This window comes from Myxine glutinosa, chromosome 3 (genome assembly GCF_964187855.1).
Source record: "Myxine glutinosa chromosome 3, kmMyxGlut1.1, whole genome shotgun sequence".
NCBI lineage: Eukaryota > Metazoa > Chordata > Myxini > Myxiniformes > Myxinidae > Myxine > Myxine glutinosa.
The window spans coordinates 59,246,295-59,390,473 of record NC_136263.1 but is presented as its reverse complement, the minus strand read 5'-3'; the positions used below and the strand labels follow the sequence as shown (position 1 = coordinate 59,390,473).

Sequence of the window (144,179 nt, the reverse complement as noted above, 5' to 3'; positions counted from 1 at the left end):
ATAAATTTGCAAAACTTTCTAAAAGCCTGTTTTGTCTTTGTCATTATGGGGTATTGAGTGCAGATTGATGAGGGGAAAAATGAATTTAAACGATTTAGTCCTTGAGCCAGACCAAAAGTAATGCTCCGGCGGGGGGAGTAATTCTCATTATGATTTTCCATTAGACCAATGTCTCAAGTGTCAGAAAAGGTGTGATGGACATCTGAGAACGGTAGCTTAGTGCCCGGATGGACGCCATCTTTGAAACCACCCAGCTCGAAAATGCCCATTTGGTGGGGTACATTGTTGCACGTGTATCTGGACTTCTATACTAGCTATCGATGTGCGGTTGACGACTAAATATACGTCCGATGTGTACCGCCTAAATAAAAAATAATATGAAGCATTTTGTTTTAGATTAATTATTATAAAAATCAATTATCGAAAAAAAATCATATATTTTTCAATATTTTATTATTAGACTTGTACTTTTTTTAGTGAAACAACACTGGTATGATTTTCCAAATTATGCATTGTGCTACACCGTTTATCTGTCTATAAAAATAACTCAAAAACTAAAACATATCATCCACCACGAGTTTACAACAAATAAATGTAAAGAGGCATAAAATGACTTAGGCCGCCGCTGGCATTATCTATTCTGACGATAACGCAAGTTAGGAATGTCGTACGGAGAGGATTTTAACACCATACGATATCTAATAAGCAGGCGGAAATTGTTACATAGGAAATCTGCAGTTTGGTGGCCATCTTGGATTTCAAAATGGCCGCCAATTATATTATTCATTACTAGAGTTTGGAAAGACGTATGGAGCTGATTTTAACACCATACGATGTATATTCCTAATAAGCAAGCGGAGGTATCATTGAACATGTCATGTTTTAGTCAAATAACACCGGTATGATCTTCCAAATTATACATTTTGCTAAACCGTTTATCTGTCTATAAAGATTTTCAGGCAATTTGGCCTGCATTATAATAGAGAACAACATATGCTATACAATATACAGTGCACACAAAGTTAATCATCAGAGTCGCCATCAGAGTCATTGGCATCCTGAGCCACGATAGCATCATCCTGCACCATGTTGGAGCATCCCTGCAGCTTACACACAACAGTGCACTTCAACCCATTCAGTATGCAGGAGCAATCTGACGGTCGACACGTCCTTCTGCATGTGCATGAGATGAGATTCAAGACGACATCTGGAGCTGGTAGACCCGCCATCCATCGGATTGTGAGCGAACCGCCATCATCGAGTTCCCAACCATGTCCTGCTGATGGTGTTGGGACGTCTGGTAGGTTTTCAAGGCTGCGTCGCCAGATAGCCGCCTGATAGTTGGCCCTAAGCGTATGCTGCATCAAGGAGTCTTCACAAGGCGGCAATTGTCCAGATTCGATCTGGCCCTTCTTTGCACAGAACATGTGATAACGGAGCGAATTAACACCGACGATCTTCGTGTTCTTGGCGTACAGCTGACACGTGAAGGCCTGAATGCTATTGAAGACGTCTGTTGGTACATTCCACGAAGATCCCAGATCTGTGAATGCTTGAAGATACAGCTCATTCGCTTGCACAAGCTTCAAAGCCTTTATCTTTCCTTGGCTAGCCAGAGCACTCACAGTGTCACACCCGCTCCATGCATGAAGCCCTGGCAATGCACTGCAAACTCCAGACCCCAATACCGCAGCCAACTTTCCAACGTCGATCATTCTGACTCGAACCTTTGTTCCTCGTCTGATGAAGAGCTGACTATCGATGGTTCTGCTGAGATGAAGACTGATGATCAGAACGTCGGTGTCATCTGCCACTAAGATGATCGTCTTGTAGTGGGTAGCGGCGTGCTTTGCGTGGAGAAACATACGCGTGTCTGCTTCCTCGTGGCTACATTCGAGTGCTTGCACCAACTTCCACCTATCGCGGGTCAGTACCACACATTTTTCACCACAGGTGACATACAGTGTTCTGTTGCCTAGCTTTTCGCGATTTGTTTCATGTTTCCACGACTCCGCCAGAAACACAACCAGTTTCTCCTTTGTCTGGCTGCAAGCAAGGAGACGCCGCCAGTTCATGATTTTGTGTGCGGGTCTGATCTCGCTGAAACTGATGCCTTCATTTGAACCGCGGTTCACACGCTCAGCTGCTTTGATGGATTCTTCTGTGTATGTGTCAAAGACAACATCGATGCGCTCACTGCCTTGACCAGCGTGAAGCGCTGCAGCAAGGATGCGGTCAGATAGTTCTTCGAACGTGTCGTTCTCGCCATGCATCTTTTGTATGAGAGCCATCGCATCAATTATTGTTGCACTTCGCTTGTCAACGCTCTCGGCTGGTTCCACAAGACCTTCCATGTGTTTCGCAAGTGCAGCTTTGTTCGTTTTTTTCATTGACCCATCAACGTTTGCCAAAGACCATGGTAACGGCCCTAGTGGGTGACAAAGGACAAGTTGCATGTCGAGGTTCCTTGTCTTGGCGATGAGTATCATGGTGGCAAACAGTTGTCTGTCAGCTCTCAGGACGATCTCCTTGTTTGTGCCCTTCACAACTTTCTGCTTGATCTTACCAAAGGTCTTCAAGTTTAGCTTGTTCAATGTGTCATGAAAGCCTGTTCCCTCTTCAAGACTGTCATTCTTTCAACTGTCATCATGCCAGTTGGCTGGGTGTGGGTACCTCTCTCACCAGCCATGGCACCTCAGCAAAGGACTTCTGCGACTCACTGGGACTGACACAATCTGTCAATTTCCCGACCCGGATCTCAGTCAACGGAACATCTTCTCTTCTGGACTTGGTTATGACTAACTTCCCTGAAAATGTCTGCTGCTCTTCTTCTGCTCCGATTGGATCATCTGATCATGTCCTTGTTAAAGTGGACATCTCTCTGACCATCCTCAGGGAGCCTGCTCAGCGTCGACGTGTCTGGCATTTCACTCAGGCCAACTGGCACGGTCTTCAAGCAGCCATCAATCATCTGGACTGGTCTCCCATCTCTACCACCTCTGACATCAACTCATCCTGGGAATTCTTCCAAAGTAAATTGCTCTCTCTCATGCACAGATTTATCCCATCTCGTCTTCAGTTGTCATACCCTTCCTCCCGTCCATGGTACACGGAATCTTGTGGTGAGGCTGTTGCCCAGAAACAACTTGCCTTCGTCTCCTGGAAAGCAAATCCAACGGAAGGAAATCTCATTTCCTTTCACAAAGCCCGAAACAAGTGTGTGTCCACCCTCAGGAGAGCCAGGAAACAATATCTCTCCGTTCTCAAGACCGAACTCTCTTATCTGTCTCCCTCTTCCAAATCCTGGTGGCGTCTGGTCAAATCCGTTTCTGGTGTTTGTTCCCCCTCCATCCCCTCCCTTACCTCAAACGGCTACACAGCTGACTCCGCACGTGAAAAAGCTGAATGCCTCAACTCTGTGTTTGCCTCTAAATCTTGTGTCCCAAACCCATCCCTCTCTGTACCCACCATACCCAGTCGTACCCTGCTGCTCCTGGACTCCGTGTCCTTTCCTCCTGACAAGGTGGAAAAGTTTCTGTCAACCCTCGACTCTGATTCTGCAACTGGACCCGACGGCATCAGCCCACGGGTCCTAAAATCCTGCTCTGCTGCTCTATCTCACCCTCTCTCTGTTCTCTTCACCCTCTCTTTTGCTCAAGGTCAACTGCCATCTGCTTGGAAATCAGCCAACATCACCGCTTTGCACAAAAAAGGTGCAAAAACAGATCCTAGCAACTACAGACCAATCAGCCTTCTCCCAATTATCAGCAAAGTCATGGAATCCATCATTGCTTCGGATATGAAATCTTTCCTCTTCTCCAATGGCTTGATCTCTGATCATCAATTTGGTTTCAGACCAGGTCACTCTACTCTGGACATGCTGCTTCTGCTGTCTCAACAATGGATGGAGGTCCTCAATGCCAAACAGGAAATTAGAGCTGTCTCCCTCGACATATCACGTGCCTTCGACACGGTCTGGCACCCCGCTCTGCTCACCAAACTCTCCTCCTTTAGTATCCATGGAAATCTCCACGCATGGCTGGCGGACTTCCTCTCTAGTCGTCGTCAACGTGTGGCCCTGAATGGGTTTCTCTCATCTCCTCTTCCTGTTCAGGCTGGAGTTCCCCAAGGCAGTGTTCTGGGCCCCGTGCTTTTTCTGGTCTTCATCAATGATCTCTCTGACTCTCTCGAAAATCCTCTCTATCTCTTTGCTGATGACTCCACTCTCTGCCGCTCCATTCCTCTTCCCTCAGATCGGCAGTCTGCTGCCTCCTCACTCTCTGAAGACCTGGACAAAATCACAGACTGGTCAAACAAGTGGAACATCTATCTATAATTCCAGTAATCTCTGTCTGTACGTTTGTCTGTGACCGCTGTTTCTCGACAACCACGGGTCCGATATACTTTTAACTTGCCAGGTATATTGCTGGGGACCCGAGGATGTGCCTTTTCAAGGTTTCATATTAATCGGACAATTACTTACCGAGCTATGTCCAAAAAACGATTCAACCAATCAGAGAGCAGCGAACGATCGCGTGTGCCGAACGTGGCGGGCACACTCTGCCTCGGATGGCACATTTGAGAGCGTATTCATTTATTTCACGTTTGCAAACTATGTTGGCGTTAAACTATGTTTTACAACTAATAAAAACGAATTTGCGATTCATTCGCTTTCCTGCGCGTTTGTGCACGCGATGGCGATTTCTTTACCAAACTCCGGAAGCCGTTCGCTTTGGACCAAACCATTGCATGTAAATAGAGGGGGGGGATTGTCACCGTACTCGCAAGCCGTTCGCTTTGGACCAAACCATTTCATGTAAATAGAGGGGGGGGGGATATAATTTTAGATATATATATAGTACGGGCATGCCCTAGTGTCTTTCAATCCTGACAAATCTCACACTCTTACTATGTCTCTCCGAAAAGATCGACTGGACAACCCTCCCATCTACTTTCTCAACAATCCTCTCCAAGAAGTTCTGTCGCTCAAGATTTTGGGTCTCACTATCTGCCATGATCTTTCTTGGGAAAACCACATTTCCAAGCTGGCCTCCAAAGCCAGTCGCCGACTGGGCATCCTCCGTCGTGCGAAGTCCTTCCTCGGCACACCTGAGCTCCTCACCACATACAAGGCTTTCATCCGCAGCTCAATGGAATACTGTTCTCCCCTATGGGCCGGTGCTCCTGCCTCACACCTAGCTCGGCTTCACGCTGTTGAAACCAAAGCTTTCAGAATTATTGGAATCTCCCGCGATGAAGCTATCTCTGAGGGCCTTTCACTCACTCACCGCAGGCAGGTAGGTGGTCTTTCTGTCTTCTACCGACTCCTCTCCGGCCTTGCACCCCCAGCTCTCTCTGTGCTCTGTCCCCCAAATATTCCTACAGGTCGCACAAGATCTGCCAGCAACCCTCTGATGGTTAAACTGCCGAAATCTCGGCTCTCTGCTCACCTTCACTCTTTCATTCCTCTTTTCTCCCGCCTCTGGAACAAACTCCCTCACTCCCTTCAATCCCACTCCTCCCTCCAGGTCTTTAAAACAGCTGTTCACCACCATCTCTTATCTTCCCCCATCCAAAACCTTGATCTTTTCTACCCCCGCTAATTCACCCCAGATCCACCTTGTTTGAAATTCCAACTTCTTTCCTGGAAGTCCTGGCAGTGTCCATATGTTTTATACCTCTCCCACCGCCCCCTTCCCATGCCCCCCCCCCAAAGCCCTCGCCCTCTCTCAGATCTCTCGATGTCTCCATGTCTCTCGGTCCCTGCTCTCAAATGTTGTGTTTGTGTCCTTCCCCCTCTCTCCCCATCTTGTGTACCGCTCCCGATGTTATATGTTTTATGTGTCGGTTTGTCTTTCTGTGTGATTAATGTTCGCTCTTTCACGAGCCTCGATCTTGTATACAAAAAAAAAAAAAAAAAAAAAAAAAAAAAAAAAAAAAAAAAAAAAAAAAAAAAAAAAAAAAAAAAAAAAAAAAAAAAAAAAAAAATAAAGACGTTTCTGGAAGCTTTGATACGCCGCTTCCCCCTTTTGCAGGGTGTTGAGTAGGTCATTAGAAACGTCCTCCCTCGCAGCCGCTCCGGTAGATATACTGAGAAGACATGACGGATCATCGGCGAATGGATTGGTCCAGTCATTTTCCAGTAGATCACAGATAGCTGTGACGCCAGACTCATCACGTTTGATGCGAGAAGTAGACAAGTCAGGGTGCTTGGCGTGAGATGTGTCGCTGCCATTCACAAGGATAGTTTCTCGTAGTTGCCTCAGTGCAGTAGCCCGATTTTCTGCAGTTAGATAGTATCGTGACACAGCCCCTTGTCGAAGACTAAAACCTCGTGTTCCTCCAGCTGTTTGCGTATCTTTGTTTACTGTTTCTTCTGTTGTCTGATCAACAGCGATTCTGGCAAATGGATTCCCTGGTCTAAGCTGTACGGAGAAGTAGCCTTGATTGAAATGCCTGTACAACTCGGGGCATGTTTCGTGGAGTTGCGTCATCTGTGCATAGTACACTGGTAGATATCTAGCATAGTTCACCTTGTTCATTGCGAAACACCAAGGGATCACTCTTCTGACACAAGCCAAGTGAAGCATCCAGTCGCCTTCTCTATCCGCACGAATCAACCCCAGCAGGGTCTCTACCATATCAATATACATCATCCAGAAGCGAGCCAGGTCGCCATGTTTGGTTCGCAGAAAATGTAGGTATTTCGCGAACATGTCAAAGCTCTGTACACATGAATCATCATCGAGAGCAGCAGCGAGAGTCTCGTGGCAAACATCCTCCTTGATGCTGCGAATTTTGAGGTCAGTGCTTCGAATCTGGGGTTCCTTGTCAGGATGATTGCTTTCTATCCACACCTGGAAGCCCTTCCAAATGATGCGCATTAGTGCCTCGTACATCAACTTGTGGAGTCGCACAGCACGGTTGTATTGCTTGCCTTCCAGAACCCTGTTGATGGAACCTTCAGCGATTACTCCTGACTCAACAGCTACATCCCGAAGGCCTGCATCTCCAAACATTTTCCCAATGCTCGACATGAAGTTACAGATGGTATGGAAGTTCCCCATCATGAGCACGATTCTTCCATATCGATCGACATCTTTCCATGCTATTTCGGTCGCCTTAGCAAATAGTGCCTGGTCTAGCACCACCGGTATACGCTCAAGCTGAAGTGATGACATGATGTTCAGAGCTTCTCTGAGGATTTCTTGCACTGTTGCCATATCTGTGGCAGGCGCGTTTATAGTCGGCAGGTAGCCAACTACGTCTTCCGTCACCTGAACACGATCTCTAGTCATGATGTTGAAACCAGTCCACGAACTGATTGTCTGGTCGCATGGTTCCAGCATGCGAGTCATAATCCATACGTGATTTCGGCGCTGCGCAAGGGATGTTGCGCCTGCAAGAGTGTCAGAAAGATCTGCAGGCTTGATTGCAGGTGGGCCCTCTCGTTTCCCACCGCTGTATATTGGAACTAAATCGCTGGATGACGGGATAGATCGCTTCTTATCTGCTTTGGATACTGCCGATGGAGGTTGGGGCGGCAAACACGACTGCGACTTCGGTTGGACGATGATACCGTTGACGCGATGCGATGTTCCGCCACCACTCAGCGATTCCTCTAGCCTGTCGATGTTATCGAATGCTAATACAGTCGGGACCGAAGGGTGCACATGTGACGGAAGTGGTACTGTATCTTTCTCCACACTTGCTAATTTGTCTATGCATAGCGCTGTCTCGATTTCTTCCAGAACTGTGTACGAACATCCGTGCCCGAGTCGATTCAATATTCTGATGACCTCTGTATTACCGGTGAGCGTTTTCATGACCCACGGAAGTAGGACATGCTTCGATGTTCTGATGGTACCCCGGTGTACAGCATTGATGATATCTTGAGCCATCGACCATACCAGTGTGTCGGCACGCGCAGAGCTACCCCCACTCCCGCAAATCAAAGTATGCAGAAATACACGAAGAGAATCTGGTATCTTCACGTAATCTGAAGTGAGTTCTGCTGGCTGAGGCGGCCAACGTTCATTGTAATGAGCATCTTTGATCTGGTGTCGCAGTGAAGTAGCTGCACGCACAATGTTACTTTCACCGTCCGTTCGTTCAAATGCTTTCACTTCTGCTTTCAGGTTTACGCACTCTGCAGCAATCTCTCGCTTTGTCAGATTATCGGGCATCAAGTATACACGGTGTTTCACATTGAAGAAGATGAGCGATTCTCCAAACTCTCTTTGTAATGTGCGCTGCAGATTCTTTTTGATGGAGTCACGAACATCAACTGAAAATGTATCTGAAGACAGGATATCTGTTGCAACATCAACTATTGGAACAATCCTCGGGTTCAAGAACAAGTCAGTGCGAATGAAATTGAATATACATCGTATCATTTCTTTTTTCTCGATATTATCTTCAATGTCAGTTTCTACTTGAGGTTTTTGGGGCCGTGTGTAGTTTCTATAGCAGGAGAAGTGGTAGTGAGCCTCAGCTGCAACCATATCTCGTGTAGTCAATGCCAAAACTCTCTCATCATTGCGAGCTGTCGCAGCATCTCTTATTGTCTTATCTGCTCGAAGTTCAACAGCCAAGACAACTGTTTCACGGGTACGACTGCCTTTTATGAATTTTGAAGCACGCTGGCAAAAAATGCATTTATCATCGTAGACCGTTGAAGTTGATCCTGTCTCTTCCCGTGATGATCGCCGTCGCACCGCATCGCCAGTATCAACTGAAGAACTTCTAGCTGCATTGGTCAAAGTAGCTAGGTGGTTTTTGTGAGTGAAGTCTGATCTACAAGCCCTATGGTATAATATTGGAATATTAGGAAGTTCAACTGCGCCTTCTTGGACTAGCTTTAGAATTGGATAAAAGTTTCTAACTGCGGCTGCGTCACACAATGTCTTCCAAGAACTGTTGCCCGCTGCCTTGCTTAGTTCAGAGAGTGGCGACTTCTTGCTGCACAGGATGCACGTTCCGGACTCAGGTTCAATCTTCGCCCGTTTCGCCTCGACACCGGCCATCTCAGCTGAAAGAACAAAAAGACTGACGTTAGATTACTCCGATATCCGAAAAGCTCGCCAGCTTACATAGACATACTCATCCAAGTCAGTGAACATGTTAGATGGCGCCACAATACAACTCTATAATAGAGTTGTATGTGGCGCCATCTAACATGTTAACTTTTAGTTCTTAAGCCACCCACCCCCCCCCCCCCCTCAGAAATTAATCAGGTCACCGCAACAAATCTCAGACTGAGATATAGAATATAGAATAGACTGACGTCACTTTCGGCACTGGGTTCTGTGGGTTGATTATCGGCGGGAAATTCCAACTGACATAGTTTCGGTTTGTGGAAAGTGCATGCCTTTTCATATATTTTTTGTGTACACTCGTGGTGGATGATATGTTTTAGTTTTTGAGTTATTTTTATAGACAGATAAACGGTGTAGCACAATGCATAATTTGGAAAATCATACCAGTGTTGTTTCACTAAAAAAAGTACAAGTCTAATAATAAAATATTGAAAAATATATGATTTTTTTTCGATAATTGATTTTTATAATAATTAATCTAAAACAAAATGCTTCATATTATTTTTTATTTAGGCGGTACACATCGGACGTATATTTAGTCGTCAACCGCACATCGATAGCTAGTATAGAAGTCCAGATACACGTGCAACAATGTACCCCACCAAATGGGCATTTTCGAGCTGGGTGGTTTCAAAGATGGCGTCCATCCGGGCACTAAGCTACCGTTCTCAGATGTCCATCACACCTTTTCTGACACTTGAGACATTGGTCTAATGGAAAATCATAATGAGAATTACTCCCCCCCCCCCCCCCCCCCCCCCGGAGCATTCACTTCAAAAAATGGCCGGTTGGCTCAAGGACTAATTTCAGCATAAGGCTGCAACATAACAAAATGTGAAAAAAGTGAAGGGGTCTGAATATTTTTTGAATGCATTATATATATATATATGTATATGTATGTATGTATATATGTATGTATGTATATATATATGTATGTATGTATGTATATATATATATATATATATATATATATATATATATATATATATATATATATATACTAGCAGAAATACCCAGTATTGCCGGGCGGGGGAGGGGAGGGGAACGGGGGGAGAGCGGAACGGGGGGAGAGCGAGCCCCTTGGTAAAGCGAGCGATATTTTTTTTTCATAGCGTCATAGCGATTTTTTTTGTCATAGCGTTCATCGTGTCATAGCGTTCATAGCGTCATAGCGTTCATAGCGTCATAGCGATTTTTTTTTTCATAGCGGTCATAGCTTCATAGCGTCATAGCGTCATAGCGTTTCATAGCGTCATAGCGATTATTTTTTTTCATAGCGTCATATCGTTCATAGCGGTCATAGCTTCATAGCGTCATAGCGTCATAGCGTTTCATAGCGTCATAGCGATTTTTTTTTTCATAGCGTCATATCGTTCATACCGTTCATACCGTTTATAGCTTCATAGCGTTTCATAGCGTCATAGCGTCATAGCGTCATAGCGTTCATAGCGTCATCGCATTCATAGCGTTTCATAGCGTCATAGCGATTTTTTTTTCATAGCGTCATAGCGTCATCACGTGATCGCTCTGAGCGAATCAGCGCCCACCTGCTCTGATTCCGTTGATTCCATGCGCTGAAATGCGCTGAGGTAAATATGAATAAAAAATATGGATCGTCAAATATTTTGAGTTCGGCCATGTTCGTCCCAGGCTCAATGGCCATGTCTATGCCAAATATCAAGCACGTAAGCCTCTCCGTTTAGGAGTCAATCGGTAACATTACACACACACACACACACACACACACACACACACACACACACACACACACACACACACACACACACACACACACACACACACACTGTGTTTTATATATACTAGGACGTGCCCGTACGTGGGTGCCCGTTCCTTGCCAAAAAAAAAAAAAAAATGTCTGGGCGTGTCCATGGGCCCATGGGCGTGCCCGTAAGTGCGTGATGTGACCGTACAATGAATGTATCGTCCCGACGCCGCAGCTCGGATGGCGCTGCAGTTAATCGGGCCTGTATCGGCAGAGTTATTATAAACGTGTACTACAATCGATCGTACCTTACAGCGTCTGCTCGCCACGTTCAGCATCAGTACATCGTCACTATGACTATCCGTAAGTCCGGAAGTGACGTCCTCATTTGACTGTCCGGAAGGTCGCATATCGCAGTTATGATGAATCGCAAATTAGTTTTAATTAGTTTTAAAACATAGTTTAACGCCAACATAGTTTGCCAACGTGAAATAAATGAATACGCTCTCAAATGTGCCGTCCGAGGCAGAGTCTGTTCGGCACGTTCGGCACACGTGATAGCTCGCTGCTCTCTGATTGGTTGAATCGTTTTTTGGACATAGCTCGGTAACTACTTCTCCGATTAATATGAAACCTTGAAAAGGCACATCCTCAGGTCCCCAGCAATATACCTGGCAAGTTTAAAGTATATCGGACCCGTGGTTGTCGAGAAACAGCGGTCACAGACACACAGACATACACACAGACATACACACAGACAAACACACACACACACAGAGATTACTGGAATTATAGATAGATAGATTGCAGGAGGAGGTGGTGGTCGACTCCAAGGGATCTGAGTGATATATAGTATTGTAGGAGGGGGTGGTGGTCGATTCCAAGGGATCTGAGTGATGTATAGTATTGTAGGAGGGGGTGGTGGTCGATTCCAAGGGATCTGGGTGATATATAGTATTGTAGGAGGAGGTGGTGGTCGATTCCAAGGGATCTGAGTGATGTATAGTATTGTAGGAGGGGGTGGTGGTCGATTCCAAGGGATCTGGGTGATATATAGTATTGTAGGAGGAGGTGGTGGTCGATTCCAAGGGATCTGAGTGATGTATAGTATTGTAGGAGGAGGTGGTGGTCGATTCCAAGGGATCTGGGTGATATATAGTATTGTAGGAGGAGGTGGTGGTCGATTCCAAGGGATCTGAGTGATATATAGTATTGTAGGAGGGGGTGGTGGTCGATTCCAAGGGATCTGAGTGATGTATAGTATTGTAGGAGGGGGTGGTGGTCGATTCCAAGGGATCTGGGTGATATTTAGTATTGCAGGAGGAGGTGGTGGTCGATTCCAAGGGATCTGAGTGATATATAGTATTGTAGGAGGAGGTGGTGGTCGATTCCAAGGGATGTGGGTGATATTTAGTATTGTAGGAGGGGGTGGTGGTCGATTCCAAGGGATCTGAGTGATATATAGTATTGTAGGAGGAGGTGGTGGTCGATTCCAAGGGATCTGAGTGATATATAGTATTGTAGGAGGAGGTGGTGGTCGATTCCAAGGGATCTGGGTGATATTTAGTATTGCAGGAGGAGGTGGTGGTCGATTCCAAGGGATCTGGGTGATATTTAGTATTGCAGGAGGAGGTGGTGGTCGATTCCAAGGGATCTGGGTGATATTTAGTATTGTAGGAGGGGGTGGTGGTCGATTGTGAGGGATCTGAGTGATATTTCGTATTGTAGGAGGGGGTGGTGGTCGATTGTGAGGGATCTGAGTGATATTTAGTATTGTAGGAGGTGGTGGTGGTCGATTGTGAGGGATCTGAGTGATATTTAGTATTGCAGGAGGAGGTGGTGGTGGTCGATTGTGAGGGATCTGAGTGATATTTAGTATTGCAGGAGGAGGAGGTGGTGGTCGATTCCAAGGGATCTGGGTGATATTTAGTATTGTAGGAGGGGGTGGTGGTCGATTGTGAGGGATCTGAGTGATATTTAGTATTGCAGGAGGAGGTGGTGGTGGTCGATTGTGAGGGATCTGAGTGATATATATAGATAGTCCCGCGGCAAGGAACATCACGTGATCGCTCTGAGCGATCGATTGCAACTCTGCGTCCTGTCATGGGCGTGGCCAACGTGGCCTCATGCTCCCAGGTGATTGGCTAACTCGAGCTCGAGAGCTACGTTATGGCAAAAAATATGAATCTAAAGATGAAAGGGAAAAAAACCTATGTGGTGTGAATGGCAATGTTCGTCGCTAAAATGTGAAAAAAGGCAATTGCTTTTCGCTCTGAAATACGTGCGAACGCGTAACTGAGTTAATGGCGGCAGGGAACATCACGTGATCGCTCTGAGCGAATCAGCGCGCTGCTCTGCGACCGGTCAGATTCCGGTCATAATATTTCGCGCTGAGATAAAAATATGGTAAAAGCATATTATGAAATAAATTTTTAGGTCAGCCATGTTCGTCCCAGGCTCAATGGCCATGTCTGTGCCAAATATCAAGTACGTGAGCCTCTCCGTTTAGGAGTCTATCGGTAACATTACATACATACACACACACACACACACACACACACACACACACGCACAAACTGTGTTTTATATAGGCATATATATATATATATATATATATATATATATATATATATATATACATACATATACAGACTTGGCATTTAATATGAAATATTTTTTTGTGGGGGTGAACTTACTTTTCAAGATGTCCTAGAACCAAAAGTTCATTGGAATTATGTTGAAATTATTCTAGATTTTGTTAATGTGACCTTTAAAAGAAACAAAAACCACATTTGACATTTCTAAACAAATAAATTGATCCTTGAAAGTGATGTAAACTGATATCGAACTCAATTCATGGACAGTACTGTGTTAAACTTCTGTGCGTTTTCCAGAAGTATCTCTTTATTTTGCACATTAGCCAAAATTTATTTTAACAAAAACAAAAGTTAAATTACGACTGGGATTACGGACAGTAGAATTACAGTTCAGTACTTCGTGTAACCCCCACGAGCATTCAGGAGAGCACGTACATGTTGAGGCATGCTGTTCACGAGATTTGCCAAGGTTTGGACAGGAATCGCTTGCCATGCAGTGACAATAGTCTGCTGCAATTCACGCACAGAGGTCGGCTGCTGGTCCAAGTGGTCAATTTGACGCGTTAATTCTGCCCACAAGTTCTCTATCGGATTCATATCCGGGGACATGGCAGGCCACTCCATATGCTCCACACCACAGTCAGCAAGAAAGTGTTGGATCATGCGAGCACGATGAGGCCGTGCATTGTCATCTTGGAAGACAAAGTTTCCTCAAAAGGCTGCACGAGCAAATGGAAGCAATGTTTCTTCCAGAATGGCCCTGTACTTGAACTGGTTCAGGTTTCCATTCAGAACAACCAGGTCAGTTTTGCCCCCTGCATGAAAAGCAGCCCAAACGGTCACCCCACCACCTCCAGCTTGGACTCTTGGCACTATACAATCTTTGTTGTTGGCTTCATGCACTTGTCTGCGCACTCGGACGTGGCCATCTTGACGATAGACCAGAAATCTAGACTCGTCACTGAAGATCACGTGATTCCAGTGTCCTGGCTGCCATTGACTGTGCTCTTTGGCCCACTGGAACCGGCGCTGGCGGTGTTCTCTGGTCAGGCGTGGCTTTCTCAGGGGACGCCTGGAATGATAGCCTGCTTGAACCAGTCGTTGGTTGACTAGCCTTCTGGATACAGGCACATTTGTCAGTTGCTGCCACTCAGCCCTAAGCCGATTAGCTGACTTGGTACGGCAATTGCGGACTAACCGGTGCAGCTGGCGGTCATCCCTCCTTGTGGTTCTGCGGGGACGTCCTGGCCTCGGTATTGGAGTAGGGACACCCCTCTGAGCATTTCGTTTCAGGATCTTTGACACCTGACCTTGAGTGATGCCATACTGCCGAGCAATAGCACGCTGTTTCATGCCGTAATTTCGTAAAGTCACCACTCCATGACAAACAGCATTGTCGAGTTGACGGACCATCTCCAGAGGAAGCGGCAATAACTTTTGGAGACGTGCTGCAGTTGTTTTTCCACGAATACAGAACGCAACAACCCTTGTATACCCGACTGTGAAGCCAATCATCAAATGCACCTGTCCGTACATTTTGCCACGCCACCTGTGATATAATCCTGTTGTTGATTTCTTGCTGCGACAGACAATCAGTGACATGGTTCTTTTAACAAATAAATCACCAAAGTGTAAAAGAAACTCACCAGATTGATATACTGAGTTAAGAAAGTAAACCCGTCAAGAAAAAAAAAAATTCCATATTAAATGCCAAGTCTGTGTATATATATATATAAATAAAGGAGGAGTGTGTGTGTGTGTGTGTGTGTGTGTGTGTGTGTGTGTGTTTGTGTGTGTGTGTGTGTGTGTGTGTGTCTGTCTGGATGTCCGCTTATAACTCAAGAACGACACATCGGAGAAAAGTTTTAGACACAGATTCGGAATCGGCATAGAATCCCGGTGGTTATTGGCTACTTTTTATTTTAATATCAATGGTTTAAAAAACCGGGCCAGCTGCAAATCCATGGTGTAGTTTGTGGCGGCGCTATTGCCCCTTTCCGATCCCATGACGCATTGCAGTTCCGATTCGCGATAAGGTCTATGCGCTATCACCGACACTTTTCCACCTTTTCCATACCTTTTAATCAGATTTACCTTATCGTCCATCGTAACCACATTACGCTTGGAAACACTGGCATTATCCTTCTTCGGACCCATGGCTAACACAGGCACAGTAAAGGAATACTGTACGTCGCCTCTGTTTTGAATGAGAATCAGCGGTTGCGCGTACGTACAGTATACATACTGTACGTACATATTTATATATTTTTAATGTGCTTTTTATTATATTTTAAATTGTTTTTTTAGCTTCTTTTATTGTTGATTTATGTACTATTTTATTTATTTTAAATATATTTTTAAGGAAAACAAATGTTTTCACGTCCGTAGGAGTGACGTAATGTCGCACATAATGATGCCCGGTCATGTCGCACGTAACACATAATGATGTTCGCTGCCCGGTCATGAAAGAAATTATGATTCTCTTGCCAAAGTGACATGAAGATCAGGCAGTAAACCTCCCAACTGAGTTTCTCAACAGTCGTCAGCCTCAAGGACTCCCAACACAGGTTGATTCTCAAGGTGGGCGCACCAATCATGCTTCTAAGGAATCTTGATCCACCAAAGCTGTGTAATGGAACACGATTGACAATCCAGCAAATGATGCCGCATGTCCTAGAGGCAACCATCCTCTCAGGACAATACAGAGGAGAGAAAGTATTCATTCCAAGGATACCACTTATTCCACCTGACCTTCCATTCTCCTTCAAGAGGATTCAGTTCCCCATCAGGCTATGTTTTGCTATGTCCATCAACAGGGTGCAGGGGCAATCAATGAAGGTTGTAAGCCTGAACTTCACAGAACAAGTGTTTGCCCATGGCCAGCTGTACGTGGGCTGCTCGAGGGTTGGAAAACCAAGCAATCTTTATGTCTTGGCACCACGTAAGAAAACCAGAAATGTTGTATACCCAGAGGTTTTGAGAAATTGAAAATTGAAAAAACGTCATGTTGGAAATGTACTGTGATATTGCTCTAAAATATACATGTTCTTTTCATCATATATTTGTATTATTCTTATTCAACCCGGGCGAAGCCGGGTACCTCAGCTAGTATATATATATATATCTTACTATAATTCACCAAATGTCTGTTTGTCCGTTCGAAGGTACCGTAAAAACTGCTGAACCGATTGCTGCACCGTGTGCCGCACAAACGACTGCCCCAATCCCTGCACGGCTGCATCTATCGGATGTGGCATGAAGGAGGATCTGCACTTCCGCATGAAGGAGGATCAGATATAACAGATCGCTGTCTCCATCGATCTTGCCAAGGCCGTAACACCTATCGGCTCAAAATCCTTTTCACTGTTGATTTGGCACAGTTACACGTATCGGGAATTTGGTACACGTATCGGGAGTACATACGAAATAGCGATTGTGAACACGATTATCGATCACGATTCACGATCACGATCATCACGATCATAGTGTATCGATCACGATTTGAAACACGATGGAATAATATTTACCGATATGAACAGTGATGTGGCTTTTATTTAAATTCTAAAGATACTGTTTAGATTTTGATGATTTGCGTGTGATATGATTCAACGGATGTTTATATGAATCGTTTAAAATTTTTAAAAACCTTCAATTTCTGATATTTTGCCATCGCCATATACAGATTCGCCACGGACTCACGATCGATGTTTCTCTATATGAACGTTCCCGTTTGTTTGCAAACAGGTACGTTTTTCATGGAAGTCCTTCACGAAATTGCTGTCCATGTCTGACGTGCAACTGAAGGTGCTAAAGGAATGTGGAATTTATGGGTTTCATGCTTTAGCATTCACCGTATCTGCATTGCCTGTTTGCTCCTGGCCTCCCACCCGTGCATAGCATGGGTATTTCTGTAGTTTAAGAAACAGGAAGTAAATTCCTCCATGGGGCTAGTGTGAAAAAATTCTGACTCAACCCGGGACTCGAACCCAGGAACCTCATCACTTACACAGTGACAGCCCACTGAGCTATTGGGATATCCTCAGAGATTTCTCCGGGATATCCTCAGGGATTTCTCACACTAACACTGCTAGCTTTATGATGGATGAAGTCTTATGTGCCTGCTAGGCAGACCCCGGATGTGTGTATGTATGTGTATGTAAGTGTGTGAAAGTGCATTGAAGATGAACTCATCCAACAATTTAAGAAAAGTAATTTATATATATATAATATATATATATATATATATATATATATATATATATATATATATATATATGTATATATAATATATATATATATATATATATTGTTGCGGTTTTGAGAATAAAGGATAACCCCCCTCGTAGGTAGATGCACCACAACATGTAGCCTCGCTGTAGTATAGTTATTTCTTAGTAAATATAAGGTGGTCTTCTTTCCTGTGTTCATTTTGCGTTGAGTAGGCCAGTGAGTAGACCTCAATTGGGCTGGCATTCCATGTGCTCGGCCTGAACAAGTCTGGCAAGGCCGAAGGGAGGAGCTGCAGGAGGGAGTGGCCAGTAAACAACGAGCCACCAATCAGAGCTCGAGGGGAGTGTCTTACCATGGCAACGGGAGGCGGAGCATGGAACATTTGGGTGAGACTCTGGGGCGGGGCCATAAAACCCTGCTCCGAACCCCCCACCTCAGTTGAGAGTCGCGCAGCCCATGAGTTGAGTCAGGGCCTGCGAGAGCCAGAGAACGAGTGGATTGAACTGTCTTGATAGAGCCGCGCGGTACACGAACTTTCCCCGTGCCCCGTGCCCTGTGCCCTGTGCCCTGCGCTCTGCTGTGCTGTATTAATCGCGCTCGTTAAGACGACCCGTTCCGGGCCACAGACGCGCGATCTCCTCCTGCCTGCATTTCCCTGCATATGTGCCGTGGCCACCAGAGGGCCACACCGGGCGAGCTGTCCCGGAGCGACCGACGGCAAGGCGCGTTTGGCACGCGAACTTCCTTCCTTCCTTTTTCCCCACGTGAGTGAGAGGGCCCTGTGTCTGGGAATAAGTTAACATTGTTTAAGCATCTGCTCTGTGTCCCCTTTCCTTTATCCTGATCACTGTACATTATAATAAATTGTGTTCTTCCTCTGATTTGACCGTTCCCGTCCCTTCCATTAATTGGCCAAGCATCGTACGAATAAAACCGCTCGAATCAGGTTCCATAAAAGTAATGGCACGAGTCACGTGATACGCACACCGCTCGGGCGTAATCGATTAGCGTGGCTTGTGCGAGGTCCGGTCCCCGTTTTCATGGCAGCGTGGGTCAAAGGTACGTGTGGCGTCGACCCGATACCCTTTTTCACGCTTGCTGCGGAAGTGGCGATTTGGCCTCGTGGATACGAAGACCCAAAGGGAAAAAGGGGTTTAATCCCCCCTTTGTAATGTGGACGGGCTTCGGGAGATCCGCAACAATATACAGTCACGTGAAAACGTAAGTACACCCCATGTAAAGTTTTGACTTTTTCAACATATTTCAACATACAGCTATTTGATCTTCATTTCAACAATATTGATAGATAAACGTGATATAATATAACAAATATCATGAAACATTTATATTTTGTAGTCCATTGTTTTATTTAAATAAACATAAATGCAAATTTCGCATGTGGAAAAAGTAAGTACACCCTTGGCTCTAATAGGTGGTATTGCCCCCTTTGGCAGAAACAACCTCAATTAGGCATGTCTTATAACTGTCTACCAGTCTCTGACATCGACTGGGAGAAATTTTTGCCCACTCCTCCATGCAGAATTCTTTCATCTGTGCGATGTTTGAAGGGTTTATTTCATGCACAGCTCGTTTCAAATCCCCCCACAACATATCGATGGGATTTAGATCCGGGCTTTGACTTGGCCATTCCAGAACCCTCCATTTCTTTCTTTTCAGCCATTTCTTGGTGGATTTACTGGTATGTTTTTGGTCATTGTCATGTTGCAAGGTCCACCTTCCGTTGAGTTTCAACTTTCCGACAGATGGCCTCACATTATCCTCAAGCACCCTCTGGTACAATGAAGAATTCATAGTGGATTCTATGATGGTGAGCTTCCCAGGCCCTGATGCAGCAAAGCTGCCCCAAACCATAATATTTCCACTACCATGCTTTGCAGTTGGTATCAGGTTCTTGTGGTCAAATGCTGTCTTTGGTTTTCGCCAAACATGTCTTCTGGTACTGTGGCCAAATAGCTTTACCTTTGACTCATCTGTCCAGAGTGCATTGTTCCAGAAGTGCTGGTCTTTGCCGAGGTGTTCATTGGCAAACTTTAGTCTTGCCCTGATGTTCTTTCTGGACAGCAAAGGTTTCCTCCTGGCACACCTCCCATGTAGATCAAATTTGTGCGGCCTCTTTCTAATGGTAGACTCGTGCACTTTGCCATCAACAGTGGCAAGAGCTACCTGTAGGTCCCGTGATGACATTCTGGGGTTCTTAGAGACTTCTTTCAGCATCTTGCAGTCTGCTCTCGGGCTGAACTTGCTGGGGCGGCCTGGCCTGAGCAAGTTGGCAGTTGTGTGGAATCTTCTCCATTTGTAGATGATGTTCCGGACAGTCGAATGATTGATTTCAAATTGTTTGGAGATCTTTTTAAATCCCTTCCCAGACTCGTAGGCATCTATAACCTTCTTTCTGAAGACCTCAGAGAGCTCTTTTGATCTAGGCATGGTGACGCCACACACTTCAACAACAAAGAGTAAACCAAACTAAATGTCTGAGGTTTAAATAAGACAGGTTCCTCCAAGATCCTCTCTAACCATGTTCTAATCATTTGCACCTGAGCTGGTGCACCTGATTCTAATTTTAGGTATTTGAAGTAGTGATAAATGTAGGGGTGTACTTACTTTTTCCACATACGAAATTTGCATTTATGTTTATTTAAATTATACAATGGACTACAAAATGTAAATGTTTCATGATATTTGTTATGTTATATCACCTTTATCTATCAATATTGTTGAAATGAAGATCAAATAGCTGCACGTTGAAATGTGTTGAAAAAGTCAAAACTTTACATGGGGTGTACTTACTTTTTCACATGACTGTAAATATATGTATATATATGTATATATATATATGTGAATATTTTTTTTGAATGGAAAAGCACAATAATACAGTTTAGGAATACAATTGTGGGAAAGGTTTGTTAAATAACCCTTAAAATGCAAGACAGTTGTATTTAAGAAATTAAATGGTGTATTAAATAAATAGCTGTTTGGATCCTTTCAGGTTACAATGTCCACAATAAACGTACCTGAGCAGGATCATCAAAGTTGGTGGAAATAATCAGTTGACAGTCATTTGATAACATATGCGATCCGCTGGTTGCATCACCACTTGGGTGCTGCTGATGCAGTCAGTGCACCTGCTCATCAGGGGTAGGAATTTGGAACTTGGCCAGGGTGCCATGTGCAATCCTATTGCAATTTGACATTGGATCAGTGTACTGGAGCCCTTTGGCATATTCGCATCAATTTCACCTAACTATGTTTAACAAGTAAGAACTTTTCTGCGTTTTATAGTTATTCAGCTGGAGCCTGATATTTATATATCCTATTGGAGATTGGCTATTAATGTAGGCTCTTGAATCTGCTGTCGTAGTTACAGACCAGGAAATGTAAGGCGCTAATGAAGCAAGGCGGTCAACCCTATATGCCATCGCGTACAGGCATTTTGTGATTTAGTCAAGCTACCAATGCAAATACCAACTCTAATGAAATATAACATTGGATTTTAATGTCTACAGGTTGTGGAAAGGTGGCTTCGTTTATTTTCCAAAAATGGAGGATAAAGCAGTTGATCCTAATTTTACGAGTTCCAAAAATGATGATTTTACGAGCATCGTCATTTTTTTGAACTAATAAAATTAAGATAAACTGCTTTGTCGTCCATTTTTGGAAAATAACTGCACAATGGTGTCATATTTAGCACAAGCAAAAGTACCCGTCCCCAGTGATGGGAAAAGTTCAAGTTAATCGATCAATTTAAATTATTTCACGTACTTTATAAAGGTAATTGTGTTGCACTCTTGATTTTACTCAGAACCAAAGCTCTGAGCTATTTATACCGCCCACCGCAAAATGGTGGTGCAACATCGGGTGGTGGAGGTTGGATTTGTCAAAAAGAGTGTAGAGTAACCTGCTTGTGAAATAGAATTTGGAACCGAATCGATTTGATTTTGGCGAAGATCTGAACATGGATTTGGATACAAGAGTTATTAATTTTTTTAGTGATTCATCACCATTGATGGATCGGGCGAAAAGCGATGATATAACATGATGTTAAAAAAGTTATGAACAAGTTATGACTAAACTTGGTGGACGAGTTGGTTAGGTGACAAGAACAAGCCGATTCGATTTTGGTTCAGGTCTGAATCCAGATCCGGCCCTATCAGTGGGATACAAAACGTAAACTGTTCAGCCTGATGGAGGTATGCGCTCTACCGAGTGCCCTTCTAGTTCATGCCTGTTCTCCCTTCATTTCAAAAGTGAATGCTGAGCTTTTCAAACGAAGTGTGGGAAGCTGCCACTATAAACGGGAGACAGGCAAACCCATGGACAGACACCACGGTTCACATCATATAATAGATAACAAATGTTTATCGACGCTACGAATGGGTATAGGAAATTCAACTTCAGTTAATTAAATTAAGTTCCTCTCTGTTTTGAGATCACCACTGAAGTTCCAGTGATATATCATTGTTGGGCTAGAACTCCCTTCATGAGCTTTGCCCCAGAAACTCAAACGATCAACTTGTACACGATGCACTTTTCAATCTTTACACAAACTTGCTGGCTGAGTGGAACAAAGTCTAGCTGGAACAAAGAGTGGAATGAGTGGAACAAAGAACAAAGGAACAAAGAGTGGAGTCGAGAGCTGCTCTAGCAATCTAACAAGTTGATTTTAGGGTTAACCGGCTGTAACACTGGTGACTTAAACATAGGGGCGATACCCCTGGTGCTCACCTGGTAGAATAAACAGTATACTGCACTGACTAAAGGTATTTTAAACCAATTCAATACTTGCTAGAAGACAGGGCAGCATGTAGAATCATACAAGCATGATCATAAGACTTTAAACAAACAAACAAAAAAAATACATATTTTGAGGGACAACCCCCCTCCCCCCTCCCACCCTGTGTACCTCCGCAGACCCCAATTTTTCCAATGCCTTGAACAAGCATTGGTACATCACGGGTGATGAAGGTTGTGAAGTTTCATCAGAATTTCTTCTGTAGTTTCTGAGAAGAAAGCCACACCGATTTCTTTTTTTGGGGGGGGGGGGGGGGGGGGGGGAATGGACTGACGGACGGACCCTCCCATAGACCCCCATAGGGGTAGTTTTTTTTCAATGCCTGTGAACAATCTTTGGTACATGGGTGGTGAAGGTTGTGGTCAAGTTTCATCGAAATTGTGTGTGTAGTTTCAGAGAAGAACGCAAATACCTATTTGGGGGGGGGGGGGGGGTCAAACCTGGACGCACTTTGACCCCCGTATACCCTCTTCGAGTTCGATCTTCTTAGTGTCGTGAACAAACTGCAGTACATCACGGGTGGTGAAGGTTGTGGTCAAGTTCCCTGCTCATGCAGTTCCCTTCCCTGCAGTTCCCTGCTAAAAACTTCCCTGCTAATGTCTGCTGCTCTTCTTCTGCCTTAATCGGTTCTTCTGATCATGTGCTTGTTAAAGTGGACATCTCTCTGGCCATTCTCAGAGAGCCTCCTCAGCGTCGCCGAGTCTGGCATTTCACTCAGGCCGACTGGCACGGTCTTCAAGCAGCCATCAATCATCTGGACTGGTCTCCCATCTCCACTGCCTCTGACATCAACTCATCCTGGGAATTCTTCCAAAGCAAACTGCTCGCTCTCATGCACAGATTTATCCCATCTCGTCTTCAGTTGTCTTACCCTTCCTCCCGTCCATGGTACACTGAATCTTGTGGTGAGGCAGTTGCCCTGAAACAACTTGCCTTTGCCTCTTGGAAGGTTAATCCAACTGAAGGCAATCTCAGTTCCTTCCACCAAGCTCGGAAACAAGTGTGTGTCTACCCTCAGGAGTGCCAGGAAGCACTATCTCTCCACCCTCAAGAATGAACTCTCAAACCTGTCTCCTTCCTCCAAATCCTGGTGGTGTCTGGTCAAATCCGTTTCTGGTGTTTGTTCCCCCTCCATCCCCTCCCTTACCTCAAATGGCTACACAGTTGACACCGCACGTGACAAAGCCGAATGCCTCAACTCTGTGTTTGCCTCAAAATCTTGTGTCCCAAACATGTCTCTCCCTGTACCCACCGTACCCAACTGCTCCTGGACCCTGTGTCCTCTCCTGACAAGGTGAAGAAATTTCTGTCAATCCACGACTCTGATTCTGCAACTGGACCAGACGGCATCAGCCCACGGGTCCTAAAATCTTGCTCTGCCGCTCTGTCTCACACTCTGTCTGTTCTTTTCACCCTCTCTTTTGCTCAAGGTCATCTGCCAGAATCCTGGAAATCAGCAAACATTACCGCTTTACACAAAAAAGTGCAAAAACAGATCCTTGCAACTTCAGACCAATCAGCCTGCTCCCAATTATCAGCAAAGTCATGGAATCCATCATTGCTTCGGATATGAAATCCTTCCTCTTCTCCAATGGCTTGATCTCCGATCATCAATTTGGATTCAGACCAGGTCATTCTACTCTGGACATGCTGCTTCTGCTGTCTCAGCAATGGATGGAGGTCCTCAATGCCAAACAGGAAATCAGAGCCGTCTCCCTTGACATATCACGTGCCTTCGATACGGTCTGGCACCCAGCTCTGCTCACCAAACTCTCCTCCGATGGTATCCATGGAAATCTCCATGCATGGCTTGCGGAGTTCCTCTCTGTTCGTAGACACTGCGTGGCCCTGAATGGATTTCTCTCATCTCCCCTTCCTGTTCAGGCTGGAGTTCCCCAAGGCAGTGTTCTGGGCCCTGTGCTTTTTCTGGTCTTTATCAATGATCTCTCCGACTCGCTGGAAAATCCTCTCTATCTCTTTGCTGATGACTCCACTCTCTGCCGCTCCATTCCTCTTCCCTCAGATCGGCAGTCTGCAGCCTCCTCACTCTCTGAAGACCTGGACAAAATCACAGACTGATCAAACAAGTGGAACATGTCTTTCAATCCTGACAAATCTCACACTCTTACTATGTCTCTCCAAAAAGATCGACTGGACAACCCTCCCATCTACTTTCTCAACAATGCTCTCCAAGAAGTTCTGTCGCTCAAGCTTTTGGGTCTCACTATCTGCCATGATCTTTCTTGGGAAAACCACATTTCCAAGCTGGCCTCCAAAGCCAGTCGCCGACTGGGAATCCTCCGTCGTGCGAAGTCCTTCCTCGGCACACCTGAGCTCCTCACCACATACAAGGCTTTCATCCACAGCTCAATGGAATACTGTTCTCCCCTATGGGCCGGTGCTCCTGCCTCACACCTAGCTCGGCTTCACGCTGTTGAAACCAAAGCTTTCAGAATCATTGGAATCTCCCGTGATGAAGCTATCTCCGAGGGCCTTTCACTCACTCACCGCAGACAGGTAGGTGGTCTTTCTGTCTCCTATCGACTCCTCTCCATCCTTGCTCCCCCAGCTCTCTCTGTGCTTTGTCCCCCAAATATTCCTACAGGTCGCACAAGATCTGCCAGCAACCCTCTGATGGTTAAACTGCCGAAATATCGGCTCTCTGCTCACGTTCACTCTTTCAATCCTCTTTTCTCCCGCCTCTGGAACAAACTCCCACACTCCCTTCAATCCCACTCCTCCCTCCAGGTGTTTAAAACAGCTGTTCACCACCATCTCTTATCTTTCCCCATCCAAAACCTTGATCTTTTCTACCTCCACTAATTCACCCCAGATCCACCTTGTTTGAAATTCCAACTTCTTTCCTGGAAGTCCTGGCAGTGTCCATATGTTTTATACCTCTCCCACCCCCCACCCTTCCCATGCCTCCCCCCCCCCCAAAGCCCTCTCCCTCCCACAGATCTCTCGATGTCCCTGCTCTCAGATGTTGTGTTTGTGTTCCTCCCCCTCTCGCCCCATCTTGCCTACCGCTCCCCATGTTATATGTTTTATGTGTCGGTTTGTCTTTCTGTGTGATTAATGTTCGCTCTTTCACGAGCCTCGATCTTGTATATAAAAAAAAATCGCGCCATCACGATCGGACGACGCGCCATTGCATAAACTCCCCTGAACTTCGTTCCAGGTGAGCTAATAAGCAATGGATTAAATCAACAGAGTATTGATTGAGGTATGCCAACCACCATGGGAAGAAAGGAGAAGTTGATTTTTTGGGTGTTAATCCTTCGTCGGAGCAAAGGAGAGCAATGTCATCTGTTGTTCTATTTGTCTGCCAACGCAGATCGACTCCTAACTTCAAAATCCGAATGGCATTTACTGATCTAATCGACATAGAGCATTACCATACACCAATATTACCTTCTTTTCAAAGTAACGTCAAAATAAACTTCTTTTTTTACCATATAATTATGTTATTTTTATGTTATGTTAATTATGTTAATAATTATGTTAATTTTTACCATAATTATGTTAATTAATGTTAATCTTCAATTTATTTTTTACCATATCATATACATCACAGGATATAACTAATTAGCCTAGTCATTGTGTCCCAGGCCGAGTCACAAGGTCCTAGATCATTATGGTGCAAAATATGGTGTGAAAAAGATGTTTGCGGAGGATAGTCTATGATAAACATGAGAATCAGGGCATAAAGAGAAAAATGCAAAGCAAAGAGGACACCAATCGAATAAATCATGCTTATAACTATAAAAATTGTTGGGCTAATTTACTTAACCTGTCGTTATTGACAACATAATCTTTCAAGAAGGTGCCGGACACTCAGAGGGAGAATGAGGATTAGAAGAGCCGGGGAGGATAAAATAAACGAGAAGCTTGGTTCAGGCCTGGCTGAACCAAGTGAGCCCCCTCCTCCTCTCGTCCAGATTGGATGGGAGAAGCAGGTTGCAATTTCCCCACATACGACATGCGGGTCTCTGTCCGGCACGGACGGCCTAGGTGTTGGTGTCCCCAGACTCCCTGGACCGATTCCTCATTCTACTCGATTAGGATATAACTAATTAGCTAATTAACCCTTTAACTCCCATTTCAGTTACTGTTTGTTTCTCATTTTGTATCAATTCCTTTGTCCACAACATACTTGAAACCTTCCACCTGCCACCTGTCCTTACATATAGGCTACCTTTTCTTTGCAACCACTTAGATTGCAGGCATATGGCACTGGCTCCATCAGGACAAACGGTTGTTGTGCATCATATATTTACTTGTGTTTCCCTGAAATATGATGTCAAGCACAGCAGGTGTGGAGAGGGTGAGGAGGCTTTCAAGAGCAATGAGGAATGGAGAAGAAAGATGGCCATTGATACCTCTTGTCAGGGTTCTGTGCTCTCGTTCTATCCGGGACTCTTTTCTCATTTTAAGAAATACATCTCTGGGAGAGATTCTGGGGAATGAATACGGCAAGGCACCTTCCATCATTCCTTTATTCTAACTCGATGTTGAAATTTATTCTTGACTTACCTGAAATCCACTGGAGAACCACCGAATTCTTCCTAAATTTGTTCGCCCAACCTTTCCCCTCCGAGTGGACAAAAGAAAATGTCAGCTTTTCTTTTGTTTCCATCCAGCAAATTGTATGTACATCGATCAATATAGTTGCATTTTTGCTCCGTTGTGCTTTTGGACAAATACAAGGCCGGGTCCAGCTGATGTCATATGTATATATATATATATATATATATATATATATATATATATATATATATATATATATATATATAAATAAATACATACACACACACACACACACACACACACACACACACACACACACACACATCTGTGTTGTCTTGTCTTGTCACTGAACTACTTTCTCAAACTTTTGTGAAATCGTACCAAACTTCTGGTATGCACATATCTCTCCCGTCGGTATGTCCTAAGGGTATTTTGTTTGAAAAAATTTCCAATTTTTTTTTTGGGGGGAATTTTTTCAGGCTTTTTTTTTCCAACTTAAGTTTTCAGCTTCAATTGTTTATAAAATGTGATATCACGTATATTACAAATACATTTGTGCAAAATAATTGTTTGAATTATAATTGGCTTAAACCATGACAAAACAGCAACTCGGGTACAGTCATTTATCTATATATCTACACATCTGGGCAGTGTCTGTGTTGTCACTTAACGACTCCCTCAAACTTTTGTTTCCGTGGTTGTGAAGTGTTTTAATAACGTTGTGGTGGTTTTGAATCACGTGGTGGTGAGGTATTTTGAATTATGTGGTGGTGAGGTGTTTTTAAATGACGTGGTGGTGAGGTGTTTTTAAATCACATGGTGGTGAGGTGTTTTGAATTACGTGGTGGTGAGGTATTTATAATTACGTGGTGGTGAGGTGTTTTTAATTATGTGGTGGTGAGGTGTTTTGAATGAGTTGGTGATGAGGTGTTTTGAATTACGTGGTGGTGAGGTTTTTATTACGTGTTTTATGGCTGTGTGGTGTTTTAAATTACTTGGTGGTGAGGTGTTTTGAATTACTTGGTGGTGAGGTGTAATCGTCCCAAACTTCCAGTCTGCACCTACCCTTCCCCTATGTATGTGCTGAGGGGTTCTTTCTTGAAAAAAAAAAAACATTCAACCTAAATCTTCAACCTAAATTGCCTATAAAAATGTAATATCACAAACACAACAAATACATTTGTGCAAAATAATTGTTTGTATTATGATTGGTGTAAATCATGACAACACAGCAACTCAGGTATAGTCATTATCTTCAGCTAAAATAAGCCCGTTCCTCAGTAACAACGCTTGGTGTGGCGAGTGCAGCGAGCCGAGCCAAGCTAGTATATATAAACATGTATGTGTGTATAATAATATATATATATATATATATATATATATATATATATATATATATATATATATATATATATATATACATATATACATATATACATACATACATACATACATACATACATACATACATACACGTGAAAAAGGAAGTACACCCCATGTAAGATTTTGACTTTTTCAACATATTTCAACATACAGCTATTTGATCTTCATTTCAACAATATTGATAGATAAAGGTGATATAATATAACAAATATCATGAAACATTTACATTTTGTAGTCCATTGTATAATTTAAATAAACATAAATGCAAATTTTGCATGTGGAAAAAGTAAGTACACCCCTACATTTATCACTACTTCAAACACCTAAAATTAGAATCAGGTGCACTAGCTCAGGTGCAAATGATTAATACATCGTTAGAGAGGATCTTGGACGAACCTGTCTTATTTAAACCTCAGACATTTCGTTTGGTTTGCTATTTGTTGTTGAAGTGTGTGGCGTCACCATGCCTAGATCAAAAGAGCTCTCTAAGGCCTTCAGAAAGAAGGTTATAGATGCCTACGAGTCTGGGAAGGGATTTAAAAAGATCTGCAAACAATTTGAAATCAATCATTCGACTGTCCGGAAGATCATCAACAAGTGGAGAAGATTCCAAACAACTGCCAACTTGTTCAGGCCAGGCCGCCCCAGCAAGTTCAGCCGAGAGCAGACCGCACGATGCTTAAGGAAATCTCTAAGAACCCCAGAATGTCATCACGGGACCTTCAGGTAGCTCTTGCCACTGTTGATGTCAAAGTGCACGAGTCTACCATTAGAAAGAGGCTGCATAAATTTGATCTACATGGGAGGTGTGCCAGGAGGAAACCTTTGCTGTCCAGAAAGAACATCTGGGCAAGACTAAAGTTTGCCAATGAACACCGAGGTAAACACCACCACTTTTGGAACAATGTGCTCTGGACAGATGAGTCAAAGGTAGAGCTATTTGGCCACAGTACCAGAAGACATGTTTGGTGAAAACCAAAGACAGCATTTGACCACAAGAACCTGATACCAACTGTAAAGCATGGTAGTGGAAATATTATGGTTTGGGGCAGCTTTGCTGCATCAGGGCCTGGGCAGCTCACCATCATAGAATCCACTATGATTTCTTCATTGTACCAGAGGGTGCTTGAGGATAATGTGAGGCCATCTGTCAGAAAGTTGAAACTCAACCGAAGGTGGACCTTACAACATGCCAATGACCCTAAACATACCAGTAAATCCACCAAGGAATGGCTGAAAAGAAAGAAATGGAGGGTTCTGGAATGGCCAAGTCAAAGCCCGGATCTAAATCCCATCGAGATGTTGTGGGGGGATTTGAAACGAGCTGTGCATGCCAGAAACCCCTCAAACATCGCACAGCTGAAAGAATTCTGCATGGAGAAGTGGGCAAAAATTTATCCGTCGATGTCAGAGACTGGTAGACAGTTATAAGAAACGCCTCATTGAGGTTGTTTCTGCCCAAGGGGGCAATACCACCTATTAGAGCCAAGGGTGTACTTACTTTTTCCACATGTGAAATTTGCATTGATGTTTATTTAAATTATACAATGGACTCCAAAATGTAAATGTTTCATGACATTTGTTATATTATATCACCTTTGTCTCTCAATATTGTTGAAATGAAGATCAAATAGCTGTATGTTGAAATATGTTGAAAAAGTCAAAACTTTACATGGGGTGTACTTACTTTTTCACGTGACTGTATATATGTATTATAATAGGTGAAGGTGATTCTGTCCGTCTGTCCAGGGGTGTGGCTTAGTCCGTTTGCAGAGTAGCTCCACCCATAGCTCCACCCATTCTTGCAGAGGCTTCATGTAAACAAATATCCACCATTTTATTGCCTGAAATGGCTTTGAGGCCTGTTTAGTTAGGCCCATGCTGTCTTTCTCTCTCACACAGGTTTATTTCAATTCTAATTCGACATATCATTTCATTTTTAACAGTCGCTAACATAGTGTTGGACTCGGTTGAAAAAAAACGGAAAGAGAATCCCATGAAAGTTTCCGTTTATAGAACGAAATGATTTCTCAAAGGCCTGTAAACTAAAGCCCATTCATTGAGCCACCCTCACGATTTTATCTCGAATTCACCATCTGATTTAATTTTTATCGATGGTTTTAGACTCGATGTCAGAAATAATTGAGAACATTCACGCACACACGGGAAATTGCCGAGATATATTTATAAAAATCGCGCCACGATGATACACGAAAATACAGCGCCTAAAATAACATTTGGGGAAAATGTCGACATATATTAAAAATTCGCTTTTTCTTTTCCGTTAAGATATATTACTTTTACGTTTTATGAGAGTCGGCACAAAAACGACATATATATCTTCGTTCTTTCTTATTTCATTCAACATTATTATCCGGAAGTAAAATATGTTTCAGGAAATTACCGAGAGATATTTCTTCCTTTTTTTTTTATTAGTTATGTGCGCATACATTTTAAATAGGTTTATTTGAAATCTTTAATTTTCACAGTGTAATTTACTTGCCATTTGTCATTTGATGATTACGAGACACTTCCTCTTGAGGATCGTGACAATTCATGCATTGCGTGGAAACTTCCATTTCCAAAATGAATGCGACGGTCGATGAAGAACGCAGACTTGAACAGGATGCAGCAAGAACCGCACAGAGACCGCACGAGATGGGAGAACCGCACAGGATGCTGCTGCAACAACGATGAGGCGGGATGGAGAGGAGCGAGGTGCAAGGGGTTGGAGAGTGAGGAGTGAGGGGTTGGAGAGTGAGGAGCGAGGGGATGGAGAGCGAGGAGCGAGGGGTTGGAGAGCGAGGAGCTAGGGGTTGGAGAGTGAGGAGCAAGGAGTTGGAGAGTGAGGGCCGATTGGAGCGGAGAGTGAGGGCCGATTGGAGCGGAGAGGAGTGTGAGGAGGTATTGGAGAGGAGTGTGTGGAGGTATTGGAGAGGAGTGTGAGGAGGTATTGGAGAGGAGTGTGAGGAGGTATTGGAGAGGAGTGTGAGGAGGTATTGGAGAGGAGTGTGAGGAGGTATTGGAGAGGAGTGTGAGGAGGTATTGGAGAGGAGTGTGAGGAGGAGTGTCATTGGAGAGGCGTGTGAGGAGGTATTGGAGAGGAGTGTGAGGAGGAGTGTCATTGGAGAGGCATGAGGATGAAGAGGAGTGAGGGGTAACATATTATGTGAAATAAATAAATTGTGTTCATTACACCATGTTAACAATTTTGTAAAATTTAATGTGCAGCATCTAAATCACGATGTCCAAATGTCACACATGTCCATACCCGTGGGATTCCCACGGGTGACCCCACTAATATATATATATATATATATATATATATATATATATATATATATATATATATACATAGATACATATATACATCCAGGGCCTATAGAAAGTCTACACCCCTTTTCAAAATTTTCTCCTTTGGCTGCCTTATAGCCTGAAATTAAATTGCATTAAATCAGATTTTTGTCCACCTTTATTTACACATCGTACCCCACAACGTCCAAGTGAAAAACAAATCCACAAATTTCAGAAAATTAATTAAAAATACAAAACTAGGTTACCTTGGTTGGATAAGTGTCCACCCCCCTGAGATAATACTTGGTGGGAAGCACCTTTGACAGCAATTACAGCTGTGTATTTGTTGGGAATGGGCAAATATTGCACCATCAAGGTGTGCCAAAGTGGTAGAGACCTACCACCAATCTCTACCACCTTGGCACACCTTGATGGTGCAATATTTGCCCATTCTTATGCACAAAACTGTAAAAACCTAAATCAAGTTGTGTGGGGCATTGTTAAAAAAAAAAAACACCTTTAGAGGCCATTTCACCCCGCAAAACGGGGGTTGGCCTTTTTCGGGCACCGTGGTTGTTGTTGTTTTTTGTTGGTCCCCTTTTTGAAGCAATGTTTTACGGCCGGATGCCCTTCCTGTCGCCAACCCTTTTTGTCACCTTTTATGACAAACGGGGAATTACCAGTGAACTGGTACTCAATTAGCTGACCTCGGAAGGATGACAGGCTGAGTCAACCCCCCTGGCGTTAATTCAGCGATCGACCGGGATTCGAACCCAGGATCCTAGGATCCTAAGCTGGCACCCCAGCCGCTAGCCCAACACCAGGCTAAAAGATGGACAGAAATCTTCAAGTCATGCCACAGATTTTCGATTGGATTTAGGTCGGGTCCCTGACTAGACCACTCGAGGACATTTATCTTTTTGTTCCCTTGCCACTCCAGTGCAGCTTTGGCTGTTTGCTTCGGGTCGTTGTCATGCTGAAAGGTGAACTTCCATCCCAATTTCAGCTTTCTGGCAGAGGGTAGCAGGTTTTCCTCTGGGAATTTTCTGTATTTTGCTCCATCCATTTTTCCTTCGATCCTGACAAGTGCCCCAGTCCCTGCTGATGAGAAACATCCCCATAACATGATGCTGCCACCACCATGATTCACAGTTGTTGCGTCAATCGTGACGTTTTGCATTTCGGCCAAAACGTTTCGCCAGTCCACAAAACGTTTGGCCATATGGCTTCAGAATCTCCAGAGTGTTTTTTTGCATACTACAAAGGGGAATCAAGGTGGGCTTTTTGGAGTTATAGCTTAGAATGTGGTTTATTTCTGAGCAGCAGCTTCCACACTTTCAACAAATTGGCCAGATGGTTTCCAGATTTCATGTGAATGGCCTTCTTTGGATACAAAGGGGCAACCAAAATAAATACCTGTCTGCCAGCATTAGTTGGTGGACGCTAGAGATCCCATGGTGTCTTTGCAAAGACGAGGTGAGATATCACTGGTAATCTAGACTAATTCCAATTTCCTATCACCTTCAGTCAAATGTCAGGTCTTGCCAGCTCGTTTGTCAAAGGCTTGTGTGTGTGTGTGTGTGTGTGTGTGTGTGTGTGTGTGTGTGTGTGTGTATGTATGTATGTGTGTATCTATGTATGTATGTATGTATGTATATATATATATATATATATATATATATATATATATATATATATATATATACATATATATATTGTTACGGATCTCTACGTCGGCCTTTTTCCCCTTAAGAAGGGGGGGATTAATCCCCTTGTGTGCGACTGACCGACGTGAGTCCTGAAGTTGCCCAAGCTCCCTCCGGAGAGGCAGGTGAGCAACCTCGTTCGCGACCGCGGACAAGATGTTAATTGCCGAGCGGATTAGCAGCCGCGGCACGAACCATTAGCAAGTAACTGACCCGATTCTCAAACGTTGGCCAAATCGTGCCACAGGTATTCAATTGGGAAAAGACAAGGACAACCGGACGAGCATGAAGAAGAAGAACGAAGGTAGGAAATAACAGGATTTATTACTACTATTATGTACACAATCAAAAAGAACCAAGGAGAAGGAAAGATACGAAAATAATTTACAGAAGGATGGAAGGAACAGAAGGACACAGTGCAATATTAACTTATACAAGCTTACTTATACCCAGGGACAAGACACACAAAACAAACTCACGTACACAAAAGGATGGAATGGCAGGAATGGTTTGGGACGGCAGAGGAGGGTCCAGGTAGATGGTGGCATCAAGGTCCGGCTCCAAGCGCGCGCTCCGATCCACGCTTTGGGGTCGAGGCGAAAACCCGGCAAACACAGCTCCGCTTCGCGTCTCACCGACCGGCAATAGGGCCTAGAGGGTCTCGGCCTATTGCCGCAATATAGGCACCCCCTCACGTCTCTCTCTTTCAGTCTTGCTGGATCATGCCTCTCGTTCGTGCCTTCTCACCGACCTTGTACCTTCTCTGTCCAACTCTCATGAACCTTCAAGCACCTCCCTCCACAGAACTCTCACTTCAGAACTCCCTCTGCAGAACTGCTCGTGGGGCTCCCTCACTCATCTGAGGTGAGGGCTCCCGGCAACGGGTTATATAGGCCACACCCTCTCAAGCCATACCCCTGAGCCTTGGTTGGTCGTTCGGGGCTCCACCCTTCATGATGAGGTGTGGGGCCACGCCTTTCTTCTCCGAGCCGACCGCGTGTTCAATGGAGGGCGAATGCAGTTGGCAATTGCGGACAAATGGGGAATTGAAAGGGGATCTATCTTATTTGAATTCAGTGCAATGTAGAGTCAACTAATGGGAAGCACAACCTTAAACTAATACACATAATAAAGAAATAACTATTTAGAAGGTGTTACGTGGTCCCCTCGGTGACTACCTGGTCTCGGTGACCCCCGGACCGTGAGAGGACCTTCGCCAGCAAGTAGTATTATATATATGCGCTTTCGCAACGCAATCCCTATGAATTCCACCCAAGAGAAACTGATGTGCAATGATATATTTCCAGGGTAAGGATAGCATACGATTTCAATGATACAATCACGGATATTCCCCGAGCAATCAACAACAAACAACCATCAACAATTCCCCAATCCACAATCAATTCCCTATATGCTTAAGATGGCCATCATATATAGGAGTGTCCACTTCTGTACTCACGACCCCCTTTTGGTCTCTGCCCCTCACAATGTCTCTGGGCCCCTCCTGACCGAGATGCTGGTCGGCGTCGCCGCTCTCGGGCGGTTGAACGAACCCCGGGTGGACGTGTTTCCACCGGGCAGGTATCGTACCAGGCACCGCGGCTGCAGCCCCTCGTGGCCACGCGAAGCGGGTACGGTAAATCAAGCCAAAAGCCCCACGCCGCTTGCAAGGCGTGTTAGGCCCCAATGGGCGACCCGTACGCGTCTGTTTAGACGGTGCCGCGAACGGTGCCAGACGCGGGGTCGATGCACGGCCCCACGTCAACTTGACGTCTCCACCGGGTAGGTACACGTCCCGGTAACTCCTCTCGCCAGACGGGCTTCGGAACGCCGCTTTTCCACGCAGCGCAAGGTCGATCCCACCTTTCGTCGGAGCGGGGCGAGGAAGAAGAATCACCGTCGCTTTTCTTCCTCGTGTCTTTTTCTCTTCCGTTTCCGGTCACTTCCGTTTCCGGCCACTTTTTCAGAAGGGCTCCTGACCCTCCAACCACAACAACCCTTAATATACTACACACGGATAAGCAAAGACCTGAATGGTAATTCACATACATTCACATAAATATGTAACACTCCCCCCCTTCAAGAAAGAAAGTTTGAACCCAGCGAAAACTTTCTTTGCCGGCCAATTTGGAGAAACAAACCAGATAACTCAACCCCCCCACATTATCAGTTCCCCCCGGGCACAGTTATCACTTAACAATAAAGCAACCAAAATTTTACCACAACCCCTCCAGATTACTCACTCTGGACTAAGCACCAGCAACGACATTGTCCCTGCCAAATCAAACTCCATCTCATGACCCTCTGACTTTGACCGTCAGTTTCTTGTGAATGAAGGTTAAGGGGTTGATCCAAGATCCAAAGTTAAGCAACTCGATAGCACTTTTTCCGGGAGGCCAAGCCGAGTATTCACTACATGGATGCCTTTAGGAACGTGGAGTTCACGGTTAGTCCATGCAGGAAAGTTCTCTACATGGGCGACTTGAGGAACGTGGAGTTCACGGTTAGTCCGTGCATGAAAGTTCACTACCTGGACGCCTTTAGGAATGGCGTTCACGGTTAATCCGTGTAGGAATCTTGGCTCGGCGGCTCCGCCGCATTCAGTGCTTCAACTTCTCAGAACTTCCCTAATAATTATGGTGGGACCACTTGTCCCTGTAGTCCCATGAATAGCGGTCTCCTTCTCGGCCACTACTTTGCCAATCCTTCCTTCGGGAGCTGCCGTAACTCAGGGAGCCGCCGTAACTCAGGGAGCCTCCATAATAATATTGATTGCGGCCACCACCAAAACTACCGCCCAGTTGTCCTCTCCTGTAGACCTCTCGACGCCTACGAAATGCCTTCCCTACTGTTATGGTCCGACCCTCCAAATCCTTGCCATTCCAATTCTTCTCTGCCTCTCTGGCGTCTTTTGTGCTGGCAAACGTGACAAAGCCGAACCCTCTTGACTGTTGCGTTTCCCAGTCTCTTACCAACCGCACTTCCACCAGCGGCCCATATCTGTTGAAGACAGAGGTCAGAACTTCTTCCTCTGTTTTGAAGTTCAGTCCCCCTACAAATAACTTGGCACTTTTGTCGCCATCCCGAGCTGGTGTGGTGTTATTTTCCCTGCTGGGCTCTTTACCAACCCTCAGGTTACCATAAACTTGACCCCCGGCCAAATCATTCCCGATAACCACAGATACACCCTCTACAGGAAGCGTGGCTTGTAAACCGACGGTGACCGGTCCTGACACCAAATCGGACTCCAAATGGATGACATGAAGTGGAGCACTAACACCGCCCCCGATCCCCTGTAAACGAACACTATCCCCCGTTGCCGTCTCCTCGGACCATGGCAAAATGCCTTCAAGCATTAAAGATTGATGTGCCCCTGTGTCCCTCAATATCCTAACCGGTTTCCGGTTAGTCGAGGCTCCATCCCGTGACACAAACCCCTCTGAAATAAATGGTTGGTAACCCTTTTGATGGCGATTTCTCACAATGGCCATTGCATTGGGAGTCGTAATAGTCGGACTCCGCTCTGGGTCTTCCCTTTTCATGCGGTAACAACTGGACATCAAGTGTCCAGGTTTCTTGCAAAAAGCGCAAGTAGGCCCGGAGGAAAAACTCGTGGTCTGCCTCGGGCCCCCCGAACTATAAGTTTGTCTTGGGCCCGCATCCCTCTGATTTCGAACAGGTGGGGTATCCGCGTTGTCCCCATAATCCTCTCGAGGCCGCCGCCATGTGTGGTCGTTCTCCGCACCTGCTGTTCCCCACCTCCCCTGCGGAGATCTAGGCGAGGAGTTAGGTTCGTAGACCCCTATTCGGTGGGTTAAGGCATAATCATCTGCCATGGTGGCTGCGTCCCACAACTTTGGTACTTTCTTTTCCTGCAGGTACACTTTGATGTCCTCGTGGACACACTGCTGGAATTCCTCCACCAGGATCAAGTCACGCAATGTTTCGAAGTCTTTCCCGACTCCTTTTGACTCACACCACCGATCAAACATGTTTTCTTTCACTCTGGCAAACTCCACATGGGTCTCACTCTCCCTCTTCCTGGCATTCCTGAATTTTTGCCTGTAAGCTTCCGGAACCAACTCATAGGCTTTGAGGATGTGCTTCTTCAGTACCTCATAATCTGCACATTGGTCCATTGGTAGCGCCGAATAAATTTCCTGAGCTTTCCCCACCAGCACACTTTGCACGAGTATGGTCCAGGCCTCCTCCGGCCAGTTTAATTGTCGAGCCACTTTCTCAAAGTGTGGAAAAAATTTCGCGACTTCCTTTTCACTGAACGTGGAACCAGCCTCACATGTCTGCCCACATCCCAGGTTTTCTGGTTAGGTGTCGACCCCATCAGCAAGGGTGGTGCCTCTCCCCGTTCTCTCATTAACTCCAGCTCCTTGAATTTGATTTCTTGCTGAAGCTCCATGTCACGTTCCTTTAATTCCCTTTCCGCTTTTCTCTCCTCTGCTTCGAGGTCCCTTGCAGCTCTCCTCTCCTCTGCTTTTCTCCCTTCTAACCTTTCCTGGAGTTCTCTTTCCACTCTCCTTTCCTCTGCTTGTTTCTCTTCCCTCCTCTCTTCTGCTTTCCTTTCTTCTTCTGCTCTTCCCTTTTCTGCTTTCCTTTCTTCTTCTGCTCTTTCCTTTTCTGCTTTCCTTTCTTCTTCTGCTCTTTCCTTTTCTGCTTTCCTTTCTTCTTCTGCTAACCTTTCCTGGAGTTCTCGTTCCACTCTCCTTTCCTCTGCTTGTTTCTCTTCTCTCCTCTCTTCTGCTTTCCTTTCTTCTTCTTTAATCCGTTCCTGGCTCCGTAATTGCAACTCCAGTTTCCGGAGCTCAACGTCTTCTGGTTCTTCGGGTAGCCACTCCCAGGCTAACTCGTCCCATGTTCCTAATCCCACCATAGATTGTATCACCGTGGCCTGCAACTCTGCCTTCCTCAAATTAGTTCGGACCTCCAAGTTAAAATGTTTGGCCAATTTCAAGAGGTCCGACTTTAGTAACGCTCGGAACTGTGCCTCACTCGGTGTTACCGCAAAGTTCTGTGCCACAAACGCCATGGTGACTATCGTTAACACCTGTTAACCTTCACCCAAGACTTTACCCCAATTTCCCCAAAAATTTCCCAATTAATACTTAATTAATAAATTTTAATTAATAAAAATATTATTTTATTATTTTATACAAATACACTTTTATATCCCGGACGTAGACCCAATTGCGTAATCGTAATTTGGACGAGCCCCCAATTCTGTTACGTGGTCCCCTCGGTGACTACCTGGTCTCGGTGACCCCCGGACCGTGAGAGGACCTTCGCCAGCAAGTAGTATTATATATATGCGCTTTCGCAACGCAATCCCTATGAATTCCACCCAAGAGAAACTGATGTGCAATGATATATTTCCAGGGTAAGGATAGCATACGATTTCAATGATACAATCACGGATATTCCCCGAGCAATCAACAACAAACAACCATCAACAATTCCCCAATCCACAATCAATTCCCTATATGCTTAAGATGGCCATCTTATATAGGAGTGTCCACTTCTGTACTCACGACCCCCTTTTGGTCTCTGCCCCTCACAATGTCTCTGGGCCCCTCCTGACCGAGATGCTGGTCGGCGTCGCCGCTCTCGGGCGGTTGAACGAACCCCGGGTGGACGTGTTTCCACCGGGCAGGTATCGTACCAGGCACCGCGGCTGCAGCCCCTCGTGGCCACGCGAAGCGGGTACGGTAAATCAAGCCAAAAGCCCCACGCCGCTTGCAAGGCGTGTTAGGCCCCAACGGGCGACCCGTACGCGTCTGTTTAGACGGTGCCGCGAACGGTGCCAGACGCGGGGTCGATGCACGGCCCCACGTCAACTTGACGTCTCCACCGGGTAGGTACACGTCCCGGTAACTCCTCTCGCCACACGGGCTTCGGAACGCCGCTTTTCCACGCAGCGCAAGGTCGATCCCACCTTTCGTCGGAGCGGGGCGAGGAAGAAGAATCACCGTCGCTTTTCTTCCTCGTGTCTTTTTCTCTTCCGTTTCCGGTCACTTCCGTTTCCGGCCACTTTTTCAGAAGGGCTCCTGACCCTCCAACCACAACAACCCTTAATATACTACACACGGATAAGCAAAGACCTGAATGGTAATTCACATACATTCACATAAATATGTAACAAAGGGTATAGGGTGGCCTGCGTGTATGTATATGGACTAACTAAGAGGACGACCTATGACCTTTACACTATGGAGGGTGATATTTACAACAATTATACAACAATTCTCAAATCCACAACAATATATATATATATATATTTATATATATATATATATATATATTGTTACTGATCGCGGTTTAGGATGTTGTTTGCCGAGCGAAGGCTCCGCGACCGAACAGTTGTTCCCCGACTCACCCGATTCACCCAGAACTTTGGCCGTATCGCACCGCAGCTGCCCAATCTGGAAAAGACTAAAACGACGAAATGCAAAGAGGAAAAGGAATAAGACGAAAAGACGGACAGAAGAGTAATTAGATTTATTATACACACAAGCAAAAAGAAAGCAGTCACGTTTATTTACAACACATAAGACGCAGGTGACACAGTGCAAATACTAGCTTATACAGACTTAAGTAAATACCCAGGGACAAGACACACAGAACAAACTCACGTACACAAGAAGGGTGGAAAGGCAGGAGGTGGATGGCTGGAGGGAGAGGAAGGTCCAAGGGGGTCCTGCAGCACGATCGGTGCGTTTAGCAGCCGCCGTTCCTTCGCGGCCCTGCTCAAAACCGCCGTCCAGGCCCCAAGCGGCTGTTGGGTGTTGTTGCTGCTGTGGCCGCCGCTTGCTTTGCCAGGACTCGTCTGACTCGTCTGGTCCAAACCCTCAACTCAACAACACTCTTGCACGTCTCCCTGTCCAACCACTCTTTCTCTCTTGGTCCAACCACTCTTTCTCTTTCTTGGTCCAACCACTCTTTCTCTCTCTTGGTCCACTCACTCCTCACCACCGACCACCCCACGCTTCTTGCGCGCGCGCCTTTATAGCGCCTCCGGCGATCAAGCCGCCGGCCTTTAGGACACGCCCATCGGTGTGCTCACCTCGGCCCTGGTTGGTCACGCGACCCTCTGGCTCCGCCCTTGATGACGACGGGCGGGCACGCCCCTCTTCCCCGACCCGAGCACATGTTCAATGGTCGTTTTGGAGGGGAGGTAATTGGCAATCGAGGCTTGGCAATGACGAAAGGGGATGTGACAGGAAATGGAGATTTTGGGGATGGGAATGAAAGGGGATCTATTCTCTTTCACTGGTGCAATGGAGTACTTCAATTAATGGGAGACACAGCCTTACTCTAAAACACAGAATAAGATATAACTATCGAACAGGGGTATTCTATTATTGGCTGACGTGTATGCTTGTGGACTAATTATGGGATGCCCTTTCACCTTTACACAGCTCCGGAGGCAGGGGGCGCAGAATAAACAATAATAATAATAATAAAGCACACAATCAAAAAAATACAGTCCTCATATCCGCAACAATATATATATATATTGTTACGGTTTTGAGAGTGTACATATAACATCATTAAAGGTTAACGGTTTGCCCCCATAGTTAGTCCACAAGCAACACGTAGGCCCCTTAGAACATTAGTTATGTCATAGTATGTGTGAGGATCAGGCCATTTCCACTAGCGATACCTGCGTTGTGTAAAGAAATAATAAGCTTAGGTCCCGTTCATTTTGCCTCCACCCTCCAAATCTACCTCGTTGGGCAGCATCCATCCCGCGCCCCATGTTGGCTATTGCACCTCGCATTAGGATGCTCACTAGTCAAGGGACACGAGGTAGGCCTGAAGGTGGGTGGGGCCGGCGTTGAGGTCGGGAGCGGCAGCGGGAGACGGTAAGAGCCACCAGCCAATCAGGGCTCTAAGGGCATGGCCTAAGGGGCGTGGTAAGGGCGTGCCTATATAAGCCAGCGCACAAAGCCCTTGGAAGGACTTGTTGGGAGAGCGCATTGTATAAGGACTTATTGAAGGACTCGTGCGAAAGGACTCGCGTGCACACGGCAGTGGCGACAGGACTTCTGCAGGAGCGGCGCTTTGCTATTGAGCTTGCATTGGGCGCGCTATTGAACTTGTATTAGGAGTGCTATTGAACTGGTATTGGGAGCGCATATAGCGCCGGTTCATCTATTACGTATGCGACCGTGGTCGCAAGTAACCGCCCAGCCAGCCTTACCTTTCGCCCCACATTTAATCCCGTGTGCGCCAACGACCCGTGGGGAGTTCCTGCCGTCTGTCCATCTTCTTCGCGGTGCGAGTCAGGGACCGGAGCAAACTACCTGGACGCCATCATCCCTGGACCATCAACCTGACCACCTGCAATCCCCATGTGAGTGTCTGAGTGTGAAACGGGCCCGTGTCCAGGGGATAAGTTAAGACTGTAATAAGGCTGCACTGTGTTCTTCTTCTTGGTATTGTACATAGCATAATAAACCAATTGTTATTCCTTGTTTCTTCCTGATTCGACCGTATCAGTGATTTCCTCCATTGGGTAAGTGTGGCACGATCAGAACTGCTCAGATCAGGCTTCGTCATTGATAATGGCCCGGGTCACGGTTCGCTATCGCTCGGCGTTTCCACCTATAACCGTGATTCGGGCGGGGTTTATTTCCTTGCTTCCTGGGCAGCGTTGGTAATTAGGTATTAGTGATCAGTCCTATAACCCTATTCAACGCTGTCCGGAAGTGACGTCATAGCCCCGGATCCCGTCGGCTCGTAAAAGACAAGGGGACTAATCCCCCCTTGGTAAGGGGAAAGGCCGACCAGGAGATCCGCAACAATTGGTGTCGGGGAGTGGGATTTGACCTGAAGTGCGCCTTACGCACTCAAAATTACGAGCGGCCGAAATTTAGTTAAAAATCCAAATTAAATCGTGCCATGGATAACCAAGACGGTCGGATGCCGGTGGGGGTAGAAGATGAGGAGGTAGAGGAATTAGAATCGATAACCCAGGACCCCCGGGAAGAATGGGAAGAAGAGGAGAGCATTGATCACGGTGCAGCAGTTGGGGTGGCAGGCGGAGAAAATGGCAGTGCCTCACATGTGGCGACGAGGGCCGCGCCCGCTGTGCATATAGGGGTTATGGACTTGCAAGCCTACATGGCACAATTCATGGCGCAAATACAGGCATCCATAGAACTGGAGGGGGACAGAGCCACGCGGGAAAGGAAAGAAATGCGGGACGAAACAAGGCGTAACGGGGACAAATCAAGGGCAGAAATGAAAGAATTGGAAAACAAAATGGGAGAGCAATTGGGAAATCAAATTGGGGGATTGAAAAAAGATATGGGAGAAATGAAAGAGGGGTAGTGGGGTTGGAAAACAGGATGGCCACCCAAGAGAATCAAATGAAAGGAATGAAGGATGGGTTAACGGGGTTTGAAAACGAAATAGGTGGCCAAATAAATGAAATGGGAAAGGAGATTGAGCGTGAGTTGAGCAAAGAGGGCACATTGGTACGTGACGGGGTAGCGCGGCGTGAGGAACGCGGGGAAAGTGAGGTGGAGCAAAGCACAGTTAAGTGAACCGGGGTAGAAATCGCGACTCAGGGTGTGGAAAAGCCGACGGCCACCGAATTGGAAAATTTTATTTTATGTGCGCCAGCAGTAGTCGAGCTTAATAAAGAAAGAGACTATAATGGAAATTGGGGTTGAGGAGACGGCAGCGATAGGAATTAAATGGGAGAAAATGATGGAATGCACGCAAAGTCTGTGTTCGCATCGTGATGTTGTGCTGCCTAACCCCAATGAGAATTTGCAGGCGCTGCTGCGGATGGGGTCCCGAAGGTGAGTAGGGTTGTGTATGGCGCGAAAAGGTTTGGCGCGAAAGTGTTAGGCGCGAAAAGATTTTTCGCGTGCTTGGGATCGCGACGTCACCCGGGCGCTCGTGAAAGGTCCGTGGTGCGCTGTGTGGAAGCGAATGGCGCGCGTGTGAAGAAAAGTTGTGCGCCGAAGCACGAGTGTGTAACGGCAAAGTGTGAAACCGAGAGTGAGAGTGAGTGCACAACGGAGTGTATGTGTGAAGAGTGCAACACAGAGTGAGTTGGCCAAGGAGAGTGTGCGGGAGTGCACACCAGAGTGCGTGATTGGGTGTGCAACAGAGTGCACACCCGTGGTGGTTACGGAGTACGTAACGGGAGAGTGTGCACGAGGGTGTGCGGTGATGATTGGGTGTGTGCAGGAGTGCGCACCGGTGGGTATTACAGACTGTGTTCAAGAAGAGTGCACAATGGAGTATGTGGAAAGCGTGTGTGCGCCTGGTTGTGCTGTAAGAGAGTGCGTACTGAAGTGTGTGAGTAGCGTGAGTGCGCCATGCGTGGTGTGCACCTGAGTGTGCAAGAAGAGAGTGTGCACAGGAGAGTGCAGTAACGAAATGTGTGGAGTGTATGAGAGGTGCTGGGGCGCCGCGTTGTACGAGTGAGAAACGGGTTGCGTGGTGTGAGAATGCGATTCGGGCATCGACGCAGACCGGGGCAGCGTTTAGGCCGACGTATAGCCGAAGCGAGCTCTCGGGGCGTGGTGCGCTTTGTGTGTTGCGGGGGCCGGCGGGGATCGTTGCCGCGGCGGCATGCACGATTCGGGCCGGGCCCCGCCCTGTATGGTCGGTGCCGCGTCGTAAAGGCGATCGGCACGGTTTGAGGGGAGGAAGAAGAGGTCGGACCTTCGCCCCCTGGCGGGCGCGGTGCTCCGACCGGGGGAGGTTGGGTCATCGTGCCGGAGACCGTAAGGCTCCGCACCGGGATGGTGCCTGGAACCTCGGCCCAAGTATGCCTCCTCCCCTGAATCGAAAATGCCGGACGGACCCAACCAACAGGAGACCAACCACCCGCATGCATTGCTCGGCTTTTCGAAGCCGAGCTGTGAAAATGTATTTCCACCCGGAGAGGTTCGAGAGTAGTGGACTAGTAGCAGTAGTGTTGGCGAATGGTGCCTTTACCATTCATTGGGGCAAAGGAGCAGTACATTTATGGGGTTGGCAGTGAAAGCTCACCGAGGGCGGGCTAGGATATTGTTAGGGATTTAGAAAGGTGACCATAGGAGACAAGATTTAAGTAGTGACTTTTGTACCGGTAGAGAGGACGTAGAGAGACTAGTTGGATGTTAATGACGAGGGAAGTGCTTAGTATAAGGGAAGACGTGGAAAGCACCAGTATTAGAGGGAAATAGTTAGTTAGATGATGCTGTGTGTGTGGAGAAATTGTGTGTGAGGATGAGCTTTAGGTGCAAATGAGGAATTGAATGAGAATCATTGTGGTGAGCATGAGCAAATGAGTCATTGGTCGGGGATGACCGGAGAAAGTGTATGAGTGGTGTATTGAAGACATGTGTAATAGTGTTGAGTGAATGACTTGCATGGGGTTCAAGTGAAGAGCAGGTGTGTGGGAATACATGGTGTGTGGAGTGAGTAGTGTGGCATGAGTGGTGTGGTGTGCATGGTGCGAAGGAGTGGATGGGGGAAGATGGACCCCTTCACGAATACCCGGGGAGGGTAGTTTAAAGTTAGGTAGAGGGTTTAGGTAAATTGTTTGGATATTGACATCTGTGGTGCAGGTAGTAGCAAGTTGTTGCTTTGAGGGGTGCATAAGTCTATGGAGATGGCTGGGCGTGTGGGCTTAATTGGTGAGTATGGTTAAATGGGCACGCCGCCACTGGTAGTCTGTCGGCCAGGTGAGGCCGCAGGTAGGCTCTGGGAGCCAGTTCAGAGTTCAGAGTAGAGTGCAGTGGGGCCCGAGGATCCTAAGAGAGGACCCGGGTAGCCCAATGCCAGAGAGGCCATCAGAGGGGTGAGAGAGCCAGGAGGGCCTTCCCCAGTGTAGGGTAGTCACAGGAGCTAGGCAAGCTCGGGTGGTGACTCCAGTGGCGGAGGTGCGCAGGTAGTTGGACCTGCTGGTAGAGCCACATGACCCAGCCCCGAAATTGTGCGAAGGCACAGTCGTGAAAAATTGGGGGGGGAGTGAGACCCCAAATTTGGGAGGCACCACAGGGTAGGTCAATGGGAATTGGTTCTTAGAACCGCATAGTGTAAAGATGCCAATTGGCCAGGCATGACCCTGGGTAGTGTAAGTGAGATAATGTCAATTAGAGTACAGTTAGGATGAAAATCTCTTCGCACCATCCACATCCACTCACCAAGGTGACAGGACTCCACACCGGATTTTGCAAATGTTTGGAATGTAAGACGCATCATGACGGAGTTTGACAATGTGTGTATTCCATCTCTTCCTTCTTGGGAGGGATTGGATGACGAATTCGGAGTAGAGGGGGGATAGAAAAGACAGGACGTAGAGACGGAATTTGTAAAGTGTAAATACGGGGAAGGGCAATGGTAGAATAGGTTGACATGGGGGGTAACGAACGGCTAGGGACTAGCTTTCTTCACTCGCTCTCCCGCGCCCCTCATGTTGCATTGCCTTGCATTGTGTGTACCTTTGTGCCCTTGCCCCCGCTAAACTCTCTGCTTTGTCTTTCCTCCCCACCCATGGACCCATATCTTTTGTTGAGGGGAGTGTGCAGGAACCCTGAGCTGTGCGGCTGCACTTTGTACATCTGTGCAGCTGCATCCTGCTACCTGTTGCCTGCACCAGTACACCTCTGGACCACACGTTCTGTGGCCTGGCACCTTTTCTGGAGCAGACAATTGCTGCAAGCGTTATCTTGCCCTGCGGACCACTATTTTAAGTGGCATCGATGCCATGCAGTCGGACCACCTAAGTTGGCCCTGCTGGCCGAAATGAAAACGGACACGGTTTGTGCCTTTTTATTTATTCCTTTGGTGTGTCAGGAAAGAAGACTTTAAGTTTTTATGATGGCACACCGAAGACGAAGCAGGAAGACGCAGCCAAGATGCAGCAGCCCAGCAGCCAAGCGGCAAACATTTATTATGAAATGGTTTTTGTGCATTTTGGTGATTATGCATTTTTGTGCATATTGATGTATGGTGTATTGGTGCAGTGCAGTGCATTCTGTGTTTCACCTCTCTCCAACTTTTCTTTCCCACAAAAGAACAGGTCCTGTGTTGTAGAACTGTAAATAATTAGTCGTCTTGTAAATAACATGCTCCCCACCGGCTTTATGTTTAGTATTGCGAATTATTCCTGTAATTCGGTTAATTGTGGGTGTGAGTCTGATAGTTAGTACACAACGCAGTAGGTGGGACATATCTAGTGTTTAAAACTGTCACACACAGGGTGTTAGAGTAAATGTAGAGGGAAACCACACCTAAGTGTCACACTAAGTTAAAAAGTAGTCCTGACCCTTGCATCAGAACCGGTCGTACTCACTTGTGTGGGTTCGGCTCGGGCACGAGCCTGGCGAAGGAGGGGTGCAGTGTTACAGTTTTGAGAGTGCACATATAACATCATTAAAGGTTAAAGGTTTGCCCCCATAGTTAGTCCACAAGAAACACATTGGCCCCTTAGAACTTTAGTTATGTCATAGTATGTGTGAGGATAAGGCCATTTCCACTAGTGATACCTGTGTTGTGTAAAGAAATAATAAGCTTAGGTCCCGTTCATTTTGCCTCCACCCTCCAAATCTACCTCGTTGGGCAGCATCCATCCCGCGCCCCATGTTGGCTATTGCACCTCGCATTAGGATGCTCACTAGTCAAGGGACACGAGGTCGGCCTGAAGGAGGGTGGGGCCGGTGTTGAGGTCGGGGAGCGGCAGCGGGAGACAGTAAGATCCACCAGCCAATCAGGGCTCTTAGGGCATGGCATGAGAGGCGTGGTAAGGGCGTGCCTATATAAGCCAGCGCACAAAGCCCTTGGAAGGACTTGTTGGGAGAGCGCATTGTATAAGGACTTATTGAAGGACTCGTGCGAAAGGACTCGCGTGCACATGGCAGTGGCGACAGGACTTCTGCGGGAGCGGCGCTTTGCTATTGAGCTTGCATTGGGAGCGCTATTGAACTGGTATTGGGAGCGCATATCGCGCCGGTTCATCTATTACGTACGCGACTGTGGTCGCAAGTAAACGCCCAGCCAGCCTTACCTTTCGCCCCGCATTTAATCCCGTGTGCGCCAACGACCCGCGGGGAGTTCCTGCCGTCTGTCCATCTTCTTCGCGGTGCGAGTCGGGGACCGGAGCGAACTGCCTGGACGCCATCATCCCTGGACCATCAACCTGACCACCTGCAATCCCCGTGTGAGTGTCTGAGTGTGAAACCGGCCCGTGTCCAGGGGATAAGTTAAGACTGTAATAAGGCTGCACTGTGTGTTCTTCTTCTTGGTATTGTACATAGTGTAATAAACCAATTGTTATTCCTTGTTTCTTCCTGATTCGACCTTATCAGTGATTTCCTCCATTGGGTAAGCGTGGCACGATCAGAACCACTCGGATCGGGTTTACTCATTGATAACGGCCTGGGTCACGGTTCGCTATCGCTCGGCGTTTCCACCTATAACAGTGATTCGGGCGGGGTTTATTTCCTTGCTTCCTGGGCAGCGTTGGTAATTAGGTATTAGTGATCAGTTCTTTCACCCTACTCAACGCTGTCCGGAAGTGACGTCATAGCCCCGGATCCCGTCGGCTCGTAAAAGACAAGGGGACTAATCCCCCCTTGGTAAGGGGAAAGGCCGACTAGGAGATCCGCAACAATATATATACACACATACATACATACATGCATATGACAGAGGAGGAAGAAGAGGGAATGGGAGGAGGGAAGTGGGCAGGAGGTGGAGGTAAGGGTGTGGAGGGAGAGAAGAGGCGAGTGGAGTGGAGTGGAGGGGAGAGGAGAGGAGGGAAAGATAGGGGAGGGGGTGAAGAATGGGAACATCAGAAAGCTCGAGTAGAACTCCATAAAAAACATGCCTCACACATACACACAACTTGTCCATTTATAGTCGATAAATATTCTTCTAACATGTTATTTTTAAGGTTGGAAATAAATGGTGTGGTCGCAGGCATAATTTCCTAAACATTTGCATCCTTCTGTTTACTCCACTTTCTTTGTAGGTAACGCATTCCCTTGTATACTTTTCATGTACCCCATTTATCCTACACGCTTAATATGTAGTTGGCTTTGGGGACCATCTCCTTTTTATGTATGCATGAAGGTGGGGGCTAAATTAAGGTAAATAAAATTGTGAAAAGGAAAATAAAGTAAAATTATGGGAGAGTAAGGATGGTTGGGGAGTGTGGGAGGAGTAAGAGGGCGTGGGGGTTTTAGAGAGAGGAAATTGGGGGGGAAGGTATGGACCATACGGATAGGCCGATGGGGGGTAAAATTCCACTGGATTTGCGTACGTAATAAATAGATTCTCCCGTCATGCTACACCTTTTGGAAGTCCTTAGAAATGTCCATGTTCGGTACAGAGCTTATAAAGTGACCGCACTTTACGGATTTGTTCTGTTCATCACGGATCGTTTACATCTCCGCAGGGTTCAGTGGCCGGCATGCCTTCCTAACACGATTTGGTCGATCGAACCATGCGCTAATGTAAATGCTTTGTCACCCTGAGCGACCGCAGGAGAAGCCTTGTTTCTTCATTTTATGACCATGCGACCACCAAATCGAATTGAACATGGGAATTGTTCTCATTGCTTACTGTGGAAATGCACTCATGACACATCAACCTATTCCCTAATAGAAACCTCAATTATGTATATGACGTCATCATAGAAGGATGGGTTTCTTGTGAGTGCTGGGGAATTAAGGAAGAAGGAGGGCAGCGTGGAGTCAAAGCTATTAACATTTCTGTCAATTTCATTGGTAGTACCTATTCGGGGTTGTTTGTACCGCACTAAAACTCTGCCGTGACATTAATCAATCACATTGACCAACTCTCGTTCAATTTTAACCCCAACTCTCTTCTCTCACACACACAGGTGAGCTGCTAATCAATAGACTGTAGGAAGATACTTTTGCTGACACCTGGCAAAGCCACAGGCAAATGCAATAACGCCTCAGCCATGCTCTCAGCAATGATGCAACCAGCAGCCATAGGTTGCACAAAAAATTATAACAATATCCCTGATCTCAGGTCATCAATTTGGAATCAAAACAGATCACTTTTCTTGGACATGCTGGTTCTGCTCTCCCAACAATGGATGGAGGTCGTCAATGTCATATATGAGATCAGGGACGTCACTCTGGCCATACATGGTGTTCCAAAAAGACTTGGACAACGTTTGTTGTTAATATACTTTGTACCACAAATGATACAACGATACCCTTTGATTTCTATGATACAGAAACTTAAAGTTTGCTTTGTTTTCAGGTCTGGTGGTTTCTTTTAAAAGAAAATTGCGACTCCACAGGAGAAAGCTCAGTGTGTCGAATGGTTCATCGATACCAGATCCGACACGGAAGTTCAGCATAATTTCCGTACAAAGTACGGGAGAAATCCACCATCAGTGACTGGTATCAGAGAGTGGTACAATAGGTTTAAGGAGACTGGAAGTTGTCAGAAACAGAAAAGTACCGGTCGACCAAGTACAAGTGCAGCAGACATTGAGCTGAACAGTGCGTGAATCATTTCAACAAAGTCCCAGAAAATCAATCCGACACGCATCCAGAGCACTGGGACTACCAACCACCACTGTACACAGGATTTTACATAAATGACTGAAGCTTTATGCCGATAAGGTGCAGATTTTGTAGGAACTCAAACCAAATGATGGACCCAAATGCAAGGCATTTGCCTTGGGAATGCTCAGTCGTATAGAGGATGAAGATGATTTCCTGATAAATGTCATGTTCACAGACGAAGCTTGAAGGGAAGCTTTTAGCTCTTTCACGAGCCTCGATTCAGTATACAAAAAAAAAAAGAAAAAAAAAAAGGGAAGGTCAACTGGCACAATGTGAGGATCTGGGGCTCTGAAAACCCCCACATGGTCATTGAACATTGTTATGGATTCGTCACTTCCGTTGTTGTGGTTTTCATCCACTGTAAACATTTTTGGTTCCATGTACTATTATTGTTATCGTTCAAGTGAAATGGATATAACTGTTTTCAAAAGGTAAAAAATTTGTGTTTTAAAAGAAACCGGAAACCGGATCGGGAGAAAACCGGAAGAGAAGAGGAGGACGCGAAAGGCGGAGCAAGTGAGGTCGGGAAGAAAAGCCGAGCTGCTTTGCGGTCTCGAGGAGACGCTGGCGAACGGGGGTCACGAGCGAACTTTGGGTTTCCTGGGAAAGGGATTCCTGTGACAGAGTGGTTATCGCTGTGACAGATAAACCTGCGTGTCGGGTTTTGCGGTTGATTCCGAAGAGAATCGTTGGAGAGCAGGTACGCCTCCAGTACGGGCCCGCCCGCCATTTCACCTCGCTCCCGCCATTTTGCATCGCTCCAGCCTTTTCGCCTCGCTCCAGCCATTTCACCGCACCGAGGCGTTAGCCTGGTTTGCGAGTGTAACGTGGATTTCGATTGGGAATTTGTGATTCTCCGTTTGGGAGCCGCTAAACGTTCATACCCGAAGGTGTGATTTCCCAGTCGCCTTTTGGGTGCACCTTTGCGCCTCTTTGGCAGCGTTGACTGTCAGCCGACTTGGATTCTGGTCTCAATTCGACATTTTTCTTGCGATCACCGGAGCGTGGATCGACTTTGGCTTGGTGCCGGGACAGTGACTTTGGGAATGTTATTTTCGCTCACTTGGAGCACAGTGAGTTATTGAATAAGAAACTGATGGTACCATCATAGGAATTATCTGGTATTTTTATGGTGCAATTGAAACATATTGTACTTGTGCTGTTATACTTGTGTGACCTTAATACAATACTTGTTTTTGGTAACAATTGGTTGGTGTGGTTTCACCATTGGCCATTGACAGTTGACACACATTATATCACATCTTTCTGCCATGACTCCTTTCAGGGCTCAGAGGTACACCGTGACCGGGATTTGGGGAGGAGCACGTAACAACATGTACTCGACAGTCCAAAGGTCAGTGTGTGGTGTGGCCTTCTCCATGACTGCTTGGTGGGGCCGTTTTTCTTTGTGGAGGATTCAGTGACCTCAACAATTTCCACGAACATATTGGAAGGATTTGACTTCCCACAGATTGAAGATCGGGGACTTCCCACAGATTGAAGATTGGGAGATCTCGCGAGATCTCGGAGACGGTGGGAGGGATTTTCGAAGCTCCACACGGTCTCCACGTTTTTCGAAGTTAAGTCTGTTCACAATTGTATTTTGTCGAAACTGTATTTATCTTTCGGTGTGTGAAGTTATTGTGTGCAACTTTGGTTGTTTCTCGGTGTTTATCTTTCATAAATTGATCGTCTGTTTGCCGTGTCGCGAGCAAGGCCGTTGCCGCGTCGCGAACGATTTGAAATCGAAGTTAAGTGATTGTTCCCATTTGTATTTTCGTTAAAACTGTATTTATTTATGGTGTTGTACGTATATTGTGTCCCGACGAAGATTTTTTGGTGCAAATCTTTCATACCTGTATTGAAAATCGTGTTAATTCGTGTCGTGTCTTGAGGCCTTGTACAGTGTGCACTGTACAACCTTGAGGCTTTGTTTTTCTCTCAGCGGTCCGTCGTTTGTGATCCAATAACTTTCGTTCTCTGTATTCCCAGGCTTTTCACCCATAGCCTACTTCCTTGTGTAAATCTCAACTCAAAAAAAATAAAAAAATAAAAAAAATTCCTTCTCTGTTCTCATTCGTTTATTCATTCTTATTCGTTCGTTCGTTCTTCGACCACGTGTTTCTCCCCCATTTCCCCAGATAGTTTTCACTCATTAACCTTCAATGTTGACACTTTCCCCTCAAGTTATGTATTCCGTCATATTTTATAACACCTTTTTCTTCTTCTTCTTTAAAAGGCTGCTTTCGACTTGCTCACCAAATCAATTCGTCCCAAAAAAAATATCCATCTCCTATAGTGCCTTTTTTCTACATTCCCTAAACTCTCCTGCACTCCATCCTCCATCCAGCGTCCTTAAACGTATTTTTAACTCGAAGGTCACAAGAAACTCATTTTGCAATAAATGTTTGTTTCCCATAAATCGTACACTTTCAAAAATCCAATCTCACCCCTCCCCTCCAAATCTTCCCCACAACCCCTCCCCTCCAAATCTTCCCCATCACCCCTCCCCTCCAAATCTTCCCCATCACCCATCCCTTTCAAATCTCCCCCCTTGCCCCCTCCCTCCTAAACTACCCCCTCACCCCTCCCCGCCAAGACGCCCCCTCGCCCCTCCCCTCCTAGACTCCTGCCTCACCCCTCCCCTCCAAATCTCCCCCATATCCCATCCCTTTCAAATCCCTCCCCTTGTCCCTTCCCTCCCAAACTCCCCCCTCACCCCTCCCCTTCAAATCTCCCCACCCTCATTGCTTCTCAATTTCCCCCCTCTCAATCCCCCTCCTCAAAGCGTCCTCCCCGCTTCTTCCCCCTTCAAACTCTCACCTCCATCTCCCCCAACCTTCTGCCTCGCTCTTCCCCCTCCTCAAATAACACCTCATTGTGGCTCACCCAATCACCATCAAACCTTTTGTCCGCCCCATCCTTCCCTTTCTCCGAGCTATTCTGAAATCTCTGACACACCTTCAACAGCTCTCCCTACCTCTTCCACCTCTTCCACATCTTACCCTACCCCTCCTCCACCCTGTTCTGTATCTGATGCTCCCCCTTCCTCTTCATTAACGGTATGGACCTCAAACATCCGGGGCCTTCGTTCAAACTTAACTGATCTCTCCATACAGGTTGCTTCTGTCAAACCAGACGTGATCTGCTTAACAGAAACTTTCCTCCTTTATGATGTCTCTGATTCCATAGTATCTCTCCCGGGCTACTCCCTCCTCCGGTATGATAGACCTGAGCCTCGTCCTGGAGGCGGGGTTGCTATCTTTATCAAAAACTCTCTTCCTCACTCGCCCTGCACTGCACTCTCTCCACCTCACCCCCAGGAATACCTCTGGCTACGGCTTCCCCTTCGCTCCCACCTCTTGTTCATATGTGTGTTGTACCGTCCACCAAACAGTGATGACTCCATCTACATCTCGCTGTCTGATGATATGGACCAACTTCTATCTACTCATCCCAACTCTCTCTTCCTCATATGTGGTGATTTCAACTGTCATCATGCCAGTTGGCTGGGTGTGGGTACCTCTCTCACCAGCCATAGCTCCTCAGCAAAGGACTTCTGCGACTCACTGGGACTGACACAATCTGTCAATTTCCCGACCCGGATCTCAGTCAACGGAACATCTTCTCTTCTGGACTTGGTTATGACTAACTTCCCTGAAAATGTCTGCTGCTCTTCTTCTGCTCCGATCGGATCATCTGATCATGTCCTTGTTAAAGTGGACATCTCTCTGACCATCCTCAGGGAGCCTGCTCAGCGTCGACGAGTCTGGCATTTCACTCAGGCCAACTGGCACGGTCTTCAAGCAGCCATCAATCATCTGGACTGGTCTCCCATCTCTACCACCTCTGACATCAACTCATCCTGGGAATTCTTCCAAAGTAAATTGCTCTCTCTCATGCACAGATTTATCCCATCTCGTCTTCAGTTGTCATACCCTTCCTCCCGTCCATGGTACACGGAATCTTGTGGTGAGGCTGTTGCCCAGAAACAACTTGCCTTCGTCTCCTGGAAAGCAAATCCAACGGAAGGAAATCTCATTTCCTTTCACAAAGCCCGAAACAAGTGTGTGTCCACCCTCAGGAGAGCCAGGAAACAATATCTCTCCGTTCTCAAGACCGAACTCTCTTATCTGTCTCCCTCTTCCAAATCCTGGTGGCGTCTGGTCAAATCCGTTTCTGGTGTTTGTTCCCCCTCCATCCCCTCCCTTACCTCAAACGGCTACACAGCTGACTCCGCACGTGAAAAAGCTGAATGCCTCAACTCTGTGTTTGCCTCTAAATCTTGTGTCCCAAACCCATCCCTCTCTGTACCCACCATACCCAGTCGTACCCTGCTGCTCCTGGACTCCGTGTCCTTTCCTCCTGTCAAGGTGGAAAAGTTTCTGTCAACCCTCGACTCTGATTCTGCAACTGGACCCGACGGCATCAGCCCACGGGTCCTAAAATCCTGCTCTGCTGCTCTATCTCACCCTCTCTCTGTTCTCTTCACCCTCTCTTTTGCTCAAGGTCAACTGCCATCTGCTTGGAAATCAGCCAACATCACCGCTTTGCACAAAAAAGGTGCAAAAACAGATCCTAGCAACTACAGACCAATCAGCCTTCTCCCAATTATCAGCAAAGTCATGGAATCCATCATTGCTTCGGATATGAAATCTTTCCTCTTCTCCAATGGCTTGATCTCTGATCATCAATTTGGTTTCAGACCAGGTCACTCTACTCTGGACATGCTGCTTCTGCTGTCTCAACAATGGATGGAGGTCCTCAATGCCAAACAGGAAATTAGAGCTGTCTCCCTCGACATATCACGTGCCTTCGACACGGTCTGGCACCCCGCTCTGCTCACCAAACTCTCCTCCTTTGGTATCCATGGAAATCTCCACGCATGGCTGGCGGACTTCCTCTCTAGTCGTCGTCAACGTGTGGCCGTGAATGGGTTTCTCTCATCTCCTCTTCCTGTTCAGGCTGGAGTTCCCCAAGGCAGTGTTCTGGGCCCCGTGCTTTTTCTGGTCTTCATCAATGATCTCTCTGACTCTCTCGAAAATCCTCTCTATCTCTTTGCTGATGACTCCACTCTCTGCCGCTCCATTCCTCTTCCCTCAGATCGGCAGTCTGCTGCCTTCTCACTCTCTGAAGACCTGGACAAAATCACAGACTGGTCAAACAAGTGGAACATGTCTTTCAATCCTGACAAATCTCACACTCTTACTATGTCTCTCCGAAAAGATCGACTGGACAACCCTCCCATCTACTTTCTCAACAATCCTCTCCAAGAAGTTCTGTCGCTCAAGCTTTTGGGTCTCACTATCTGCCATGATCTTTCTTGGGAAAACCACATTTCCAAGCTGGCCTCCAAAGCCAGTCGCCGACTGGGCATCCTCCGTCGTGCGAAGTCCTTCCTCGGCACACCTGAGCTCCTCACCACATACAAGGCTTTCATCCGCAACTCAATGGAATACTGTTCTCCCCTATGGGCCGGTGCTCCTGCCTCACACCTAGCTCGGCTTCACGCTGTTGAAACCAAAGCTTTCAGAATTATTGGAATCTCCCGCGATGAAGCTATCTCTGAGGGCCTTTCACTCACTCACCGCAGGCAGGTAGGTGGTCTTTCTGTCTTCTACCGACTCCTCTCCGGCCTTGCACCCCCAGCTCTCTCTGTGCTCTGTCCCCCAAATATTCCTACAGGTCACACAAGATCTGCCAGCAACCCTCTGATGGTTAAACTGCCGAAATCTCGGCTCTCTGCTCACCTTCACTCTTTCATTCCTCTTTTCTCCCGCCTCTGGAACAAACTCCCTCACTCCCTTCAATCCCACTCCTCCCTCCAGGTCTTTAAAACAGCTGTTCACCACCATCTCTTATCTTCCCCCATCCAAAACCTTGATCTTTTCTACCCCCGCTAATTCACCCCAGATCCACCTTGTTTGAAATTCCAACTTCTTTCCTGGAAGTCCTGGCAATGTCCATATGTTTTATACCTCTCCCACCGCCCCCGTACCATGCCCCCCCCCCAAAGCCCTCGCCCTCTCTCAGATCTCTCGATGTCTCCATGTATCTCGGTCCCTGCTCTCAAATGTTGTGTTTGTGTCCTTCCCCCTCTCTCCCCATCTTGTCTACCGCTCCCGATGTTATATGTTTTATGTGTCGGTTTGTCTTTCTGTGTGATTAATGTTCGCTCTTTCACGAGCCTCGATCTTGTATACAAAAAAAAAAAGAAAAAAAAAAAAGCTGCAACCCGATATCATTTTTCAACAGGATGGAGGGAGCTCCCCCTCTTTGGGCCTTTGTCATTCGAGCCGTCCTGAATGAAAAATTTCCAGGTCGCTGGATTGGCTGAGATGGACCCGATCACCAAACATAACCCCCCTTGATTTTTTCTGTGGGGGTTTGTCAAATACTAGGGCATGCGATGTTGTCCACAGCACCAAGGTGGCAAACCTGCAGGAGCTTTGCTCTGGGATCACAGCTACATGCGCACTGGTGGATGCACACATGCTGAGCCGAACATGGCAAGAACTCGTGTACCACCTTGATGCCCTGCACATGACAAAGCAAGCTCACATTGAAGTGTTTTGATGGTGTGCACAAAACCTTTTGAGTTTCTGTATCATATAAACCAAAGGGTATCGCATCAATTGTGGTTCTAAATATATTAACAGCCAAAGTTTTTGAAACACGATGCATCTCAAGTTTTTGATGCAGTCTACACCTGCCGTGCTCTCCAAACTCTGCCTATGGCATCCAAGGCCAACTCCACACATAGCTTACTGACCTTCTTTACTCACGGAGCCAATGTGTGGCTCTCAATGTAATCCTTTAGTCTCCTCTCCCTGTCAAGGCAGGAGTGCTCCAATGCAGAGTTATGAGCCCAGTCCTATTCCTGATCTTCATAAAGACCTCTCTGACTCTGTAGAATCCTCTTTCTCTATTTGCTGACGACTTCACCTTCTGCCGTAACATCCATTATCTTTCAGACAGGCAAGTTGCAACCTCTTCCCTCTCTTCAGATCTTGAAAAAAAAATCGCACCCGTGTCTGAAGGAAGCGGTTCAGTTTGGCATTTTAAAGATTAAATAGGCAAAACGGAAAACGAACAAAACCCATTATAATTGCTCTTTAGAACCCATTATAATTACCTTTAGAACCCTTTAGAATTACAATTTGGAACCCTTTATAATTACTATTTAGAACCCTTTATAATTACTATTTAGAACCCTTTATAATTACTATTTAGAACCCTTTATAATTACTATTTAGAACCCTTTATAATTACTATTTAGAACCCTTTATAATTACTATTTAGAACCCTTTATAATTACTATTTAGAACCCTTTATAATTACTATTTAGAACCCTTTATAATTACTATTTAGAACCCTTTATAATTACTATTTAGAACCCTTTATAATTACTATTTAGAACCCTTTATAATTACTATTTAGAACCCTTTATAATTACTATTTAGAACCCTTTATAATTACTATTTAGAACCCTTTATAATTACTATTTAGAACCCTTTATAATTACTATTTAGAACCCTTTATAATTACTATTTATAACCCTTTATAATTACTATTTATAACCCTTTATAATTACTATTTAGAACCCTTTATAATTACTATTTAGAACCCTTTATAATTACTATTTATAACCCTTTATAATTACTATTTAGAACCCTTTATAATTACTATTTAGAACCCTTTATAATTACTATTTAGAACCCTTTATAATTACTATTTAGAACCCTTTATAATTACTATTTAGAACCCTTTATAATTACTATTTAGAACCCTTTATAATTACTATTTAGAACCCTTTATAATTACTATTTAGAACCCTTTATAATTACTATTTAGAACCCTTTATAATTACTATTTAGAACCCTTTATAATTACTATTTAGAACCCTTTATAATTACTATTTAGAACCCTTTATAATTACTATTTAGAACCCTTTATAATTACTATTTAGAACCCTTTATAATTACTATTTAGAACCCTTTATAATTACTATTTAGAACCCTTTATAATTACTATTTAGAACCCTTTATAATTACTATTTAGAACCCTTTATAATTACTGTTTAGAACCCTTTATAATTACTATTTAGAACCCAACCAAGCCGACCTTTTTCTAACTTTCCAGTTTTTCTTCCCGAGAGTTTGCTTCCGCTGTATCCATCTTGTCTCCACATCTTCTTATCCACATCTTTTTAATTATTTGTCCATGTCTCCTATTTTTGTCCCCCATCGCACCGCGGAGCAAAAGGGGGACTATGGTTTTCTCCTCCGTCCGTGTGTGCGTCCATCCATCCGTGCGTGTAGTGCCGACGTGCGTGCGTGCGTACGTGCATACGTGCGTGCGTGCGTAAGCGAAGGACCGAATTCTAATTTGGTGTGTGGGTGCAACCCACGTCAATATCCAAGATGGCCACCGCCATGTTTGTCTGAACCTTGTGAGCGGAATATCTTGAAAAATAAGCGAAGTACCAACTTCTAATCTGGTGTGTGGGTCTATCTAGGCATAAGGAAGAACGCTATTGAAAATTGGGTCGCCACGTTAAAATCCAAGATGGCCGCCACCATATATATGTCTGAAACTTGAGCGAAATATCTTGAAAAATAAACGTACTACTAACTTCTAATCTGGTGTGTGGGTGTATCTACGCATAACGAAGAACGCTATTGAAAATTGGGTCGCCACGTCAAAATCCAACATGGCCGCCACCATATATATGTCTGAACCTTGTGAGCGAAATATCTTGAAATATAAACGAACTACTAACTTCTAATCTGGTGTGTGGGTGTATCTACGCATAACGAAGAACGCTATTGAAAATTGGGTCGCCACGTCAAAATCCAAGATGGCCGCCTTGCGTCTTCCACTTTGTCAACTCACATCACTTCACCGACGGGGGACCTAGGCGTAATGCTTGTCTCCTTTAACCCTGCTGTCGGTGTGTTCCCCCCTCTCTTTCAACTGTTTCTTTTGTTTTGTTACATCCTGATTCTTCTATGTTCTAGCTCCTCTACGAGCCTCGACATTGTATTAAAAAAAATCCGTTTTCTTTCACTTTCAGGTTGTGCTTTTGACAGTCAAAATTGACGTTGATATGTTGGCTTTCATAGTGCCAACTAGAAATAATTAAAGGTTCCAAACTTATTAGTTACATAATCAATAACTTGTAAAGCTTAATGAGCAAATCAAATATGGCCACATCAGCTTTTTAGATTAAAAGCTGCAAATGAAGCTGTTGGGGGAGCCTGGGGGAGATGGGGTGGCCTGCCTCTGGTAACGATAGGCCTTCAGGAATTATCCACAAACCTTTCTCTTATAGACAACAAGCTCAGTACCGAGACCGGCTTTGTTTGCACATGGCTGCTCGTTACGTGCGAGCTCCCTGGTGCACACTTTTCCTTCCAGAGGCAAATTGATCCAAAGTCGATAAGCTTTTAAAATGGCTATCGATCAGAAAGAGTCTGGGGGAGCTGCAAGGCAGTGGACATGGGAAAACGGTCGCTTTGGCCTATAGCGAACGGCAATAAAAAGCCGACTAAAAGAGAGGAAAGGATGTGGGATGGATGACGATCAGGGCGTAATGGGTTGGCTAATTTGGAGAGGAAAGTATAAATTCTTATTTCATTTATTAGAAGAGAATCGCCGAGTAACAGGAACAAGAGGAGGTCTTGGAAGCAACCTCAGGACATTCTCCACCAGAGGATGAGCCTTCCTTCCACTCCTGTCCATTCCTGTCCACAATCACTGGCTCTGGGAGAGATGTTGATTAGAATAAATGGCATAAGAGTCCATTTTCCCACATAGGATGTCACCTTGTGGTGGACAGGAAGTTACCTTGTGCCAGACAGGAAGTTACCTTGTGCCAGACAGGAAGTTACCTTGAGGCAGATAGGAAGTGACCATTTTTTTTAAATGTAATGTAAAGGGCTACAGAGAAAATGAAGAAAAACTGGCAAAATCTTCACCTAGTCCTGAAACCAGGAAACCTCTTCAAAGGGGCGCTATGCAGGAGGGGGTAACTAGGCCAGGCAGAAAAATGAATTTTCCTACCCCCGTTGGATGTTTTTTAGGAGACACCATTTTCGTACTGGATGGCCGTTGCCCGTTGGCTCCCTACAGGAGCCCATCCGCCCTTTGTCAGGTGTTGTTTTAAATCCCGGCAGGGTATCACAGTCATCCTCCCCACGAGCAAAGCCAGTGAGGGGTGTCTGTTTAGTCGCCGACAACCCAAACATGCGGCAGGCAGCACTGGGTTACATGTTACCAGAGGCAATCCCAAAAGATCAATTGACCATATAAGTGTACAACGGGGGTGTGTTCAGTTACCAAGCAGCTATCTGGCGCTTGCCAAGCCAGACGTTCCTTATCGACGGTTTCTGATGGAGCGCTTGCTTGAGTCACTTGGCGAGCACTCTGCAAGAAACTTGGCAACTGAACACTACACCCCCCTGGCTTATTAGAAATCAGAAACGCCATTTTTAACACCAATGGGATGAATGATTGCACTGCTCAGCTCGTTGTCAGGATGGTTGCAGAACAGCTCGATCTCACAGGGTAAGTCGGTTAACCTTATTGGCAGAATCCTGTTATTGAAGCAATCCCAAACATGCAGTGCCTTTGGGACATGGGATTACAGGCATCAGGCATTGCTTGCACAAGCTCGTTGGAATCTGCATTCAGTAAATCCTTCTCTGAGTAACAATTAAAATGCTCTGCTGCAAGTATTACAACTTGTGAATAATTACAAGAGAATACCATTAACTTTTTTATTTATTTCAGGAAGTGGTAGATTGCCTGGATAAGTGAAAGTACTTTTTCTATTTAAACCAGAAAGAAGTCCGATGGAGAAATTACTGGCCTGGTTCTTGAAACAATTAGTCAGGTTCACCATGTTAACAAATATAATTTCTTTCAAAAATTTGGGATTAGCAAACCTGTACATTTTTGGAATATTCAGAGCATGAGGAATCCAAAAATTTATGTTCACATTTGCGTAGACACCTTTGCGAAAATGACACTCAGGACAGTGATGAAGATAGTCAGGTTCACCATGTTAACAAATAGAATTTCTTTCAAAATTTTGGGAGATTAGCAAACCTGTAAATTTTTGGAATCTTCAGAGCATGGAGAATCTGAAAATCAATGCTGGCATTTGCACAGACACCTGCATGGCCGCCATTTTGGATTTTCAAAATGGCCGCCATAAAATACATATTTTGCGCGATCTCGGCTTCTAGTCAACCTAGAGACTTAATTAAATATGCCAATCCTATGTTTTCTGGGTCAAGGAATCCAATAAAGGCCTCAAAATAGTGCTCAGGATTATAGAAAAGCAACAAACAAAGGTCATTGAAAACCATTGTCTTTATATTTGTGGTATAACTGTATTACATAATACATGATATTGCAAGTCCTTTGAAGTTATAGGTTGTTATAGGAAGTTATAGGTAGTATCAGATTGAACTATAAGTCCTATACACAGGATCTACGAGGTCTATACCGTTCAGGAATATGCTTTTACAGATCTTCATCACTGTCCTGAGTGTCATTTTCGCAAAGGTGTCTACGCAAATGTAAACATTAATTTTTGGATTCCTCATGCTCTGAATATTCCAAAAATGTATAGTTTTGCTAATCTACCAAAATTTTGAACGAAAAAACATAGTGAACCTGACTAAATGTCCAAATTCATAAATGTTCACTGAATTGATGTCTTCAGCTTTTCTTCTGAACTTTAATGCCACTCTTCTTCTTCCACTTTTCTCTCCTTCCTTTTCTTCTGATTGGTCCATTATTGTTTACTCTTTCATAAAGCACGTTTCACTTTTTTGGTGGACTCTGGAGCAGCTCTTCTCCTTTCTATACATTCTCTTCTTCTCACTCTCATTGTTGTCCTCCTCTTCTTATCCTTGTCGCCTTTTTCCTGTACTTGTAACATATAGAATGAGCTCCCTGACAAGGAACTTCAACACAGGAGGCCATTAGGCCCATTAAGCTGGTCTGTGCAATGGTTGTCAACCTATGGTTTGAAAAAAAGAAGCTTATCTGGAATTTGAATTCCAGATAAGGTATTGTCATCATGCACCGTCCGCTAGTCGGTGGCCTATTTCGACTTTTCCGAACAAACCGCTGGGCTGATCCGGCTGAAATTTGGCAGGAAGGTTTCGCTCCAGATTGATAGCAGGGATCGCAAAGTTCATTCCGGTCACGTGACCGGAAAGTGTGTCATAATGTCCGACTTAGAAAATTCCTTCAAAAATCTTTTTTTCCAGACCCACCAGTCAAAATGCCACCAAATTTGGGTTACAACATTATGCCAGGGTATGGAAGTTAAATTTCGGAGGTCAGGCCAATCACGTGACCGAGTCCCTGGTGTTGGGCTAGCGGCTAGGGTGCCGGCTTAGGATCCTAGGATCCTGGGTTCGAATCCCGGTCAATCGCTGAATTAACGCCAGGGGGGTTGACTCAGCCTGTCATCCTTCCGAGGTCGGCAAATTGAGTACCAGTTCACTGGTAATTCCCTGCTTGTCGTTAAAGGCGGCAAAAAGGGTTGGCGTCAGGAAGGGCATCCGGCCGTAAAACATTGCTTCAAAAAGGGGACCGAAAAACAACAACAACCACAGTTCTCGAAAAAGGCCAACCCCCGCTTGCGGGGAAAAATGGCCTCTAAAGGTGGTATTTTTTTTGGTTATGCCGATCACGTGACCGGAAGTGTCAAAATGGCCGACTTAGCCAATCTTTTGGAAAATCGTGTGAATTCATTCAAAAATCTTCTTCTCCAGACCCACCTGTCAGAATGCTACCAAATTTGGGTTACATTAGGCCAGGGCCCAGATAAGCTATAGGTCCAGTGGTCCTATTTTATTGTCCTTGTTCTATCCCCTTTAAATGGTGAGCGTCCAGAAGCCAAACACAATATTGACAAATTGCGTTTGGAGGCCCAGCGGGCCATTGGGGGAACTCCTGGGGGGAGTAGTGTGAGCCCCCGATGTGGCAAAAAAAGCCACCAAGCAAGTAATTAGTAAGCAGCACATTTACAAAATCTTTGGTATGACTCGGCTGGGATTCAAAACCGACAACCTAGCTCCCAGACTCAGAGCAGATGGTCCAACCATTATACCACCACTTCTTCTCTGAACAAACCCACATTAATAAGGACACTTTAAGTAAGATTGTCATGGAACGTCGGAGAGCTCAAAGCTGGAGTCGATTTGATGTAATGTTTCATGGACCATGGTATATATATATGTTTCGAGTGTTCAGCGAGGTTGTTTTATGCATGTTTTACAGATTACAACTCGTTTAAAGGGTGGGTTTTTTTATTGTTTTCCATTTTGCTTTTCATTACGGTGCCTTTTTATTTCATATCGAGTCAAACCGAACTTATTAAGGAGTAAAACATGAGTAAATAATGCTCTTTTATCATTCGGTTACATCAAACGCAATGCGCAAGGTCGTACAGCATGTTTCAAACACGACTCCGTGCGTGCGCGCCATTGTAAGATGGAAATGAGGAATTTGCAAAACGCTTTGGACTTAATATTATATTTAATAAAAGGAGACTTAAAGGATATCTCGGAGATGGCTTATTACCATCGCCACCGAAGGTGGATAGAGGTTATGTCCTGTCCGTTTGTCCGTTTGTTACTTGCAAAATCGAAGATTTTTCAAGTATATTGGTCGGTTGTGTTTGTGGTTCTGTCTGTCTGTCTGTCTGTCTGTTTGTTTGTTTGTCACCGGCCTACAGGTCACAATTTTCAACCGATCTTCACGAAACTTCATCAAATGGTAGAGTTGGTCAAAAGCAAGAAGCCTATTGTTTTTGGGATCAAAAGGTCAACATAGGCCAAAGGTCACCACCTTTGCTAAATTTTAAAATCCTCAATTTTCATCCGATTGACCTGAAATTTGAAGAGGACTTGCATATCTGGTCACTCAATTCAACCACCAAGTATATTTGAGGTCAACATAGGCCAAAAGGTCAACATAGGCCAAATTTCTAAAATCCTCAATTTTCATCCGATTGACTTGAAATTTGAAGAGGACTTGCATATCTGGTCACTGAATTCAACCACGAAGTATTTTTGAGGTCAACATAGGCCAAAAGGTCAACTAAGGCCACATTTATAAAATGCTCAATTTTCATCCAATTGACTTGAAATTTGAAGAGGACTTGCATATCTGGTCACTGAATTCAATCACAAATTATTTTTTAGGTAAACATAGGCCAAAAGGTCAACGTCGGCCGAATTTCTAAAATCACCAATTTTCATTTGATTGACTTGAAATTCGAAGAGGATTTACATATATGGTCACTGAATTCAACCACCAACTATTTTTGAGGTCAACATAGGCCAAGTTTTTAAAATCCTCAATTTTCATCCGATTGACTTGAAAATTGAACAGCATTTGCACATTGAGTCACTAAATAGGGAAACGAACTATTTTTGAGGTCAAAAGGTCAAAGGTCAACCTTCCAAAATCATTTTTCATCTGAAAAATCGTCACTTTTCTTCCTATTGACCCGAGCTTTGATCAAGATTGTCAATTTTAATCTTGATAAAATGGACAATTTGCTGTATCAATGGAAATTTTTTTCTTTGGGGTGGGGGGCGGATTTTGCAAGTGTCGTGCTCTGCATGACGTCTTCTTGTTTGTTTGTTTGTGAACAAAATACCTCAAAAAGTTGTGGACATATTCGGACGAAATTTGGCAGAGATGTAGTGTATGTGACAAGGACGAAATGATTAGATTTTGGTGAAGATCCGGATTCGGCTACTAGAATTTTAAAAGTGATTCTTCACCATTCGGAGATAGGGACGAAAAAGATACATAGCAGGATATCTCAAAAAGTTGTGGACGGATTTGGACGCAACGTGGTGGGCTGGTTGTGTGTCTGACGAGGCCGATTCGATTCGATTTTGGTGAAGATCTGAATATGGCTTCGGATACAACAACAACAGTTATTTTAAGGCCATTTTCCCTGTAAGAGCGGGGGTTAGCCTTGCGGTCCCCATGACAATCTTCTCCATTTTGCCCTATTTTCTGCATCTCCCCTTGTTAACCCCCTTGCCCGCATTTCTTCTGCGACCATCTTTAGCCAAGTCTTTCTCGGTCTTCCCCGTCCTCTACTTCCTTCTACATTCATTTGCATCACTCTTCTCAACCAGTCACTTTCATCCTTCCTCCACACATGACCAAACCATCTCAACCTGTTTCTCTTCACAGCATCCATCACAGGCTCTATTCCCATCATCTTTCGCAATTCATCATTTGTCTTCCTCTCTCTCAACGATACTCCACACATCCACCGAACCATTCGCATTTCCACACTTTCCAGCCTTCGTTGCTGCTCTCCGTTCATTACCCATGTCTCGCTCCCATAAATCATAACACTTCTCACACATGCAGCATACACCTTTGCCTTCAGCTTCAACGACACTCCCCTCCTCGTCATTACGCCACTCAGTTCCCGAAACTTCTTCCATGCACATCTCACTCCAGCAACCGTTGCCGAGTCTGATCCACCTTCTCCATTCAGCATGTCTCCTAGGTAACAAAATGTTTTCACACCTTCCAGCTTCATGCCGTCTCCAAGATACAACTCAACATTTCCTCCATCTGCACCTCCCTCTGTGCACACCTTACACTTGAATGTAGCTGCCACACTGGTTAAGGACCCTCTCAAACCACTACATTTTTGATGAACCCACACAGCACACGGCCACTTCCCAGTTCTTTCCACCTCACCACATGCTTTACCACTTGCCATCACCTTCGTTTTTCTGATATTCACTTTAAGACCTTTTGTCTCCATACATTCCTTCCACTTGTTCATCTTCTCCTTCAGTCCATCCATACTTTCTGCAATCAACACCAGATCATCTGCATACAACAACTCCCACGGTAAACCCTCCTTTACGTTCCGAGCCAGCACCTCCATCACAGCCTCAAATCGTAGTGGACTTAGTACCGACCCGTGATGCACTCCCACCTTCACCTCAAACTCACCACTGTTCCCGTCCTTCGTCCTTACAGCTGTGCACGCTCTTTTGTACATTGCCATCACTACTCTGATCAGCCATTCCTCCACTCCTAACTTCCTCAATGCCCATGTCACTACTTCACGTGGAACCTATCGAATGCTTTCTCCAGATCAACAAACCCAAGAAACAACTTCTTCCTCTTCTCCATGTACTTCTCCTGCAACTGGCTCACAATAAAAAGCGCGTCTGTTGTTCCTCTTCCTGGCATAAATCCAAACTGCATTTCGTCGATCTTCACTTTCTTCCTTATCCTCCTCTCCAACACCCTTTCCAATACCTTCATTCCATGCTCCAATAACTTTATCGCTCGGTACGAGCCACACTCCAGAGGGTCACCTTTCCCCTTGTATAGAGGGATGAGGGTACTCAGTTCCCAATCCACTGGAATGCGGCCTTCTTTCACCACCAGATTGCAGATCTCTGTCATTCTCTTCACACCCCAACTTCCTGCTGCCTTCAACATATCTCCCACAACTCCCGTCGGCCCTCCCGCTTTTCTACCCTTCATTGCTTTTATCGCTTCCTCAACTTCCTTTTCGGTTATCTTCTCTGCCGGTCTTAAAACTGGGTTACTCTCTATGTTGCCATCCCATTCATTCTCTGTATTCAACAGTATTTCCATCTTCCTTTATTTCCATCTGGGTCCACAACGATTTGTCCCACTTCATCCTTCAAGCAACTCACCCCCATCACATCACACCTCTCTTTCGCTGCTTTGCAATCCGGAATACCGCTCTCTGACCCTCTTCTGAATCCAAGCGTTTGTGGAGTTTCGGTATCGTCCTTCCATCTTTTTTTTTTTACCTCCGCCACTGAAGGTGGATGGAGGTTATGTTTTCACCCCTGTCTGTTTGTCTGTTTGTCTGTGAACAAAAAATCCAGAAAAGTTGTGGACGGATTCGGACGAAATTTGGCAGAGATGTAGCGTATGTGACAAGGATGAAATGATTAGATTTTGGTGAAGATCCGGATTCGAATCCGGTTACGAGAATTTTTAAAGTGATTCTTCACCATTGGGGGATAGGGCCAAAAACGATACATAGCAGGATATCTCAAAACGTTATGGATGGATTTGGACGAAACTTGTTGGACCGGTTGTGTGTGTGACAAGGACGATTCGATTTGGTTTTGGTGAAAATCTGAATATGGATTCGGATATGAGAATTATTTAATTTCTTAAGTGATTCTTCACCTTTGGGAGATAGGGCTAAAAACTATACATTGCGGGAAATCTGAAAAAAATTATGGATGGATTTGGACGAAACTTGTTGGACAGGTTTTGTGTGTGACAAGGAAGAATCAATTAGAATTTGGTGAATATCTGAATATAGATTCAGATATGAGAATTATTAAATTTTTTCAGTGATTCTTCACCATTGAGTGACATGGCCAACCAGGCGGAGGTATGCTCTCTGCTGAGTGCCGTTCGAGTTATGCATGTTTTGGGATTGCTATAGTCTGGGTTCGATTCCAGACGGAATACGATTCGATTCCAAACTGCCCTCCTGGTGCCTCACACATTACGTTATATCGTAGACAGAGAGAATGCCATCGGATTGTACTTTCACTGTGTTTCACAGAACCCCAGGTGTGTGGGATATAGGCAAAGGTTTTGCGACTATCAATGAGCTGCTCCAAACAACAAGGAATTGATATCATCATTAGTCTACCTGCTGGTACACTGATCCTCTCCTTCGGATCAATTCCGCTAATAGCCCAGCGGCTAAGTCGAAAAATATTTCACTTTGTGGAGAAATTATGAAACTTTGCAGACAGGTGGAGGACCCCAGTAGGAACATTTTTCGATTAGGACCCAACTCTGAAACGCCCCCTGGTGGCCGATAGAAATACGATTGCAGTGGCTAACCCCCCCCCCCCCCCATGACAATTTGGGTGAACAGGTGATCAGTTAGCACCCCATATGCTTTTACTTAGCACCCCATATTATTTCAGTGCTGCCATCTGTTTGCATTAGTTTAGGTTAAGATAGAAGATTTCCTTTTTTATGCAATAAAGTTCTTTGCAGACATCAAAGTTCGTTATCATTATTGTATTAACGCATGTTTTATTTTACAGGTGGAAAACCATAAAGCATGTCCAGGTCATTCAAGATCGTTCCTTTTCAAGTCAATCGGATGAAAATTGAGGATTTTAGAAATTTGGCCTATGTTGACCTTTTGGCCAATGTTGACCTTAAAAAAAATTGGTAATTGTATTCAGTGACCTGATATGTAAATGCTCTTCAAATTTCAAGTCAATCAGATGAAAATTGAGGATTTTAGAAATTTGGCCTATGTTGACCTTTTGGCCAATGTTGACCTTAAAAATAATTGGTAGTTGTATTCAGTGACTGGATATATAAATGCTATTCAAATTTCAAGTCAATCAGATGAAAATTGAGGATTTTAGAAATTTGGCCTATGTTGACCTTTTTGGCCAATGTTGACCTTAAAAATAATTGGTAGTTGTATTCAGTGACCTGATATGTAAATGCTCTTCAAATTTCAAGTCAATCAGATGAAAATTGAGGATTTAAGAAATTTGACAAAGTTGTTGACCTTTGGCCTATGCTGAGTTGGGTCCTAATCGAAAAATGTTCCTACTGGGGTCCCCAACCTGTGTGCAAAGTTTCATAATTTCTCCACAAAGTGAAATATACTGCCATATTTTTCGACTTAGCCGCTGGGCTATAAGTCTTGGAGCACGCGTTTGGGGTGTAATCTGGAGATTTCGGTTTGAATGTGCAGTCTCTGCTCGTCTTTTTTTTATTTTTCAATGAAGCTTTATTACGATAATATGGAGAAGACAAATTAAAATTAATTACTTTGTCAAAAGGTTAAAGGCCATCATCACCTAAAATCATCAATTGACATCCAATTGACCTTAAATTCAAATGAACCATTTGAGTGTTGTCATCATCAAATGTTCAACAAAGCTTTATTATGAGAATATGAAGGCAAATTAATAACTTGGACAAAAGGTCAAAGGTCAGCGTCACATAAAATCGCCAATTTTCATCCGATTGACCTGAAATTTTAAGAATTTGCAGATTGGGTGACTGAATTGGTTCACCAATTAAAAATTTAAAGCTAGAAGCTGACCGTTTTGTTTTTTAGCCGCGTCGCAGACGCTGCTCATAGAGTGCCCTCTGCTGTTGTTGTTCTTCTTGTTCTTCTTCTTGTTCTTGCAGAGAAGACAAAACCTCAAAGCTCCACCCATTCTGGGAACCATAGCTCCACCCATTCTGGGAGAGCCTTCATATAAACAAATATCCACCATTTTATTAACTCGCATAGCTTTGAGACCTGTTTTGTAGGCCTGTGGTGTCTTCCTCTCTCACACAGTTTTATTTCAAATCAAATTCGATATATCATTTCATTTTTCACAGTCGCTAACATAGTTTTAGACTCGGTTGAAAAAAAACGGGAAGAAAATCCGATGAAAGTTGCCCTTTATAGAACGAAATGAATTCTCAAAGGCCTGTAACTTCAAGTCCATTGAGATATTTTTTTAAAATCGCGGCATGGTCAGTCATACACCGCCTGAAATAACAGGCAGGAAAATGCCGAGATATATATATTTTGTTTAAATCGCGGCATGCTCAGTCATACACCGCCCGAAATAACAGACGGGAAAATGCCGAGATATATTAAAAATTCGTCCATTTGATGACAATCGTCACGATGAAATATTTAATTTATACGTCGTCACAATAATGTGGAGAGAGGAGCATAGCTTCGTTCACGTGTCGCCACACACGGGAAGTTGCCGAGATATATATTTTTTTTAAATCGCGGCATGGTCAGTCATACACCGCCTGAAATAACAGACGGGAAAATGCCGAGATATATTAAAAATTCGTCGCCACACACGGGAAATTGCCGAGATATATTTTCACTTTGCACAAAAATAACATCAAGTAATCGAATCAATAGGAATGTCCTGTGCCTATAACATCGACGTTATAGGCACAGGTGCATCTAGGCATTGTGTAACATCGACGCGGCTTTTGTTTTAATTAAAACTTTTTGTACTGTTTTAGATCAAAAGGTCAAGGTTACGTAACATCACCAATTTTCACCCGATTGACCTGAAATGTAAATAATTTGCACATCGGGTCACTGAATTGGTTCACTAATCAAAAGGTAGGAGTGGATTGTTTTTTTTAGATCAAAAGGTCAGGGTTGCATAAAATCGTCAATTTTTTTTTTTTTAACTGTTTGAGTTATTTTGAGCACACAGAAGAAGAAGAAGAAGAAGAAGAAGCAGAGGAAGAAGAAGCGTCGAATACAAACGTACGTGCGGACGAGCTTTACGTTTTCAGATGCTTTCTCGTTTTACTTGCTCCGTATGCAGCACAATATGCCTGCGGGGGCACAGCTGTGCCGCTGATGCAGTGCCCCTTGCAGGAGAGAGGAGGAATGTATCATTTGTTTCGGGTGCTGGCGATTGATCACCGGCTCTTCAAGCCTGGTGGTGGTTTAGCAGTTAAGCGGCACAGCTGCGCCCAGGTAGCCCACAGCATTTGGCTATATATATATATATATATATATATTATTGTATAGCCTTTGTATACGGTACTGTACTTGAGGTCGGCGTGACGTCACTGTCACGTCACGTGATTGCGCCTCGTAACGCGATCGCCATTTTGAAGTTTGATTGACAGAGGGGGAAGCAAACGCTCTGCACGAACGACTAACCACAGTGAATACGTTCAGTGAGTGTAGCAATTCCTTCGAATCACCGCATAGGCCGAAGTCATTCGTCTCCCTCTCATCGTTGAATTTTTGTGAGCTATTTCGGAATTTGTACCATTTTGGCATTCTCATATCTCATCAATATATGGAGAATTTGTCGCCTGGCTTTGGCATGATATCGCGTGAAATTTGGGTTCATTAGACTACTTTGTTCTTGTCCATATCGGCAGCCTGCAGACACCTGGAGGAACAACCTGCGAGACTGGCCGAGGTGGAGTATCCCGAGGTGCACAGCAGCTACCTTCAGTCAGAACTCCAGGTTAGATCCGTAATTCTATTTTGATTAGGACAGATATTTATTTAATGAATTGGCTTTAATTTTAATATTGAACACTGTATTTTTACATAGTACTTACTGTCTATTTGATTACAGAAATAGGTAACAAACTAATTTAATTAATTGATGGTGCTTTGCTGCTCAAGTTTATCACCATCGATAATCTGGGTCGGCATTATATAAATAAATAACCACCTTTAGAGGCCATTTTTCCCCGCAAAGCGGGGGTTGGCCTTTTTCAGGGACCGTGGTTGTTGTTGTTTTTCGGTCCCCTTTTTGAAGCAATGTTTTACGGCCGGATGCCCTTCCTGACGCCAACCCTTTTTGCCGCCTTTAACGACAAGCAGGGAATTACCAGTGAAGTGGTACTCAATTTGCCGACCTCGGAAGGATGACAGGCTGAGTCAACCCCCCTGGCGTTCATTCAGCGATCGACCGAGATTCGAACCCAGGATCCTAGGATCCTAAGCCGGCACCCTAGCCGCTGGCCCAACACCAGGCATTGCCAATATGCACAAATACAAACACGTATTCCCCTTCAACCTGGGATGTTTACCACCTTCAAGCTGGGATGTTTGCCCCTTCAACTTGACTTGTTCACCAACTTCAAGCTGGGATGTTTGCCCCTTCAACTTGACTTGTTCACCAACTTCAAGCTGGGATTTTTACCCCTTCAAGCTGGGATGTTTGCCCCTTCAAGCTGGGATTTTTACCCCTTCAAGCTGGGATGTTTGCCCCTTCAAGCTGGGATGTTTGCCCCTTCAAGCTGGGATTTTTACCCCTTCAAGCTGGGATGTTTGCCCCTTCAAGCTGGGATGTTTGCCCCTTCAAGCTGGGATGTTTGCCCCTTCAAGCTGGCATGTTTGCCCCTTCAAGCTGGGATGTTTGCCCCTTCAAGCTGGGATGTTTGCCCCTTCAAGCTGGGATTTTTACCCCTTCAAGCTGGGATTTTTACCCCTTCAAGCTGGGATGTTTACCCCTTCAAGCTGGGATTTTTACCCCTTCAAGCTGGGATGTTTGCCCCTTCAAGCTGGGATGTTTGCCCCTTCAAGCTGGGATGTTTGCCCCTTCAAGTTGGGATTTCTACCCCTTCAAGCTGGGATTTTTACCCCTTCAAGCTGGGATGTTTGCCCCTTCAAGCTGGGATTTTTACCCCTTCAAGCTGGGATGTTTGCCCCTTCAAGCTGGGATGTTTGCCCCTTCAAGCTGGGATTTTTGCCCCTTCAAGCTGGGATTTTTACCCCTTCAAGCTGGGATTTTTACCCCTTCAAGCTGGGATGTTTACCCCTTCAAGCTGGGATGTTTACCCCTTCAAGCTGGGATGTTTACCCCTTCAAGCTGGGATGTTTACCCCTTCAAGCTGGGATGTTTAATCCTTCAAGCTGTGTTGTTTACCCCTTCAACTTGACTTGTTCACCAACTTCAAGCTGGGATTTTTACCCCTTCAAGCTGGGATTTTTACCCCTTCAAGCTGGGATTTTTACCCCTTCAAGCTGGGATGTTTAATCCTTCAAGCTGTGTTGTTTACCCCTTCAAGCTGGGATTTTTACCCCTTCAAGCTGGGATGTTTAATCCTTCAAGCTGTGTTGTTTACCCCTTCAAGCTGGGATGTTTGCCCCTTCAAGCTGGGATTTTTACCCCTACAAGCTGGGATGTTTACCCCTACAAGCTGGGATTTTTACCCCTTCAAGCTGGGATGTTTGCCCCTTCAAGCTGGGATTTTTACCCCTTCAAGCTGGGATGTTTACCCCTTCAAGCTGGGATGTTTACCCCTTCAAGCTGGGATGTTTACCCCTTCAAGCTGGGATGTTTACCCCTTCAAGCTGGGATGTTTACCCCTTCAAGCTGGGATGTTTACCCCTTCAAGCTGTGTTGTTTACCCCTTCAAGCTGGGATGTTTGCCCCTTCAAGCTGGGATTTTTACCCCTACAAGCTGGGATTTTTACCCCTTCAAGCTGGGATGTTTGCCCCTTCAAGCTGGGATTTTTACCCCTACAAGCTGGGATGTTTACCCCTACAAGCTGGGATTTTTACCCCTTCAAGCTGGGATGTTTGCCCCTTCAAGCTGGGATTTTTACCCCTTCAAGCTGGGATGTTTACCCCTTCAAGCTGGGATGTTTACCCCTTCAAGCTGGGATGTTTACCCCTTCAAGCTGGGATGTTTACCCCTTCAAGCTGGGATGTTTACCCCTTCAAGCTGGGATGTTTAATCCTTCAAGCTGTGTTGTTTACCCCTTCAAGCTGGGATGTTTGCCCCTTCAAGCTGGGATTTTTACCCCTACAAGCTGGGATGTTTACCCCTTCAAGCTGGGATGTTTACCCCTTCAAGCTGGATTTTTACCCCTTCAAGCTGGGATTTTTACCCCTTCAAGCTGGGATTTTTACCCCTTCAAGCTGGGATGTTTACCCCTTCAAGCTGGATTTTTACCCCTTCAAGCTGGGATGTTTACCCCTTCAAGCTGGGATTTTTACCCCTTCAAGCTGGGATGTTTACCCCTTCAAGCTGGGATTTTTACCCCTTCAAGCTGGGATGTTTACCCCTTCAAGCTGGGATGTTTAATCCTTCAAGCTGTGTTGTTTACCCCTTCAAGCTGGGATGTTTGCCCCTTCAAGCTGGGATTTTTACCCCTACAAGCTGGGATGTTTACCCCTACAAGCTGGGATTTTTTACCCCTTCAAGCTGGGATGTTTGCCCCTTCAAGCTGGGATTTCTACCCCTTCAAGCTGGGATGTTTGCCCCTTCAAGCTGGGATTTTTACCCCTACAAGCTGGGATGTTTACCCCTACAAGCTGGGATTTTTACCCCTTCAAGCTGGGATGTTTGCCCCTTCAAGCTGGGATTTTTACCCCTTCAAGCTGGGATGTTTACCCCTTCAAGCTGGGATTTTTACCCCTTCAAGCTGGGATGTTTGCCCCTTCAAGCTGGGATTTTTACCCCTACAAGCTGGGATGTTTACCCCTTCAAGCTGGGATTTTTACCCCTACAAGCTGGGATGTTTACCCCTACAAGCTGGGATGTTTACCCCTACAAGCTGGGATTTTTACCCCTTCAAGCTGGGATGTTTGCCCCTTCAAGCTGGGATTTTTACCCCTTCAAGCTGGGATGTTTGCCCCTTCAAGCTGGGATTTTTACCCCTTCAAGCTGGGATGTTTACCCCTTCAAGCTGGGATGTTTACCCCTTCAAGATGGGATGTTTACCCCTTCAAGCTGGGATGTTTACCCCTTCAAGCTGGGATTTTTACCCCTTCAAGCTGGGATTTTTACCCCTTCAAGCTGGGATGTTTACCCCTTCAAGCTGGATTTTTACCCCTTCAAGCTGGGATGTTTACCCCTTCAAGCTGGGATTTTTACCCCTTCAAGCTGGGATGTTTACCCCTTCAAGCTGGGATTTTTACCCCTTCAAGCTGGGATGTTTACCCCTTCAAGCTGGGATGTTTAATCCTTCAAGCTGTGTTGTTTACCCCTTCAAGCTGGGATGTTTGCCCCTTCAAGCTGGGATTTTTACCCCTACAAGCTGGGATGTTTACCCCTACAAGCTGGGATTTTTTACCCCTTCAAGCTGGGATGTTTGCCCCTTCAAGCTGGGATTTCTACCCCTTCAAGCTGGGATGTTTGCCCCTTCAAGCTGGGATTTTTACCCCTACAAGCTGGGATGTTTACCCCTACAAGCTGGGATTTTTACCCCTTCAAGCTGGGATGTTTGCCCCTTCAAGCTGGGATTTTTACCCCTTCAAGCTGGGATGTTTACCTCTTCAAGCTGGGATGTTTACCCCTTCAAGCTGGGATGTTTACCCCTTCAAGCTGGGATTTTTACCCCTTCAAGCTGGGATTTTTATCCCTTCAAGCTGGGATGTTTACCCCTTCAAGCTGGGATTTTTACCCCTTCAAGCTGGGATTTTTACCCCTTCAAGCTGGGATGTTTACCCCTTCAAGCTGGGATGTTTAATCCTTCAAGCTGTGTTGTTTACCCCTTCAACTTGACTTGTTCACCAACTTCAAGTTGGGATTTTTACCCCTTCAAGCTGGGATGTTTACCCCTTCAAGCTGGGATTTTTACCCCTTCAAGCTGGGATGTTTACCCCTTCAAGCTGGGATGTTTAATCCTTCAAGCTGTGTTGTTTACCCCTTCAAGTTGACTTGTCTACCCCTTAAAGCTGGGATGTTTACCCCTTAAAGTTGGGATGTTTACGTTTACCCCTTAAAGCTGGGATGTTTACCCCTTCAAGCTGGGATGTTTAATCCTTCAAGCTGTGTTGTTTACCCCTTCAAGCTGTGTTGTTTACCCCTTCAAGTTGACTTGTTCACCAACTTCAAGCTGGGATTTTTACCCCTTCAAGCTGGGATGTTTACCCCTTCAAGCTGGGATGTTTACCCCTTCAAGCTGGGATGTTTACCCCTTCAAGCTGGGATGTTTACCCCTTCAAGCTGGGATGTTTACCCCTTCAAGCTGGGATGTTTACCCCTTCAAGCTGGGATGTTTACCCCTTCAAGCTGGGATGTTTACCCCTTCAAGCTGGGATGTTTACCCCTTCAAGCTGGGATGTTTAATCCTTCAAGCTGTGTTGTTTACCCCTTCAACTTGACTTGTTCACCAACTTCAAGCTGGGATTTTTACCCCTTCAAGCTGGGATGTTTACCCCTTCAAGCTGGGATTTTTACCCCTTCAAGCTGCGATGTTTACCCCTTCAAGCTGGGATGTTTAATCCTTCAAGCTGGGTTGTTTACCCCCTTCAAGCTGTGATGTTTACCCCTTCAAGCTGGGATGTTTGCCCCTTCAAGCTGTGATGTTTACCCCTTCAAGCTGGGTTGTTTAATCCTTCAAGCTGGGATGTTTAATCCTTCAAGCTGTGTTGTTTACCCCTTCAAGTTGACTTGTCTACCCCTTAAAGCTGGGATGTTTACCCCTTAAAGCTGGGATGTTTAATCCTTCAAGCTGGGATGTTTGCCCCTTAAAGCTGGGATGTTTGCCCCTTAAAGCTGGGATGTTTGCCCCTTAAAGCTGGGATGTTTGCCCCTTAAAGCTGGGATGTTTGCCCCTTAAAGCTGGGATGTTTGCCCCTTAAAGCTGGGATGTTTACCCCTTCAAGCTGGGATGTTTAATCCTTCAAGCTGTGTTGTTTACCCCTTCAAGTTGACTTGTCTACCCCTTAAAGCTGGGATGTTTACCCCTTCAAGCTGGGATGTTTAATCCTTCAAGCTGGGATGTTTGCCCCTTCAAGCTGGGATGTTTACCCCTACGAGCTGGGATGTTTACCCCTACGAGCTGGGATGTTTACCCCTTCGAGCTGGGATGTTTACCCCTTCGAGCTGGGATGTTTACCCCTACAAGCTGGGATGTTTACCCCTTCAAGTTGACTTGTCTACCCCTTCAAGCTGGAATGTTTGCCCCTTCAAGCTGGGATGTTTACCCCTTCAAGCTGGGATGTTTAATCCTTCAAGCTGTGTTGTTTACCACCTTCAAGCTGTGTTGTTTACCACCTTCAAGCTGTGTTGTTTACCACCTTCAAGCTGGGATGTTTGCCCCTTCGAGCTGGGATGTTTGCCCCTTCAAGTTGGGATGTTTACCACTTCAAGCTGGGACGTTTAACCCTTCAACCTGGGTTGTTTACCCCATCAAGCTGGGTTGTTTACCCCTTCAAGTTGACTTGTTTACCCCTTCAAGCTGGGATGTTTACCCCTTCAAGCTGGGATGTTTAATCCTTCCATCTGGGATGTTTAATCCTTCAAGCTGGGTTGTTTACCCCTTCAACCTGGGTTGTTTACCCCCTTCAAGCTGTGATGTTTACCCCTTCAAGCTGGGTTGTTTACCCCTTCAAGCTGGGTTGTTTACCCCTTCAACCTGGGTTGTTTACCCCTTCAACCTGGGTTGTTTACCCCTTCAACCTGGGTTGTTTACCCCTTCAAGCTGTGTTGTTTACCACCTTCAAGTTGACTTGTTTACCCCTTCAAGCTGGGATGTTTACCCCTTCAAGCTGGGATGTTTAGTCCTTCAAGCTGGGATGTTTAGTCCTTCAAGCTGGGATGTTTAGTCCTTCAAGCTGGGATGTTTAATCCTTCAAGCTGGGATGTTTAATCCTTCAACCTGGGTTGTTTACCCCCTTCAACCTGGGTTGTTTACCCCCTTCAAGCTGTGATGTTTACCCCCTTCAAGCTGGGTTGTTTACCCCTTCAACCTGGGTTGTTTACCACCTTCAAGTTGACTTGTTTACCCCTTCAAGCTGGGATGTTCACCCCTTCAAGCTGGAATGTTTAATCCTTCAAGCTGGGTTGTTTACCCCTTCAACCTGGGTTGTTTACCCCCTTCAAGCTGGGATGTTTACCCCCTTCAAGCTGGGATGTTTACCCCCTTCAAGCTGGGATGTTTAACCCTTCAAGCTGGGATGTTTACCCCTTCAAGCTGGGATGTTTACCCCTTCAAGCTGGGATGTTTACCCCTTCAAGCTGGGATGTTTACCCCTTCAAGCTGGGATGTTTACCCCTTCAAGCTGTTGTTTAACCCTTCAAGCTGGGATGTTTACCCCTTCAAGCTTGGATGTTTACCCCTTCAAGCTGAGTTTAACCCTTCAAGCTGGGTTGTTTACCCCATCAAGTTGAGTTGTTTACCACCTTCAAGCTGGGTTGTTTGACCCTTCAACCTGGGTTGTTTACCCCATCAAGTTGAGTTGTTTACCACCTTCAAGCTGGGTTGTTTGACCCTTCAAGCTGGGTTGTTTACCCTTTCGAGCTGGGATGTTTGCCCCTTCTTGCTGGGATGTTTGCCGCTTCAAGTTGGGTTTTTACCACCTTCAAGCTGGGATGTTTGCCCCTGCGAGCTGGGTTGTTTACCACCTTCAAGCTGGGTTGTTTGCCCTTTCGAGTTGGGATGTTTGCCGCTTCGAGCTGGGATGTTTGCCCCTTCGAGCTGGGATGTTTGCCCCTTCGAGCTGGGATGTTTGCCCCTTCGAGCTGGGATGTTCGCCCCTTCGAGCTGGGATGTTCGCCCCTTCGAGCTGGGATGTTTGCCCCTTCAAGCTGGGTTGTTTACCACCTTGAAGCTGGGATGTTTACCTTCAAGCTGGGTTGTTTACCCCTTCAAGCTGGGAAACAAACATTTTATATTAAAATGGCAGGAAAAAGGCTTCAAGAGAATTATAATTTTTGTATTCAAGGATACTTACAAAAAAAGGGGGCAAAATTTTTAATTCCTTATGAATTGGAACATAAACAGGGAAATTTTGTAATTAAGAAGTGGCCTTGTACAGAAGAAAGACGAACCACCTTTCGAGGCCATTTTCCCCCGCAGAGCAGGGGTTGGCCTTTTTTGGGCACCTTGGGCCCCTTTTTGAAGCAATGTTTTATGGCCGATGCCCTTCCTGCCACCAACCCTGTTAGTCGCCTCATTACCAGTGAACTGGTACTCAATTTGTCGACCTCGGAAGGATGACAGGCTGAGTCAACCCCCCTGGCATTATACAGATATTTATAAACTCACAAATGGAGACTTGATTAAAATATTAAATAAAAATCAACTTCTCAAAGTTATGAAATATAAAACTCTTTTAGAAATTGTCAACAAATCCTATTGGTATCCTATTATGAGAAAAATAATTTTAAATACAAGAATAGCTCAAAATCCAGATGAATATATTGTTACAGACGCGGTTTTGGATGTTAGTTTACCGAGCGGTTTGGTATGACCGCGTCTGCACAGTTTACCCGATTCCACTCGAACGTTGGCCAAATCGCGCTATGCTAAATCAATTAAGGAAAGGACACAACGGCTGGGTTAAATGACACGACAACAGGGGTACAGTTCTCAAGACCTCCGGAGGAGGTTATAATATTTGTATGCAGAGCGTTGAGATTACAAGGACAAGAGGTACAGCATAGGAAGGTAGGCACTTAGACACACTTATCTAAATCCCGACAGACCACAGATAAACGGGACAAGACTGACTCACACAGGGATTGATGGCAAGGAAGGGCAGGTAGTCGCTGGACAGCACAAGGTGCACCTTGGCTCAGGGACAGGATAGCGTGGTTCAAAAGATGCAGGGAGGTATCGTCGCGCTGGAGGTGGGGTCTGGTTCTCTTCAAGCTGGGGGCGCATCTGACGTCACGTCCGGTAAGTCGCTGCGTATATCCAGCGGGGAGTGACACGCCCTCGGCTCGTTAGCTCCGCCCCAGATGGAATCGGCCCGTTGCTTCTTATTGGGTGCAGGGGGTTACCGGGCTCCGCCCTTGACGAGGGGCCGACAGTCAGCCCCTTCGTGGTAACCCCGTCGGAGCACGTGGGCAATGGCGGCTAACCAAGCCGGAGTGAGGACGCACACTCCCCGCGCGCTGTTGTTGTAGTTGTTGTTGTTGTTGTAGTTTCATGAGGAAGATGGGAGGAGGTATGGGGAGGTCCTAAACTCACTACTGGTGCCATACAATCACATTCTGGTGCAACGAAGAGTCAGAATTAATGGAAACGAGTCCTTAACTGACATAGACTAAGAATAACTAGCAAGATGTCCTATAGTTGTCTACGTGAGATGCGGTGAACCTGGGCACGACATTTAATGGGGGAAAAAGGGGAAGGTCGGTTCTACAGAGTGTTGTTTACAGACAATGGGACTAGGGAATGGGGGATTGGGGATAGTTGGGGAGTATTGGGGAAATAGGGGAATATTTACAAGCGGATATGGAGGCCAAATCCCATATCCGCAACAATATGTATAATATTCTTTGGGGAGATGCTTTAAGGGTAGCAAGGGATGAGGAAGAGAGGGAGAAGGAGGAAAAGGAGAAGGAGGAAAAGGAGAAGGAGGAGAAGGAGAAGGAGGAAAATGAGAAAAAGGTGAGGGAGGAAACGGAGAAAAAGGAGAAGGAAGAGAGAGAGAGAGGGAGGAGAGGGAGAAAAAGATGAAGGAGGAATGGGAGAAGGTGAAGGAGGAATGGGAGAAGGTTAAGGAGGATTGGAAGAAAAGACTCGTGGTACAGGGATTTAAAGGTGACCAAGGAGTACCGGGAGTTAAAGGTGATCAAGGCGACCAAGGCGATCAAGGAAAACAAGGAGTTAAAGGTGAAACAAGAGCAGAAGGAAAAATAATTCAAAAGGTTTTTACTATAAAAGGTGAGAAAGGTAATGAGGGTAGGATGGGATTTCAAGGCAGACGAGGAGCTACTGGACCTCGACGTCCTAGAGGTATCCAAGGAATACAAGGAGTTAAAGGTGAACGGGGAGAAAAAGGAGAGGCATGCCAGATCTCAAAATAATTGAAAATTGAAAAATTAAAAAAATTGATCGGAATCTTGATTTGTCAACATTCAGATCGCTGTGTTATTTTCAATGGCTTTAATATTTTTGACGTTAATCATTAATTTATTACAGCGTTCAAATATTTGCTGAACCCCCGCTCTAGCAGGGAAAATGGCCTTAAAATGCATGTTGTTGTTGTTGTTGTTGTTCAAATATTTGCTGAACAATTACATCATTTACCTTAAGTTGAATTGAGGGTCCATTACATCCAATAAAAATATTGGAAACATGTATGGTACAGACAACTTGACACTTAATATTTAACAAATTATTATCAATAGGATCCATACGACATGAATCAGTATCAACACCATCTTCGGTGACATTACTGTTGTCGAAAGTTGTTGTGATTTCAGGAGGAATGGTAGTATCTCTATATTTCTCAAATTTGGTTTGCAATTTTGGATACATCGCCGGTGGGTGATTTTCAACAAGAATTTCTCCATTACGTTTCCGCCAAAATATATCCATTGCATTAACAAATGCTTTAAATTTTCCTTTTTCCTTTTTCAATTTCTCAATAACATCAATTTTTGACAAATGAACCTTTACTGTTTTAACAATTTCAAACATAGCATATAATTTTTCTAATTTTTCGAAAAACATAGAATTTCAAAAACATAAGAAATTCAAACATAGCATTAGCTTCTTCTTTTGAGACAGGTTCATGGACATCGTGCATTACCAACGGAAATTAAAATGAATCGACTTTTTGAACCATCAGATATGGTAGTTATATTTTCTTTAATACCCCTTCCAAACACTGAGGGTGTTTCAAGATATAGTTTTGAAATATTACTAGTTGAATATTTATATTTAATTTGTATCCGGTGATATATAATACCGTTAGAATTATAATATTTGGGTTCGTCAAAAACTATATTAGTACTGTTGAAAGTATTGTTGTGGAAATGAGAATTGTGTTTTGTATTGTTGTAAAAAATATCACCCTCCTTCCTCCAGTTGTTGTGTATAAAGGTCAAAGGGCGTCCCTTAGTTAGGTCATACACAATCACGTTAGCCAATCATAGATTTCCTCCTTGTTGGTAGTTATTTCCTTATTCTGTGTATTAGGTTAAGGCTTTGTCTTCCATTAATTAATACTCCATTGCACCGAATTCAAATAGATAGATCCCCTTTTTCAAATTCCCCCAAAGCCTTTATTACCAACTGCATTTGCCTCCATTGAGCACGCGGTCGGCTCGGAGAAGAAAGGCGTGTCTCCACCTCGTCATAGAGGGGAGGAGTGAGCCAGCCCTTGCCGACCAACCCAGAACGAGGGGTTTGGCTTTGAGAGGGCGTGGGGAGAACCGTCGAGTAGGTTCGCAAAGGTTGAAGGGCGTGGCCTATATAACCCGCACCACGACGACGCCCCCGAGAGAGACGCGCAAGAGAGGAGACGAAATAGAGAGACGCGCAGGAGAAGAGACGAGATACGTGCCGCGCAAGAGGTGAGAGAGAGAGAGAGAGTCCACCACCATCAGTTTGAGTCCACCACCATCAGCTTGGAGTCCACCACCACCAGCTTTGAGACCACGCAGTTTCAACCCGCTGCGACGCGGGAGCCGGATTGCGGTGGCATCGGTGGCCGTCAAGGTCCCGCCCGACGTCCCGTGCGGGATCAAGCTCCAGCTCCGGTTCCCGTTGGACCTTCCTCCCCTTCTCATCCCTCCAAACCATTCCTGCTATTCCATCCTCTTGTGTACGTGAGTTTGTTTTGTTTGTTCTGTCCTGGGTTAAGTAAGACTGTTTATAGGTAAGCTAAGGTGCACTGTGTCCGCTTCTTCTTCTGTTTTTATTTTATTATCCTTCCTCCTCCTTGGTTTCTTTTCATTGTGTAAATAGTAATAATAAATAATAGTCGTATTTCCAACCTTTTGCCTTCGTCTTCTTCTTCTTCACATCCGTCGTCTTTGTCTTTTCCCCATTGAATACCTGTGGCACGATTTGGCCAACGTTTGAGAATCGGGTCTAGTTGCTGTTAACGGTTCGTGCTGCGGCTGCCATCCGCTCGGCAAATTAACATCTTATCCGCGGTCGCGAATGAAGCTGCTCACCTGCCTCTGGAGGGAGCTTGTGCAGCTTCAGGGACCACGTCGGTCAGTCACAAACGAGGGGACTAATCCCCCTCGAGAAGGGATCCGAGGCCGACGTTGGGTTCCGTAACAGTATCATATATTAATGCAACCATCTATCTATAATTCCAGTAATCTCTGTGTGTGTGTGTGTATGTCTGTGTGTATGTGTGTGTGTATGTGTGTGTGTATGTGTGTGTGTATGTGTGTCTGTGACCGCTGTTTCTCGACAACCACGGGTCCGATATACTTGAAACTTGCCAGGTATATTGCTGGGGACCTGAGGATGTGCCTTTTCAAGGTTTCATATTAATCGGAGAAGTAGTTACCGAGCTATGTCCAAAAAACGATTCAACCAACCAGAGAGCAGCGAGCTATCACGTGTGCCGAACGTGGCGAACAGACTCTGCCTCGGACGGCACATTTGAGAGCGTATTCATTTATTTCACGTTGGCAAACTATGTTGGCGCTATGTTGGCGTTAAACTATGTTTTAAAACTAATTAAAACTAATTTGCGATTCATCGTAACTGCGATATGCGACCTTCCGGACAGTCAAATGAGGACGTCACTTCCGGACTTACGGATAGTCATAGTGACGACGTACTGATGCTGAACGTGGCGAGCAGACGCTGTAAGGTACGATCGATTGTAGTACACATTTATAATAACTCTGCCGATACAGGCCCGATTAACTGCAGCGCCATCTGAGCTGCGGCGTCGGGACGATACATTCATTGTACAGTCACATCACGCACTTACGGGCACGCCCATGGGCCCATGGGCACGCCCATGCATGCATGGGCGAAGACATTTTTTTTTTTTTTTTTTGGCAAGGAACGGGCACCCACGTACGGGCACGTCCTAGTATTTTAAAATATGTTAATATTCTTCAAATTAAAAATTTAATTGTCTTCAGTTGTCATACCCTTCCTGCCGTCCATGGTTCACAAAATCTTGTGGTGAGACGGTTGCCCAGAAACAACTTGCCTTCGCCTCCTGGAAAGCAAATCCAACGGAAGGAAATCTCATTTCTTTTCACAAAGCCTGAAACAAGTGTGTGTCCACCCTCAGGAGAGCCAGGAAACAATGTCTCAAACCTTTCTCCCTCTTCCAAATCCTGGTGGCATCTGGTCAAATCTGTTTCTGGTGTTTGTTCCCCCTCCATCCCCTCCCTTACCTCAAACGGCTACACAGCTGACTCCGCTCGTGAAAAAGCTGAATGCTTCAACTCTGTGTTTGCCTCGAAATCTTGTGTCCCAAACCCACCCCTCTCTGTACCCACCGTACCCAGTCGTACTATTACGGATTCGTAACTTCCGTTGTTGTGGTTTTCACCCACTTGACATATTTCTGATATTATGTACTATTATTATTCTCAAAAGGTTTATTATTCATGAACAGTTATCCAAAGTTAAGAAGGCTAACTTTAAATGATACCGGAAACCGAGCCGGAAGACTAGGGAGAGAAGAGGAAGAGTGTGGCGAGCAAAGTCGGGGAAGACGCGTGACGTCGCGGCTCCGTAGCGAGCGTGGTCTACCGAAAGTCGCGAGGGAATTTTGAGTTCCTTGAAAGGACATCCGGCGATAGGAATTATCGCTGGAATTGGAAAATCGGCGTAGCCAGGTTTGGGCGCTGAGATTTCGACGAATCCTCGCCTAGTCGCATCGACTCAAGTACGAGCCGTCGGCCATTTTGAGCCTCGCGCTTCGGACACCTACAAAGGTTTTGCTTCGCCAGCTTTACCCCAACATCCTACTGTCTGTCGGGGATGTGTGTGTGCGACCGCTTCGTCTCCAATTACGTTGCGGTTTGCTGAGGGAGCTGTGCACGTCTGGAGGGGGCCTTTGGGACTTCCCATCCTGCTGCCAGTTTACCTTCGGTTTGGACCACATGACTGTCTGCGCTTTGCCTACGCTTCAGTAATCGCCTCATCGTCTCATCACTACTCGCAGGAGGGGATCACCTGGGAGCTATAGAGACATTGAGGAGGGTTCTTTTTCACTCACTGGGAACGCAGTGAGTTTCCTTATGCCTGCTAGCTGATGGTACAATCATAAGATGTATGAAGTGTACTTTTGATTGCTATTGCATTGGTTGTACCATTATTCTGGTGTGATATTCAATACAATATTTGTTTGTTTATAATCATGGGTGTGGTTGCACTATTGATTTCTAACCCAGAGTAACGTATTTTTCTGCCGTGGCTCCTCTCGGGGTTCGGAGGTATACCGAGACCAGGAGGTCGGGGAGGAACACATAACAGTACCCAGCTGCTCCTGGACTCTGTGTCCTTTTCTCCTGCCAAGGTGGAGAAGTTTCTGTCAACCCTCGACTCTGATTCTGCAACTGGACCTGCTTTTTTAGCCCATAAAAGACATTAGCCCACAGGTCCTAAAATCCTGCTCTGCCGCTCTTTCACTCCCTCTCTCTGTTCTCTTCACCTTCTCTTTTGCTCAAGGTCATCTGCCATCAGCTTGGAAATTAGCCAACTTCACCGCTTTGTACAAAATAGGTGCAAAAACAGATCCTTGCAACTACAGACCAATCAGACTTCTCCCAATTATCTGCAAAGTCATGGAATCAATCATAGCTTCGGATATCAAATATTTCCTCTCCTCCAATGGCTTGATCTCTGACCATCAATTTGGTTTCAGACCAGGTCACTCTACTCTGGTCACTCTACTCTGGACATGCTGCTTCTGCTGTCTCAACAATGGATGGAGGTCCTCAATGCCAAACAGGAAATTAGAGCTGTCTCCCTTGACATATCACGTGCATTCGATACGGTCTGGCACCCCGCTCTGCTCACCAAACTCTCCTATGGTATTGTTGCGAATATGGAATTTGGCCTCCATATCCGCTTGTAAATATTCCCCTATTTTCTCCAATACTCCCCAACTTTCCCCAATCCCCCAATCCCTAGTCCCATTGCATGTAAATAACAATCAGTAGAGCCGACCTTCCCCTTATTCCCCCATTAAATGTCGTGCCCAGGTCCACCGCACCACACGTATACAACTTTCGGACATCTTCCTAGTTATTCTTAGTCTATGTCAGTTAAGGCCTCGTCTCCATTAATTATGACTCTTCGTTGCACCAGAATGTGATTATATGGCATCAGTAGTGAGTTTAGGACCTTTCCCGTACCTCCTCCCATCTTCTTCCCCGTCTACAACAACAGAGGGGCGCTGCGCGGGGGGGGGAGTGTGCGTCCTCCCACCGGCTCGGTTCGCCGCCATCGACAATGCGCTCCAGACGATGCGCTCCAGACCATGCGCTCCACGGGGTTACCACGAAGGGGCTCCTTGTCAGCTCCTCGTCAAGGGCGGAGCCGGTAACCCCCCCCGCATGCACCCAATGAGAAGCAACGTGCCGATTCCACGAGGCGGAGCTAACGAGCCGAGGGCGTGTCACTCCCCGCCGGATATACGCGGCCACGTAGCGGACGTGACGTGAGATGCGCCCCCAGCTGGAGAAAGAAGGACCTGCGAGCGCTGAAACAGATGCGCCTGAGTTTGGAGAGGCCTGAGAAAGACCCGCCTGAGAAAGAACGTCACCTCTGAGCGCTGCGACGAGACCTCCCCGCATCTCTGGACCGAACCGTGTTGATCTTGCCCTGAGCCCAGGAGAACCTGGAGCCATCGACAACCGCTTTCCTGCCATCAACCCCCGTGTGAGTCAGCCTTGTCCCGTTTGCCTGTCGTCTGTTGGGGAATAATATAAGATTGTGTCTAAGTGCTTGTCTTTCTATGTTGTACCTCTCGTCCCTGTAATCTGACCTTCCGCACGAATATAATCTCCTCCGGAGGTCTTGAGAACCGTATCCCTGGTGTCTGTCATTATAATTCAGCCGTGTGTCTTCTTTTTCCTTATTGAGCCAGCGTGGCGCGGCTTCGTCAACGTTCGAGTACAATCGGGTAATTTGTGCGGACACGACGGCCATTCCGCTCGGCCCACCTTAACATCAAAGTCGTGTCTGTAACAATTGGTTGTCAGGAGTTGGATTCGAACCTGGGACTAAATTTATTTAGCCCAAATTTTGGACACCAATTGTGTTAGTACGGTAAAAATTGGTGTCGAGGAGTGAGATTCGGACCCGGGACTAAATTAGTTAGGCCCAAATTTTGGGAGGGAAAATCGAGCCGGAGCGCGTACGGCGCTCGACCAAATCGATCCGGAGCGCGGTCCCGCGGTTACTGCGCTCGACGAAATTATAACAGCAAAATTTGGATTGGTGTTACGAAACTCGAATTTTGAAAGTCGCGCTATGGCGGATCAAGACGGCTGGGGTCCGGTAGGGGAGAGTGAAGCAGGGTCGGTCCAGGACCAAATTGAGGGACATGAGGGACAGGAGGAGAGCGAAGCAGCGAGGGTAGCAGACGCACAAAATAGCGTCGTTGTGCCCGACATTGCGGGAGCGCAAAATGGCGCCTCGCTGGTCACCGCGCCCGCGACCGTGGCAGCGCCCCTGGTGGATCCGAACCTTTTTATGTTGCAAATGGGGGCCCTTATGGAGAGGCTAGAAGCAAAAATGGGGGTAATGAATAACCAAATGGGGGTAATGGGAAACGAAATGGGGGTAATGAGGGACGAAGCGAGGGCTCGGAGTGAGCGATTGGGGGTAATGGGAAACCAGATGGGGGTAATGAGGGACGAAGCGAGGGGTACCGGTGAGGGGTTAGACAATAATTTTAAGGGATTAGACAAGAAATTTGGGAAGTTAGACAATAATTTTGAGGAGTTAGACAAGAAATTTGGGAAGTTAGACAATAATTTTGAGGGGTTAGACAACGGGATAAAAGAGGTGAGAAATGGGTTAATAGGGTTAGAAAACAGTATGGAAGGCAAATTGAGGGACATGAGGGACCAAGCGGAAAGGGAAGTTAACCAAATGGGGCAGCAGATAGAGGGGGTCAGAATGGGGGTAGAAACCAAACTGGATGCTCACAGGGAGGAAATGGAGCAGATGAGGGTGGCATCTGGGCAGGAGATGCAAGTGATGGGAGAGGAGATCAGAAGAGGAGTGAGTGAGGAGGTCGGAGGAGTGCGCGAGGAGGTGAGGCACTGTGAGGAGCACATGGAAAAGGAGGTGAGAAAGGGGACTGTAAAGTTACAAGGGGGCATAGAGGACCTGACGCAGGAGGTGGAACAGCTGACGGAGGGACAAAAAGGACTAACGGAGCAGGTTCAAAGGAACACTGCAGTATTAGGAGGTTTAAAAGCGACACAAAACGACATAAAAAACGACTTAATAGCGACAAAGAGGGAATGTCAGATAGTACGTGAGGGACTGACAACGAGGTTGGACGAGGTGATAGAGGTAATGGAGACGAAGGACCGGCAGGTGAGGACGCACATGGAAACGGTCAAGGTAGCCTTGGAGGACGAGCTTGAGGAGACGTACCGGGGAATAAAAGAGGTGAGGCACAAATTAGAAGAAGTGGAAGAAGGGGTGAGCGAAATTAAGAAGCGACGGAGAGGGGATAACAAAGAGATAAAAGAGGAGATAAAAGAATTGGTCCAAAGTCTGTGTTTGGATCGTGATGTGCTCGTTAACCGGATGAGGGATTCGCAGGTGATGGAGGAGAAGCGAAGAGGAAGAGGACCCGGTGTAAGTGGTGACCAATATGGTCGTGCGTATGATGCGCCAGGGGATTTAATAAGCTTGGGGGTCGAGATAGACCCGGGTGTTCGTGAGAGGCCGTTGGTGAAGTGTGCGACAGGTCTGGTGTGCGAAAAAGGAGGTGTGCGAGAAAGTCCGACTCTGGGGTGTGTGAGGAAAAAGTGCGTGCCAAGGAGTGAGGGTGCTGGCGAGAGTGAGTCGGTCGTAGCGCGTGTGCGAGGGGGCACATGGAAGCGCGGTGTGGTGAGTGTTACAGAGGATGTAACGGGAGAGTGTGCGCGAGAAAGGTGTGTGACGGACAGGTGCATGAGGAAAGAGTGCGCTGTCAGAAGTAAGGAAGAGTGTCCACCTGTGGTGAGTGTTACAGAGGGTGTAACTGGAGAGTGTGCGCGAGAAAGGTGTGTGACGGACAGGTGCATGAGGAAAGAGTGCGCTGTCAAGAGTAAGGGTGAGTGCGCTGTCAAGAATGGAGGTGAGAGTAGTGAGAGTGACAAGGAGAGTGAGCTGGTTGTGACAGGTGAGCGAGGATGTACACCTGGGATGGAAGGATGCACACCTGGAATGGTAGGGCGTGAGTGGGAATGCACGCTGGAGTTGGTGGTGAGGCACGTGGTTGGGTGTGCGAATGAGAGCACACCTGTGATTGTCACAGAGGAGGTGACCGAGGAGGGGGCGCGAAGAGGTGTATTGGTGAGGTGTGCGAGCAACGAATGTGTGCCACAGTGTTCGGTGGTCAGGTGTGTGACCAAGGCTGTGAGTGGAATGGGTGTACCTGGGTGTGTAAGGAAAGGTAGCATGGGAACGGCTGGATGTGTGAGCAAGGAACGGGCTGTAGGGTGTAAGAATCCAGGTGAAGCATCGACGGTAACCAGGTTAGAGGTTAGGTCGACTTTTAGCCGAAGCGGGCCCTCGGTGCGTGCCGGGCCTCGCTTTGAACGGCCGCGTCCGTGCTCCACTAGGCGGAGCTGGCAGCCCGATAGGAAGGGTCGTTATGGCGACCACGTTTTGTTGAGACGTGCCGGCAGGTCGAGATCGGGACATTGGATGGCTCCACGCCGAGGTGATGCGTGGGATCTCGGCCCGGGTAAGCCCCCGTCCCTGCACCGAGTGCCGGACGCATCCAGCCGCTGGCACAAAACAACCAGCATCCATTGCTTGGCTTTACGAAGCCGGGCTTTGGACAGGAATTGGCGCACCCAGAGGTATTAGTGAGTAGACTGGGTGATGAGGTTAGTGTTTTGGACCCAAAAATTAGAGAAAAACAAAATTTGATGATTGGCAAGGGATTGGCAGTAGTGATTGGCAGATGATGGGCAGTGATTGGCAAATTTTTAATTTGTTGAAATTTGATGTGCAAAATTGGTAGTGAGAGACCCCCGATGTGGTGGGATGGCAAATCCACCATCCTTCCCATGTGGGGGCAAAGGAGCAATAGATTATGGGGTGTATGGCAGTGAAAACTAGCCCGGGTGGGTTAGGTTATATTGATAGGGCCCTAGAAGATGACAGTAGGTAACGTTAAGTTTAGTTAGTGACTGATACCTGTAGTGGGGACGCAGGTAGTTTAGTATGGATGATAATGACGAGGGAGCGCAATAGTTTAAAGGGACGACTGGGAAGCGCAAGTTTCAGAAGGGAGTAGTTAGCTGAGATGATGCCGTGTGTGTGTGAGAATTGAACAGGTGTGATTGCACAGGTGTGCAACTGGACAGGTGTGTGGAGCAGTGTATGAGTAGTGAGTGTGTGGATCAGCGCGAATGCGCTTGGGGAGAGAAGGGTGCAGGTGGCACCAGGTGTGAGAGCACAGGTGTGCAAGTACAGGTGTGTGGAGAGAGTTGGAGTAAGTGGTACGGAGTGGTGTGCATGGTGCGAAGGTGTGGATGGGGGAAGAGTGGACCCCTTTCACGAGTACCCGGGGCGGGTAGTGTAAGTGTTAGGTAGAGGGTATAGGTAAATTGTGGTTGGATATTGGCATTTGTGGTGCGGTTGCAGAATGATGTTTGGATGGGTGCATTAGTGTCGTGGAAATGGCTGGGCGTGTAGCCTGTTAGTGTGTGTAGTTGGTTGGGCACTCCACCACTGTGAGGATGTCGGCCAGGTGAGGCCGCAGGTGGGCTCTGGGAGCCGGTAGAGTTGTGGATGGGGCCCGAGGATCCGGAGGATGGACCCGGGTAGCCCAGTGCCAGAGAGGGCACCGAGTGGGGAGAGTGCCAGCGGGCCTTCCCCTGGTAGTTAGGTTAGGGTAAGGAGCAGGTAAGCTCGGAGGCAACTGCAGTGGTGGAGGTGTGCAGGTGGGTAGACCCACTGGGAGAGGTACACGCCACAGCCCAGAAATTGTGCGAGGGCACCGGGAGATGAATCGGGGGAGTGAGACCCCAAATTGAAGAGCACCACAGTTTGGCCAATGGGAATTGGTTTTTAGAACCCATAGTGTAAGAGGGCCAATGGTTTGGCCGGAGAAAGACCCCGGGTAGTGTAAAGTTGTTAAAGTCATTTAGGAAATAGTTAGGATTGATGAACCTGTCGCACCATACGCAGCCACTTACCTGTGGTGATGATGATGACTCCACACCTGTGTTTTCTTTGTTTTGTTGCAGGAAATGAGATTGCTGTGGATTTGTGAGACGCATCACGACGTGGATGAGACATTGGGGTGATTCCATCTCTCCCTCCCTAGGAGGGACTGATGATGAATTGGTAATGGCAAATTTTGATGTGCAGTTGGAGATGGCAAATTATGATGAAAGTTGAAAATGGCAAATTTGATTGGTTAGGAGGGAGAGAAGACGAATTTGGTTTATGGGAGGAACGGGGAAGACAGTAGGGATGTTTGTTGATTTGTAAAGTAGATGTTTATGGGTAGTGTTGTGTTTTGTGGATACAGTAAGGGGTAAGGGAGGGGCCATGTAGGTTACCTGGTGGGGGGGGGGGGGGGGGGGGCGTACGATAGGAACGTACCTGTCTCACCTGGTTCCCATGTGCCCCCAGTGTGCATCACCTTACATTGCGTGCACTTTTGCGCCCTTACCACCTTACTCACTTGTCTGCTTCTTTTGTCTCCCACCTCCGAGGATCTGGCTTTGGGGTAGAGAGAGAGGAGAGAGAGGTGCTGGCTGCGCAGTTGTGGGCCTGCACTTTCGCTGTTTGCTGCCGGGATCGATACACCATATGGACCGCAATGTTTGTGGCCACCCACAATGGACCGCAGTTCGTTTGCGGCCAAGCACCACCCGTTGATGGACCTATGGGTCAACGTGGCACCTATGCCATACAGGTGAACCACTAATAGTTAACACCACTGAAGGCCACACGAAGAGCAAGAGACACCTGCAGGGTTAGGGGTTGTCGCATTTATTTTTAATCATTGAACAATGGTGACTGCACCGATTGGTGGTGGGGTGGTGCTTTTGATGCTGGGACGGGGTGCTCTGCACGTTATTAAAGGCCGTCGGCCACAGAGCACTCGTGGGTTGGTGTGTCGATGCTGGCAAGCGCGCTCTCTCTATGCATAACATCTGCATGTGTTCCTCCAAAGACAGGTCCTGGATCGTAGTGTAGATATCAGCGTAATCTTGTAAATAATGCTCCCTACCGGCTGTATGTTTAGTTTGAGAATTCTTTCCGGATTCGGTTATCCTGTGGGTGTGTTTCTGAGAGGAGAAGGGTGCAACGTCGCAGGGGGACATATTTACTCATTTGTGAATATCTATAAAACTGTCGCACTCAGGGTAGAGTTAATAGTAGAGGGAACTACATTGCGTGCCACACTAAAGTAGGTAAAAATTTATCGGGTCGGGACGCCCCGAGGGTAGAGAAGGGTGCAATGTTGCGAATATGGAATTTGGCCTCCATATCCGCTTGTAAATATTCCCCTATTTTCTCCAATACTCCCCAACTTTCCCCAATCCCCCAATCCCTAGTCCCATTGCATGTAAATAACAATCAGTAGAGCCGACCTTCCCCTTATTCCCCCATTAAATGTCGTGCCCAGGTCCACCGCACCACACGTAGACAACTTTCGGACATCTTCCTAGTTATTCTTAGTCTATGTCAGTTAAGGCCTCGTCTCCATTAATTATGACTCTTCGTTGCACCAGAATGTGATTATATGGCATCAGTAGTGAGTTTAGGACCTTTCCCGTACCTCCTCCCATCTTCTTCCCCGTCTACAACAACAGAGGGGCGCTGCGCGGGGGGGGGGAGTGTGCGTCCTCCCACCGGCTCGGTTCGCCGCCATCGACAATGCGCTCCAGACGATGCGCTCCAGACCATGCGCTCCACGGGGTTACCACGAAGGGGCTCCTTGTCAGCTCCTCGTCAAGGGCGGAGCCGGTAACCCCCCCCCCGCATGCACCCAATGAGAAGCAACGTGCCGATTCCACGAGGCGGAGCTAACGAGCCGAGGGCGTGTCACTCCCCGCCGGATATACGCGGCCACGTAGCGGACGTGACGTGAGATGCGCCCCCAGCTGGAGAAAGAAGGACCTGCGAGCGCTGAAACAGATGCGCCTGAGTTTGGAGAGGCCTGAGAAAGACCCGCCTGAGAAAGAACGTCACCTCTGAGCGCTGCGACGAGACCTCCCCGCATCTCTGGACCGAACCGTGTTGATCCTGCCCTGAGCCCAGGAGAACCTGGAGCCATCGATAACCGCTTTCCTGCCATCAACCCCCGTGTGAGTCAGCCTTGTCCCGTTTGCCTGTCGTCTGTTGGGGAATAATATAAGATTGTGTCTAAGTGCTTGTCTTTCTATGTTGTACCTCTCGTCCCTGTAATCTGACCTTCCGCACGAATATAATCTCCTCCGGAGGTCTTGAGAACCGTATCCCTGGTGTCTGTCATTATAATTCAGCCGTGTGTCTTCTTTTTCCTTATTGAGCCAGCGTGGCGCGGCTTCGTCAACGTTCGAGTACAATCGGGTAATTTGTGCGGACACGACGGCCATTCCGCTCGGCCCACCTTAACATCAAAGTCGTGTCTGTAACAGTATCCATGGAAATCTCCACGCATGGCTTGCGGACTCCCTCTCTAGTCATAGTCAACGTGTGGCCCTGAATGGGTTTCTCTCATCTCCCCTTCCTGTTCAGGCTGGAGTCCCCCAAGGCAGTGTTCTGGGGCCTGTGCTTTTTCTGGTCTTCATCAATGATCTCTCTGACTCTCTTGAAAATCCTCTCTACCTCTTTGCTGATGACTCCACTCTCTGCCGCTCCATTCCTCATCCCTCAGATCAGCAGTCTGCAGCCTCCTCACTCTCTGCAGACCTGGGCAAAATCACAGACTGGTCAAACAAGTGGAACTTGTCTTTCAATCCTGACAAATCTCACACTCTTACTATGTCTCTCCGAAAAGACCGACTGGACAACCCTCCCATCTACTTTCTCAACAATCCTCTCCAAGAAGTTCTGTCATGCAAACTTTTGGGTCTCACTATCTGCCATGATCTTTCCTGGGAAAACCACATTTCCAATCTGGCCTCCAAAGCCAGTCGCCGACTGGGCATCCTACTTCGTGCGAAGTCCTTCCTTGGCACACCTGAGCTCCTCACCACATACAAGGCTTTCATCCGCAGCTCAATGGAATACTGTTCTCCCCTCTGGGCCGGTGCTCCTGCCTCACACCTAGCTCCGCTTCACGCAGTTGAAACCAAAGCGTTCAGAATTATTGGAATCTCCCGCGATGAAGGTAACTCCGAGGGCCTTTCACTTACTCACCGCAGGCAGGTTGGTGGTCTTTCTGTCTTCTACCGACTCCTCTCCGGCCTTGCTCCCCCAGCTCTCTCTGGGCTCTGTCCCCAAATATTCCTGCAGGTCACACAAGTTCTGCCTGCAATCCTCTAATGATTAAACTGCCAAAATCAAAACACTCTGCCCACCTTCACTCCTTCATTTCTCTTTTCTCTCGCCTCTGGAACAAACTCCCTCACTCTCTTCAATCCCACTACTCCCTCCATGTCTTTAAAACAGCTGTTCACCACCCCCATCCAAAACCTTGATCTTTTCTACCCCCGCTAATTTCACCCCAGATCCACTTTTTTGAAATACCAACTTCTTTCCTGGAAGTCCTTGCAGTGTCCTTGTGTTTTCTACTTCTCCCACCCCCACCCCCTTCCCACGCCTCCTCCCCCCAAGCCCTCTCCCTCTCACAGATCTCCCGATGTTCCTGCTCTCAAATGTGGTGTTTGTGCTTCCCCTTCTCTCCCCATCTTGTCTACCGCTACCCGTATTATATGTTTTGTGTGTCTGTTTGATTGTTTGTGTGAGAAATGTTCGCTCTTTCACGAGCCTCGATCCTGTATACCAAAAAAATAAAATAATATTTATAATAATAATAATAATTAAAAAAATTGAAAATTGAAAAAAATTGAAAATTAAATAAAATTTTTGGGAAATTTAGGAAAATTGAAAAATGAACCATGTTGGACCATAGTGTACCATGTTGAACCATATTGAACCATGTTGAACCACATTGAACCATCGTTGGGGCACTGTGAGCCAGAAACAACAAAATCATACTACTCCCATCTCGTTGCACAGCGAAAACTTCTTCTCGTGCCATCTCGGCCAATTCCTGCCATATCTGTCTTCACCTTCAAGTGAGCAGTTACCTCCCCTCACTCTAATCTCTCTTGCCACTTGTTGCCTTGGCCTAGATGTAATCTATTCTATTCTATCTTTATCTAGATATTTTTTTATTGTTGTAAAGACCTCAAATTTATTAAGGGGGACTGTCTCCGCCCTCGTAGCCAGTTTCGGTTTTTTCAGCTGGTTCCTGAACCGTTCATCCTTACCTTTATTCCCCCATGCCTCATGTATGGAATACATCTTGTATTGGAGGATTATCTCCTCAACCCTCCAGGTTTCTGTTTATAGTTTTCTCCACTGAAGTATTGTTTTTGATGGTGGTGAGACAGTTAGCATCTTCTCAGCTTTTTGCTTTGGTGCAGAATCAGGTCTCTTCGCAAGGTGATGTTTTTCCTCACTTGAGAAGGTGCAGTCATTATATTTTACAGCACACTTTCCTGCTGCTCTGAGTGGCTGCACAGACATTGGGTTTCCCCAAAAGGAGGCATGTGACTCTGCGCTTGAGATATTTGTCCTCTTTTTATCAACACAAAATGTTCTGTCGTTTCCCTGTGCCCCGTCTTCATCACCTCCTCCCGTTCGACTGAAGGCTCCTCGACGCCCCCCCTCCCTCCCCCGTGACGCACTGTGCAGCTCACCCAGGAGTCTGGACCATGTATGAGTTACACGGCATCACATTCCACTCGCTTTACTCCCACCTTCATTGCCAGGATTTACGTCTGCTGTCAGGGCCGATACACGAGAATTTATTGGCACCTCAATGAACATATCACCATGTCCCCTTCATACCTTCACTCCTATCCCCCTTCATACCTTCACTTCTGGCATCCGGAGTTTTCCACAGTTCATCGGAGCTACATCTGTTCAGAAAAGCCCCATCTCAATTTATCAGACCTGATGTGAGAAGTGCTTTGCATACATTCATTTTTATGTCTCCACTTACAATCCCTCCCATCCCCCTTCATACCTTCACTTCTGCCATTTGGAGTTTCCCACGGTTCAGTGGAGTCACGTCTATTCACAAAGCCCCATCTCAATCTATCAGATGTTATGCATTCACGTTCATTTTCCGTCTTCACTCACAATCACTCCCATCCCCCTTCATACCTTCACTTCTGGCATCTGGAGTTTCCCACGGTTCATCGGAGCCACGTCTATTCACAAAGCCCTGTCTTGTTATATTAGATCCGGTGTTATCAGTGGTTCCACTGGTTCGCATGCATTCATGTTTTTGACTCAACTCAAAATCCTTCCCCTTCTCAATGCCGACCCCTTCTCCCTCTCCATTGAAGAGCCCTTCCCTCCGGGTCTGCCAGGTATCCCGTGCAAGAGTCCAGTTCGTACACAATCCATACGGCAGCGTACCTTGTTTGTTCTTTCGGTGTCCGCCTCCAGGGAAGAGGCTCGAGCATCACGTGAGGTCCCGGCGGACGTGCCGGCGGATCGGCTCGCCTCGCAGTGCCAGTTCAAATGGCAACGGACCACGTTTGTCTTTCTCTGGATGTCTGCTTTTTCCTCTGTTTTCCGCAATGGCATATGCTCCAAAACCACCTGAGGGTCCCGGTGGTCATGCCGGTAACTCGGTCCGCCTCGCAACGTCACTCATAGCCCGCTAGCCGAAGCCGAATCGTTGGCCGCAATTCATAGGCCGGAGACCGGTTTTCGCTCCACAACTCGTACTCGTGCATCCCCTCAACGATTCTCTCATCTGTTGCCACCACAGAACTCCACACATATCCTTCAGCAGTTGTGCGCGGGGGAACCGAGAGCTGGTAAGGTAAGCTGCGTGTGTGTGTGTGTGTGTGTGTGTGTGTGTGTGTGTGTGTGTGTGTGTGTGTGTGTGTGTGTGTGTGTGTGTGTGTGTGTGTGTGTGTGTGTGTGTGTGTGTGTGTGTGTGCGTGTGTGTGTGTGTGCGTGTGCGTGCGTGTGTGTGTGTATATATGTATATATACAGTCACGTGAAAAAGTAAGTACACCCCATGTAAAGTTTTGACTTTTTCAACATATTTCAACATACAGCTATTTGATCTTCATTTCAGAAATATTGATAGATAAAGATGATATAATATAACAAATATCATGAAACATTTACATTTTGTAGTTCATTGTATAATTTAAATAAACATAAATGCAAATTTTGCATGTGGAAAAAGTAAGTACACCCCTACATTTATCACTACTTCAAATACCTAAAATTAAAAGCAGGTGCACCAGCTCAGGTGCAAATGATTAGAACATCGTTAGAGAGGATCTTGGAGGAACCTGTCTTATTTAAACCTCAGACATTTGGTTTGGTTTGCACTTTGTTGTTGAAGTGGCAGCGTCACCATGCCTAAATCAAAAGAGCTCTCTGAGGCCTTTAGAAAGAAGGTTATAGATGCCTACGAGTCTGGGAGGGGATTTAAAAAGCTCTCCAATCAATTTGAAATCAATCATTTGACTGTCCGGATGATCATCTGCAAGTGGAGAAGATTCCAAACAACTGCCAACTTGTTCAGGTCTGGCCGCCCCAGCAAGTTCAGCCTGAGAGCAGACCGCAAGATGCTGAAAGAAGTCTCGAAGAACCCCAGATTGTCATCACGGGATTACAGGGAGCTCTTGCCACTGGTAATGTCAAAGTGCACGAGTCTACCATTAGAAAGAGGCTGCACAAATTTGATCTACATGGGAGGTGTGCCAGGAGGAAACCTTTGCTGTCCAGAAAGAACATCAGGGCAAGACGAATGTTTGCCAATGAACACCTCGGCAAAGACCAGCACTTCTGGAACAATGTGCTCTGGACAGATGAGTCAAAGGTAGAGCTATTTGGCCACAGTACCAAAAGACATGTTTGGCGAAAACCAAAGACAGCATTTGACCACAAGAACCTGATACCAACTGTAAAGCATGGTGGTGGAAATATTATGGTTTGGGGCAGCTTTGCTGCATCAGGGCCTGTGCAGCTCACCATCATAGAATCCACTATGAATTCTTCATTGGACCAGAGGGTGCTTGAGGATAACGTGAGGCCATCTGTCGGAAAGTTGAAGCTCAACCGAAGGTGGACCTTGCAACATGAGAATGACCCTAAACATACCAGTAAATCCACCAAGGAATGACTGAAAAGAAAGAAATGGAGGGTTCTGGAATGGCCAAGTCAAAGCCCAGATCTAAATCCTATCTTGATGTTGTGGGGGGATTTGAAACGAGCTGTGCATGCAAGAAACCCCTCAAACATCGCACAGCTGAAATAATTCTGCATGGAGGAGTGGGCAAAAATTTCTTCCTGTCGATGTCAGAGACTGGTAGACAGTTATAAGAAATGCCTACTTGAGGTTGTTTCTGCCAAAGGGGGCAATACCACCTATTGGAGCCAAGGGTGTACTTACTTTTTCCACATGCGAAATTTGCATTCATGTTTATTTAAATTATACAATGGACTACAAAATGTAAATGTTTCATGATATTTGTTATATTATATCACCTTTATCTGTCAATATTGTTGAAATGAAGATCAAATAGCTGTATGTTGAAATATGTTGAAAAAGTCAAAACTTTACATGGGGTGTACTTACTTTTTCACGTGACTGTATTATATATATATAACCGCTATTTATATTGTGGGCATAATGACACATGGTGGTGCTGACTTTTATGGGCACAGACCCTGGTTATAAAAACGGTCTTCAAACATTGATCGATTTATGAGTTCTTTAAGAGGGGTATCCTCTGATGACTGAATTGGCTTATTGCTTACCAGGTGGGCCTTTTCCCAATACCAGGTAAATCCATACTGCTATTCTGTCCATCGGACCAGCATAAGCCAACAGGTTTAGCATTTGGGTCAAATCCATTGGTTCCTTCGTCCAAGATTCCAGCCAGCTGTGCGTTTTTCTCCGTCAACTGAAGTGAAATACATTTGAAATTTAAATTGCATGCGCATTGCCTTCTCTCTAAAGGGAAATCGAAAGGTGGAGCGAGTGTACGATGATGGTGAAGAGGTAGGATAAACAGCCTTGAGAGACACTGACTTGCTTTTGAGGTTTCGATGGAAGCAAATTGTTGGCAGAGCCGTGTGGCACCGATGGTTCGTTTGACACTCCAAGGATGTTCCAAGGACATCCGACAGATGGAGAGTTTAGTCGTTGTGCTATGGGCGGGATCTTGTGGCTTTACTAGGCGTGAGCAATGCTTCCCACGGATTACAAACTAATACATATGATTTGTAAAACTCGGGAATGCAATCAACAAGCTCGATCGAGTGCTCAAACTTCCTCCATCTTCAATACCGATTGCTCTATTTCTCTCCAAGCTCGATCTACACACCTGCATCAACCTGACGCTCCAAGTTCAATTCCTCAAACTACACATACATATACGTGCACACACTCATACAAACACACACACACACACACACACACACACACACACACACACACACACACACACACACACACACACACACACCATTTCAGGGTTGATTTGATCATTATCCGCACACATTAATCAGTACGCAATGCATTCATTCTGAGAGCCTTATAGTGGGTTTACCTTTTTATTTTGCATCTCATGATGGTGAGATTTATTGGTGGTTAAACACCACGTGTGTCTCGGAGCCGCATAGCACAGCTGACCCAAGGCTCGGCCCTTCCACTTGAGTGAGCAGCCAGGCAACTCGCTGTAATTGGAATCCTAATGCATCTAATTTTGCTTTTCCAACAATTACGGAAAGTACACCCGGCACGTATTCCCGGTATCCCGAGGAGTGTCCCGAAAGTCCAATAGTTGGAACCTGTAGCAGGTGCATATCGAGACAAAAGCTTGGGGAGCTGGATGCTCTGTAATGGACATGCTGGTACTTTTATACAGTGTCTAACTCTCATGGGGTGAAGCTTCTGCATGTACCAAGCTGAATTCACGGAATTAGAATTCTGATATAAAACGTGAATAACCAGGATACCAAGTAATATCAATGTACGTTTCAAGGACAAATCCATCCAATGCTGTTATTGTTTCCTACTCAGCACATGACTGTGGTTTAGCATATTGCTTCTTCTTCTTCTTTCATATTCAGCACATTACTGCAAGGAGTATCATTGACTGAGGGTGCAGATGTGCCTCTGATGCAATGCCCTCTATATGTTAGGGCAGCAATTTGGAGTTTGTTCAGGGTGCCGGCGATAACCCGCCTCCTCTAACGTTCACCAACCTATCATCCCAGCACACCAGGATGGCCGAATGGCAGTTTATAGCTGGCTCGCTGGGTCGAGATTGAACCCACGCTAGACAGTTCAGAGGTGAGTATGCATACTTCAGGGCTATCTGGCCAACCGATGAAAATGTCAAACATTGTGTTTATTTGTTGTCTCTAAATGTCATTTCTACTTGCATAAAAGCCTTTATGACGTAAAAAACAAACAATGTGATGAAGCTGCCATTACATTTGAATCAGAGGTTCAAGCAAGCTGGAACTTGCCCCTGAAGACCTTTGAGTTTTCACTTCCACTCTTCCTGCACGGCTTGGCACACTTGCTAATAAATAGCGATTCCCAAACACTTGGTTCAGAACAAGCAAAATGGGTAACAGGAATTCCATACAATGTATCGAAATCGATAATGGAATTGCACATCTAATATATAAATCTCTTTCTAACCACTGACTGATATTAATGTTGAAATTCGGCAAAAGCTGAAATTTGGCGTGCCGACAGACATCAAAGCCGGTACACTGGGAAAAATTACAGAACCGTTATAAAGCGTCCGTAAATGAAAATTTATGTTAAAAACATAAATGCTTCTGTAAAAACAAAAAAATAACCTCAATCAATATCGACCATTTGAAAAGTATAATTTATATAACTGTAAACTGTGAAATAAAAATCTTAATGAAAATTTACACAAAAATCGTACGTGCATACATAAAAAATATAAATAAAAAATCTCAATCAATATCAAGCTTTTGAAAATTGTAATTTCTATAACTGTAAACTGTTAAATAAAAATCTCAATTAAAAATTTACGCAAAAACCGTAAACATGTCCGTAAAATAAATAAATAAATGACCTAAATTGATTTATAATTTAGGTTATTTATTTGTGTCGGTGATGCTTGCCTGCAATCATAAAGCTTCTATTTATAATGTACCTACATACGAAGCACTGTTTGTTATTGCTTACACAATGTGTAAGCATACCCCACAAGTATTGCATTAAAAGTGATTCCATTCGCTCTATAAACTGTGAGGTTGCATCAACTTAAAGACAAAAATTGTCCGTTGAGACGAATGAGCTCAAGTGCGAAACACTTCTTGTGCTAAAAATACATGCGAGTTGCCGCTTCTTTCACAGCACCATCAGGTTATAATTTATTAAGAGTTAGGACAGCCGCTGTCCAAGAGAGGACATAACGAGCCGTAGCGGAGCTGAGAAGCTGGCACGAATGGAGGAAATATCCGACAGCACAACAGAGGAGCCACATCTGTTGCCTCCCCCCGAACCGCCGCCTGCCAACCAAAGGAATGGTGCAAGAGCAACGCGGAGAATTGTCCAAAGATTGTGTTTGTTTTGTGGCATCTCCATTAGGATGTGTGCTCAGACCCTGCACCGGTCACACCCACTGGCGGACCCCAGCAAGTGTTGTCACTGGTTTTACTGGCAATTGGTCTTCTCTCACCAAAGATAGAGAAGCATAAAGAGGAATCGTCTACGCATTTTGAGAATTCATCGTGCCCCTTCCCCTCTCACAGCCCCCTCCCTCCAAGTTAATTTACGGCACAAATTTGTTTGCGTGCTCAATTCGATTCATCGTGTGCTCTTATTGGAAACTCACTATTGAATATTCCCAGGTTACCTTGTGCTTGTCAAAATATAGAAATCCTTCCTTCGTCCGCTTTTTGGTGCCAGGAGTGTGATGAGACTTTCTCATCTCCATGCAAATGTCTCCAAATCGAAGCTCATTGGTTCATTTGTGTCCACACATTCCAGCTTGGGATCCGGATTGATCAGAGAGCACCCGGAGAGATAGAAAAACCATGCTTTGTGCTTTTCCATTGTGCAAAGGAGCCTTGATCAGCCAACCCTGCAGAATCGAGATTCCTCGGATTTCAGTCTCGCTGCACATCCTTATGAGCATAGTAAAGACATGCATTTAAAGTATGCAATGAACCGAACCGTCATCACCCTCCTTCATGGGCCCTTAAAAAGTTCTGTACTCCCACTATCCCCTACTGTTTCCTCCAACATGTTGGGTTTTTTTTTGTTCTGCTACTTAAGAGTTAAAATGGCTCTCAAGGCGAATTAGCCTCTTTCTTATCCAATCAATTCCATTCCGGTTCCATTTCTTCCATCGTGTAGTGTAGTTCTCTCCCACACATACACACATCACAACATAATGATGATGATGGCGATGCTCCCGTTACATCAATAATTGGTTAATATCTAAGGAATGGCAGAAACAATGAGATTATGTATAGATCTTCACTGATCTTCATGCCTTGAGTGGTTAATGATTTTTTTACTCCATATCAGAGGCCAGATGTGATGAAGTCTCCCCTGAACATGAGAGAATGTTTACGGTTTAAATAAGTTTCTCTTAGACATGGCTTCATGTCACATCGGCCAAGCCAAACACTCAACATTTTCCTTTTCAACACCATATATGTCACTCGGAGAAGGTTAGGGATATAACATGAATAACAGAGGTTTGGTGATATCATTACACTTTTGTGTGAATTACAATTAGGATATTAAGGGGTATTGACTTACCTTCTCTTCTTGGAAGGCAAATCCGACCCAAGGCAACTTCAGATTATTCCACAAAGCCTGCAACAAGTGTGTGTCTACTCTCAGTGGAACCAGAAAACAACATCTGTCCAACCTCAAGATTGACCTTTCAAATTTGTATCCTTCCTCTAAAATCTTGTGGGATCTTAAGTCTGTCTCTGGAATGTGCTCCCCTTCCATCACTTCCCTTGCTTCAAATGGCACCACAGCTGACTCAGCTTGTAAGGAGGTCGAACGCCTCAATCTGTGTTTGTTTCAAAATCTCGTGTTCCCAACCCTCTGCTCTCTGTACCCAGCCTACCCAGTTGCACCAATTGCTCATGGACTCAATGTCTTTTGCACCTGAGAAGGTGGAGACGTTTCTGACAACGCTCAACTCCGGTTCTGCAACTGTACCAGATGGCATTAGCTCACGTGTCCTAAAAACCTGCTATGCTGCTCTGCACATCTTCTTTGTGCTCCTTTTACCCCATCATTTGCCTTAGATCATCTTCCATCTGCTTGGAAATCAGCCAACACCACCGTATTACATAAACAAATAGAAAGATGCGTTGGGCAAAGTCATCACAGTACTGCATACCATAAAAGGTACAAAAACGGAACTCCTTAATTACAGACCTATCAGCTTCCAATCATCAGCAAGGTCAATGGAATCCATCATCGCAGTTATGAAATATTTCCTTTTCTCAAACAGCCTTTTCTAATATCATCAATTCGGATTCAGACCAGGTCACTCTACATTGGACATGGCTGCTTCTGCTCTCCCAACAATGGATGGAGGCCCTCAATATCATACATGAGATCAGGGCCATCTCTCTTGACATATTTCGAGCATTTTACACAGTCTGGCATCCCGTCCTCTTCTCCAAACTCTCTGCATATGGCATCCAAGGCCAATTCCAATGTTGAGTTACTGACTTCCTCTACTCTCGTAGCCAACTCCCAATGGGATCCTTTCATCTCCTCTCCCTGTTAAGGCTGGAGTGTCACAAGGCAGTGGTCTGGGCCCAGTCCTATTTCTAATCTGCATCAACAATCTTTATGAATCTCTGGTTCTCTTTATCTCTTTCTCTTGTAAATTAACTTTATCTCTTTTCTGATGACTCCACTCTCTGCTATAACATCCCCCATTCTTCAGATAGGCCTGCAGCAGACTCTTCCCTCTATTCAGATCTCGATAAAATCACAAGCCGGTCAAGCACTTGGAATATGCCTTTCAATCCAGACATATCTCACTCTCTCTCTCTGAAAGGACTGTCTGGCAACCCCTCCTCCCCCCAACTACTTTCTCAAGAATCCTCGTGAAGAAGTCTCTCGAACTTTTGGCCCTCACTATCAGCCATGAACTTTCTTGCTCAAAGCACACCTCCTAAGTTCTTCCAAAGCCAGTCGGCGATTGGGCATCATCCATCTTGCAAAGTTCTTCTTGTAGACCTGGACTCATTTTCACCTACAAGGCCTTCATCCAGAGCTTGATGGATTACGGCTATCTCCTTTGGGCTGGCACCCCTGCCTCTAAGCCTTGCTCAGCTTGATGCCATGGAAACAAAGGCTTTCAAGATCAATGGAATCCCCCATTATAATGCTGACACTATTGGCCTATCACTTTTACATAGCAGAGAGGTCGGTGGTCTCTGTTTTCCTGTCTGGTGCTGCACTCTCTGATATTACCATGCTACACCCCCTTCCCACCAGGTCTCTGCAGGGCGCACAAGGTCTGCCAACAATCATCTTCTGGTGAAACTCCCAAAATCAAGAATCACTGCCCACCTCCACTCATTCATTCATCTTTTTTCCCCACATGTGGAACCAACTTCCACATTTTCTTCAATCTCATTCTTCACTCCAGGGCCTCAAAACAGCTGTTCATCACAATCTCAGATCATCCCCCATCCAAAACCATGATCTTTTCTACCCCCATTAACGCTCCCCAGGCCCTCCCCTTTCCAACTCCTGTTTTCCTTCCCGAGTGTTTGCTTCTGTAGCCATCCGGTCCACCACCTGTGTTCTCCCCTAATCCACACGTCTTATCTTCAAAGTTTCTCTCCATTTGTCCTTCAACTCTGCTGCTGCGTGTTTTCCCCCCGCTCCTTTTGCTGTTCATTTTGTTCCGTTTCATCCTGCTCCATTCTATACTTTAGCTCCTCTACGAGCCTCACTCAGTACAAACAAATAAATGTACTTTTCCTTGAATAACAGTGCATGAGGTGATATCATTGTTTACCAAAAAAAAAGGTTGTACTTGGGAAGGTACATTTTCAAAACTCTATACTACAGCTATTGTACAAAAGGACGGGACGCACCAACTATACGACAGCTGTCGAGCAGGCAAGGCTCAGGTCCACATTTCGACCAATGGGTGGTCTTAATTTGGGACCGTGCAGGCATTGTGTGCCGGGTGTTGAGCACCCTTCTAAGACGCGAGAGGAGGATCACGTGCACTAGTGGATATCAATGTACTTTGTCCACAAATTACAAGACATTAGGTGATATAAATGCAGCATTGTTGGACGTGCGATTGGCCAGTTCAAAAAAAAAAAATGCAAAAGACTCACCAAATTAAAACCCATGAGGCTCCTGTGGCACAAATAAAATTCACAAAATAAAGAAAACGTGCACATCCCATGCACGACAAGGTGTTGGCCATTTTTTCGTACATTGGCATGCGTAGTTGTAATATCGTCGTTTTTGGGTGGGAATTTCCTCCTGTTGCTAAAAGCAGCCCACACTTCTTCTCTTATCACGACGAGGTAAGGAACATTTCAGGTGATGAGTTTAACAATGTTGTTGGTGGGTAAACAGGGCAACTGAATGTATAATGAGCGTCTTATAGCGTACCGGCAATTTTCACACCGTTGCATTATGTCGCTATCCCACCAGACTAAAGTGGCATTCTGGCGACCAGATATTTTTAATCATCAAGTCCTGTTGGGATATTCTCCACTGGCTGAAACTCACGAAATTAAAACCCTGGAAATATGCCCACATCACAACCCTCCACAATAACAAAAGAGGAAGTCACCACGAATGCTATGGGACCAGAGAAAGAGACCACAGACAGCAATGTGCGAACAAAGACGGCCGCTTAGCTTGTTATAATATAGAGACTTCGAAGAGTCATGAGGTGTGCCAAAAATAGAATTGCATCAATCTTGCCATGTCAATATGTATCCTGTAAGAAAAAATTTCCCATTACGCCAAGTTTGTTTATTGTCCAGGATTTCCCAGGACACCGGTTAAAAAATAATCATTTCATCAATGAGTTTGTCTGGTTTTGCAACTCTGTTATTGTGTTTTTGAATTTTCCTTACTATGTGAATATATACTCTGCATGTGATAAAAATGCGCTTGTACGATCATTCATGGAATTTGTCCCATGCTTTAGTCCAATTTTCCATTCCGTCCCGTCCTTTTGTACGTTTTTGTCCCGTCCTGTCCTGTGTTTTGATAACGAACCTATTATGCAACATGCACAGATTCTGTGGCGTCTGCCACCCATCTCCCCCTCCACCCAAATCCCCTCCATCAACTTTTCTTGGCTCTCTGCGTCCTTTGACATGGCAATATGTTCATGGATAATAGTTTCATTGCTTCCAACAGAGAGGCAAAATTGTTTTGCAAGTTTGGGGATCACAACATTATCATGCTTCCGACAACGATTGCTTCGTTGCAATCGTTGCTTCGTTGCAATCGTTGCTTCGTTGCAGCGACAACGTTGCTTGCATCCGAAGATTGTTCAGATCTGCGTTAATTTCAATCAATTCTTACCTCTGCCACCAAAAGTGGACAGAGGTTATGTTTTCACCACTGTGTCTCTGTCTGTCTTTGAGCAGGAAATCTCAAAAAGTTGTGGATGGACGAAACTTGGTGGGCAAGTTTGGGGTGTGACAGGGATGAAGTGATTAGATTTTGGTTAAGATCCGAATCTAGATATGATGATTTAAAAAAAAGGGTAATTCATCACAATTGACAGACTGAGCCAACAATGACACGAGTCAGAAAAAAACATTTAAAGACGAGGACGGCACTCAGTAGAGAGCATACCTCCGCCTGGTTGGACATATTACTTGATGTTGAAGAATCACTGAAAAAGTTATACGTGCTGGATCCGGATCCGGATCTTCACCAAAATTGAATCGATTCTTCCTGGTCAAATACACAACCTGTCCGCCAAGTTTCGTCCAAATCCGCCCATAACTTTTTGAGATATCCCGCAATGTAAAGTTTTTGGCCTTATCTCCCAATGGTGAAGAATCACTTAAAAAATTAAACAACTCTCATATCCGATATCCATATTCAGATCTTCACCAAAATCGAATGTATTTGTCCCTGTCAGATACCCAACGTGGTCCACCAAGTTTCGTCCAAATCCGTCCACAACTTTTTGAGATATCCTGCTATGTATCGTTTTTGGCCCGATCTCCCAATGGTGAAGAATCGCTTTAAAAAATTCGAGTAGCCAGATCCGAATCCGGATCTTCACCAAAATGTAACCATTTCGTCCTTGTGACATACGCTACATCTTTGCCAAATTTCGTCCGAATACGTCCACAACTTTTTGAGATATTTTGTTCACAAACAAACAAACAGATGGAAAAATAGAGCTCACACACACTCATAGAGTGACACTTGGCAAAACAGAACAAAGTAGAATGGCACTCAGTAGAGCATCCTTTTGACTTCAAAAATAATTAGTGGTTGAATTCAGTAACCTGATATGCAAATCGTCTTCAAAGTTGGAGTTAATCTGATGAAAATTGACAATTTTAGAAATTTGGCCTATGTTGACCTTTTGGCCGATGTTTTTATTTTTTATACAAGATCGAGGCTCGAGAAAGAGCGAACATTAATCACACAAAAAGTCAAACCGACACATAAAACACAAAATAAGGGGAGCGGTAGACAAGATGGGGAGAGCGGGGGGGAGGACACAAACACAACATTTGAGAGCAGGGACATCAAGAGAACTGTGGGAGGGAGAGGGCTTGGGGGGAGGTGGGAGATGTATAAAACATATGGACACTGCAAGGACTTCCAGGAAAGACGTTGGAATTTCAAAAAAGTGGATCTGGGGTGAATTAGCGGGGTTAGAAAAGATCAAGGTTTTGGATGGGGGAAGATAAGAGATGGTGGTGAACAGCTGTTTTAAAGACCTGGAGGGATGAGTGGGATTGAAGGGAGTGGGGGAGTTTGTTCCAGAGGCGGGAGAAAAGGGGAATGAAAGAGTGAAGGTGAGCAGAGAGCCTAGATTTTGGCAGTTTAACCATAAGAGGGTTGCTGGCAGATCTTGTGCGACCTGTAGGAATATTTGGGGGCAGAGCACAGAGAGAGCTGGGGGTGCAAGGCCGGAGAGGAGTCGGTAGAAGACAAAGACCACCAACCTGCCTGCGTTGAGCGAGTGAAAGGCCCTCGGAGTTAGCTTCATCACAGGAGATTCCAATGATTCTGAAAGCTTTGGTTTCAACAGCGTGAAGCCGAGCTCGGTGTGAGGCAGGAGCACCGGCCCAGAGGGGGGGAACAGTATTCCATTGAGCTGCGGATGAAAGCCGTGTATGTGGTGAGGCACTCAGGTGTGCCAAGGAAGGACTTCGCATGACGGAGGATGCCCAGTCAGCGACTAGCTTTGGAGGCCAGCTTGGAAATGTGGTTTTCCCAGGAAAGATCATGGCAGATAGTGAGACCCAAAAGCTTGAGCGACAGAACTTCTTGGAGATGATTGTTGAGAAAGTAGATGGGAGGGTTTTCTAGTCGGTCTTTTCAGAGAGACATAGGAAGAGTGTGAGATTTGTCAGGATTCAAAGACATGTTCCACTTGTTTGACCAGTCTGTGATTTTGTCCAGGTCTGCAGAGAGTGAGGAGGCTGCAGACTGCCAATCTGAGGGATGAGGAATGGAGCGGCAGAGAGTGGAGTCATCAGCAAAGAGATAGAGAGGATTTTATAGAGAGTCGGATAGATCATTGATGAAGACCAGAAAAAGCACAGGGCCCAGAACACTTCTTTGGGGAACTCCAGCCAGAACAGGAAGGTGAGATGAGAGAAATCCATTCAGGGCCACACGTTGACTATGACCAGAGAGGAAGTCCGCAAGCCATGCGTGGAGATTTCCATCGATACCATAGGAGGAGAGTTTGGTGAGCATAGCTGGGTGCCAGACCGTATGGAAGGCACGTGATATGTCAAGGGAGACGGCTCTGATTTCCTGTTTGGCATTGAGGACCTCCATCCATTGTTGAGACAGCAGAAGCAACATGCCCAGAGTATAATGACCTGGTCTGAATCCAAATTGATGATCGGAGATCAAGCCATTGGAGAAGAGGAAGGATTTGATATCCGAAGCAATGATGGATTTCATGACTTTGCTGATAATTGGGAGCAGGCTGATTGGTCTGTTGTTGCAAGGATCTGTTTTTTGCACCTTTTTGTGTAAAGTGGTAATGTTTACTGATTTCCAAGATGCTGGCAGATGATCTTGAGCAAAAGAGAGGGTGAAAAGAACAGAGAGAGGGATTTTAGGACCTGTGGGCTGATGCCGTCAGGTCCAGTTGCAGAATCAGTCGAGGGTTGACAGAAACTTCTCCACCTTGTCACGAGAGAAGGGCACAAACTTCAGGAGCAGTTGGGTTCGACTGGGTAAGGTGGGAACAGAGAGAGATGGGTTTGGGACACAAGATTTTGAGGCAAACACAGAGTTGAGGCATTCGGCTTTGTCACGTGCGGTGTCAACTGTGTAGCCTTTTGAGGTAAGGGGGGAATGGAGGGGGAACAAAAACCAGAAACGGATTTGACCAAATGCCACCAGGATTTGGAGGAAGGAGACAGGTTTGAGAGTTCATTCTTGAGTGTGGAAAGATAGTGTCCCGAGCTTGGTGGAAGGAAATGAGATTGCCTTCAGTTGGATTTGCCTTCCAAGAGGCAAAGGCAAGTTGTTTCAGGGCAACTGCCTCACCATATGATTCAGTGTACCACGGACGGGAGGAAGGGTAAGACAACTGAAGACTAGATGGGATAAATCTGTGCATGAGAGAGAGCAGTTTGCTTTGGAAGAATTCCCATGAAGAATTGATGTCAGAGGCAGTAGAGATGGGAGACCAGTCCAGATGATTGATGGCTGCTTGCAGTCCGTGCCAATCGGCCTGAGTGAAATGCCAGACTCGTTGACGCTGAGGAGGCTCTCTGAGAATGGCTGGAGAGATGTCCACTTTAACAAGCACATGATCAGAAGAACCGATTGGAGCAGAAGAGCAGCAGACATTTGCAGGGAAGTTTGTCATAACCAAGTCGAGAAGAGAAGATACTCCATTGACTGAGGTCCGGGTCGGGAAATTGACAGATTGTGTCAGTCCCAATGAGTCGCATAAGTCCTTTGCTGAGCTGCCATGGCTGGTGAGAGAGGAACCCACACCCAGCCAGCTGGCATGTTGACAGTTGAAGTCACCACATATGAGGAAGAGAGAGAGTTGGGATGAGTGGATAGAAGTTGGTCCATGTTGTCAGACAACGAAATGGAAATTGAGTCATCACTGTTTGGAGGACGGTACAGAACACATGAACAAAAGGTGGGAGCGGAGAGGAAGCCGTAGCCAGAGGTACTCCTTGGGGTGGGGTGTAGAGAGGGCAGTGCAAGGAGAGTGAGGAAGAGTTTTTGATAAAGACAGCAACCCCACCACCAGGACGAAGCTCAGGTCTATCATACCGGAGGAGGGAGTAACCAGGAAGAGACATTGACGAATCAGAAACATCTTGAAGGAGGAAAGTTTCTGTTAAGCAGATCAAGTCTGGATTGTCAGAAGCAACCTCAATGGAGAAATCAATCAGGTTTGAGCGAAGGCCCCGGATGTTTGAGGTCTATACCGTTAATGAGGAGAGAGGGGGAGCATCGGATGCAGGACAGGGGAGGGGTAGGGTCAGATGAAGGATGAGAGGGGGAGGTAGGGAGAGCAGTTGATAGTGTGTCAGAGATTATAGAAGAGTTACAAGAAAGGGAAGGATGAGGAGGACGAAAGGTTTGATGGTGATGGGATGAAGCACAGTGAGGAGTTGTTTGTGGGGGGGGGGGGGGGCAGAGGAAAGTGGAAGGTTGGGGGAGTTGGAAGTATGAGATAGAAGGGAGACGAAGTGGGGAGGAGGCAGCTTTGAGGAGGAGGGGGGAGAATTGGAGAGGGAGGGTGGGGGGGGGGAGATTTGAAGGGGAGGGGTTGGGGGGGGAGTTTTGAAGGGGAGGGGCAAGGGGGGAGATTTGAAGGGGAGGGGCGAGGGGGGAGTTTAGAAAGTGGATGATTAATGAAAGACGAACATTTATAACAAATTGTTTATTGTGATTTTCAAGTTCGAGATCCGTTTAAGAACGATAGAGGAGGGGTGGAATGAATGTGAATTTCGAGCATGTCGTGAGGAAGAATTATAAGAGATTGAATTTTGTTTTGAAGTGGAATGAGTTGAAGAGGAAATTGAAAAGAGCCTTTTAAATAGGAAAAAAACCAGCGTGTTGTAATATACCACTGAATAAAACACTGCAGGGGAAAGTTTAAACATATTTAAACAGAACCGTGAAGAACAATCTTATATTCACAAAAATACCAACGGGGAGAGGGCCGAGAGGGACAGCCACGAGTCACATGAACAGGGCAAAAGGTGGAAGGCAAGGAGATAATGGGGCGGGGCGAGACAGCGCACGTGGATAGAAGAACACGATTAGACAACAGCACATGTGGAGAAAAGGAAAATAAATGTTTTTTTTTGTTTGTTTTGTTTTTGTTTTGTTTTTTGGGGGGGGGGGGGGATTTAAAACATTAGACAAAGATAAGATGTTCAGGGAAGTTCAGGGGAGAAGTGAAAGATCGAAGAACCAAGCAAAAACAGTGAAGGAAGGAACTTAAGTGAACAAACTTCTACGGGGGAAGCCTCAGGTTACAAGGCTACAAGGCCGCACACGCGGGGCAAACAAACGATTAATTTATTACATGTTACAGGAAATTCAAATCAAAACGAACTAGAAACAAACAATAATGCAGAGACGATAAAATAACGAGTGGAAATTTGACAAAACACGAATGGAAAAATAACTTAACTTTGGATGCCGGCTGCCGGGAGAAAACAAAAGTCGCCACCTCGATCAAGAAACCGGAAGCGAACCCAAAAATAGTTGATGGTTGGTTTCAGTAAGCTGATATGCAAATCCTATTCAGATTTCAAGTTAATCGGATGAAAATTGAGGATTTTCTAAATTTGCAAAACGTGGGTGAACTTTGGTCTATGTTGACCCTGTGACCTATGTTGATCAAAAAAATAGTTTGTGGTTGAATTCAGTTTGCTGATATGTAAATCCCATTCAAATTTCAAGTGAATCGGATTGAAAATTGAGGATTTTAGAAATTTGAAATTGTTGTTGATCTTTGGCCTATGTTGACCTTTAGGCCGATGCTGATCTCAAAAATAGTTGGTGGTTTAATTCAGTTAGCCGATATGTAAATCCTATTCATATGTCAAGCCAATCAGATGAAAAGTGAGGATTTTCTAAATCTGAAAAAAGTGGTTGACCTTTGGCCTATGTTGACCTTTTGACCTCTAAAACATATAGGATTTTGTCAGACCACGAACTCTTTCATTTGGTGAAGTTCCATGAAGATCGGCTTGAAATTATGACCTGAAGGCAAGTATAAGTGAGCGGACAGACAAACACACAAATGAAAAATCACTCACAGTGTGACACTTGGCAAAACAGACAAAGTAGAATGGCACTCAGTGGAGCATCCTTTTGACTTCAAAAATAATTAGTGGTTGAATTCAATGACCTGATATGCAAACCGTCTTCAAAGTTTAAGTTAATCGGATTAAAATTGACAATTTTAGAAATTCGGCCTATGTTGACCTTTTGGCCTATGTTGACCTCAAAATTGTTGGTGGTTGCTTTCAGTAAGGTGATATGAAAATCCTTTCTAAATTTCAAGCCAATCGGATGAAAATTGACGATTTTAGAAATTTGAAATTGGTGTTGACCTTTGACCTATGGTGATCCCAAAAATAGTTGGTGGTTGAATTCAGTTAGCTGATATGTAAATCCCATTCAAATTTCAAGTGAATCCGGATGAAAATTGAGGATTTTAGAAATTTGAAATTGTTGTTGACCTATGGCCTATGTTGATCTCATCAATAGTTGGTGGTTGAATTCAGTTCGCCGATATGTAAATCCTCTTCAAATTTCAAGTCAATCGGATGAAAATTGAGGAATTTAAAAATTTGAAATGGTTGTTGACCTATGGCCTATGTTGACCTTTTGGCCTATGCTGATCTCAAAAATAGTTGTTGGTTGAATTCAGTTAACTGATGTGTGTATCACATTCAAATTTCAAGTGAATCGTATGATAATTGAGGATTTTAGAAATTTGAAATTGTTGTTGACTTTTGGCCTATGTTGCTCTTTTGGCCGATGGTGATCTCAAAAATAGTTGGTGGTTGAATTCAGTTTGCTGATATGTAAATCCCACTCAAATTTCAAGTGAATCAGATGAAAATTGAAGATTTTAGAAATTAAAAAAAGTGGTTGACCTTTGGCCTACGTTGACCTTTTGGCCCATGCTGATCTCATAAATAGTTGGTGGTTGAATTCAGTCAGCCGATATGTAAATCCTCTTCAAATTTCAAGTCAATCGGATGAAAATTGAGGATTTTAGAAATTTAAAAAAAAGTGGTTCACCTTTGGCCTACATTGACCTTTTGGCCCACGCTGATCTCAAAAATAGTTGTTGGTTGAATTCAGGAAGACGATGTGTAAATCCTATTCAAATTTCAAGTCAATCGGATGAAAATTGAGGATTTTAGAAATTTGAAATGGTTGTTGACCTTTGACCTATGCTGATCTCAAAAATAGTTGGTGGTCGAATTCAATTCGCCGACATGTATATCCTATTCAAATTTCAAGTCAATCGGATAAAAATTGAGGATTTTAGAAATTTGAAATGGTTGCTGACCTTTGCCCTATGTTGACCTTTTGGCCTATGCTGATCTCAAAAATAGTTGGTGGTTGAATTCAGTTTGCCGATATGTATATCCTATTCAAATTTCAAGTCAATCGGATGGAAATTGAGGATTTTAGAAATTTGAAAAAAGTGGTTGACCTTTGGCCTATGTTGACCTTTTGACCCCAAAAATATATAGGATTTTGTCGGATCACGAACTCTACCATTTGGTAAAGTTTCGTGAAGATCGGTTCAAAATTGTGACCTGTAGGCAAGTATAAGTGAGCGGACAGACAGAACACACACACACACACACACACACAAACCGAGTGATCAACATACTTGCAAAAAAATTTTTTTTTTTGCCAAGTAATGAAAAATCACTCATAGAGTGACACTTGGCAGAACAGACAAAGTAGAATGGCACTCAGTGGAGCATCCTTTTGACCTCAAAAATAATTAGTGGTTGAATTCAGTGACCTGATATGCAAATTCATCTTCAAAATTTAAGTTAATCTGATGAAAATTGACAATTTTAGAAATGTGGCCTATGTTGACCTTTTGGCTTATGTTGACCTCAAAAATAGTTGGTGGTTGGTTTCAGTAAGCTGATATGCAAATCCTATTCGGATTTCAAGTAAATCGGATGAAAATTGAGGATTTTAGAAATTTCAAAAAAGTGGTTGACTTTTGGCCTATGTTGACCTTGTGACCTATTTTGGTCTCAAAAAGAGTTGTTGGTTGAATTCAGTTCGCTGATATGTAAATCCCATTCAATTTTGAAGTCAATCAGATGAAAATTGAGAATTTTAGAAATTTTAAATGGTTGTTGACCTTTGGCCTATGTTGACCTTTTGGCCTATGCTGATCTCTAAAATATTTCGCGGTTGAATTCAGTTAGCCGATATGTAAATACCATTCACATTTCAAGTGAATGGGATGAAAATTGAGGATTTTAGAAATTGAAATTGTTGTTGACCTTTGCCCTTTGTTGACCTTTTGGCCTACAAACACACAAACTGGAGTGATCAACATCCGTGTCGAATGTTTTTTTGTTTTTGCCAAGTAACAAACAGACAGGGGTGAAAACATAACCTCCATCCACCTTTGGTGGCGGAGATGAAAATGAAAAAACATGTTGGGGTTGAATCTCTCAAAAAACAACCAAACCAGGTAGGAAGGAATGACAAGATAGGAATGACACCACGATACAACACACCAATCATAAGGATTACCCTCACGACATATTTTGACATTTTAATCATCAGTGGCAACAGGGACCAATTGTATGAGGATGTCTATGTCAGAGGTAGTTGTAGATTTGTAGTGTGGGTTGGTTTAACTGTGTATTTCATTTGTTGTGGGATTGAGACGGAAAGATGTCAAAATATGTCATGATGACAATCCGTAAAAGGATGGTGGTGCTGTATTGTGGTATCATTCCTACCTTGTCATTCCTACCTTGGCATTCCTTCCATGTCATTCTTTCCTACCTCCTTTGCTTGTTTTGGGGGATTTCATCCTGACATGTTTTTTCTTCATTTTTACCTCCACCACCGAAGGTGGATCGAGGTTGTGTTTTGCCCCGTCTGACTGTGAACAGGATATCTCAAAAAGTTATGGATGGATTCAGGCGAAATTTTGTGGACAGGTTGGGTGTGTGACAAGGACGACATGGTTAGATTTTGGTGAAGATCCAGTGAAGACCCGGCCTATCAGTGGGATACAAAACATAAACTGTTCAGCCTGGCGGAGTTATGCCCTCTACCGAGTGTCATTAACGTTAATAGAATCATGACCAGGACTATTGTGGGCTTGCGCCTGGCCTATCTACGTTTACGTTTGATCAGGAACAACGTCCTGTTCCGTCCTGATCCGTTCAGTGTACTAGCTCTTCCACAATCCTCGACTACATGTAAAAAAAAATGCATCAAAGTATTTATACTCCGTATGCAGAAAGGAAATTGATACACAAAGGGTCCACAGTTACTAAGTGTCAAGTAATCGTCACATGATCCTGTGCGACTCATATTTCTGTGTTGCAGAACTTACTCAACAAGATTTCCAGAGAAAATGCCGATGGTCAATGCAGGTTGCCAAGGCTTACGGCAAAGGAGAGAAATATCGTTTTTCACCTGGAAAATGGTGTGACCTTGCAGCAGTATTGGTTATGTTTTACCGAGCATAATGGAATCTCCACTACTTTCCTTGCTTCACCTGATATTTCTGGAAAACCTGCTAGCAATCTGGCTGCTTGTGGCAATCCAACAAATACTTTCTTTGTAACCTGTCCAAGTTGTTCTCATGCCCATGTTTAATGATATAATTGGTCTTGCTGACAATCCAGCCAAAGTAGTTCATGTAAATGATGGCACATGTAACTACTTTGAATCTAAAGCTAATAATATCAATAATCTGTATCTTCCTTACAATCCAAGTAACATCTCCATCTATTACATGAGCTCCAGAAGCCTCTGTTGACATTTTCATGATATTTGGGATTACTTATCCACCATACACTACCGGTACTCTTTTTCTGTTTAAATAGTTTTACCTAAACGTGGTTTAAAGGATTTCCTCCCTCATTGACCATGAGCAACAAAATATAGTTCACACCTATCCAACAAACTGGGGGAGGAGTTGACATGTTTACACACTAGAAAGAGCAATCAGAGAATGCAAGCCCTGAGTTGTTCGAACAGTGTTAGAACAGAGCCGTCTAGAACAGTGTTTGTCCGTCTGTATGTATGTATGTGTGTATGTATGTATGTCCCCTCAAACGTATACCAATCAGAGCTGAGAATCTGGTCACATGACAGGGTGATGTGATTCCTTCTAATGTCATTACGGTGGTAATGCAGCTGACTCTCTATGCACCACCATTTTGATTTATATGCCATTCATGCCGAACATATCGTCGAACCTGTCATATATCGCAATTGCCATGCTCTACATTTACGTTTTTCATTCAGTGTGAAACACAAACAAACCGATTGTTAAAATGACAATCAAATATCGAAAGCATCGGCGTTACGGCTCTTCCATCAATACGGTACGTATAGGCCTTAGGCGTTATGACTCACCATCCACTTCGGAAAAATTAAACGCAGGTTTCTTAATACAGTGGTATCGTTGCAGTAGTATCGTTTTCGTAATAATAATATTATAGTAAATATAACCATAACACTTTAATCCCAATGTTGTGAATGGAAAGTTGATGGACTGAAGCGGTGTAAACGCGGAAGTAAGGAATTCACCTCGGTTAAAAAAAAAAAAAACATTTTTGTAATAATAACGTAACGTTATTATTTAAGTAAATCTAATCGTAACACTAATCCCTTTGTAGTGACTGCAAACGTACTGGAGGTTAAATATATATCTTATACACAACCATATAAGATTATTGATATATAAGATCTATAAGATATATAATCTATAAGATTTATATATATAAGATATATAAGATTATAAATGATATATAAGATAAATAAGATCTAACCTAACCGTAAAAGTGTGTACCCTGGATAAGAATAGGTACACCATATCCCTGCGTGTCGTAAGAGACGACTAAGAGGGTTGGCGTCAGGAAGAAGGGCATCCGGCCATAAAAACATTGCCTCAAAAAGGGAACCATGACAATTACAACTACATATGGGCAGGGTACAGCCCGAAGTGGAGATCGGTTTCTGAGGTTTGGGACATGGAATGTAGGGACAATGACAGGGAGATCAGGAGAAGTGGTGGAAGTATTGGTCAGAAGAAGAGTGGACATATGTTGTGTGCAAGAGACGAGATGGAAGGGAAGTGGTGTGAGAATGGTGAAGGGTAGGCAGGGACAGAAATACAAGTTTGTGTGGCAAGGCTGCCCGGAGGGCGTGAATGGTGTTGGTGTCCTGTTTTCTGAGGAGTTTGTAGACAGTGTGGTGAGTGTGACTAGAGTGAGTGATAGGTTGATGATGGTGAAAATGATGATTGGAAAGCTCTTGGTGAACGTCATCTCGGGATATGCTCCGCAGGTTGGTCGAAGCGATGAAGAAAAGGACAAGTTCTGGTGTGCGATAGAGAAGCTGATGGAAAACGTGAAAGATGAGGAAGTTGTTGTGGTAGGAGGAGACCTAAATGGACATGTGGGAAGGAGTATGGATGGTTTTGACGGAGTTCATGGGGGTTACGGATATGGTGTGAGAAATGGAGAAGGTGAAAGGATTTTGGAGTTTGCTGATGGAGCTGATTTGTTGATTTGTAATACTCAGTTCCAGAAAGAGGATAATAAGCTTGTTACATACACGTCAGGTGGGTCGACGACAACCGTTGACTACCTGATGGTGCGTAGGCGAGATAGGGGGCACCTTCGCGACACAAAGGTGATCCCGGGGGAGGAGGCTGTTTCACAGCACCACTTGGTTGTCTGCGACATAAGGGTGAAAGGTGCGAGGAGAGCTCGGCGGGTGAAGTACCAACCGAGAATGAAGGTGTGGAGGTTGAAATAGCTGACAGTAAGGGAGGCATTAAAAGAGAGGCTGAGTAAGGTCGAGGATGATGTGGTTGAGCTTGAAAGTGGTTGGATGTCAATGAAAGCTAGTCTGTTGGGAGCCGTTGGTGAGGTATGTGGATGGACAAAAGGAACACCGAGGCACTCGGAAACATGGTAGTGGGACGATGAAGTTGGAAAGAGGATTGACGAGAAGAGGAAGAAGTTCAAGGAGTGGCAGAAGGCGAAGGGTACGGGAGCAGAAACAGCAGAGCATGAAAGTTATAAGGCAGCCAAGAAGGCTGCAAAGAAAGAGGTAGCAAAGGCGCATGAGGCATGTAGGAAAATGGTCGGAGAACGCTTGGATTCGGAAGAGGGTCAGAGAGCAGTATTCAGGATTGCATAGCAGATAGCGAAAGAGAGGTGTGATGTGATGGGGGTGAGTTGCTTGAAGGATAAAGTGGGACAAATCGTTGTGGACCCAGATGGAATTAAAGGAAGATGGAAAAGATATATGGAAATGCTGTTGAATACAGAGAATAAATGGCATGGCAACATCGAGAGTAACCCAGTTTTAGGACCGGCAGAGAAGATAACTGAGAAGGAAGTTGAAGCGATAAAAGCAATGAAGAGAAGAAAAGCGGGAGGGCCGACGGGAGTTGTGGGAGATATGTTGAAGGCAGCAGGAAGTTGGGGTGTGAAGAGAATGACAGAGATCTGTAATCTGGTGGTGAAAGAAGGCCGCATTCCAGTGGATTGGGAACTGAGTACCCTCGTCCCTCTATACAAGGGGAAAGGTGACCCTCTGGAGTGTGGCTCATACCGAGCGATAAAGTTATTGGAGCATGGAATGAAGGTATTGGAAAGGGTGTTGGAGAGGAGGATAAGGAAGAAGGAAATAAGGAAACGAAAGGCTGACACAACATCACACATACGGACCCTCTATCTAACCCAGGGAAAGGAAAGGAAGCAAATAATAAAAACAATATTCGCAGGGAATTGAAATAAAACGGGATACGAGGATAGGAATGGAATTGGGTTCAGGCCTGTTTGAAGAACAGTTTCATCGATGCTTGTCAGAGCGGGGCTTGGCGGGAACAAACGTGAATGGACCAGTAATCACGTTCTGCAATTCCTTTTCTCCTTTGATCCTTTTCCTTTCCTCAACCTCCTTCATACAACACAGCAAATCCCTCAGCTCAGAAAGTTAATCGAGGTCGACTCCTTCATGTAGCACTCGCCAAGCCTGATCACAGCATGAAGCATATAGCGTTTTCCACAGAGACCCAAGAAGCGCCTTTTTACACAGAATACGCTGTTTTCCTTTTTGTCCACCTCCTTCATGCACAATGAATCCTTCAGGAAGTTCATAGAGATCGAGTCTCCCACACCAACATGCTCACTGAAGCCATTCACGCTACGAGCAAGCATTCCTATTTACCGCACCGCCAAGAGACGTTCTTCTTCCTCTTCCTGAATCATTTCCCGCACTTTCTTGCTTGAAAGGAAAAGGGTTGAATACTTTCCAAAGCTGTTTTTGTGCACCACCACCAACAGTCAAAATCACGTGGCATAAAAAGTGGGAGTGGATATGGGCTAAACTTTAAGAAAAAAGAAAAATAAATACGAAAAGGTCCTAGTTGGCGATCCACAGCTGAACTGGCATTTCTATGCAATACACCCTAAACGACATGACTCCTAAACAATTGACATTCCCACAAACGTAAAAATATATATTCTTTTAGTTTGGTTCCGAGGCCACAAGATAAATTACACTCAACTTTTGCATCTGTTGGTGAAAGGAGAAGTGTGTGTGTGTGTGTGTGTGTGTGTGTGTGTGTGTGTGTGTGTGTGTGTGTGTGTGTGTGTGTGTGTGTGTGTGTGTGTGTGTGTGTGTTTGTGTGTGTGTGTCCTTTGTGGGACAAAAATGTCCATGTCCAAAATGTCCAAAACACAGCCATTTCATGTGGTTATCTCATTATCTTTTGGTGGAAAATCCACTATACTGTTTCTCATATGTTTCTTCTATGTTGATGTGATTTTAATGTGTTTGTTAAACTACATTTATATGATATTTTATGTTTGTTCAACGACATTTCAAAACAAAAAGTGATGTTGCATTGATGGGTTGACTGACTGCCTGGACGCAACTGAGGTTGTGGATCCATTGATTTACCATCAATTGATGTGGATCCATGATCGAGGTTGTGGATCTGCCGTTTGGAGAGGTCCTGGGCTGAAAGGATCGAAACCTCGAGGAAGAACGGTGCCCAGCTGATGATCCATGCAGTCGGGAAACTAGTCAATTGCTTACGGGTTAAAGTTCTTGCTTTAGGTGGAGAAATATGTTTGAGGTTTACAATTTAAATAACGTTGAATATGGGATGTTGTAAAATTAACATCATTTACAACAATCCTTTAAATTATTTAAGTTTACGAACAACCGATACTGTACAATTGATTGTGTGTGTGTGTGTGTGTGTGTGTGTGTGTGTGTGTGTGTGTGTGTGTGTGTGTGTGTGTGTGTGTGTGTGTGTGTGTGTGTGTGTGTGTGTGTGTGTGTGTGTGTGTGTGTGTAAGAGAGGGATGGAATTGTAAGGAACAAATGAAAAAACGAGGTGTGTGTGTGTGTGTGTGTGTGTGTGTGTGTGTGTGTGTGTGTGTGTGTGTGTGTGTGTGTGTGTGTGTGTTATAAGTTATAACCACAGCCACCACGAGATAATTAATATGAACAGGAAATGATAGGGACCTGACTTCTCTCATCCAGGGATATTTCTCACATATCCTTTATTCTCGTGAGTTCGATTTGCATTCAGGAACAGAACAATTATGCTTATCAATTTTTAAATCTCCACTCTTCCATCTAAATTCTGAAAATTATGTTGAAAATGTATTTGAATTACAGATTGTGCACCAGTAATGGCAGGTTAAAAGTAACCTGCGACCGAACCAATTCAGTGTAAGCACACACACAGCCAACATTCCGTTTTAGCATTCAAGAAGTCGTTTAGCATTCATACATCACTTCAAAAGTCCGTATTCGTTGACATAAGCATCCCACTCATGGTTTTTTTTCTGGGAGTGTATGCCCCAATGTGTACATGTGATCACATAACGTGAGCCTTGAATCCTGTTTCCCCAAAATTTTAAATTGACATCAATGGATCAAGTCCAATATGCAAGTGCACACCCACCATTCCGTTTTCTCCTCCCTCTGTAACCATTTCATCTCTTCCCACATGCTCATGTGGTTTTAGCTTGACATTCATTGGATGATGGTTAGCAATGATCAATGTCCATTAGGCACATTCAACCCATTGCATTATTGATTGGCTTAATCCAGCACAAATAATCCAAAGTTGGGCACACAGATCACTTTGTGGTTTTTGCTGACTACCAAAACATTGTATACTAATCCTGTGTGTGTGTGTGTGTGTGTGTGTGTGTGTGTGTGTGTGTGTGTGTGTGTGTGTGTGTGTGTGTGTGTGTGTGTGTGTGTGTGTGTGTGTGTATGTCTATATATATATATATATATTGTTGTGGATATGAGAATGTTTTTTTATTTTATTGTTGTGGTAAAATGTTGTTGTAAAAGGTTGTTGTAAAATATCACCCCTCCTCCCTCCGTTTGTGGTTGTATAAAGGTCAAAGGGCGTTCCCGTAGTTAGTCCATAAAACATACATGCAGGACACGATATATCTTGTTTGACAGTTATATCCTTATTATGTGTATTAGTGTAAGGCTGTGTCTTCCATTAATTGAAATACTCCATTGCACCAGTGAAAGAGATAGATTCCCTTCATTCCCACTCCCAACACTTCCATTCCCCCCCGGCCGGCAATTGCAATTCGCATTGCCAACTGCATGTTGGGCGGTTTTCCCTTCATCCGCCATTGACCACGAGGCAGGGTTGGGGGAAGGAAGGCGGGTCCCCACCTCGTCAGAGAGGGGAGGAGTGATCCAGCCCCACTCGACCAACCATGAACAAGGGGTTTGGCTTGAGAGGGCGGGGAGAGAACGTTTGGGGGAGGTTCGCAAAGGTTGAGGGGCGGGGCCTATATAACCCACGGCGGGGGTGTTCCCAGGAGAGATGCACTCTGAGTTGGTCTGAGTCGGTTGCCAGAGGGAGTTGGTGGTCAAGGGAGAGTCGTGAAGAGTCAGTCAGTGGAGTCGGTGGTCAGTTGGTTGCGGTGAGGAGTCGGTGGTGAGGAGTGAGAGAACCAAGAAAGAGTTGAGGGTTTGGACCAGACGAGTCGGACAAGGCCTGGCAAAGCACGCGACGTACACAGCAGCCAAAACAGCAGCGTGGGGCCTGGCCTGAACGGCGGCTGCTAAACGCGCCGGTTGTGCTGCGGGATCCCCTTGGACCTCCCTCTCCCTCCAGCCATCCACCTCCTGCCTTTCCACCCTTCTTGTATACGTGAGTTTGTTTTGTTTGTTCTGTCCCTGGGTATTTAATTAAGTCTGTAGGTAAGCTAGTATTTTCCCTGTGTCACCTGCGTCTTATGTGTTGTAAATAAACTTGATTGCTCCTTTTTGCTTGTGTGTGTAAATAATAAACCCCATTACTCGTCTGTACGTCTTCTCGTTTTATTCCTTTTTCCTCTTGCATTACGTCGTTTTTGTCTTTTCCCTCATTGAGCAGCTGTGGTGCGATCCGGCCAAAGTCCTGGGTGAATCGGGTGAGTCAGGGATCCTGTTAGGTCGCGGCAATACCAAACTGCTCGGTAACTAACATCTTAATCCGCGATCAGTAACAATTGGTTGTCAGGAGTTGGATTCGGACCTGGGACTAAATTTGTTAGGCCCAAATTTTGGAACACCAATTGTGTTATCAGTAACAATTGGTGTCTGGGAGTGGGATTCAAGGCCCGAACCAAATTTTTTAAAAAACGAATAGAGGAAACAAAAAATTTGGTCAAAATTTGGAGCGGCCGAAATTTGTTTTGTTTTATAAAACCCGAATTTTGAAATCGTGCCATGGCTGGTCAAGGCGATCGAATGCCGGTGGGTGAGCTAGAGGAGGGGTTAGGAGTAACCCAGGATCAAATGGAGGGGAGCAATGAGGAGGCGGTTGAGGGAGTATCAGACGCACAAAATGGCGGCCTCGCGCACATGATTATTGTGGCGCCAAATTTAGCCGCGCCCGTGACCGTAGCAGCGCCGCCGATGGATTGGGGCCTATTTATGGAACAAATAAAGGCGCTCATGGTCCAGACAAGTGAAGACCTGGGGGTAATGGGGAACCGGATGGATGCTCAGAGTGAGCAATTGGGAGTAATGAGAGACGAAGCGAGGGGTACCGGTGAGGGATTAGACAAGAAATTTGAGGGGTTAGACAATGGGATAAAAGAGGTGAAAAATGCATTAATGGGGTTAGAAAATAGGATGGAAGGCAAATTGCGGGAGATAGGGGAGCAATCCGCCCGAGAAATTAAACAAATGGGAGAGCAGATAGAGGAGGTAAAAATCGGGGTAGAAACCAAACTGGATGCTCAGAGGGATGAATTGGGACAGATGAGGGCGGCATCTACAAAAGAAAGGGAGGAGATGAAGGAGGAGATACGATGAGGTGTGGGTGAGGAGGTTTCAGGGCTACGCGAGGAGGTAAAGCGAGGTGAGAAGCGTATGGAGAAAGAGGTGAGAAATAATACGGCAAAGTTACAAGGGGGAATAGAAGATCTGACGGAGGAGGTGGAACAGCTGACGGAGGGACAAACGAAGTTAGTGGAGCAGATTCAAAGGAACACTGCAGTACTCGGAGGGTTAAAGGCGACACAAAAAGAAATTAAAAACGAATTAATAGCGACGCAGAGGCAATGTCAGATGGTACGTGAGGAACTGACAATGAGGGTGGACGAGGTGACAGAGATAATGGAGACAAAGGACCGGCAGGTGAGGATGCACATAGAGACGGTCACGGTAGCCTTAGAGGACGAACTTGAGGAGACGCACCGAGAAATAAAAGAGGTTAAACAAAAATTAGAGGAAGTGGAAGAAGAGGTGAGTGAAATTAAGAAGGGACGAACAGAAACTAAAAGAGAAATCCAGGAGGAGGTGATGGAATTGGTACAAGGTCGGTGCTCAACTCATGATGTGATGCTCACTAACCAAATAAAAAGTTTGCAGGTGGCAAAGGAGGTGCGGAGACGAGGTACGGAGGTGAGTGGCAATGTACATGATGTAAGGAAAGCTTCAGTCGGCTTGGGGATTGGTTTGGATCCGGGTGTTCGTGAAAGGCCGTTGGTGAAGTGTGCGACAGGTCTGGTGTGCGAAAAAGGAGGTGTGCGAGAATGTCCGACCATGGGGTGTGTGAGGAAAAAGTGCACGCCGAGGAGTGAGTGTGCCGTCAAGAGTGAGTCGGTCGTAGCGCGTGTGTGAGGGAGCACAGGGAAGCGCGGTGTGGTGAGTGTTACGGAGGAAGTAACGAAAAAGTGTGCGCAAGAGGATGCGCGAGAAAGGTGTGTAACGGACGGGTGCATGGGGAAAGCGCATGCTGTCAAGAGTAAGGGAGAATGCATGCCTGTGGTCAGTGTTACAGAGGGTGTAACGGGACAATGTGCGGAAGAGTGTGCACGAGAAAGGTGTGTAACGGACAGGTGCATGAGGAAAGAGTGCGCTGTCGAGAGTAAGGGTGAGTGCGCGACCGAGAGTGGAGGTGAGAGTAGTGAGAGTGACACGGAGCGTGAGTTGGTTGTGGCAGGTGAGCGAGGATGTACACCTGGAATGGAAGGATGCACACCTGGAATGGTAGAGCGTGAGTGGGAATGCACGCTGGAATTGGTAGTGAGGCACGTGGTTGGGTGCGTGAGAGCACACCTGTGATTGTCACAAAGGAGGTGACCGAGAAAGGGGCGCGAAGAGGTGTGTTGGTGAGGTGTGCGAGCGACGAATGTGTGCCAAGGTGTTCGGTGGTCAGGTGTGTGACCAAGTCGGTGAGCGGAATGAGAGTACCTGGGTGTGTAAGGAAAGGTATGAGCAAGCAAGGGGTAGGGTATGCATGTAAGCGTCCAGGTGAAGCATCGACGGTAACCGGTTTAGCGGTTAGAGCGACTTATAGCCGAATCGAGCCCTCGGTGCGGGCCGGGCTTCGCGTGCCGCGAGAACCAGCGGGGATCCGAGCCACGGCGGGTTCGAAAGGACCGCCGTGCGCGATCCACGCTGGGCCTCGCGTGGAACGGCCGCGTCCGGGCTCCACTAGGCGGAGCGGGCAGCCCGATAGGAAGAGTCGTCATGGCGACCACTTTCTATTGAGACGTGCCGGCAGGTCGAGATCGGGACATTGGATGGCTCCACGCCGAGGTGGTGCGTGGGATCTCGGCCCGGGTAAGCCCCCGCCCCTGCCCCGAATGCGGGACGCATCCAGCCGCCGGCACAAAAGAATCCGCGTTCATTGCTCGGCTGTACGAAGCCGGGCTGTAGACGTGAATTGGCGCACCGAGAGGATGTAATAAGTAGACGGATGATGATAGTAGTGATTTGATACGAAATTTATAATAGTGGGTAGAATTGGCAGTAAATGGAAAATTTTTGAATTGGTTGGAATTTGGACGAGCAAAATTGATAGAGAGACCCCCGATGTGGTGGGATGGCAAATCCACCATCCCTCACAGGTGGGGGCAAATGCGCAATAGTTTATGGGGTGGCTATGACAACCGAGCCAGGGAGGACTTGGATAATTGTAGGGATCTAGCGAAGATGACATTAGGTAACGTTAAGGTTAGTTAGTGACAAGGATGCCTGTAGTGGGGACGCAGGTAGTTTAATGTGGATGATAATGACGTGGGAGCGCAATAGTTTAAAGGGATGACTGGGAAGCGCAAGTTTCAGAGGGGAGTAATAGTTAGCTGAGATGATGCCGTGTGTTTGAAGATTGAACAGGTGTGATTGAACAGGTGTGATTGCACAGGTGTGCAACTGAACAGGTGTGTGGAGCAGTGTATGAGGGAGTAGTGGTGATGTGTGTTGTGTTGACCAACTGGTCCAGGAAGAGGAGGAGGGTGCAGGTGGCACCAGGTATGATTGCACAGGTGTGCAACGACAGGTGAATGGAGGACAGGTGTGTGGAATAAATGGTTGTATGGAATAAATGGTATGGAGTATAGGAATGGATGGTCGTGGAGTGAGTATGGTGGAAATTGTGGAGTGGAGTGGATGGTGCGAAGGTGTGAATGGGGGAAGAGTGGACCCCCATCACGGATACCCGGGGCGGGTAGTCTAAGTGTTAGGTAGAGGGTATAGGTAAATTGTGGTTGGATATTGGCATCTGTGGTGCGAGGTGAAAGAATGGTATTTGGATGGGTGCATTAGTGTTGTGGAAATGGCTGGGCGTGTAGCCTGTTAGTGTGTGTAGTTGGTTTGGGCACTCCACCACTGTGAGGATGTCGGCCAGGTGAGGCCGCAGGTGGGCTCTGGGAGCCGGTAGTTGTGGATGGGGCCCGAGGATCCGGAGGACGGACCCGGGTAGCCCAGTGCCAGAGGGCACCAGGGGGTGACAGAGCCAGGAGAGGGCCTGCCCCAGTTAGTTAGGTTAGGGTGAGGAGATAGGTAAGCTTGGGTGGCAACTACAGTGGTGGAGGTGTGCAGGTGGGTAGACCTGCTGGGAGAGCGACACGTCACAGCCCAGAAATTGTGCGAGGCACCGGGAGATGAATCGGGGGAGTGAGACCCCAAATTGAGAAGCACCACAGTTTGGTCAATGGGAATTGGTTTTTAGAACCCATAGTGTAAGTTGGCCAATGGATTGGCAGGGGAAGACCCCGGGTAGTGTAAAGTGTGTTAAAATCATTTAGAGGATAGTTAGGATGAAGGATCTCCTCGCACCATCTGCATCCACTCACCTGAGGTGACAGGTACTCCGCACCATGCCATGTTTAATTATTTTTGATGCAAATGTTTTGGATTGTGAGACGCATCATGACGTGGGTGTGACATTGTGCTTTGATGTTCCATCTCTGCCTCCTTATGAGGATTGATGATGAATTTGGTGATGGCAAATTTTGAAGTAGAGGGATTGTGGAGACGAATTTGATATAGGGGAAATATGGGGAAGACGTGACAGTAGTGACGAATTTGTAAATGTGTAGATTTTTGTACATATGGGGTAAGGGCAAGGGTAGGGTAGGTGACAGGGGGGTGACGTACGGTAGGGACGAGCTTTCTCACTTCGCCCTCCGTACACATTTCGCCTTGCATTGCCTTCTTCATGTGTACCCTTGTGACCTTACCCCTCGCTCAATTGTCTTTCCCCTTTTGTCTCCCACATGACCTGTGCGCCAATGGGTGCTGAGGGGAGCGTGCGTGGGTCGGCCATTGTGCGCCCGAAATTCCCAGAACCAGCTGTCTGCATCGATGCACCACATTATGGACCACATGTCTGTGGCCGAGCACCACTTATGGACCCCATGGGTTGGGGCATGGCCCCTCTGCTGGAACCGGCCATGAGGGCCTGAAATCTTGCTGGCGGACCTTGGCTACAGGGCACCGATGCCCCACAGGTGAACCACACTAGTCGGCCCTGTGGGCTATAAATAAAATCAAATAAAAAGGACACATTGGGTGCATTTTTCAGTTCAAATAGGCCGCCAGTAAGAACATGAAGGAAAAGACAACAACGGGAAGAAATAATAATAACCAGCAGAGGGAGCCGAAGAGCAAGAGATCACCTGCAGGGTTAGGGGTTGTTGATTTTATTTTTATGGAACACTGATGAACTATGGTGACTGCACGGATTGGTGCTTGGGTGTGTATTGGTGCGTTTTTGGGTGCTTTAATGGTGCGTCGATGCAGAGCAGGCTGTCTCCCCCCCAGAAAGAACAATCACAGGTCCTGGGTTAGTTTTGTAAATAAAAATAGCGTCATTGTAAATAATGCTTCCCACCGTCAGTGTATAGTTTGAAGACCATTCCGCAATTCGGTTAACTGTGGGCGTAAGTCTGTTAGGCAGGGTGCAATGGAGCAGCGGGACACATTTATTTATGTTTTAAAACTGCCGCACTCAGGGTCAGGTTAAAAGTAGAGGGAACTACACCTACGTGCCACACTAAGGTAAAAGTTATAGGCCCGGGACGTGCCTAAGGGGAGGAGGGTGCAGTGTTGTGGATATGAGAATGTTTTTTTATTTTATTGTTGTGGTAAAATGTTGTTGTAAAAGGTTGTTGTAAAATATCACCCGTCCTCCCTCTGTTTGTGGTTGTATAAAGGTCAAAGGGCGTTCCCGTAGTTAGTCCATAAAACATACATGCAGGACACGATATATCTTGTTTGACAGTTATATCCTTATTATGTGTATTAGTGTAAGGCTGTGTCTTCCATTAATTGAAATACTCCATTGCACCAGTGAAAGAGATAGATTCCCTTCATTCCCACTCCCAACACTTCCATTCCCCCCTGTCCGTCAATTGCAATTCGCATTGCCAACTGCATGTTGGGCGGTTTTCCCTTCATCCGCCATTGACCACGAGGCAGGGTTGGGGGAAGGAAGGCGGGTCCCCACCTCGTCAGAGAGGGGAGGAGTGATCCAGCCCCACTCGACCAACCATGAACAAGGGGTTTGGCTTGAGAGGGCGGGGAGAGAACGTTTGGGGGAGGTTCGCAAAGGTTGAGGGGCGGGGCCTATATAACCCACGGCGAGGGTGTTCCCAGGAGAGATGCACTCTGAGTTGGTCTGAGTCGGTTGCCAGAGGGAGTTGGTGGTCAAGGGAGAGTCGTGAAGAGTCAGTCAGTGGAGTCGGTGGTCAGTTGGTTGCGGTGAGGAGTCGGTGGTGAGGAGTGAGAGAACCAAGAAAGAGTTGAGGGTTTGGACCAGACGAGTCGGACAAGGCCTGGCAAAGCACGCGACGTACACAGCAGCCAAAACAGCAGCGTGGGGCCTGGCCTGAACGGCGGCTGCTAAACGCGCCGGTTGTGCTGCGGGACCCCCTTGGACCTCCCTCTCCCTCCAGCCATCCACCTCCTGCCTTTCCACCCTTCTTGTATACGTGAGTTTGTTTTGTTTGTTCTGTCCCTGGGTATTTAATTAAGTCTGTAGGTAAGCTAGTATTTTCCCTGTGTCACCTGCGTCTTATGTGTTGTAAATAAACTTGATTGCTCCTTTTTGCTTGTGTGTGTAAATAATAAACCCCATTACTCGTCTGTACGTCTTCTCGTTTTATTCCTTTTTCCTCTTGCATTGCGTCGTTTTTGTCTTTTCCCTCATTGAGCAGCTGTGGTGCGATACGGCCAAGGTTCTGGGTGAATCGGGTGAGTCAGGGATCCTGTAACGGTCGCGGCAATACCAAACCGCTCGGTAACTAACATCTTAATCCGCGATCAGTAACAATATATATATATGTATATATATATATATATATATATAGATATATATATATATATATATATATATATATATATATAGATATATCTATCTATATCTATCTATCTATATAATTATAAAATTGAAATCTTGCGTGTTTGTGTGTAACATTCGATCGGTCCGGGGGCGTGGCTTACCCCTTTGAGAGAGTAGTAATATCCACCATTTTATTAACTCGCATAGCTTTGAGGCCTGTTTTGTAGGCCCGTGGTGTCTTGCTCTCTCTCCCAGCTTTATTTCAAATCAAATTCGATATATCATTTCATTTTTCACAGTCGTTAACATAGTTTTAGACTCGGTTGAAAAAAAACGGGAAGAAAATCGCGCCACGTTGATATACGAAAATACACCGCCTAAAATAACAGGCATACAGTATATATCTTCGTTATTTCATTCAACATTATTACCCGGAAGTAAAATATGTTTCAGGAAATTACCGAGAGATATTTCTTCGATTTTTAAAAATTATTTATATGCGCATACACTTTAAATAGGTTTATTTGAAATCTTTAATTTTTACAATGTAATTTATTTGTCATTTGATGATCGGCAAAAATATGTTTCAGGAAATTACCGAGAGATATTTCTTCGATTTTTTAAATTATTACCGCTTCCATCTGATTTCATTTTTATCGATGGTTTTAGACTCGGTAAAAGAAATAATTGAGAACATTCACGCACACACGGGAAATTGCAGAGATATATTTTTAAAATCGCGCCACGTTGATATACGAAAATACACCGCCTAAAATAACAGGCATACAGTATATATCTTCGTTATTTCATTCAACATTATTACCCGGAAGTAAAATATGTTTCAGGAAATTACCGAGAGATATTTCTTCGATTTTTTTAATTATTTATATGCGCATACACTTTAAATAGGTTTATTTGAAATCTTTAATTTTCACAATGCAATTTATTTGTCATTTGATGATCGGCAAAACGATAGCACAAACACAATACTATTTGCAGGAAGAATGTCGTATCAACCCTCCGACGGCGCTACGGACGCGGACAACGAATCACACCTCACGTCTATGGACGCGAATAGCAACATTCCTTCAAGTTCTCGTGCGGAAGCAGTATCTCCGAGGGGTGCTGAAACAGATGATGGGAGATCACGACGTCTTCAGCAGCAACGAGAAAGCCAAAGGAAGTCAACATGCTGAAACGCCTGAGCAAAGGTCACAGCGCCTTCAGCTGCAAAGACAAAGGGCAAGGATGAGAAGGAGTGCTGAGACGGAGGAGGTGAGAGCGCAGCGTCTTCAGGAGGAACGAGAGAGAGTCAGCTTGCGAAGGGATGCGGAATCTGCAGAGGAGACATCACAGCGCCATCAAGAGCAGCAAGAAAGAGATCGTATGAGGAGAGATGCGGAATCTGCAGAGGAGACGGCACAGCGTCTTCAGGAGCAGCGAGAAAGAGATAGGATAAGGGAAGTTCTTGAGACAAGGCAGAGAAACGCGCAGAATGCAAGAAATTTCACTTCTGCTGACGTCGGTGCGATGGACAAGATTTGTCCACATTGTAGAGCGCTTCTTTTCCAAGGTGAAACAGCTCATTTTTGCTGCACGAATGGAAAGGTGTCCTTGGGAAATCTGGGACCTTTACCCCATCAATTACACTGTTTGCCGGCGATGGACCCACAGCGAACGAATTCCGCAGGAACATCAGACAATACAACTGTCTATTTCAAATGACATCATTTAGAGGAAGCCAAGTTTCTCCTCGGCACGGTGCATGGAGCCCATCGGTCATAATTCAGGGTCAAATACATCATCGTATCGGTTCCTTCTTGCCAAATGCGGATGAACAACCGAAATTCCTCCAAATTTATTTCTTAGATCCACATGACAGCGTACAGTTGAGGATGCGGATACTCACCAATGCTGGTATTCACCGTGATGTAGTTGGAGCATTAGAGACCGTGCTGAGACAAGTGAATCCTTACGTTCACTCGTTCCGCATGGCACGCGAGGAAATAGGCAATTTGCCAGAGGCGTTCGTTCTTATTGATCCCAACAGGAGACCAGCTGGTGAACATGAGAGGAGGTTCAATGGTCAAATCGCTGATGAAGTGGGTGTCGTTGTGAAGAATACTGTCGATCCTCAAGCTACAGCGCGTCACATTGTATTGAAAGCAAGAGGAGGAGCGCTGCAAAGTATTTCTGAGTTGCACCGTTCTTACGACGCACTCCAGTATGTTCTCTTCTTCCCATTCGGAGATGACGGATGGCAGCCCGAAATGAACATGACCAATGGCAGGAGATTGACTGCCATGAAATACTACTCCTACCGAATAATGAACCACGAGGATGAGTTCAACTACCTCCTCAGAGGGGGGCGTCTGTCTGTTCCAGCAGTATCTTGTTGATATGGCAGCCAAAATGGAAGGCACAAGATTGGCGTTTATAAGACTGAACCAGGCATCGCTGAGGTCTGCTACATACAGTGGCTTCACTGATGCTCTCAATGACAATGACAATTTGTCCAACATCGGACGCCGCGTACTACTGTCATCGACATTTGTAGGGGGGCCGAGGTATATGATGGAGCGATGTCAAGATGCCATGATGTACGTAAGAAAATATGGTAACGCGACCTACTTCATCACTATGACGTGTAATCCAAAGTGGCCTGAAATCTCCAATAACCTGTTTCCTCACCAAAGTGAGAACGACAGACCGGATCTCATTGCGAGAGTGTTTGAGTTGAAGAAAACGGTGTTCATTAAATACCTCACTGGATCAGAAGGCTTCTTCGGGAACTGTATCGCTCACGTTGTGTGTGTGGAGTACCAAAAGCGAGGTCTCCCTCACATACACTGTTTGCTGTGGCTCGATGAAGCTTCAAAGCCGAGACCACAAGACTATGATCGATTTGTACAAGCTGAAATACCAGATCCCGATGAAGATCCAGAGGGACACAGACTGGTGTTGAAGCACATGATCCATGGTCCATATTGTTCCACAGCAACTGGATGCTGGAAGAATGGAGCATGCAGACACAGATACCCGCGGTCATATGCTCCGTACACACGGTGCGGAGACGATTCGTACCCCATATATAGAAGAAGATCCCCAGCAATGGGAGGATTTGAAGGGCACCAAGAAGGGAGGCAACGACGACCTGTTACAAATCAGTGGGTTGTTCCCCATAATCTCTATCTCCTGAAAACGTTTGATTGCCACATCAACGTTGAAATATGCTGCTCTATAAAGTCGATCAAGTATGTTATTAAGTATGCCATGAAAGGTAGCGATCAAGCTACGTATGCACTGCGCACAAACGACGAGATAACGGAGTACTTGACGGGTAGATACATTGGACCTTCAGAGGCTGTTGCCTCCATTCTTGGATTCTCAGTCCATGACAGGAAGCCGGCCGTTATCCGTTTAGGAGTACATCTGCCAAATGACCAACAGGTATTTTTTGCTGGGAACGTTCGTGAACAAAGAAATAATCCCAATATGGCCAAAACCACGTTGACAGAGTTTATGGATCTTTGCAGACGTGACCATTTCGCTAAGACACTGTTGTACGTGGATGTTCCGAGATTCTATACATGGACCAAGAAGAGATGGCAACGAAGAAAACAGGGCAGACCGGTGGAGGGCAACCCTGGAATGTTTGAGGATGACATATTGGGACGAGTTTACACTATTTCGCCGCGTACTGGTGACCTGTACTATTTCCGACTACTCCTCCACCACGTGAGAGGGCCGACTTCGTTCGAAGTCCTGAGAACGTGTGATAATGTCATTCTACCCACATTCAAAGACGCTTGCAGAGAAATGGGTTTGCTGCAAGGAGACGTTGTCTGGCGCGAGACTCTGGAGGATGCTGAGAGGACACGCTTTCCCAGACCCATGAGGGATTTGTTCGTTGTGCTCCTCACACAAAGTGAAGTCGACAATCCATTGGATCTATGGGAACGTTTCAAGGACGCTATGGCTGAAGATTATCTTCTCGCTCATCGACGATCTGCAAATGATCCCAATATTGCCATCAACGAGCGCCACCATGACTTGGCTCTATCGTATTTGCAACAGAAACTGCAATTGTTGAACAGAACTGTTGCACATTTTCACTTGCCGACTCCAACGACTGTTCTTCGTCATGAAGGGATTGCCAACATTCACCTACTGAGAGAACTCCAATACGACACGGAGGAACAACAGCGAATCGTAGACGAAAGGCAGCTTCTGCTCAATGATGAGCAGAGAGTTGTCTATGACTTTGCGTGCGGTTGCATCCGCACGAATCAGTCATCAATGATTTTCATTGACGCGCCTGGAGGCACAGGGAAGACGTTTCTTATTAACCTGATTCTCTCTAAAGTGAGAGCGAGTGGAGAAGTTGCCCTTGCGGTGGCCTCATCTGGCATAGCTGCTACCCTCATGCCTGGTGGAAGAACAGCGCACTCAAGGTTCCAAATCCCTCTGACACCGAGGGAAGATGGCGTATGCAACATCGATAAAAATTCCACTATCGCAGACCTCTTTCGAAGTACAAAACTCATCGTGTGGGATGAGTGTCCTATGATCAGGAGAGAGAGTTTCGAGGCTGTGGATCGCACGTTGCGTGATATATGTGACAAAGACGAGCCTTTTGGAGGGATCTTGACGATATGCTGTGGTGATTTCCGTCAACTTCTGCCCGTGGTGAAAAGAGGGTGTGATGCTGATGTTGAGAATGCGTGCATAAAGAAGTCCTACTTATGGCAGAGCTTTGGAATGTTTCACTTGGGAACTAATATGCGACTGACCGACGGAAGTGGGCAGTTTTCAAGATTTTCGCTCGACATCGGCGAGGATAGAATCGAGAAAAATGCGGATGATGAGATAGATTTGCCAGAGGATATACTGCTGACAGCGAGTGGGCTTGATGAGTGCATCGATACCATATATCCATCATTCGCCAATCCGATGGAGGTTTTTTCAGCAAGGTCTATATTAGTGCCCCTCAACGATATGATGCGAAACATCAATTCAAGATGCATCACAAGGTTCCCTGGTGCTAGCAAGGAGTATGCTGCGTTCAACAGTGTGACTGAGGGTACTGATGCGACGCACTTCCCAACGGAATTCCTAGAATCCGTTGAAGTCTCGGGATTGCCGCCGCACAACCTCGAGCTCAAAAAAGGATCCCCTATCATTTTGATGCGGAACTTGGACCCTACGAAACTTTGCAACGGGACGCGCATGATTGTTGAGGACATGCTTCGAAATATTATAGTTGCGAGGATCATAAGTTCAACGTTTGAAGGCGAAACTGTAATGCTCCCTCGGATCCGACTAAATCTGTCGGAAGCTGAGGATATCCCTTTGCAGCGCTGCCAGTTCCCCATACAATCCTGCTTCGCAATGACGATCCATAAGGCGCAAGGGCAAACTATGGAGAATGTGCTGGTCTACCTGGAGAAACCGGTCTTCCAGCATGGTCAGCTGTATGTGGCGCTCAGTCGAGGGAAGAGGAAAGAGAACGTGCGAGTTTATGTAAATGGAGGATCGTCGACAAAGAACATCGTCATCAGAAGTGTCCTCTGACAACCAAATCGTGGTAGTCCACGGGTCGCGTGTTTTTTTCAAAAAAAAAAAAAAAAAAAAAAAAAAAAACGTGATTGGAGATAAGGGCCGAAATCACTTGTCACAGGTAAGTGATTTAGAATGCTGGAGAGGTGAGCCTTATGGCTTGCTGGCCCAAATAATCTCCCTGATGATGTCCAGCGTTCGCTTTAGTTCTATTCTCATATCTATTCAAACTGACTGACCCAACGGGTCATGGGTCGTCTAGTATATATATATATGTGTGTGTGTGTGTGTGTGTGTGTGTGTGTGTGTGTGTGTGTGTGTGTGTGTGTGTGTGTGTGTGTGTGTGTGTGTGTGTGTGTGTGTGTGTGTGTGTGTGTGTGTGTGTGTGTGTGTACGTACATACATATACAGTGCATTCAGAAAGTATTCAGACCCCTTCACTTTTTCACATTTTGTTATGTTGCAGCCTCATGCTGAAATCGTTTAAATTCATTTTTTCCCTCATCAATCTACACTCAATACCCCATAATGACAAAGAGAAAACAGGATTTTAGAATGTTTTGCAAATTTATTAAAAAGAAAAAACTGAAATATCACATTGACATAAGTATTCAGACACTTTGCAATGCCACTTCAAATTTAGCTCAGGTGCCTCCCATTTCTCTTGATCATCTTTGAGATGTTTCTACACCTTGATTGGAGTCCACCTGTGGCAAATTCAATTGATTGGACATGATTTGGAAAGCCACACACCTGTCTATATAAGGTCTCACAGCTGACAATGCATATCAGAGCAAAAACCAAGCCATGAGGTCGAAGGAACTGCCTGCAGAGCTCAGAGACAGGATTGTGTCGAGGCACAAATTTGGGGAAGTCTACAAAAAAATTCTGCTGCATTGAAGGTTCCCAAGAGCACAGTGGCCTCCATAATTCTTAAATTGAAGAAGTTTGGAACAACCAGGACTCTTCCTCGAGCTGGCCGCCCGGCCAAACTGAGCAATCGGGGGAGAAGGGCCTTGGTAATAGACGTGACCAAGAACCCGATGGTCACTCTGGCTGAGCTCCAGAGATCCTGTGTGGAGATGGGAGAAACTTCCAGAAGGACAACCATCACTGCAACACTCCACCGATCTGGCCTTTATGGCAGAGTGGCCAGACGGAAGCCTCTCCTCAGTGAAAGACACATGAAAGCCAACAGAATCTTGTTTCTCACAGTCTGAAAGTCCTTTAGGTGCTTTTTTGCAAACTCCAAGCGGGCTTTCGTGTGTCTTCTTGGAGATGATTGTTCAGAAAGTAGATGGGAGCGTTGTCCAGTCGGTCTTTTCAGAGAGAAAGATTGAGAGTGTGAGATTTGTCAGGATTGAAAGACATGTTCCACTTGTTTGACCAGTCTGTGATTTTGTCGAGGTCTGCAGAGAGTGATGAGGCTGCAGACTGCTGATCTGAGGGATGAGGTATGGAGCGGCAGAGAGTGGAATCATCAGCAAAGAGATAGAGGATTTTCCAGAGAGTCGGAGAGATCATTGATGAAGACCAGAAAGAAAAAGCACAGGGCCCAGAACACTGCCTTAGGGAACTCCAGCCTGAACAGGAAGGGGAGATGAGAGAAATCCATTCAGGGCTACACGTTGACGACGACCAGAGAGGAAGTCCGCAAGCCATGCTTGGAGATTTCCATGGATACCAGAGGAGGAGAGTTTGCTGAGCAGAGCGGGGTGCCAGACCGTATCGAAGCCACGTGATATGTCAAGGGAGACAGGTCTGATTTCCTGTTTGGCATTGAGGACCTCCATCCATTTTTGAGACAGCAGAAGCACTATGTCCAGAATAAAAAGACCTGGTCTGAATCCAAATTGATGATCTGAGATCAAGCCATTGGAGAAGAGGAAAGATTTCATATCTGAAGCAATGATGGAATCCATGACTTTGCTGATAATTGGGAGAAGGCTGATTGGTCTGTAGTTGCTGGGATCTGTTTTTGCACCTTTTTTGTGCAAAGCGGTGATGTTTGCAGATTTCCAAGCAGATGGAAGATGACCTTGAACAAAAGAGAGGGTGAAGAGAACAGAGAGAGGGAGTGAAAGAGCGGAAGTACAGGATTTTAGGACCCGTGGGCTGATGTCGTCTGGTCCAGTTGCAGAATCAGAGTCGAGGTTTGATAAAAACTTCTTCACCTTGTCAGGGGAGATGGACACAGAGTCCAGGAGCAGCTAGGTTCGTTTGGGTAAGGTGGGTACAGAGAGAGATAGGTGTGGGACACAAGATTTTGACTCAAACACAGAGTTGAGGCATTCAGCTTTTTCACGTGCGGTGTCAGCTGTGTAGCCATTTGAGGTAAGGGAAGGGATCGAAGGGGAACAGACCAGAAACAGATTTGACCAGACGCCACCAGGATTTGGAGGAGGGAGACAGGTTTGAGAGTTCAGTCTTGAGCGTGGAGAGATATTGTTTCCTGGCTCTCCTGAAGGTAGACACACACATGTTCTGAGCTTTGTGAAAGGAACTGAGATTGCCTTTTTTTTCTTCTTTTTTTTTTCTTTTTTTTGAATACTGAATCGAGGCTCGTGAAAGAGCTATCATTTACTTCACAAACAAATCAACCAGACAAACAAAATATATAAAAAGAGGGTTCGGAAGACAAGATGGGGAGAGAAGAGGAAGCACACAAACACAACATTTGAGAGCAAGGAGATGTGTGGGAGGGAGAGGGCTTGGGGGGAGGAGGCGTGGGAAGGGGGGGGGGGGGGGTTGGAGAAGTATAAAACACAAGGACACCAAGGACTTCCAGGACAGAAATTGGTATTTCAAAAAAGTGGAATTGAAATTAGGGGGGGGTAGAAAAGATCAAGGTTTTGGATGGGGGAAGATAAGAGATGGTGGTGAACAGCTGTTTTAAAGACCTGGAGGGTGGAGTGGGATTGAAGAGAGTGAGGGAGGTTGTTCCAGAGGCAGGAGAAAAGAGGAATGAAGGAGTGAAGGTGAGCAGAGAGAATCTTGATTTTGGCAGTTTAACCATAAGAGGGTTGTAGGCAGATCTTGTGCGACCTGTAAGAATATTTGCGGGACAGAGCCCAGAGAGAGCTGGGGGGGCAAGGCCAGAGAGGAGTTGGTAGAAGACGGAAAGACCACCAACTTGCCTGCGGTGAGTGAGTGAGAGGCCCTTGGAGTTAGCTTCATCGCGGGAGATTCCAATGATTCTGAATGCTTTGGTTTCAACAGCGTGACGACGAGCTAGGTGTGAGGCAGGAGCACCAGCCCAGAGGGGAGAGCAGTATTCCATTGAGCTGCGGATGAAAACCTTGTATGTGGTGAGGAGCTCGGGTGTGTCAAGGAAGGACTTCGCATGATGGAGGATGCCCAGTGACTGGCTTTGGATGCCAGCTTGGAAATGTGGTTTTCCCAGGAAATATCATGGCAGACAGTGAGATCCAAAAGCTTGAGTGACAGAACTTTTTGGAGAGGATTATTCAGAAAGTGGATAGGAGGGTTGTCCTGTCGGTCTTTACGGAGAGACATCGTAAGAGTGTGAGATTTGTCAGGATTGAAAGACATGTTCCACTTGTTTGCCCAGTCTGTGATTTTGTCCAGGTCTGCAGAGAGTGAGGAGGCTGCAGACTGCCGATCTGAGGGATGAATAATGGAGCGACAGAGAGTAGAGTCATCAGCAAAGAGATAGAGAGGATTTTCAAGAGAGTCAGAGAGATCATTGATGAAGACCAGAAAAAGCACAGGGCCCAGAACACTGCCTTGGGGAAGTCCAGCCTGAACAGGAAGAGGAGATGAGAGAAACCCATTCAGGGCCACATGTTGACTACGACTAGAGAGGAAGTCCGCCAGCCATGCATGTAGATTTCCATGGATACCATCGGAGGAGAGTTTGGTGAGCAGAGCGGGGTGCCAGACCGTATCGAAGGCATGTGATATGTCAAGGGAGACAGCTCTAATTTCCTGTTAGGCATTGAGGACCTCCATCCATTGTTGAGAAAGCAGAAGCAGCATGTCCAGAGTAGAGTGACCAGGTCTGAAACCAAATTGATGATCAGAGATCAAGCCATTGGAGAAGAGGAAAGATTTCATATCTGAAGCAATGATGGAATCCATGACTTTGCTGATAATTGGGAGAAGGCTGATTGGTCTGTAGTTGCTGGGATCTGTTTTTGCACCTTTTTTGTGCAAAGCGGTGATGTTTGCAGATTTCCAAGCAGATGGAAGATGACCTTGAACAAAAGAGAGGGTGAAGAGAACAGAGAGAGGGAGTGAAAGAGCGGAAGAACAGGATTTTAGGACCCGTGGGCTGATGCCGTCAGGTCCAGTTGCAGAATCAGAGTCGAGGGTTGACAGAAACTTTTCCACCTTGTCAGGAGGATAGGACACAGAGTCCAGGAGCAGCTGAGTATGACTGGGTACGGTGGGTACAGAGAGGGATGGGTTTGGGACACAAGATTTAGAGGCAAACACAGAGTTGAGGCATTCAGCTTTTTCACTTGCGGAATCAGCCATGTGGCCGTTTGAGGTGAAGGAGGGGATGGAGGGGGAACAAACACCAGAAACAGATTTGACCAGACGCCACCAGGATTTGCAAGAGGGAGACAGATAAGAGAGTTCGGTCCTGAGAACGGAGAGATATTGTTTCCTGGTTCTCCTGAGGGTGGACACACACTTGTTTCGGGCTTGGTGAAAGGAAATGAGATTTCCTTCCTTTGGATTTGCTTTCCAGGAGACAAAAGCAAGTTGTTTCTGGGCAATAGCCTCACCACAAGATTCCGTGTACCATGGACGGGAGGAAGGGTATGACAACTGAAGACGAGATGGGATAAATCTGTGCATGAGAGAGAGCAATTTACTTTGGAAGAATTCCCAGGATGAGTTGATGTCAGAGGCGGTTGGAAATGGGAGACCAGTCCAGATGATTGATGGCTGCTTGAAGACCATGCCAGTCAGCCTGAGTGAAATGCCAGACTCGTCGGCGCTGAGGAGGCTCTCTGAGAATGGCCAGAGAGATGTCCACTTTAACAAGCACATGATCAGAAGAACCAATTGGAGCAGAAGAAGAGCAGCAGACATTTGCAGGGAAGTTTGTCATAACCAAGTCTAGAAGAGAAGATACTCCATTGACCGAGATCCGGGTTGGGAAATTGACAGATTGTGTCAGTCCCAATGATTCACAGAAGTCCTTTGCTGAGGTGCCAGGGCTGCTGTGAGAGGTACCCAACCCAGCCAGCTGGCATGATGACAGTTGAAATCGCCACATATGAGGAAGAGAGAGTTGGGATGAGTAGATAGAAGTTGGTCCATGTTGTCAGACAGCGAGATGTAGATGGATTCATCACTGTTTGGTGGACGGTACAACACGCATATGAACTAAAGGTGGGAGCGAAGGGGAAGTCGTAGCCAGAGGTACTCCTGGGGGTGGGGTGGAGAGAGGGCAGTGCAGGGAGTGTGAGGAAGAGAGTTTTTGATAAAGATGGCAACCCCACCTCCCGGACGAGGCTCAGATCTATCATATCAGAGAAGGGAGTAACCAGAAAGAGATATTAGGGAATCAGAGACATCTTGAAGGAGGAAAGTTTCTGTTGAGCAGATTAAGTCTGGTTTGTCAGACGCAACCTGTATGGAGAGCTCAATCAGGTTTGAGCGAAGGCCCCGGATGTTTGAGGTCCATTCCGTTGAGGAAGAAGGAGGGGTAGCATCGGGTACAGGACAGGGGAGGGGTAGGGTAAGATGAGGGGAGAGAGAGGGATGTCGGCAGAGCTGTTGATAATGTGTCAGAGATTGCAGAAGAGTTAGGAGAAGGGGAAGGATGAGGAGGACAAAAGGTTTGATGGTGATGGGATGAGGCACAGTGAGGTGTTGTTTGAGGCAGTGGGAGGGTGGGTGGCAGAGCTAAGTAGAAGGTTGGAGGAGGTGTAGGTTTGTGATGGAAGGGAGAGGAAGTGGGGAGGAGGCAGCTTTGAGGAGGAGGGGGGAAGGGGGAGAATTGGAGAAAGATAGTAGTGGGGGAGATTAGAAGGGGAGGGATGAGGGGGGAGTTTTGAAGGGGAGGGATGAGGGGGAGTTTTTGAGGGGAGGTTTGTCAGTCTAGAAGATTTCATGTTCAGATGTTCCATCAGCTACGAAAACATGTCAACCCCGTGAATTATAGAATGCAAATGCTTAATTAAATCTATTACATTTTGAAATTAGCAGATAGGCTCAATACCAACAATGCTCTCAGTCCTTCATATACAGACTGTCCTCAATTTCGATCATTGTTCTTGTCCCGTTGCTTTGACCTGTGTTTTTGACTTGCTCTGCTCATCGTTCAATAATGGCAACCAAGCGCAAGAGCAGTGCCGGAGGTGCGTCGACTACCAAGAGGCAGAAGAAAGTCATGAGCCTGAGCCAGAAAGTGGATCTGCTCGACCGGCTTTCGAGAGGAGAAAGCGCAGCCTCTGTGGGTAGGCATTATGGCATCAACGAATCAACCGTTCGCTAAATACGGAAGAACGAGAAGACGATTCGTGAAAGTATTTCAGCGAGCGCTGTATCGAGTACGAACATGGTCACACATGTCCGGGATGTCCACATAGAAAGGATGGAGAAGGCTATCAGCATATGGATCAAGGACAACGTGCAGAAAAGTATGCCTTCGAGTGGACCTCTCATTCCCGAAAAGGCCAAACGAATTTACGATCATCTGTCGGGCGCTGGTGCGGGTGGTGCCAGCATGAGTGATGCGCCGAGTGATGATGGTACAAGCAGCGCGACTTCATTCACTGCAAGCAAGGGATGGTTTCATCATTTCAAAGATCGGTACTGTCTCAAAAATGTGAAGCTCTCAGGGGAGCGTGCTTCCATGGACGACGAGGCGGAAAAAGTGTTCCCTGCGCAACCCGGCGAGGCTGATCGAAGAGAAGGGATACCTCCCAGAGCAGGTGTTCAACGCTGACGAGACTGGCCTCTTCTGGAAAAAGATGCCCACGAGAACTTTCATCTCGAAGCGCGAGTAGACAGCATCAAGGCTGCCAAGGACTGGGTATCTCTTCTCCTATGTGCAAATGCAAAAGGAGACCTCATGCTCAAACCCATGATGTTGTACCGTTCCCTGAACCCACGTGCTCTCAAGTGAAAGAACAAGCAAACTCTGCCCATGTTTTGGAGGGCCAACAGGAAAGCCTGAGTGATGGCAGCAACCTTTCTGGACTGGTTCCATAAATGTTTCATCCCTCAGGTGGAGATGTACAGGTGGGAAAAAACCTTGCGTTCAAGGTTCTCTTGCTCCTGGAAAACGCGCCTGGCCACGCCGCAGAACTGGGCGTGGCTCACCTGAATGTCGAGGTGATCTTCCTGCCACCCAACACCACCTCCCTCATCCAGCCGCTCGACCAAGATGTGATTTCAACGTTTAAAACAAATTACACCCGTCGCACCTTTAGCCGCATTTTGGATGCAATGGAGTCCGACCCAGGGCTCACCGTTGGGCAGTGTTGGAAGGATTTCAACATTGCCCACTGCATTAGCGCCATCAAGGAGTCGCTGGATGAGGTGAGAGCCTCCACCATCAACATGTGCTGGCACAACCTGTGGCCACAGGCAATCAGAAACGTTACTGGCTTTCCCGATAACACTGAGGAGAGGCATGTGATTGTCGGGTTGGCACTGCAGTTGGGAGGGGAAGTATTTGATGACATGCAGCCTGAGGAGTTAGAGGATCTCATTACCTCACATGGCGACAACCTCATCGAGGAGGAGTTGGAGGCCATTATAATGGTTTCCGAGGAGGATGAGGTGGGCAGTGACGAGGAAGAGGTGCCAAGGTCTAACCTCACAGTCCGGTTCCTGGGTAAGTTGCTGCATGGCATGTGGGCGCTTGTCGACAAGTTGGAAGATGCTGACTCAGTCATGGAGAGTTATCTCAAGTTCAAGAGGGGCTTGGATGATTTTCTTCTCTACAAAGAGCTGCATCGAAAGCTGTGGCAATCTGTCAGTCAGCTCTCCATTACCCATTCCATTCACCCTGCTCCCTCCACCTCAACACCACCAGAATCCTCCTCTCCTGCCACGCTCTCGGTGTCCTCACCAACGTCCTCACCAACGTCCTCACCAACACCCTCAACTGTTGCCTCTCCTGCCTGTCCTGCCTCTCCCTCAGTGCACGATGTTGCAGGACTATCATTTGGGTCATCCTCAGAGTTCGAGGAATTCATGGGATTTTAATTCATCACCATCATCATCGTCATTTGAAAGTTGCGTGTGTTTGTAAAATAAAAAATTTAAACGGCACATGATGGTGTTGGTTTTTTTACTTTCACGGTACGATATGATTAAGCACTTCAAATAAACTGTAAGCGCATTCCTTCAATAAATTGGAAATGGTTCCTGGTGTTGTTGTTTTTTTGTTTTGTTTTTTTTTGTAAGCATTTTATGTAAAACTGTAATCATGTGCATTTATGCTCAAAAACATTTTTATAACTTTAAAAATTTTCCTCTGTGAATCAGGAACCTCCGGTAATCTATAACGTATCCCCCTTTTCCCCATTGAAATTTTCATCGACCTTCGTGGGATTTTCATCGACCTTCGCAGGTTTTCGTTGACATTCGTGGGTTTTGTCTCGCCATTTCCTGGACAATCATCGACCTTCGTTGATTATCTTCGACATTCTCGGCATTTGAGTCACCATTCACGGATTTTGCCTCGCCGTTCGCGGTTTGGTCCTCTCTATTCGTGGATTTTTGCGACTCGGGAACCGTTCCCCCCTTTTTCCATTGAAGCAATGCCCTGCTATTCGCGGGTTTTGCTCTTTGCGGATTTTCCAGGAACGTATCCCCTGCGAATAGCGGGCTCCGACTGTGTGTGTGTGTGTGTGTGTGTGTGTGTGTGTGTGTGTGTGTGTGTGTGTGTGTGTGTGTGTGTGTGTGTGTGTATGTATGTATATATATGTATATATATATATATATATATGTATGTATATATATGTATATATATATATATATATATATGTATATATATATGTATATATATATATATATATATATATATATATACGTAGTGTGTTCAAAAAGTATCCGACCTTTATTTTTCGTGCGTTAAAAAAAAAGGAAGCTAGGGAGGTGTTGATTGGTGCACGTATGTAGGCGATCCTAATGCGCACGCGTGATGAAGGAGGATTTGGGCTTCAGGAGAATCTCAGCGAAGTTCGTACCAAAGCTGCTAACGATTGAGCAGAAGCAACTCCGTTTGGAGATCGCACAGGACATGCTGGAGACTGTGAACAGCGATCACAGCTTCCTCAACACAGTGATCACTGGCGATGAGTCCTGGGTTTATGGGTACGACCCAGAAACCAAGTTGCAGTTTTGATGCAAGTTTGATGAAACACAAAATTTGATGCAGTAGCGTTGTTCAAGTTTTTCCGTCATTTTGTCAAAAACGAAAATCCGACGGCACTCACTTACATGTCCTCACTCATCGGCGGTCTGCCGTCGAATGACAGCTTCTGCAGGTGGGAAAAAATTCAC

At 45.7% G+C, this 144,179-nt stretch overlaps 1 long non-coding RNA gene across 1 annotated transcript; it reads left to right on the top strand.

The window, feature by feature from the left end:
• Positions 1-70,688: 70,688 nt before the first annotated feature.
• Positions 70,689-115,843, top strand: LOC137424029 (uncharacterized). The gene is made up of 4 exons (XR_010983882.2): positions 70,689-70,795; positions 70,934-71,022; positions 99,805-99,880; positions 115,367-115,843. It is a non-coding gene; the product is annotated as an uncharacterized LOC137424029 (long non-coding RNA).
• Positions 115,844-144,179: the final 28,336 nt, after the last annotated feature.